The sequence below is a fragment of the Kogia breviceps genome, chromosome 9 (genome assembly GCF_026419965.1).
Source record: "Kogia breviceps isolate mKogBre1 chromosome 9, mKogBre1 haplotype 1, whole genome shotgun sequence".
Lineage (NCBI taxonomy): Eukaryota > Metazoa > Chordata > Mammalia > Artiodactyla > Physeteridae > Kogia > Kogia breviceps.
In genome coordinates this window covers 104,908,366-105,052,544 of record NC_081318.1, presented here as the reverse complement: position 1 = coordinate 105,052,544, position 144,179 = coordinate 104,908,366, and positions in this window count along the sequence as shown.

Here is a 144,179-nt window from a genome sequence, read left to right as displayed (position 1 = left end):
CTGCTCAACTTCCCACTTTCGGAACTGGTCACAAAGCAGCAGGAAATTTTCAAGCCCTATTCTCCTTCTGAGAGCAACTTACACTTGGGTCAATTCTAGATCAGCATTGGAAATTAGAGCGCCAAGTGCCTGTCCAAATATATAGGCATCGTGTCTTATTCTTCCCCATTGCAGTTCATCCATGGAACGAATTCCAAGCTATAAGAAAGAGGGTTTTGAAAGTGCTGACTTCCCCAAGTGCGGATATTTTCAGGAAAGCGGCTGGAAGCTTGAACCCGAGCACCAGGATATGAGAAGATGAGGTGGCTTTTCATGTTTTTTCCCTGTCCAATGGGGTAGCATCCTGCGGCTGTCCCATGCATGTGTTCGCTGTAGGAAGGGTCGTCTGCATTTGGTGATTTCGGGTCCATGGAATCAGGGCAAGGCAGTGTTATTCTAGAAGGGCTGCATTTCCTGACTCATGCTCACGAAGTCTCTCAGAGCCACGAGTGTCCTCCCTGAGGTCCCATCCTTCTGTGTGTTAATATATGCTCAAAACAACTTCAATCACAGCCCCTGAACGAAGTCTCGAAGAATTTATCTCTCACTCACTGCCTTTAGTTTGCAGTTTGTTTTTCTCACGGGGTGTAGCTGATTGTCAGTGCTGTGTTGCTTGCTGCTGTGCATCCACTTGATTCTCTTCCAGAGAGACATCGATAAACTGTTTTTCAAATTCTGACCAGTTGTAAATAATCTTTTCTGCTGTGCAACGTGGTCTGAGTTCAGTCCTTTGAGTTTTAGAGTAAGTTGTCTTGATTCCCTCTTTGGTCTATATAGAATAGTATCTGTGCTCATTGAAAACACCTGGCTTTTACTCACCTGAAGGGACCTTTGCGCTCCTACAGGCATAAGTGTGTTTGCTAAATCTGTAATTCTTTCTGTCGTCTGCCATTTCGTTCATGGGATGCAATTTTATATTCCACCTGTACCTCATCTCTTTGATAAACCACTATTTTCTATGTGACTCAATTCGCTGAGAATGAGTGTAACTAAGAACACTCCGGTGGTGGCAAGGGACGTTATTTCACTCATTTCCTGGCTCACTAATATATCATTGTAGACAAGAATCACATATTCTTCATCCACGTTTTCCGTCCAAGGAAATTTAGATTGTATCCTAGTCGAGGCTTTTGTAAAGAGAGCAGAAGTCAACGTTGGGTTGCCTGTGTCCTGAGGATCTTTGGTTTTCCTGAAAATATACATCCTTGATTGGAAGTGTCCTATGCGCTATAGCTTTGTTTCTAACATTACTTTCGAATACAGCATAGAGTTCGCCAGAGTGCTGATTTCAATTTGCTATCCCACATTCCACAAAATGTGGGTACGGTTTACCTCCACGCTACCCTGCATTTCTTGTCTTTACACTTTTCGTAGATGACCCTTTGTTTTGATTCGAAGTGATAGAACTATGTAGTGTTGATTTGCACTGAGCCTCTGCCTGGTTGCCCCAAAACGGTCTATGCCTTTATCCTGAATATATTCAGGATAAAGGCATACACCCCTTTTTCGACAAAGGCATGGTTGAAGAAGTACTGCCGCATTCTAGCTCCTTACCAGGCGAGACCCATCTCCCTCTTGAAATCCCATTTCTGCAATTCTGCCTTGCTCTCAAGTTATTTTCCGTGGTTCAACCCAAGTCATTTTTCCACATTAGTTGTCTTTGCCCATCCTGCAGGGCCATGAATTATAGGCTCCCTGAGATGCCCTGCTCAACTTCCCACTTTCGGAACTGGTCACAAAGCAGCAGGAAATTTTCAAGCCCTATTCTCCTTCTGAGAGCAACTTACAATTGGGTCAATTCTAGATCAGCATTGGAAATTAGAGCGCCTAGTGCCTGTCCAAATATATAGGCATCGTGTCTTATTCTTCCCCATTGCAGTTCATCCGTGGAACGAATTCCAAGCTATAAGAAAGAGGGTTTTGAAAGTGCTGACTTCCCCAAGTGCAGATATTTTCAGGAAAGCGGCTGGAAGCTTGAACCCGAGCACCAGGATATGAGAAGATGAGGTGGCTTTTCATGTTTTTTCCCTGTCCAATGGGGTAGCATCCTGCGGCTGTCCCATGCATGTGTTCGCTGTAGGAAGGGTCGTCTGCATTTGGTGATTTCGGGTCCATGGAATCAGGGCAAGGCAGTGTTATTCTAGAAGGGCTGCATTTGCTGACTCATGCTCACGAAGACTCTCAGAGCCACGAGTGTCCTCCCTGAGGTCCCATCCTTCTGTGTGTTAATATATGCTCAAAACAACTTCAATCACAGCCCCTGAACGAAGTCTCGAAGAATTTTCTCTCACTCCCTGCCTTTAGTTTGCAGTTTGTTTTTCTCACGGGGTGTAGCTGATTGTCAGTGCTGTGTTGCTTGCCGCTGTGCATCCACTTGATTCTCTTCCAGAGAGACATCGATAAACTGTTTTTCAAATTCTGAACAGTTGTAAATAATCTTTTCTGCTGTGCAACGTGGTCTGAGTTCAGTCCTTTGAGTTTTAGAGTAAGTTGTCTTGATTCCCTCTTTGGTCTATATAGAATAGTATCTGTGCTCATTGAAAACACCTGGCTTTTACTCACCTCAAGGGACCTTTGCGCTCCTACAGGCATAAGTGTGTTTGCTAAATCTGTAATTCTTTCTGTCGTCTGCCATTTCATTCATGGGATGCAATTTTATATTCCACCTGTACCTCATCTCTTTGATAAACCACTATTTTCTATGTGACTCAATTCGCTGAGAATGAGTGTAACTAAGAACACTCCGGTGGTGGCAAGGGACGTTATTTCACTCATTTCCTGGCTCACAAATATATCATTGTAGACAACAATCACATATTCTTCATCCACGTTTTCCGTCGAAGGAAATTTAGATTGTATCCTAGTCGAGTCTTTTGTAAAGAGAGCAGAAGTCAACGTTGGGTTGCCTGTGTCCTGAGGATCTTTGGTTTTCCTGAAAATATACGTCCTTGAGTGGAAGTGTCCGATGCGCTATAGCTTTGTTTCTTACATTACTTTCGAATACAGCATAGAGTTCGCCAGAGTGCTGATTTCAATTTGACATCCCACATTCCACAAAATGTGGGTACGGTTTACCTCCACGCTACCATGCATTTCTGGTCTTTCCACTTTTCGTAGATGACCCTTTGTTTTGATTCGAAGTGATAGAACTATGTAGTGTTGATTTGCACTGAGCCTCTGCCTGGTTGACCCAAAACGGTCTATGCCTTTATCCTGAATATATTCAGGATAAAGGCATACACCCCTTTTTCGACAAAGGCATGGTTGAAGAAGTACTGCCGCATTCTAACTCCTTACCAGGCGAGACCCATCTCCCTCTTGAAATCCCATTTCTGCAATTCTGCCTTGCTCTCAAGTTATTTTCCGTGGTTCAACCCAAGTCATTTTTCCACATTAGGTGTCTTTGCCCATCCTGCAGGGCCATGAATTATAGGCTCCCTGAGATGCCCTGCTCAACTTCCCACTTTCGGAACTGGTCACAAAGCAGCAGGAAATTTTCAAGCCCTATTCTCCTTCTGAGAGCAACTTACAATTGGGTCAATTCTAGATCAGCATTGGAAATTAGAGCGCCTAGTGCCTGTCCAAATATATAGGCATCGTGTCTTATTCTTCCCCATTGCAGTTCATCCGTGGAACGAATTCCAAGCTATAAGAAAGAGGGTTTTGAAAGTGCTGACTTCCCCAAGTGCGGATATTTTCAGGAAAGCAGCTGGAAGCTTGAACCCGAGCACCAGGATATGAGAAGATGAGGTGGCTTTTCATGTTTTTTCCCTGTCCAATGGGGTAGCATCCTGCGGCTGTCCCATGCATGTGTTCGCTGTAGGAAGGGTCGTCTGCATTTGGTGATTTCGGGTCCATGGAATCAGGGCAAGGCAGTGTTATTCTAGAAGGGCTGCATTTGCTGACTCATGCTCACGAAGACTCTCAGAGCCACGAGTGTCCTCCCTGAGGTCCCATCCTTCTGTGTGTTAATATATGCTCAAAACAACTTCAATCACAGCCCCTGAACGAAGTCTCGAAGAATTTTCTCTCACTCCCTGCCTTTAGTTTGCAGTTTGTTTTTCTCACGGGGTGTAGCTGATTGTCAGTGCTGTGTTGCTTGCCGCTGTGCATCCACTTGATTCTCTTCCAGAGAGACATCGATAAACTGTTTTTCAAATTCTGAACAGTTTTAAATAATCTTTTCTGCTGTGCAACGTGGTCTGAGTTCAGTCCTTTGAGTTTTAGAGTAAGTTGTCTTGATTCCCTCTTTGGTCTATATAGAATAGTATCTGTGCTCATTGAAAACACCTGGCTTTTACTCACCTCAAGGGACCTTTGCGCTCCTACAGGCATAAGTGTGTTTGCTAAATCTGTAATTCTTTCTGTCGTCTGCCATTTCGTTCATGGGATGCAATTTTATATTCCACCTGTACCTCATCTCTTTGATAAACCACTATTTTCTATGTGACTCAATTCGCTGAGAATGAGTGTAACTAAGAACACTCCGGTGGTGGCAAGGGACGTTATTTCACTCATTTCCTGGCTCACAAATATATCATTGTAGACAACAATCACATATTCTTCATCCACGTTTTCCGTCCAAGGAAATTTAGATTGTATCCTAGTCGAGTCTTTTGTAAAGAGAGCAGAAGTCAACGTTGGGTTGCCTGTGTCCTGAGGATCTTTGGTTTTCCTGAAAATATACGTCCTTGAGTGGAAGTGTCCGATGCGCTATAGCTTTGTTTCTTACATTACTTTCGAATACAGCATAGAGTTCGCCAGAGTGCTGATTTCAATTTGACATCCCACATTCCACAAAATGTGGGTACGGTTTACCTCCACGCTACCATGCATTTCTGGTCTTTCCACTTTTCGTAGATGACCCTTTGTTTTGATTCGAAGTGATAGAACTATGTAGTGTTGATTTGCACTGAGCCTCTGCCTGGTTGACCCCAAACGGTCTATGCCTTTATCCTGAATATATTCAGGATAAAGGCATACACCCCTTTTTCGACAAAGGCATGGTTGAAGAAGTACTGCCGCATTCTAACTCCTTACCAGGCGAGACCCATCTCCCTCTTGAAATCCCATTTCTGCAATTCTGCCTTGCTCTCAAGTTATTTTCCCTGGTTCAACCCAAGTCATTTTTCCACATTAGGTGTCTTTGCCCATCCTGCAGGGCCATGAATTATAGGCTCCCTGAGATGCCCTGCTCAACTTCCCACTTTCGGAACTGGTCACAAAGCAGCAGGAAATTTTCAAGCCCTATTCTCCTTCTGAGAGCAACTTACAATTGGGTCAATTCTAGATCAGCATTGGAAATTAGAGCGCCTAGTGCCTGTCCAAATATATAGGCATCGTGTCTTATTCTTCCCCATTGCAGTTCATCCGTGGAACGAATTCCAAGCTATAAGAAAGAGGGTTTTGAAAGTGCTGACTTCCCCAAGTGCGGATATTTTCAGGAAAGCGGCTGGAAGCTTGAACCCGAGCACCAGGATATGAGAAGATGAGGTGGCTTTTCATGTTTTTTCCCTGTCCAATGGGGTAGCATCCTGCGGCTGTCCCATGCATGTGTTCGCTGTAGGAAGGGTCGTCTGCATTTGGTGATTTCGGGTCCATGGAATCAGGGCAAGGCAGTGTTATTCTAGAAGGGCTGCATTTGCTGACTCATGCTCACGAAGACTCTCAGAGCCACGAGTGTCCTCCCTGAGGTCCCATCCTTCTGTGTGTTAATATATGCTCAAAACAACTTCAATCACAGCCCCTGAACGAAGTCTCGAAGAATTTTCTCTCACTCCCTGCCTTTAGTTTGCAGTTTGTTTTTCTCACGGGGTGTAGCTGATTGTCAGTGCTGTGTTGCTTGCCGCTGTGCATCCACTTGATTCTCTTCCAGAGAGACATCGATAAACTGTTTGTCAAATTCTGAACAGTTGTAAATAATCTTTTCTGCTGTGCAACGTGGTCTGAGTTCAGTCCTTTGAGTTTTAGAGTAAGTTGTCTTGATTCCCTCTTTGGTCTATATAGAATAGTATCTGTGCTCATTGAAAACACCTGGCTTTTACTCACCTCAAGGGACCTTTGCGCTCCTACAGGCATAAGTGTGTTTGCTAAATCTGTAATTCTTTTTGTCGTCTGCCATTTCGTTCATGGGATGCAATTTTATATTCCACCTGTACCTCATCTCTTTGATAAACCACTATTTTCTATGTGACTCAATTCGCTGAGAATGAGTGTAACTAAGAACACTCCGGTGGTGGCAAGGGACGTTATTTCACTCATTTCCTGGCTCACAAATATATCATTGTAGACAACAATCACATATTCTTCATCCACGTTTTCCGTCCAAGGAAATTTAGATTGTATCCTAGTCGAGTCTTTTGTAAAGAGAGCAGAAGTCAACGTTGGGTTGCCTGTGTCCTGAGGATCTTTGGTTTTCCTGAAAATATACGTCCTTGAGTGGAAGTGTCCGATGCGCTATAGCTTTGTTCCTTACATTACTTTCGAATACAGCATAGAGTTCGCCAGAGTGCTGATTTCAATTTGACATCCCACATTCCACAAAATGTGGGTACGGTTTACCTCCACGCTACCATGCATTTCTGGTCTTTCCACTTTTCGTAGATGACCCTTTGTTTTGATTCGAAGTGATAGAACTATGTAGTGTTGATTTGCACTGAGCCTCTGCCTGGTTGACCCAAAACGGTCTATGCCTTTATCCTGAATATATTCAGGATAAAGGCATACACCCCTTTTTCGACAAAGGCATGGTTGAAGAAGTACTGCCGCATTCTAGCTCCTTACCAGGCGAGACCCATCTCCCTCTTGAAATCCCATTTCTGCAATTCTGCCTTGCTCTCAAGTTATTTTCCGTGGTTCAACCCAAGTCATTTTTCCACATTAGGTGTCTTTGCCCATCCTGCAGGGCCATGAATTATAGGCTCCCTGAGATGCCCTGCTCAACTTCCCACTTTCGGAACTGGTCACAAAGCAGCAGGAAATTTTCAAGCCCTATTCTCCTTCTGAGAGCAACTTACAATTGGGTCAATTCTAGATCAGCATTGGAAATTAGAGCGCCTAGTGCCTGTCCAAATATATAGGCATCGTGTCTTATTCTTCCCCATTGCAGTTCATCCGTGGAACGAATTCCAAGCTATAAGAAAGAGGGTTTTGAAAGTGCTGACTTCCCCAAGTGCGGATATTTTCAGGAAAGCAGCTGGAAGCTTGAACCCGAGCACCAGGATATGAGAAGATGAGGTGGCTTTTCATGTTTTTTCCCTGTCCAATGGGGTAGCATCCTGCGGCTGTCCCATGCATGTGTTCGCTGTAGGAAGGGTCGTCTGCATTTGGTGATTTCGGGTCCATGGAATCAGGGCAAGGCAGTGTTATTCTAGAAGGGCTGCATTTGCTGACTCATGCTCACGAAGACTCTCAGAGCCACGAGTGTCCTCCCTGAGGTCCCATCCTTCTGTGTGTTAATATATGCTCAAAACAACTTCAATCACAGCCCCTGAACGAAGTCTCGAAGAATTTTCTCTCACTCCCTGCCTTTAGTTTGCAGTTTGTTTTTCTCACGGGGTGTAGCTGATTGTCAGTGCTGTGTTGCTTGCCGCTGTGCATCCACTTGATTCTCTTCCAGAGAGACATCGATAAACTGTTTTTCAAATTCTGAACAGTTTTAAATAATCTTTTCTGCTGTGCAACGTGGTCTGAGTTCAGTCCTTTGAGTTTTAGAGTAAGTTGTCTTGATTCCCTCTTTGGTCTATATAGAATAGTATCTGTGCTCATTGAAAACACCTGGCTTTTACTCACCTCAAGGGACCTTTGCGCTCCTACAGGCATAAGTGTGTTTGCTAAATCTGTAATTCTTTCTGTCGTCTGCCATTTCGTTCATGGGATGCAATTTTATATTCCACCTGTACCTCATCTCTTTGATAAACCACTATTTTCTATGTGACTCAATTCGCTGAGAATGAGTGTAACTAAGAACACTCCGGTGGTGGCAAGGGACGTTATTTCACTCATTTCCTGGCTCACAAATATATCATTGTAGACAACAATCACATATTCTTCATCCACGTTTTCCGTCGAAGGAAATTTAGATTGTATCCTAGTCGAGTCTTTTGTAAAGAGAGCAGAAGTCAACGTTGGGTTGCCTGTGTCCTGAGGATCTTTGGTTTTCCTGAAAATATACGTCCTTGAGTGGAAGTGTCCGATGCGCTATAGCTTTGTTTCTTACATTACTTTCGAATACAGCATAGAGTTCGCCAGAGTGCTGATTTCAATTTGACATCCCACATTCCACAAAATGTGGGTACGGTTTACCTCCACGCTACCATGCATTTCTGGTCTTTCCACTTTTCGTAGATGACCCTTTGTTTTGATTCGAAGTGATAGAACTATGTAGTGTTGATTTGCACTGAGCCTCTGCCTGGTTGACCCAAAACGGTCTATGCCTTTATCCTGAATATATTCAGGATAAAGGCATACACCCCTTTTTCGACAAAGGCATGGTTGAAGAAGTACTGCCGCATTCTAACTCCTTACCAGGCGAGACCCATCTCCCTCTTGAAATCCCATTTCTGCAATTCTGCCTTGCTCTCAAGTTATTTTCCCTGGTTCAACCCAAGTCATTTTTCCACATTAGGTGTCTTTGCCCATCCTGCAGGGCCATGAATTATAGGCTCCCTGAGATGCCCTGCTCAACTTCCCACTTTCGGAACTGGTCACAAAGCAGCAGGAAATTTTCAAGCCCTATTCTCCTTCTGAGAGCAACTTACAATTGGGTCAATTCTAGATCAGCATTGGAAATTAGAGCGCCTAGTGCCTGTCCAAATATATAGGCATCGTGTCTTATTCTTCCCCATTGCAGTTCATCCGTGGAACGAATTCCAAGCTATAAGAAAGAGGGTTTTGAAAGTGCTGACTTCCCCAAGTGCGGATATTTTCAGGAAAGCAGCTGGAAGCTTGAACCCGAGCACCAGGATATGAGAAGATGAGGTGGCTTTTCATGTTTTTTCCCTGTCCAATGGGGTAGCATCCTGCGGCTGTCCCATGCATGTGTTCACTGTAGGAAGGGTCGTCTGCATTTGGTGATTTCGGGTCCATGGAATCAGGGCAAGGCAGTGTTATTCTAGAAGGGCTGCATTTGCTGACTCATGCTCACGAAGACTCTCAGAGCCACGAGTGTCCTCCCTGAGGTCCCATCCTTCTGTGTGTTAATATATGCTCAAAACAACTTCAATCACAGCCCCTGAACGAAGTCTCGAAGAATTTTCTCTCACTCCCTGCCTTTAGTTTGCAGTTTGTTTTTCTCACGGGGTGTAGCTGATTGTCAGTGCTGTGTTGCTTGCCGCTGTGCATCCACTTGATTCTCTTCCAGAGAGACATCGATAAACTGTTTTTCAAATTCTGAACAGTTGTAAATAATCTTTTCTGCTGTGCAACGTGGTCTGAATTCAGTCCTTTGAGTTTTAGAGTAAGTTGTCTTGATTCCCTCTTTGGTCTATATAGAATAGTATCTGTGCTCATTGAAAACACCTGGCTTTTACTCACCTCAAGGGACCTTTGCGCTCCTACAGGCATAAGTGTGTTTGCTAAATCTGTAATTCTTTCTGTCGTCTGCCATTTCGTTCATGGGATGCAATTTTATATTCCACCTGTACCTCATCTCTTTGATAAACCACTATTTTCTATGTGACTCAATTCGCTGAGAATGAGTGTAACTAAGAACACTCCGGTGGTGGCAAGGGACGTTATTTCACTCATTTCCTGGCTCACTAATATATCATTGTAGACAAGAATCACATATTCTTCATCCACGTTTTCCGTCCAAGGAAATTTAGATTGTATCCTAGTCGAGGCTTTTGTAAAGAGAGCAGAAGTCAACGTTGGGTTGCCTGTGTCCTGAGGATCTTTGGTTTTCCTGAAAATATACATCCTTGATTGGAAGTGTCCTATGCGCTATAGCTTTGTTTCTAACATTACTTTCGAATACAGCATAGAGTTCGCCAGAGTGCTGATTTCAATTTGCTATCCCACATTCCACAAAATGTGGGTACGGTTTACCTCCACGCTACCCTGCATTTCTTGTCTTTACACTTTTCGTAGATGACCCTTTGTTTTGATTCGAAGTGATAGAACTATGTAGTGTTGATTTGCACTGAGCCTCTGCCTGGTTGCCCCAAAACGGTCTATGCCTTTATCCTGAATATATTCAGGATAAAGGCATACACCCCTTTTTCGACAAAGGCATGGTTGAAGAAGTACTGCCGCATTCTAGCTCCTTACCAGGCGAGACCCATCTCCCTCTTGAAATCCCATTTCTGCAATTCTGCCTTGCTCTCAAGTTATTTTCCGTGGTTCAACCCAAGTCATTTTTCCACATTAGTTGTCTTTGCCCATCCTGCAGGGCCATGAATTATAGGCTCCCTGAGATGCCCTGCTCAACTTCCCACTTTCGGAACTGGTCACAAAGCAGCAGGAAATTTTCAAGCCCTATTCTCCTTCTGAGAGCAACTTACAATTGGGTCAATTCTAGATCAGCATTGGAAATTAGAGCGCCTAGTGCCTGTCCAAATATATAGGCATCGTGTCTTATTCTTCCCCATTGCAGTTCATCCGTGGAACGAATTCCAAGCTATAAGAAAGAGGGTTTTGAAAGTGCTGACTTCCCCAAGTGCAGATATTTTCAGGAAAGCGGCTGGAAGCTTGAACCCGAGCACCAGGATATGAGAAGATGAGGTGGCTTTTCATGTTTTTTCCCTGTCCAATGGGGTAGCATCCTGCGGCTGTCCCATGCATGTGTTCGCTGTAGGAAGGGTCGTCTGCATTTGGTGATTTCGGGTCCATGGAATCAGGGCAAGGCAGTGTTATTCTAGAAGGGCTGCATTTGCTGACTCATGCTCACGAAGACTCTCAGAGCCACGAGTGTCCTCCCTGAGGTCCCATCCTTCTGTGTGTTAATATATGCTCAAAACAACTTCAATCACAGCCCCTGAACGAAGTCTCGAAGAATTTTCTCTCACTCCCTGCCTTTAGTTTGCAGTTTGTTTTTCTCACGGGGTGTAGCTGATTGTCAGTGCTGTGTTGCTTGCCGCTGTGCATCCACTTGATTCTCTTCCAGAGAGACATCGATAAACTGTTTTTCAAATTCTGAACAGTTGTAAATAATCTTTTCTGCTGTGCAACGTGGTCTGAGTTCAGTCCTTTGAGTTTTAGAGTAAGTTGTCTTGATTCCCTCTTTGGTCTATATAGAATAGTATCTGTGCTCATTGAAAACACCTGGCTTTTACTCACCTCAAGGGACCTTTGCGCTCCTACAGGCATAAGTGTGTTTGCTAAATCTGTAATTCTTTCTGTCGTCTGCCATTTCATTCATGGGATGCAATTTTATATTCCACCTGTACCTCATCTCTTTGATAAACCACTATTTTCTATGTGACTCAATTCGCTGAGAATGAGTGTAACTAAGAACACTCCGGTGGTGGCAAGGGACGTTATTTCACTCATTTCCTGGCTCACAAATATATCATTGTAGACAACAATCACATATTCTTCATCCACGTTTTCCGTCGAAGGAAATTTAGATTGTATCCTAGTCGAGTCTTTTGTAAAGAGAGCAGAAGTCAACGTTGGGTTGCCTGTGTCCTGAGGATCTTTGGTTTTCCTGAAAATATACGTCCTTGAGTGGAAGTGTCCGATGCGCTATAGCTTTGTTTCTTACATTACTTTCGAATACAGCATAGAGTTCGCCAGAGTGCTGATTTCAATTTGACATCCCACATTCCACAAAATGTGGGTACGGTTTACCTCCACGCTACCATGCATTTCTGGTCTTTCCACTTTTCGTAGATGACCCTTTGTTTTGATTCGAAGTGATAGAACTATGTAGTGTTGATTTGCACTGAGCCTCTGCCTGGTTGACCCAAAACGGTCTATGCCTTTATCCTGAATATATTCAGGATAAAGGCATACACCCCTTTTTCGACAAAGGCATGGTTGAAGAAGTACTGCCGCATTCTAACTCCTTACCAGGCGAGACCCATCTCCCTCTTGAAATCCCATTTCTGCAATTCTGCCTTGCTCTCAAGTTATTTTCCGTGGTTCAACCCAAGTCATTTTTCCACATTAGGTGTCTTTGCCCATCCTGCAGGGCCATGAATTATAGGCTCCCTGAGATGCCCTGCTCAACTTCCCACTTTCGGAACTGGTCACAAAGCAGCAGGAAATTTTCAAGCCCTATTCTCCTTCTGAGAGCAACTTACAATTGGGTCAATTCTAGATCAGCATTGGAAATTAGAGCGCCTAGTGCCTGTCCAAATATATAGGCATCGTGTCTTATTCTTCCCCATTGCAGTTCATCCGTGGAACGAATTCCAAGCTATAAGAAAGAGGGTTTTGAAAGTGCTGACTTCCCCAAGTGCGGATATTTTCAGGAAAGCAGCTGGAAGCTTGAACCCGAGCACCAGGATATGAGAAGATGAGGTGGCTTTTCATGTTTTTTCCCTGTCCAATGGGGTAGCATCCTGCGGCTGTCCCATGCATGTGTTCGCTGTAGGAAGGGTCGTCTGCATTTGGTGATTTCGGGTCCATGGAATCAGGGCAAGGCAGTGTTATTCTAGAAGGGCTGCATTTGCTGACTCATGCTCACGAAGACTCTCAGAGCCACGAGTGTCCTCCCTGAGGTCCCATCCTTCTGTGTGTTAATATATGCTCAAAACAACTTCAATCACAGCCCCTGAACGAAGTCTCGAAGAATTTTCTCTCACTCCCTGCCTTTAGTTTGCAGTTTGTTTTTCTCACGGGGTGTAGCTGATTGTCAGTGCTGTGTTGCTTGCCGCTGTGCATCCACTTGATTCTCTTCCAGAGAGACATCGATAAACTGTTTTTCAAATTCTGAACAGTTTTAAATAATCTTTTCTGCTGTGCAACGTGGTCTGAGTTCAGTCCTTTGAGTTTTAGAGTAAGTTGTCTTGATTCCCTCTTTGGTCTATATAGAATAGTATCTGTGCTCATTGAAAACACCTGGCTTTTACTCACCTCAAGGGACCTTTGCGCTCCTACAGGCATAAGTGTGTTTGCTAAATCTGTAATTCTTTCTGTCGTCTGCCATTTCGTTCATGGGATGCAATTTTATATTCCACCTGTACCTCATCTCTTTGATAAACCACTATTTTCTATGTGACTCAATTCGCTGAGAATGAGTGTAACTAAGAACACTCCGGTGGTGGCAAGGGACGTTATTTCACTCATTTCCTGGCTCACAAATATATCATTGTAGACAACAATCACATATTCTTCATCCACGTTTTCCGTCGAAGGAAATTTAGATTGTATCCTAGTCGAGTCTTTTGTAAAGAGAGCAGAAGTCAACGTTGGGTTGCCTGTGTCCTGAGGATCTTTGGTTTTCCTGAAAATATACGTCCTTGAGTGGAAGTGTCCGATGCGCTATAGCTTTGTTTCTTACATTACTTTCGAATACAGCATAGAGTTCGCCAGAGTGCTGATTTCAATTTGACATCCCACATTCCACAAAATGTGGGTACGGTTTACCTCCACGCTACCATGCATTTCTGGTCTTTCCACTTTTCGTAGATGACCCTTTGTTTTGATTCGAAGTGATAGAACTATGTAGTGTTGATTTGCACTGAGCCTCTGCCTGGTTGACCCCAAACGGTCTATGCCTTTATCCTGAATATATTCAGGATAAAGGCATACACCCCTTTTTCGACAAAGGCATGGTTGAAGAAGTACTGCCGCATTCTAACTCCTTACCAGGCGAGACCCATCTCCCTCTTGAAATCCCATTTCTGCAATTCTGCCTTGCTCTCAAGTTATTTTCCCTGGTTCAACCCAAGTCATTTTTCCACATTAGGTGTCTTTGCCCATCCTGCAGGGCCATGAATTATAGGCTCCCTGAGATGCCCTGCTCAACTTCCCACTTTCGGAACTGGTCACAAAGCAGCAGGAAATTTTCAAGCCCTATTCTCCTTCTGAGAGCAACTTACAATTGGGTCAATTCTAGATCAGCATTGGAAATTAGAGCGCCTAGTGCCTGTCCAAATATATAGGCATCGTGTCTTATTCTTCCCCATTGCAGTTCATCCGTGGAACGAATTCCAAGCTATAAGAAAGAGGGTTTTGAAAGTGCTGACTTCCCCAAGTGCGGATATTTTCAGGAAAGCGGCTGGAAGCTTGAACCCGAGCACCAGGATATGAGAAGATGAGGTGGCTTTTCATGTTTTTTCCCTGTCCAATGGGGTAGCATCCTGCGGCTGTCCCATGCATGTGTTCGCTGTAGGAAGGGTCGTCTGCATTTGGTGATTTCGGGTCCATGGAATCAGGGCAAGGCAGTGTTATTCTAGAAGGGCTGCATTTGCTGACTCATGCTCACGAAGACTCTCAGAGCCACGAGTGTCCTCCCTGAGGTCCCATCCTTCTGTGTGTTAATATATGCTCAAAACAACTTCAATCACAGCCCCTGAACGAAGTCTCGAAGAATTTTCTCTCACTCCCTGCCTTTAGTTTGCAGTTTGTTTTTCTCACGGGGTGTAGCTGATTGTCAGTGCTGTGTTGCTTGCCGCTGTGCATCCACTTGATTCTCTTCCAGAGAGACATCGATAAACTGTTTGTCAAATTCTGAACAGTTGTAAATAATCTTTTCTGCTGTGCAACGTGGTCTGAGTTCAGTCCTTTGAGTTTTAGAGTAAGTTGTCTTGATTCCCTCTTTGGTCTATATAGAATAGTATCTGTGCTCATTGAAAACACCTGGCTTTTACTCACCTCAAGGGACCTTTGCGCTCCTACAGGCATAAGTGTGTTTGCTAAATCTGTAATTCTTTTTGTCGTCTGCCATTTCGTTCATGGGATGCAATTTTATATTCCACCTGTACCTCATCTCTTTGATAAACCACTATTTTCTATGTGACTCAATTCGCTGAGAATGAGTGTAACTAAGAACACTCCGGTGGTGGCAAGGGACGTTATTTCACTCATTTCCTGGCTCACAAATATATCATTGTAGACAACAATCACATATTCTTCATCCACGTTTTCCGTCCAAGGAAATTTAGATTGTATCCTAGTCGAGTCTTTTGTAAAGAGAGCAGAAGTCAACGTTGGGTTGCCTGTGTCCTGAGGATCTTTGGTTTTCCTGAAAATATACGTCCTTGAGTGGAAGTGTCCGATGCGCTATAGCTTTGTTCCTTACATTACTTTCGAATACAGCATAGAGTTCGCCAGAGTGCTGATTTCAATTTGACATCCCACATTCCACAAAATGTGGGTACGGTTTACCTCCACGCTACCATGCATTTCTGGTCTTTCCACTTTTCGTAGATGACCCTTTGTTTTGATTCGAAGTGATAGAACTATGTAGTGTTGATTTGCACTGAGCCTCTGCCTGGTTGACCCAAAACGGTCTATGCCTTTATCCTGAATATATTCAGGATAAAGGCATACACCCCTTTTTCGACAAAGGCATGGTTGAAGAAGTACTGCCGCATTCTAGCTCCTTACCAGGCGAGACCCATCTCCCTCTTGAAATCCCATTTCTGCAATTCTGCCTTGCTCTCAAGTTATTTTCCGTGGTTCAACCCAAGTCATTTTTCCACATTAGGTGTCTTTGCCCATCCTGCAGGGCCATGAATTATAGGCTCCCTGAGATGCCCTGCTCAACTTCCCACTTTCGGAACTGGTCACAAAGCAGCAGGAAATTTTCAAGCCCTATTCTCCTTCTGAGAGCAACTTACAATTGGGTCAATTCTAGATCAGCATTGGAAATTAGAGCGCCTAGTGCCTGTCCAAATATATAGGCATCGTGTCTTATTCTTCCCCATTGCAGTTCATCCGTGGAACGAATTCCAAGCTATAAGAAAGAGGGTTTTGAAAGTGCTGACTTCCCCAAGTGCGGATATTTTCAGGAAAGCAGCTGGAAGCTTGAACCCGAGCACCAGGATATGAGAAGATGAGGTGGCTTTTCATGTTTTTTCCCTGTCCAATGGGGTAGCATCCTGCGGCTGTCCCATGCATGTGTTCGCTGTAGGAAGGGTCGTCTGCATTTGGTGATTTCGGGTCCATGGAATCAGGGCAAGGCAGTGTTATTCTAGAAGGGCTGCATTTGCTGACTCATGCTCACGAAGACTCTCAGAGCCACGAGTGTCCTCCCTGAGGTCCCATCCTTCTGTGTGTTAATATATGCTCAAAACAACTTCAATCACAGCCCCTGAACGAAGTCTCGAAGAATTTTCTCTCACTCCCTGCCTTTAGTTTGCAGTTTGTTTTTCTCACGGGGTGTAGCTGATTGTCAGTGCTGTGTTGCTTGCCGCTGTGCATCCACTTGATTCTCTTCCAGAGAGACATCGATAAACTGTTTTTCAAATTCTGAACAGTTTTAAATAATCTTTTCTGCTGTGCAACGTGGTCTGAGTTCAGTCCTTTGAGTTTTAGAGTAAGTTGTCTTGATTCCCTCTTTGGTCTATATAGAATAGTATCTGTGCTCATTGAAAACACCTGGCTTTTACTCACCTCAAGGGACCTTTGCGCTCCTACAGGCATAAGTGTGTTTGCTAAATCTGTAATTCTTTCTGTCGTCTGCCATTTCGTTCATGGGATGCAATTTTATATTCCACCTGTACCTCATCTCTTTGATAAACCACTATTTTCTATGTGACTCAATTCGCTGAGAATGAGTGTAACTAAGAACACTCCGGTGGTGGCAAGGGACGTTATTTCACTCATTTCCTGGCTCACAAATATATCATTGTAGACAACAATCACATATTCTTCATCCACGTTTTCCGTCGAAGGAAATTTAGATTGTATCCTAGTCGAGTCTTTTGTAAAGAGAGCAGAAGTCAACGTTGGGTTGCCTGTGTCCTGAGGATCTTTGGTTTTCCTGAAAATATACGTCCTTGAGTGGAAGTGTCCGATGCGCTATAGCTTTGTTTCTTACATTACTTTCGAATACAGCATAGAGTTCGCCAGAGTGCTGATTTCAATTTGACATCCCACATTCCACAAAATGTGGGTACGGTTTACCTCCACGCTACCATGCATTTCTGGTCTTTCCACTTTTCGTAGATGACCCTTTGTTTTGATTCGAAGTGATAGAACTATGTAGTGTTGATTTGCACTGAGCCTCTGCCTGGTTGACCCAAAACGGTCTATGCCTTTATCCTGAATATATTCAGGATAAAGGCATACACCCCTTTTTCGACAAAGGCATGGTTGAAGAAGTACTGCCGCATTCTAACTCCTTACCAGGCGAGACCCATCTCCCTCTTGAAATCCCATTTCTGCAATTCTGCCTTGCTCTCAAGTTATTTTCCCTGGTTCAACCCAAGTCATTTTTCCACATTAGGTGTCTTTGCCCATCCTGCAGGGCCATGAATTATAGGCTCCCTGAGATGCCCTGCTCAACTTCCCACTTTCGGAACTGGTCACAAAGCAGCAGGAAATTTTCAAGCCCTATTCTCCTTCTGAGAGCAACTTACAATTGGGTCAATTCTAGATCAGCATTGGAAATTAGAGCGCCTAGTGCCTGTCCAAATATATAGGCATCGTGTCTTATTCTTCCCCATTGCAGTTCATCCGTGGAACGAATTCCAAGCTATAAGAAAGAGGGTTTTGAAAGTGCTGACTTCCCCAAGTGCGGATATTTTCAGGAAAGCAGCTGGAAGCTTGAACCCGAGCACCAGGATATGAGAAGATGAGGTGGCTTTTCATGTTTTTTCCCTGTCCAATGGGGTAGCATCCTGCGGCTGTCCCATGCATGTGTTCACTGTAGGAAGGGTCGTCTGCATTTGGTGATTTCGGGTCCATGGAATCAGGGCAAGGCAGTGTTATTCTAGAAGGGCTGCATTTGCTGACTCATGCTCACGAAGACTCTCAGAGCCACGAGTGTCCTCCCTGAGGTCCCATCCTTCTGTGTGTTAATATATGCTCAAAACAACTTCAATCACAGCCCCTGAACGAAGTCTCGAAGAATTTTCTCTCACTCCCTGCCTTTAGTTTGCAGTTTGTTTTTCTCACGGGGTGTAGCTGATTGTCAGTGCTGTGTTGCTTGCCGCTGTGCATCCACTTGATTCTCTTCCAGAGAGACATCGATAAACTGTTTTTCAAATTCTGAACAGTTGTAAATAATCTTTTCTGCTGTGCAACGTGGTCTGAATTCAGTCCTTTGAGTTTTAGAGTAAGTTGTCTTGATTCCCTCTTTGGTCTATATAGAATAGTATCTGTGCTCATTGAAAACACCTGGCTTTTACTCACCTCAAGGGACCTTTGCGCTCCTACAGGCATAAGTGTGTTTGCTAAATCTGTAATTCTTTCTGTCGTCTGCCATTTCGTTCATGGGATGCAATTTTATATTCCACCTGTACCTCATCTCTTTGATAAACCACTATTTTCTATGTGACTCAATTCGCTGAGAATGAGTGTAACTAAGAACACTCCGGTGGTGGCAAGGGACGTTATTTCACTCATTTCCTGGCTCACAAATATATCATTGTAGACAACAATCACATATTCTTCATCCACGTATTCCGTCGAAGGAAATTTAGATTGTATCCTAGTCGAGTCTTTTGTAAAGAGAGCAGAAGTCAACGTTGGGTTGCCTGTGTCCTGAGGATCTTTGGTTTTCCTGAAAATATACGTCCTTGAGTGGAAGTGTCCGATGCGCTATAGCTTTGTTTCTTACATTACTTTCGAATACAGCATAGAGTTCGCCAGAGTGCTGATTTCAATTTGACATCCCACATTCCACAAAATGTGGGTACGGTTTACCTCCACGCTACCATGCATTTCTGGTCTTTCCACTTTTCGTAGATGACCCTTTGTTTTGATTCGAAGTGATAGAACTATGTAGTGTTGATTTGCACTGAGCCTCTGCCTGGTTGACCCAAAACGGTCTATGCCTTTATCCTGAATATATTCAGGATAAAGGCATACACCCCTTTTTCGACAAAGGCATGGTTGAAGAAGTACTGCCGCATTCTAACTCCTTACCAGGCGAGACCCATCTCCCTCTTGAAATCCCATTTCTGCAATTCTGCCTTGCTCTCAAGTTATTTTCCGTGGTTCAACCCAAGTCATTTTTCCACATTCGGTGTCTTTGCCCATCCTGCAGGGCCATGAATTATAGGCTCCCTGAGATGCCCTGCTAAACTTCCCACTTTCGGAACTGGTCACAAAGCAGCAGGAAATTTTCAAGCCCTATTCTCCTTCTGAGAGCAACTTACAATTGGGTCAATTCTAGATCAGCATTGGAAATTAGAGCGCCTAGTGCCTGTCCAAATATATAGGCATCGTGTCTTATTCTTCCCCATTGCAGTTCATCCGTGGAACGAATTCCAAGCTATAAGAAAGAGGGTTTTGAAAGTGCTGACTTCCCCAAGTGCGGATATTTTCAGGAAAGCAGCTGGAAGCTTGAACCCGAGCACCAGGATATGAGAAGATGAGGTGGCTTTTCATGTTTTTTCCCTGTCCAATGGGGTAGCATCCTGCGGCTGTCCCATGCATGTGTTCGCTGTAGGAAGGGTCGTCTGCATTTGGTGATTTCGGGTCCATGGAATCAGGGCAAGGCAGTGTTATTCTAGAAGGGCTGCATTTGCTGACTCATGCTCACGAAGACTCTCAGAGCCACGAGTGTCCTCCCTGAGGTCCCATCCTTCTGTGTGTTAATATATGCTCAAAACAACTTCAATCACAGCCCCTGAACGAAGTCTCGAAGAATTTTCTCTCACTCCCTGCCTTTAGTTTGCAGTTTGTTTTTCTCACGGGGTGTAGCTGATTGTCAGTGCTGTGTTGCTTGCCGCTGTGCATCCACTTGATTCTCTTCCAGAGAGACATCGATAAACTGTTTTTCAAATTCTGACCAGTTGTAAATAATCTTTTCTGCTGTGCAACGTGGTCTGAGTTCAGTCCTTTGAGTTTTAGAGTAAGTTGTGTTCATTCCCTCTTTGGTCTATATAGAATAGTATCTGTGCTCATTGAAAACACCTGGCTTTTACTCACCTCAAGGGACCTTTGCGCTCCTACAGGCATAAGTGTGTTTGCTAAATCTGTAATTCTTTCTGTCGTCTGCTATTTCGTTCATGGGATGCAATTTTATATTCCACCTGTACCTCATCTCTTTGAAAACCACTATTTTCTATGTGACTAAATTCGCTGAGAGTGAGTGTAACTAAGAACACTCCGGTGGTGGCAACGGACGTTATTTCACTCATTTCCTGGCTCACTAATATATCATTGTAGATAAGAATCACATATTCTTCATCCACGTTTTCCGTCGAAGGAAATTTAGATTGTATCCTAGTCGAGGCTTTTGTAAAGAGAGCAGAAGTCAACGTTGGGTTGCCTGTGTCCTGAGGATCTTTGGTTTTCCTGAAAATATACGTCCTTGAGTGGAAGTGTCCGATGCGCTATAGCTTTGTTTCTTATATTACTTTCGAATACAGCATAGAGTTCGCCAGAGTGCTGATTTCAATTTGCCATTCCACATTCCACAAAATGTGGGTACGGTTTACCTCCACGCTACCCTGCATTTCTTGTCTTTACACTTTTCGTAGATGACCCTTTTTTTGGATGGGAAGTGATAGCACTATGTAGTGTTGATTTGCACCGAGCCCCTGCCTGGTTGCCCCAAAACGGTCTATGCCTTTATCCTGAATATATTCAGGATAAAGGCATACACCCCTTTTTCGACAAAGGCATGGTTGAAGAAGTACTGCCACATTCTAGCTCATTACCAGGTGAGACCCATCTCCCTCTTGAAATCCCATTTCTGCAATTCTGCCTTGCTCTCAAGTTATTTTCCGTGGTTCAACCCAAATCATTTTTCCACATTAGGTGTCTTTGCCCATCCTGCAGGGCCATGAATTATAGGCTCCCTGAGATGCCCTGCTCAACTTCCCACTTTCAGATCTGGTCACAAAGCAGCAGGAAATTTTCAAGCCCTATTCTCCTTCTGAGAGCAAGCTTAGACTTGGGTCAATTCTAGATCAGCATTGGAAATTAGAGCGCCAAATGCCTGTCCAAATATATAGGCATCGTGTCTTATTCTTCCCCATTGCAGTTCATCCATGGAACGAATTCCAAGCTATAAGAAAGAGGGTTTTGAAAGTGCTGACTTCCCCAATTGCGGATATTTTCAGGAAAGCGGCTGGAAGCTTGAACCCGAGCACCAGGATATGAGAAGATGAGGTGGCTTTTCATGTTTTTTCCCTGTCCAATGGGGTAGCATCCTGCGGCTGTCCCATGCATGTGTTCGTTGTAGGAAGGGTCGTCTGCATTTGGTGATTTCGGGTCCATGGAATCAGGGCAAGGCAGTGTTATTCTAGAAGGGCTGCATTTGCTGACTCATGCTCACGAAGACTCTCAGAGCCACGAGTGTCCTCCCTGAGGTCCCATCCTTCTGTGTGTTAATATATGCTCAAAACAACTTCAATCACAGCCCCTGAACGAAGTCTCGAAGAATTTATCTCTCACTCACTGCCTTTAGTTTGCAGTTTGTTTTTCTCACGGGGTGTAGCTGATTGTCAGTGCTGTGTTGCTTGCTGCTGTGCATCCACTTGATTCTCTTCCAGAGAGACATCGATAAACTGTTTTTCAAATTCTGACCAGTTGTAAATAATCTTTTCTGCTGTGCAACGTGGTCTGAGTTCAGTCCTTTGAGTTTTAGAGTAAGTTGTCTTGATTCCCTCTTTGGTCTATATAGAATAGTATCTGTGCTCATTGAAAACACCTGGCTTTTAATCACCTCAAGGGACCTTTGCGCTCCTACAGGCATAAGTGTGTTTGCTAAATCTGTAATTCTTTCTGTCGTCTGCCATTTCGTTCATGGGATGCAATTTTATATTCAACCTGTACCTCATCTCTTTGATAAACCACTATTTTCTATGTGACTCAATTCGCTGATAATGAGTGTAACTAAGAACACTCCGGTGGTGGCAAGGGACGTTATTTCACTCATTTCCTGGCTCACTAATATATCATTGTAGATAAGAATCACATATTCTTCATCCACGTTTTCCGTCCAAGGAAATTTAGATTGTATCCTAGTCGAGGCTTTTGTAAAGAGAGCAGAAGTCAACGTTGGGTTGCCTGTGTCCTGAGGATCTTTGGTGTTCCTGAAAATATACGTCCTTGAGTGGAAGTGTCCTATGCGCTATAGCTTTGTTTCTTACATTATTTTCGAATACAACATAGAGTTCGCCAGAGTGCTGATTTCAATTTGCCATCCCACATTCCACAAAATGTGGGTACAGTTTACCTCCACGCTACCATGCATTTCTTGTCTTTACACTTTTCGTAGACGACCCTTTGTTTGGATGGGAAGTGATAGCACTATGTAGTGTTGATTTGCACCGAGCCCCTGCCTGGTTGCCCCAAAACGGTCTACACCCCTTTTTCGACAAAGGCATGGATGAAGAAGTACTGCCACATTCTAGCTCATTACCAGGCGAGACCCATCTCCCTCTTGAAATCCCATTTCTGCAATTCTGCCTTGCTCTCAAGTTATTTTCCGTGGTTCAACCCAAGTCATTTTTCCACATTAGGTGTCTTTGCCCATCCTGCAGGGCCATGAATTATAGGCTCCCTGAGATGCCCTGCTCAACTTCCCACTTTCGGAACTGGTCACAAAGCAGCAGGAAATTTTCAAGCCCTATTCTCCTTCTGAGAGCAACTTACAATTGGGTCAATTCTAGATCAGCATTGGAAATTAGAGCGCCAAGTGCCTGTCCAAATATATAGGCATCGTTTCTTATTATTCCCCATTGCAGTTCATCCATGGAACGAATTCCAAGCTATAAGAAAGAGGGATTTGAAAGTGCTGACTTCTCCAAGTGGGGATATTTTCAGGAAAGCGGCTGGAAGCTTGAACCCGAGCACCAGGATATGAGAAGATGAGGTGGCTTTCCATGTTTTTTCCCTGTCCAATGGGGTAGCATCCTGCGGCTGTCCCATGCATGTGTTCGCTGTAGGAAGGGTCGTCTGCATTTGGTGATTTCGGGTCCATGGAATCAGGGCAAGGCAGTGTTATTCTAGAAGGGCTGCATTTGCTGACTCATGCTCACGAAGACTCTCAGAGCCACGAGTGTCCTCCCTGAGGTCCCATCCTTCTGTGTGTTAATATATGCTCAAAACAACTTCAATCACAGCCCCTGAACGAAGTCTCGAAGAATTTATCTCTCACTCACTGCCTTTAGTTTGCAGTTTGTTTTTCTCACGGGGTGTAGCTGATTGTCAGTGCTGTGTTGCTTGCTGCTGTGCATCCACTTGATTCTCTTCCAGAGAGACATCGATAAACTGTTTTTCAAATTCTGACCAGTTGTAAATAATCTTTTCTGCTGTGCAACGTGGTCTGAGTTCAGTCCTTTGAGTTTTAGAGTAAGTTGTCTTGATTCCCTCTTTGGTCTATATAGAATAGTATCTGTGCTCATTGAAAACACCTGGCTTTTACTCACCTCAAGGGACCTTTGCGCTCCTACAGGCATAAGTGTGTTTGCTAAATCTGTAATTCTTTCTGTCGTCTGCCATTTCGTTCATGGGATGCAATTTTATATTCCACCTGTACCTCATCTCTTTGATAAACCACTATTTTCTATGTGACTAAATTCGCTGAGAATGAGTGTAACTAAGAACACTCCGGTGGTGGCAAGGGACGTTATTACACTCATTTCCTGGCTCACTAATATATAATTGTAGATAAGAATCACATATTCTTCATCCACGTTTTCTTTCCAAGGAAATTTAGATTGTATCCTAGTCGAGGCTTTTGTAAAGAGAGCAGAAGTCAACGTTGGGTTGCCTGTGTCCTGAGGATCTTTGGTTTCCCTGAAAATATACGTCCTTGAGTGGAAGTGTCCGATGCGCTATAGCTTTGTTTCTTACATTACTTTCGAATACAGCATAGAGTTCGCCAGAGTGCTGATTTCAATTTGCCATCCCACATTCCACAAAATGTGGGTACGGTTTACCTCCACGCTACCCTGCATTTCTTGTCTTTACACTTTTCGTAGATGACCCTTTGTTTGGATGGGAAGTGATAGCACTATGTAGTGTTGATTTGCACCGAGCCCCTGCCTGGTTGCCCCAAAACGGTCTATGCCTTTATCCTGAATATATTCAGGATAAAGGCATACACCCCTTTTTCGACAAAGGCATGGTTGAAGAAGTACTGCCACATTCTAGCTCATTACCAGGTGAGACCCATCTCCCTCTTGAAATCCCATTTCTGCAATTCTGCCTTGCTCTCAAGTTATTTTCCGTGGTTCAACCCAAGTCATTTTTCCACATTAGGTGTCTTTGCCCATCCTGTAGGGCCATGAATTATAGGCTCCCTGAGATGCCCTGCTCAACTTCCCACTTTCGGAACTGGTCACAAACAGCCGGAAATTTTCAAGCCCTATTCTCCTTCTGAGAGCAACTTACCCTTGGATCAATTCTAGATCAGCATTGGAAATTAGAGCGCCAAGTGCCTGTCCAAATATATAGGCATCATGTCTTATTCTTCCCCATTGCAGTTCATCCATGGAACGAATTCCAAGCTATAAGAAAGAGGGTTTTGAAAGTGCTGACTTCCCCAAGTGCGGATGTTTTCAGGAAAGCGGCTGGAAGCTTGAACCCGAGCACCAGGATATGAGAAGATGAGGTGGCTTTTCATGTTTTTTTCCTGTCCAATTGGGTAGCATCCTGCGGCTGTCCCATGCATGTGTTCGCTGTAGGAAGGGTCGTCTGCATTTGGTGATTTCGGGTCCATGGAATCAGGGCAAGGCAGTGTTATTCTAGAAGGGCTGCATTTGCTGACTCATGCTCACGAAGACTCTCAGAGCCACGAGTGTCCTCCCTGAGGTCCCATCCTTCTGTGTGTTAATATATGCTCAAAACAACTTCAATCACAGCCCCTGAACGAAGTCTCGAAGAATTTATCTCTCACTCACTGCCTTTAGTTTGCAGTTTGTTTTTCTCACGGGGTGTAGCTGATTGTCAGTGCTGTGTTGCTTGCTGCTGTGCATCCACTTGATTCTCTTCCAGAGAGACATCGATAAACTGTTTTTCAAATTCTGACCAGTTGTAAATAATCTTTTCTGGTGTGCAAAGTGGGCTGAGTTCAGTCCTTTGAGTTTTAGAGTAAGTTGTGTTCATTCCCTCTTTGATCTATATAGAATAGTATCTGTGCTCATTGAGAACACCTGGCTTTTACTCACCTCAAGGGACCTTTGAGCTCCTACAGGCATAAGTGTGTTTGCTAAATCTGTAATTCTTTCTGTCGTCTGTCATTTCGTTCATGGGATGCAATTTTATATTCCACCTGTACCTCATCTCTTTGATAAACCACTATTTTCTATGTGACTAAATTCGCTGAGAATGAGTGTAACTAAGAACACTCCGGTGGTGGCAAGGGACGTTATTTCACTCATTTCCTGGCTCACTAATATATCATTGTAGATAAGAATCACATATTCTTCATCCACGTTTTCCGTCCAAGGAAATTTACATTGTATCCTAGTCGAGGCTATTGTAAAGAGAGCAGAAGTCAACGTTGGGTGGCCTGTGTCCTGAGGATCTTTGGTTTTCCTGAAAATATACGTCCTTGAGTGGAAGTGTCCTATGCGCTATAGCTTTGTTTCTTACATTACTTTCGAATACAGCATAGAGTTCGCCAGAGTGCTGATTTCAATTTGCCATCCCACATTCCACAAAATGTGGGTACGGTTTACCTCCACGCTACCCTGCATTTCTGGTCTTTACACTTTTCGTAGATGACCCTTTGTTTGGATGGGACCTGATAGCACTATGTAGTGTTGATTTGCACCGATCCCCTGCCTGGTTGCCCCAAAACGGTCTACACCCCCTTTTCGACAAAGGCATGGTTGAAGAAGTACTGCCACATTCTAGCTCATTACCAGGCGAGACCCATCTCCCTCTTGAAATCCCATTTCTGCAATTCTGCCTTGCTCTCAAGTTATTTTCCGTGGTTCAACCCAAGTCATTTTTCCACATTAGGTGTCTTTGCCCATCCTGCAGGGCCATGAATTATAGGCTCCCTGAGATGCCCTGCTCAACTTCCCACTTTCAGAACTGGTCACAAACAGCAGGAAATTTTCAAGCCCTATTCTCCTTCTGAGAGCAACTTACACTTGGGTCAATTCTAGATCAGCATTGGAAATTAGAGCGCCAAGTGCCTGTCCAAATATATAGGCATCGTGTCTTATTCTTCCCCATTGCAGTTCATCCATGGAACGAATTCCAAGCTATAAGAAAGAGGGTTTTGAATGTGCTGACTTCCCCAAGTGCGGATATTTTCAGGAAAGCGGATGGAAGTTTGAACCCGAGCACCAGGATATGAGAAGATGAGGTGGCTTTTCATGTTTTTTCCCTGTCCAATGGGGTAGCATCCTGCGGCTGTCCCATGCATGTGTTCGCTGTAGGAAGGGTCGTCTGCATTTGGTGATTTCGGGTCCATGGAATCAGGGCAAGGCAGTGTTATTCTAGAAGGGCTGCATTTGCTGACTCATGCTCACGAAGACTCTCAAGCCACGAGTGTCCTCCCTGAGGTCCCATCCTTCTGTGTGTTAATATATGCTCAAAACAACTTCAATCACAGCCCCTGAACGAAGTCTCGAAGAATTTATCTCTCACTCACTGCCTTTATTTTGCAGTTTGTTTTTCTCACGGGGTGTAGCTGGTTGTCAGTGCTGTGTTGCTTGCTGCTGTGCATCCACTTGATTCTCTTCCAGAGAGACATCGATAAACTGTTTTTCAAATTCTGACCAGTTGTAAATAATCTTTTCTGCTGTGCAAAGTGGGCTGAGTTCAGTCCTTTGTGTTTTAGAGTAAGTTGTCTTGATTCCCTCTTTGGTCTATATAGAATAGTATCTGTGCTCATTGAAAACACCTGGCTTTTACTCACCTCAAGGGACCTTTGCGCTCCTACAGGCATAAGTGTGTTTGCTAAATCTGTAATTCTTTCTGTCGTCTGCCATTTCGTTCATGGGATGCAATTTTATATTCCACCTGTACCTCATCCCTTTGATAAACCACTATTTTCTATGTGACTAAATTCGCTGAGAATGAGTGTAACTAAGAACACTCCGGTGGTGGCAAGGGACGTTATTTCACTCATTTCCTGGCTCACTAATATATCATTGTAGACAAGAATCACATATTCTTCATCCACGTTTTCCGTCCAAGGAAATTTAGATTGTATCCTAGTCGAGGCTTTTGTAAAGAGAGCAGAAGTCAACGTTGGGTTGCCTGTGTCCTGAGGATCTTTGATTTTCCTGAAAATATACGTCCTTGAGTGGAAGTGTCCGATGCGCTATAGCTTTGTTCTTTACATTAATTTCGAATAGAGCATAGAGTTCGCCAGAGTGCTGATTTCAATTTGACATCCCACATTCCACAAAATGTGGGTACGGTTTACCTCCACGCTACCATGCATTTCTGGTCTTTCCACTTTTCGTAGATGACCCTTTGTTTTGATTAGAAGTGATAGAACTATGTAGTGTTGATTTGCACTGAGCCTCTGCCTGGTTGCCCCAAAACGGTCTATGCCTTTATCCTGAATATATTCAGGATACAGGCATACACCCCTTTTTCGACAAAGGCATGGTTGAAGAAGTACTGCCACATTCTAACTCATTACCAGGCGAGACCCATCTCCCTCTTGAAATCCCATTTCTGCAATTCTGCCTTGCTCTCAAGTTATTTTCCGTGGTTCAACCCAAGTCATTTTCCACATTAGGTGTCTTTTCCCATCCTGCAGGGCCATGAATTATAGGCTCCCTGAGATGCCCTGCTCAACTTCCCACTTTCGGAACTGGTCACAAAACAGCAGGAAATTTTCAAGCCCTATTCTCCTTCTGAGAGCAACTTACCCTTGGGTCAATTCTAGATCAGCATTGGAAATTAGAGCGCCAAGTGCCTGTCCAAATATATAGGCATCGTGTCTTATTCTTCCCCATTGCAGTTCATCCATGGAACGAATTCCAAGCTATAAGAAAGAGGGTTTTGAAAGTGCTGACTTCCCCAAGTGCGGATATTTTCAGGAAAGCGGCTGGAAGCTTGAACCTGAGCACCAGGATATGAGAAGATGAGGTGGCTTTTCATGTTTTTTCCCTGTCCAATGGGGTAGCATCCTGCGGCTGTCCCATGCATGTGTTCGCTGTAGGAAGGGTCGTCTGCATTTGGTGATTTCGGGTCCATGGAATCAGGGCAAGGCAGTGTTATTCTAGAAGGGCTGCATTTGCTGACTCATGCTCACGAAGACTCTCAGATCCACGAGTGTCCTCCCTGAGGTCCCATCCTTCTGTGTGTTAATATATGCTCAAAACAACTTCAATCACAGCCCCTGAACGAAGTCTCGAAGAATTTATCTCTCACTCACTGCCTTTAGTTTGCAGTTTGTTTTTCTCACGGGGTGTAGCTGATTGTCAGTGCTGTGTTGCTTGCTGCTGTGCATCCACTTGATTCTCTTCCAGAGAGACATCGATAAACTGTTTTTCAAATTCTGACCAGTTGTAAATAATCTTTTCTGCTGTGCAACGTGGTCTGAGTTCAGTCCTTTGAGTTTTAGAGTAAGTTGTCTTGATTCCCTCTTTGGTCTATATAGAATAGTATCTGTGCTCATTGAAAACACCTGGCTTTTACTCACCTCAAGGGACCTTTGCGCTCCTACAGGCATAAGTGTGTTTGCTAAATCTGTAATTCTTTCTGTCGTCTGCCATTTCGTTCATGGGATGCAATTTTATATTCCACCTGTACCTCATCTCTTTGATAAACCACTATTTTCTATGTGACTCAATTCGCTGAGAATGAGTGTAACTAAGAACACTCCGGTGGTGGCAAGGGACGTTATTTCACTCATTTCCTGGCTCACTAATATATCATTGTAGACAAGAATCACATATTCTTCATCCACGTTTTCCGTCCAAGGAAATTTAGATGGTATCCTAGTCGAGGCTTTTGTAAAGAGAGCAGAAGTCAACGTTGGGTGGCCTGTGTCCTGAAGATCTTTGGTTTTCCTGAAAATATACGTCCTTGAGTGGAAGTGTCCGATGCGCTAAAGCTTTGTTTCTTACATTACTTTCGAATACAGCATAGAGTTCGCCAGAGTGCTGATTTCAATTTGACATCCCACATTCCACAAAAGGTGGGTACGGTTTACCTCCACGCTACCCTGCATTTCTTGTCTTTACACTTTTCGTAGATGACCCTTTGTTTGGATGGGAAGTGATAGCACTATGTAGTGTTGATTTGCACCGAGCCCCTGCCTGGTTGCCCCAAAACGGTCTACACCCCTTTTTCGACAAAGGCATGGATGAAGAAGTACTGCCACATTCTAGCTCATTACCAGGCGAGACCCATCTCCCTCTTGAAATCCCATTTCTGCAATTCTGCCTTGCTCTCAAGTTATTTTCCGTGGTTCAACCCAAGTCATTTTTCCACATTAGGTGTCTTTGCCCATCCTGCAGGGCCATGAATTATAGGCTCCCTGAGATGCCCTGCTCAACTTCCCACTTTCGGAACTGGTCACAAAGCAGCAGGAAATTTTCAAGCCCTATTCTCCTTCTGAGAGCAACTTACACTTGGGTCAATTCTAGATCAGCATTGGAAATTAGAGCGCCAAGTGCCTGTCCAAATATATAGGCATCGTGTCTTATTATTCCCCATTGCAGTTCATCCATGGAACGAATTCCAAGCTATAAGAAAGAGGGATTTGAAAGTGCTGACTTCTCCAAGTGGGGATATTTTCAGGAAAGCGGCTGGAAGCTTGAACCCGAGCACCAGGATATGAGAAGATGAGGTGGCTTTCCATGTTTTTTCCCTGTCCAATGGGGTAGCATCCTGCGGCTGTACCATGCATGTGTTCGCTGTAGGAAGGGTCGTCTGCATTTGGTGATTTCGGGTCCATGGAATCAGGGCAAGGCAGTGTTATTCTAGAAGGGCTGCATTTGCTGACTCATGCTCACGAAGACTCTCAGAGCCACGAGTGTCCTCCCTGAGGTCCCATCCTTCTGTGTGTTAATATATGCTCAAAACAACTTCAATCACAGCCCCTGAACGAAGTCTCGAAGAATTTATCTCTCACTCACTGCCTTTAGTTTGCAGTTTGTTTTTCTCACGGGGTGTAGCTGATTGTCAGTGCTGTGTTGCTTGCTGCTGTGCATCCACTTGATTTTCTTCCAGAGAGACATCGATAAACTGTTTTTCAAATTCTGACCAGTTGTAAATAATCTTTTCTGCTGTGCAACGTGGTCTGAGTTCAGTCCTTTGAGTTTTAGAGTAAGTTGTCTTGATTCCCTCTTTGGTCTATATAGAATAGTATCTGTGCTCATTGAAAACACCTGGCTTTTACTCACCTCAAGGGACCTTTGCGCTCCTACAGGCATAAGTGTGTTTGCTAAATCTGTAATTCTTTCTGTCGTCTGCCATTTCGTTCATGGGATGCAATTTTATATTCCACCTGTACCTCATCTCTTTGATAAACCACTATTTTCTATGTGACTAAATTCGCTGAGAATGAGTGTAACTAAGAACACTCCGGTGGTGGCAAGGGACGTTATTACACTCATTTCCTGGCTCACTAATATATCATTGTAGATAAGAATCACATATTCTTCATCCACGTTTTCCGTCCAAGGAAATTTAGATTGTATCCTAGTCGAGGCTTTTGTAAAGAGAGCAGAAGTCAACGTTGGGTTGCCTGTGTCCTGAGGATCTTTGGTTTTCCTGAAAATATACGTCCTTGAGTGGAAGTGTCCGATGCGCTATAGCTTTGTTTCTTACATTAATTTCGAATAGAGCATAGAGTTCGCCAGAGTGCTGATTTCAATTTGACATCCCACATTCCACAAAATGTGGGTACGGTTTACCTCCACGCTACCATGCATTTCTGGTCTTTCCACTTTTCGTAGATGACCCTTTGTTTTGATTAGAAGTGATAGAACTATGTAGTGTTGATTTGCACTGAGCCTCTGCCTGGTTGCCCGAAAACGGTCTATGCCTTTATCCTGAATATATTCAGGATACAGGCATACACCCCTTTTTCGACAAAGGCATGGTTGAAGAAGTACTGCCACATTCTAACTCATTACCAGGCGAGACCCATCTCCCTCTTGAAATCCCATTTCTGCAATTCTGCCTTGCTCTCAAGTTATTTTCCGTGGTTCAACCCAAGTCATTTTCCACATTAGGTGTCTTTGCCCATCCTGCAGGGCCATGAATTATAGGCTCCCTGAGATGCCCTGCTCAACTTCCCACTTTCGGAACTGGTCACAAAACAGCAGGAAATTTTCAAGCCCTATTCTCCTTCTGAGAGCAACTTACCCTTGGGTCAATTCTAGATCAGCATTGGAAATTAGAGCGCCAAGTGCCTGTCCAAATATATAGGCATCGTGTCTTATTCTTCCCCATTGCAGTTCATCCATGGAACGAATTCCAAGCTATAAGAAAGAGGGTTTTGAAAGTGCTGACTTCCCCAAGTGCGGATATTTTCAGGAAAGCGCCTGGAAGCTTGAACCTGAGCACCAGGATATGAGAAGATGAGGTGGCTTTTCATGTTTTTTCCCTGTCCAATGGGGTAGCATCCTGCGGCTGTCCCATGCATGTGTTCGCTGTAGGAAGGGTCGTCTGCATTTGGTGATTTCGGGTCCATGGAATCAGGGCAAGGCAGTGTTATTCTAGAAGGGCTGCATTTGCTGACTCATGCTCACGAAGACTCTCAGATCCACGAGTGTCCTCCCTGAGGTCCCATCCTTCTGTGTGTTAATATATGCTCAAAACAACTTCAATCACAGCCCCTGAACGAAGTCTCGAAGAATTTATCTCTCACTCACTGCCTTTAGTTTGCAGTTTGTTTTTCTCACGGGGTGTAGCTGATTGTCAGTGCTGTGTTGCTTGCTGCTGTGCATCCACTTGATTCTCTTCCAGAGAGACATCGATAAACTGTTTTTCAAATTCTGACCAGTTGTAAATAATCTTTTCTGCTGTGCAACGTGGTCTGAGTTCAGTCCTTTGAGTTTTAGAGTAAGTTGTCTTGATTCCCTCTTTGGTCTATATAGAATAGTATCTGTGCTCATTGAAAACACCTGGCTTTTACTCACCTCAAGGGACCTTTGCTCTCCTACAGGCATAAGTGTGTTTGCTAAATCTGTAATTCTTTCTGTCGTCTGCCATTTCGTTCATGGGATGCAATTTTATATTCCACCTGTACCTCATCTCTTTGATAAACCACTATTTTCTATGTGACTCAATTCGCTGAGAATGAGTGTAACTAAGAACACTCCGGTGGTGGCAAGGGACGTTATTTCACTCATTTCCTGGCTCACTAATATATCATTGTAGATAAGAATCACATATTCTTCATCCACGTTTTCCGTCCAAGGAAATTTACATTGTATCCTAGTCGAGGGTATTGTAAAGAGAGCAGAAGTCAACGTTGGGTGGCCTGTGTCCTGAGGATCTTTGGTTTTCCTGAAAATATACGTCCTTGAGTGGAAGTGTCCTATGCGCTATAGCTTTGTTTCTTACATTACTTTCGAATACAGCATAGAGTTCGCCAGAGTGCTGATTTCAATTTGCCATCCCACATTCCACAAAATGTGGGTACGGTTTACCTCCACGCTACCCTGCATTTCTGGTCTTTACACTTTTCGTAGATGACCCTTTGTTTGGATGGGACCTGATAGCACTATGTAGTGTTGATTTGCACCGATCCCCTGCCTGGTTGCCCCAAAACGGTCTACACCCCCTTTTCGACAAAGGCATGGTTGAAGAAGTACTGCCACATTCTAGCTCATTACCAGGCGAGACCCATCTCCCTCTTGAAATCCCATTTCTGCAATTCTGCCTTGCTCTCAAGTTATTTTCCGTGGTTCAACCCAAGTCATTTTTCCACATTAGGTGTCTTTGCCCATCCTGCAGGGCCATGAATTATAGGCTCCCTGAGATGCCCTGCTCAACTTCCCACTTTCAGAACTGGTCACAAACAGCAGGAAATTTTCAAGCCCTATTCTCCTTCTGAGAGCAACTTACACTTGGGTCAATTCTAGATCAGCATTGGAAATTAGAGCGCCAAGTGCCTGTCCAAATATATAGGCATCGTGTCTTATTCTTCCCCATTGCAGTTCATCCATGGAACGAATTCCAAGCTATAAGAAAGAGGGTTTTGAATGTGCTGACTTCCCCAAGTGCGGATATTTTCAGGAAAGCGGATGGAAGCTTGAACCCGAGCACCAGGATATGAGAAGATGAGGTGGCTTTTCATGTTTTTTCCCTGTCCAATGGGGTAGCATCCTGCGGCTGTCCCATGCATGTGTTCGCTGTAGGAAGGGTCGTCTGCATTTGGTGATTTCGGGTCCATGGAATCAGGGCAAGGCAGTGTTATTCTAGAAGGGCTGCATTTGCTGACTCATGCTCACGAAGACTCTCAAGCCACGAGTGTCCTCCCTGAGGTCCCATCCTTCTGTGTGTTAATATATGCTCAAAACAACTTCAATCACAGCCCCTGAACGAAGTCTCGAAGAATTTATCTCTCACTCACTGCCTTTATTTTGCAGTTTGTTTTTCTCACGGGGTGTAGCTGGTTGTCAGTGCTGTGTTGCTTGCTGCTGTGCATCCACTTGATTCTCTTCCAGAGAGACATCGATAAACTATTTTTCAAATTCTGACCAGTTGTAAATAATCTTTTCTGCTGTGCAAAGTGGGCTGAGTTCAGTCCTTTGTGTTTTAGAGTAAGTTGTCTTGATTCCCTCTTTGGTCTATATAGAATAGTATCTGTGCTCATTGAAAACACCTGGCTTTTACTCACCTCAAGGGACCTTTGCGCTCCTACAGGCATAAGTGTGTTTGCTAAATCTGTAATTCTTTCTGTCGTCTGCCATTTCGTTCATGGGATGCAATTTTATATTCCACCTGTACCTCATCCCTTTGATAAACCACTATTTTCTATGTGACTCAATTCGCTGAGAATGAGTGTAACTAAGAACACTCCGGTGGTGGCAAGGGACGTTATTTCACTCATTTCCTGGCTCACAAATATATCATTGTAGACAACAATCACATATTCTTCATCCACGTTTTCCGTCCAAGGAAATTTAGATTGTATCCTAGTCGAGGCTTTTGTAAAGAGAGCAGAAGTCAACGTTGGGTTGCCTGTGTCCTGAGGATCTTTGATTTTCCTGAAAATATACGTCCTTGAGTGGAAGTGTCCGATGCGCTATAGCTTTGTTCTTTACATTAATTTCGAATAGAGCATAGAGTTCGCCAGAGTGCTGATTTCAATTTGACATCCCACATTCCACAAAATGTGGGTACGGTTTACCTCCACGCTACCATGCATTTCTGGTCTTTCCACTTTTCGTAGATGACCCTTTGTTTTGATTAGAAGTGATAGAACTATGTAGTGTTGATTTGCACTGAGCCTCTGCCTGGTTGCCCCAAAACGGTCTATGCCTTTATCCTGAATATATTCAGGATACAGGCATACACCCCTTTTTCGACAAAGGCATGGTTGAAGAAGTACTGCCACATTCTAACTCATTACCAGGCGAGACCCATCTCCCTCTTGAAATCCCATTTCTGCAATTCTGCCTTGCTCTCAAGTTATTTTCCGTGGTTCAACCCAAGTCATTTTCCACATTAGGTGTCTTTTCCCATCCTGCAGGGCCATGAATTATAGGCTCCCTGAGATGCCCTGCTCAACTTCCCACTTTCGGAACTGGTCACAAAACAGCAGGAAATTTTCAAGCCCTATTCTCCTTCTGAGAGCAACTTACCCTTGGGTCAATTCTAGATCAGCATTGGAAATTAGAGCGCCAAGTGCCTGTCCAAATATATAGGCATCGTGTCTTATTCTTCCCCATTGCAGTTCATCCATGGAACGAATTCCAAGCTATAAGAAAGAGGGTTTTGAAAGTGCTGACTTCCCCAAGTGCGGATAATTTCAGGAAAGCGGCTGGAAGCTTGAACCTGAGCACCAGGATATGAGAAGATGAGGTGGCTTTTCATGTTTTTTCCCTGTCCAATGGGGTAGCATCCTGCGGCTGTCCCATGCATGTGTTCGCTGTAGGAAGGGTCGTCTGCATTTGGTGATTTCGGGTCCATGGAATCAGGGCAAGGCAGTGTTATTCTAGAAGGGCTGCATTTGCTGACTCATGCTCACGAAGACTCTCAGATCCACGAGTGTCCTCCCTGAGGTCCCATCCTTCTGTGTGTTAATATATGCTCAAAACAACTTCAATCACAGCCCCTGAACGAAGTCTCGAAGAATTTATCTCTCACTCACTGCCTTTAGTTTGCAGTTTGTTTTTCTCACGGGGTGTAGCTGATTGTCAGTGCTGTGTTGCTTGCTGCTGTGCATCCACTTGATTCTCTTCCAGAGAGACATCGATAAACTGTTTTTCAAATTCTGACCAGTTGTAAATAATCTTTTCTGCTGTGCAACGTGGTCTGAGTTCAGTCCTTTGAGTTTTAGAGTAAGTTGTCTTGATTCCCTCTTTCGTCTATATAGAATAGTATCTGTGCTCATTGAAAACACCTGGCTTTTACTCACCTCAAGGGACCTTTGCGCTCCTACAGGCATAAGTGTGTTTGCTAAATCTGTAATTCTTTCTGTCGTCTGCCATTTCGTTCATGGGATGCAATTTTATATTCCACCTGTACCTCATCTCTTTGATAAACCACTATTTTCTATGTGACTCAATTCGCTGAGAATGAGTGTAACTAAGAACACTCCGGTGGTGGCAAGGGACGTTATTTCACTCATTTCCTGGCTCACTAATATATCATTGTAGACAAGAATCACATATTCTTCATCCACGTTTTCCGTCCAAGGAAATTTAGATTGTATCCTAGTCGAGGCTTTTGTAAAGAGAGCAGAAGTCAACGTTGGGTTGCCTGTGTCCTGAGGATCTTTGGTTTTCCTGAAAATATACGTCCTTGAGTGGAAGTGTCCGATGCGCTAAAGCTTTGTTTCTTACATTACTTTCGAATACAGCATAGAGTTCGCCAGAGTGCTGATTTCAATTTGACATCCCACATTCCACAAAAGGTGGGTACGGTTTACCTCCACGCTACCCTGCATTTCTTGTCTTTACACTTTTCGTAGATGACCCTTTGTTTGGATGGGAAGTGATAGCACTATGTAGTGTTGATTTGCACCGAGCCCCTGCCTGGTTGCCCCAAAACGGTCTACACCCCTTTTTCGACAAAGGCATGGATGAAGAAGTACTGCCACATTCTAGCTCATTACCAGGCGAGACCCATCTCCCTCTTGAAATCCCATTTCTGCAATTCTGCCTTGCTCTCAAGTTATTTTCCGTGGTTCAACCCAAGTCATTTTTCCACATTAGGTGTCTTTGCCCATCCTGCAGGGCCATGAATTATAGGCTCCCTGAGATGCCCTGCTCAACTTCCCACTTTCGGAACTGGTCACAAAGCAGCAGGAAATTTTCAAGCCCTATTCTCCTTCTGAGAGCAACTTACACTTGGGTCAATTCTAGATCAGCATTGGAAATTAGAGCGCCAAGTGCCTGTCCAAATATATAGGCATCGTGTCTTATTATTCCCCATTGCAGTTCATCCATGGAACGAATTCCAAGCTATAAGAAAGAGGGATTTGAAAGTGCTGACTTCTCCAAGTGGGGATATTTTCAGGAAAGCGGCTGGAAGCTTGAACCCGAGCACCAGGATATGAGAAGATGAGGTGGCTTTCCATGTTTTTTCCCTGTCCAATGGGGTAGCATCCTGCGGCTGTACCATGCATGTGTTCGCTGTAGGAAGGGTCGTCTGCATTTGGTGATTTCGGGTCCATGGAATCAGGGCAAGGCAGTGTTATTCTAGAAGGGCTGCATTTGCTGACTCATGCTCACGAAGACTCTCAGAGCCACGAGTGTCCTCCCTGAGGTCCCATCCTTCTGTGTGTTAATATATGCTCAAAACAACTTCAATCACAGCCCCTGAACGAAGTCTCGAAGAATTTATCTCTCACTCACTGCCTTTAGTTTGCAGTTTGTTTTTCTCACGGGGTGTAGCTGATTGTCAGTGCTGTGTTGCTTGCTGCTGTGCATCCACTTGATTCTCTTCCAGAGAGACATCGATAAACTGTTTTTCAAATTCTGACCAGTTGTAAATAATCTTTTCTGCTGTGCAACGTGGTCTGAGTTCAGTCCTTTGAGTTTTAGAGTAAGTTGTCTTGATTCCCTCTTTGGTCTATATAGAATAGTATCTGTGCTCATTGAAAACACCTGGCTTTTACTCACCTCAAGGGACCTTTGCGCTCCTACAGGCATAAGTGTGTTTGCTAAATCTGTAATTCTTTCTGTCGTCTGCCATTTCGTTCATGGGATGCAATTTTATATTCCACCTGTACCTCATCTCTTTGATAAACCACTATTTTCTATGTGACTAAATTCGCTGAGAATGAGTGTAACTAAGAACACTCCGGTGGTGGCAAGGGACGTTATTACACTCATTTCCTGGCTCACTAATATATCATTGTAGATAAGAATCACATATTCTTCATCCACGTTTTCCGTCCAAGGAAATTTAGATTGTATCCTAGTCGAGGCTTTTGTAAAGAGAGCAGAAGTCAACGTTGGGTTGCCTGTGTCCTGAGGATCTTTGGTTTTCCTGAAAATATACGTCCTTGAGTGGAAGTGTCCGATGCGCTATAGCTTTGTTTCTTACATTAATTTCGAATAGAGCATAGAGTTCGCCAGAGTGCTGATTTCAATTTGACATCCCACATTCCACAAAATGTGGGTACGGTTTACCTCCACGCTACCATGCATTTCTGGTCTTTCCACTTTTCGTAGATGACCCTTTGTTTTGATTAGAAGTGATAGCACTATGTAGTGTTGATTTGCACCGAGCCCCTGCCTGGTTGCCCCAAAACGGTCTATGCCTTTATCCTGAATATATTCAGGATAAAGGCATACACCCCTTTTTCGACAAAGGCATGGTTGAAGAAGTACTGCCACATTCTAGCTCATTACCAGGTGAGACCCATCTCCCTCTTGAAATCCCATTTCTGCAATTCTGCCTTGCTCTCAAGTTATTTTCCGTGGTTCAACCCAAGTCATTTTTCCACATTAGGTGTCTTTGCCCATCCTGCAGGGCCATGAATTATAGGCTCCCTTAGATGCCCTGCTCAACTTCCCACTTTCGGAACTGGTCACAAACAGCCGGAAATTTTCAAGCCCTATTCTCCTTCTGAGAGCAACTTACCCTTGGATCAATTCTAGATCAGCATTGGAAATTAGAGCGCCAAGTGCCTGTCCAAATATATAGGCATCGTGTCTTATTCTTCCCCATTGCAGTTCATCCATGGAACGAATTCCAAGCTATAAGAAAGAGGGTTTTGAAAGTGCTGACTTCCCCAAGTGCGGATGTTTTCAGGAAAGCGGCTGGAAGCTTGAACCCGAGCACCAGGATATGAGAAGATGAGGTGGCTTTTCAGGATTTTTCCCTGTCCGATGGGGTAGCATCCTGCGGCTGTCCCATGCATGTGTTCGCTGTAGGAAGGGTCGTCTGCATTTGGTGATTTCGGGTCCATGGAATCAGGGCAAGGCAGTGTTATTCTAGAAGGGCTGCATTTGCTGACTCATGCTCACGAAGACTCTCAGAGCCACGAGTGTCCTCCCTGAGGTCCCATCCTTCTGTGTGTTAATATATGCTCAAAACAACTTCAATCACAGCCCCTGAACGAAGTCTCGAAGAATTTATCTCTCACTCACTGCCTTTATTTTGCAGTTTGTTTTTCTCACGGGGTGTAGCTGATTGTCAGTGCTGTGTTGCTTGCTGCTGTGCATCCACTTGATTCTCTTCCAGAGAGACATCGATAAACTGTTTTTCAAATTCTGACCAGTTGTAAATAATCTTTTCTGGTGTGCAAAGTGGGCTGATTTCAGTCCTTTGAGTTTTAGAGTAAGTTGTGTTCATTCCCTCTTTGATCTATATAGAATAGTATCTGTGCTCATTGAGAACACCTGGCTTTTACTCACCTCAAGGGACCTTTGCGCTCCTACAGGCATAAGTGTGTTTGCTAAATCTGTAATTCTTTCTGTCATCTGCCATTTCGTTCATGGGATGCAATTTTATATTCCACCTGTACCTCATCTCTTTGATAAACCACTATTTTCTATGTGACTAAATTCGCTGAGAATGAGTGTAACTAAGAACACTCCGGTGGTGGCAAGGGACGTTATTTCACTCATTTCCTGGCTCACTAATATATCATTGTAGATAAGAATCACATATTCTTCATCCACGTTTTCCGTCCAAGGAAATTTACATTGTATCCTAGTCGAGGCTATTGTAAAGAGAGCAGAAGTCAACGTTGGGTGGCCTGTGTCCTGAGGATCTTTGGTTTTCCTGAAAATATACGTCCTTGAGTGGAAGTGTCCGATGCGCTATAGCTTTGTTTCTTACATTACTTTCGAATACAGCATAGAGTTCGCCAGAGTGCTGATTTCAATTTGCCATCCCACATTCCACAAAATGTGGGTACGGTTTACCTCCACGCTACCCTGCATTTCTTGTCTTTACACTTTTCGTAGATGACCCTTTGTTTGGATGGGACCTGATAGCACTATGTAGTGTTGATTTGCACCGATCCCCTGCCTGGTTGCCCCAAAACGGTCTACACCCCCTTTTCGACAAAGGCATGGTTGAAGAAGTACTGCCACATTCTAGCTCATTACCAGGCGAGACCCATCTCCCTCTTGAAATCCCATTTCTGCAATTCTGCCTTGCTCTCAAGTTATTTTCCGTGGTTCAACCCAAGTCATTTTTCCACATTAGGTGTCTTTGCCCATCCTGCAGGGCCATGAATTATAGGCTCCCTGAGATGCCCTGCTCAACTTCCCACTTTGGGAACTGGTCACAAACAGCAGGAAATTTTCAAGCCCTATTCTCCTTCTGAGAGCAACTTACACTTGGGTCAATTCTAGATCAGCATTGGAAATTAGAGCGCCAAGTGCCTGTCCAAATATATAGGCATCGTGTCTTATTCTTCCCCATTGCAGTTCATCCATGGAACGAATTCCAAGCTATAAGAAAGAGGGTTTTGAAAGTGCTGACTTCCCCAAGTGCGGATATTTTCAGGAAAGCGGCTGGAAGCTTGAACCCGAGCACCAGGATATGAGAAGATGAGGTGGCTTTTCATGTTTTTTCCCTGTCCAATGGGGTAGCATCCTGCGGCTGTCCCATGCATGTGTTCGCTGTAGGAAGGGTCGTCTGCATTTGGTGATTTCGGGTCCATGGAATCAGGGCAAGGCAGTGTTATTCTAGAAGGGCTGCATTTGCTGACTCATGCTCACGAAGACTCTCAAGCCACGAGTGTCCTCCCTGAGATCCCATCCTTCTGTGTGTTAATATATGCTCAAAACAACTTCAATCACAGCCCCTGAACGAAGTCTCGAAGAATTTATCTCTCACTCACTGCCTTTATTTTGCAGTTTGTTTTTCTCACGGGGTGTAGCTGGTTGTCAGTGCTGTGTTGCTTGCTGCTGTGCATCCACTTGATTCTCTTCCAGAGAGACATCGATAAACTGTTTTTCAAATTCTGACCAGTTGTAAATAATCTTTTCTGCTGTGCAAAGTGGGCTGAGTTCAGTCCTTTGTGTTTTAGAGTAAGTTGTCTTGATTCCCTCTTTGGTCTATATAGAATAGTATCTGTGCTCATTGAAAACACCTGGCTTTTACTCACCTCAAGGGACCTTTGCGCTCCTCCAGGCATAAGTGTGTTTGCTAAATCTGTAATTCTTTCTGTCGTCTGCCATTTCGTTCATGGGATGCAATTTTATATTCCACCTGTACCTCATCCCTTTGATAAACCACTATTTTCTATGTGACTAAATTCGCTGAGAATGAGTGTAACTAAGAACACTCCGGTGGTGGCAAGGTACGTTATTTCACTCATTTCCTGGCTCACTAATATATCATTGTAGACAAGAATCACATATTCTTCATCCACGTTTTCCGTCCAAGGAAATTTAGATTGTATCCTAGTCGAGGCTTTTGTAAAGAGAGCAGAAGTCAACGGTGGGTTGCCTGTGTGCTGAGGATCTTTGGTTTTCCTGAAAATATACGTCCTTGAGTGGAAGTGTCCGATGCGCTATAGCTTTGTTTCTTACATTACTTTCGAATACAGCATAGAGTTCGCCAGAGTGCTGATTTCAATTTGACATCCCACATTCCACAAAATGTGGGTACGGTTTACCTCCACGCTACCATGCATTTCTGGTCTTTCCACTTTTCGTAGATGACCCTTTGTTTTGATTCGAAGTGATAGAACTTTGTAGTGTTGATTTGCACTGAGCCTCTGCCTGGTTGCCCCAAAACGGTCTATGCCTTTATCCTGAATATATTCAGGATACAGGCATACACCCCTTTTTCGACAAAGGCATGGTTGAAGAAGTACTGCCACATTCTAACTCATTACCAGGCGAGACCCATCTCCCTCTTGAAATCCCATTTCTGCAATTCTGCCTTGCTCTCAAGTTATTTTCCGTGGTTCAACCCAAGTCATTTTCCACATTAGGTGTCTTTGCCCATCCTGCAGGGCCATGAATTATAGGCTCCCTGAGATGCCCTGCTCAACTTCCCACTTTCGGAACTGGTCACAAAACAGCAGGAAATTTTCAAGCCCTATTCTCCTTCTGAGAGCAACTTACCCTTGGGTCAATTCTAGATCAGCATTGGAAATTAGAGCGCCAAGTGCCTGTCCAAATATATAGGCATCGTGTCTTATTCTTCCCCATTGCAGTTCATCCATGGAACGAATTCCAAGCTATAAGAAAGAGGGTTTTGAAAGTGCTGACTTCCCCAAGTGCGGATATTTTCAGGAAAGCGGCTGGAAGCTTGAACCTGAGCACCAGGATATGAGAAGATGAGGTGGCTTTTCATGTTTTTTCCCTGTCCAATGGGGTAGCATCCTGCGGCTGTCCCATGCATGTGTTCGCTGCAGGAAGGGTCGTCTGCATTTGGTGATTTCGGGTCCATGGAATCAGGGCAAGGCAGTGTTATTCTAGAAGGGCTGCATTTGCTGACTCATGCTCACGAAGACTCTCAGAGCCACGAGTGTCCTCCCTGAGGTCCCATCCTTCTGTGTGTTAATATATGCTCAAAACAACTTCAATCACAGCCCCTGAACGAAGTCTCGAAGAATTTATCTCTCACTCACTGCCTTTAGTTTGCAGTTTGTTTTTCTCACGGGGTGTAGCTGATTGTCAGTGCTGTGTTGCTTGCTGCTGTGCATCCACTTGATTCTCTTCCAGAGAGACATCGATAAACTGTTTTTCAAATTCTGACCAGTTGTAAATAATCTTTTCTGCTGTGCAACGTGGTCTGAGTTCAGTCCTTTGAGTTTTAGAGTAAGTTGTCTTGATTCCCTCTTTGGTCTATATAGAATAGTATCTGTGCTCATTGAAAACACCTGGCTTTTACTCACCTCAAGGGACCATTGCGCTCCTACAGGCATAAGTGTGTTTGCTAAATCTGTAATTCTTTCTGTCGTCTGCCATTTCGTTCATGGAATGCAATTTTATATTCCACCTGTACCTCATCTCTTTGATAAACCACTATTTTCTATGTGACTAAATTCGCTGAGAATGAGTGTAACTAAGAACACTCCGGTGGTGGCAAGGGACGTTATTTCACTCATTTCCTGGCTCACTAATATATCATTGTAGACAAGAATCACATATTCTTCATCCACGTTTTCCGTCCAAGGAAATTTAGATTGTATCCTAGTCGAGGCTTTTGTAAAGAGAGCAGAAGTCAACGTTGGGTTGCCTGTGTCCTGAGGATCTTTGGTTTTCCTGAAAATATACGTCCTTGAGTGGAAGTGTCCGATGCGCTATAGCTTTGTTTCTTACATTACTTTCGAATACAGCATAGAGTTCGCCAGAGTGCTGATTTCAATTTGACATCCCACATTCCACAAAATGTGGGTACGGTTTACCTCCACGCTACCCTGCATTTCTTGTCTTTACACTTTTCGTAGATGACCCTTTGTTTGGATGGGAAGTGATAGCACTATGTAGTGTTGATTTGCACCGAGCCCCTGCCTGGTTGCCCCAAAACGGTCTATGCCTTTATCCTGAATATATTCAGGATAAAGGCATACACCCCTTTTTCGACAAAGGCATGGTTGAAGAAGTACTGCCGCATTCTAGCTCCGTACCAGGCGAGACCCATCTCCCTCTTGAAATCCCATTTCTGCAATTCTGCCTTGCTCTCAAGTTATTTTCCGTGGTTCAACCCAAGTCATTTTTCCACATTCGGTGTCTTTGCCCATCCTGCAGGGCCATGAATTATAGGCTCCCTGAGATGCCCTGCTCAACTTCCCAATTACGGAACTGGTCACAAACAGCAGGAAATTTTCAAGCCCTATTCTCCTTCTGAGAGCAACTTACACTTGGGTCAATTCTAGATCAGCATTGGAAATTAGAGCGCCAAGTGCCTGTCCAAATATATAGGCATCGTGTCTTATTCTTCCCCATTGCAGTTCATCCATGGAACGAATTCCAAGCTATAAGAAAGAGGGTTTTGAAAGTGCTGACTTCCCCAAGTGCGGATATTTTCAGGAAAGCGGCTGGAAGCTTGAACCCGAGCACCAGGATATGAGAAGATGAGGTGGCTTTTCATGTTTTTTCCCTGTCCAATGGGGTAACATCCTGCGGCTGTCCCATGCATGTGTTCGCTGTAGGAAGGGTCGTCTGCATTTGGTGATTTCGGGTCCATGGAATCAGGGCAAGGCAGTGTTATTCTAGAAGGGCTGCATTTGCTGACTCATGCTCACGAAGACTCTCAGAGCCACGAGTGTCCTCCCTGAGGTCCCATCCTTCTGTGTGTTAATATATGCTCAAAACAACTTCAATCACAGCCCCTGAACGAAGTCTCGAAGAATTTATCTCTCACTCACTGCCTTTAGTTTGCAGTTTGTTTTTCTCACGGGGTGTAGCTGATTGTCAGTGCTGTGTTGCTTGCTGCTGTGCATCCACTTGATTCTCTTCCAGAGAGACATCGATAAACTGTTTTTCAAATTCTGACCAGTTGTAAATAATCTTTTCTGCTGTGCAACGTGGTCTGAGTTCAGTCCTTTGAGTTTTAGAGTAAGTTGTCTTGATTCCCTCTTTGGTCTATATAGAATAGTATCTGTGCTCATTGAAAACACCTGGCTTTTACTCACCTCAAGGGACCTTTGCGCTCCTACAGGCATAAGTGTGTTTGCTAAATCTGTAATTCTTTCTGTCGTCTGCCATTTCGTTCATGGGATGCAATTTTATATTCCACCTGTACCTCATCTCTTTGATAAACCACTATTTTCTATGTGACTCAATTCGCTGAGAATGAGTGTAACTAAGAACACTCCGGTGGTGGCAAGGGACGTTATTTCACTCATTTCCTGGCTCACTAATATATCATTGTAGACAAGAATCACATATTCTTCATCCACGTTTTCCGTCCAAGGAAATTTAGATGGTATCCTAGTCGAGGCTTTTGTAAAGAGAGCAGAAGTCAACGTTGGGTGGCCTGTGTCCTGAAGATCTTTGGTTTTCCTGAAAATATACGTCCTTGAGTGGAAGTGTCCGATGCGCTAAAGCCTTGTTTCTTACATTACTTTCGAATACAGCATAGAGTTCGCCAGAGTGCTGATTTCAATTTGACATCCCACATTCCACAAAAGGTGGGTACGGTTTACCTCCACGCTACCCTGCATTTCTTGTCTTTACACTTTTCGTAGATGACCCTTTGTTTGGATGGGAAGTGATAGCACTATGTAGTGTTGATTTGCACCGAGCCCCTGCCTGGTTGCCCCAAAACGGTCTACACCCCTTTTTCGACAAAGGCATGGATGAAGAAGTACTGCCACATTCTAGCTCATTACCAGGCGAGACCCATCTCCCTCTTGAAATCCCATTTCTGCAATTCTGCCTTGCTCTCAAGTTATTTTCCGTGGTTCAACCCAAGTCATTTTTCCACATTAGGTGTCTTTGCCCATCCTGCAGGGCCATGAATTATAGGCTCCCTGAGATGCCCTGCTCAACTTCCCACTTTCGGAACTGGTCACAAAGCAGCAGGAAATTTTCAAGCCCTATTCTCCTTCTGAGAGCAACTTACACTTGGGTCAATTCTAGATCAGCATTGGAAATTAGAGCGCCAAGTGCCTGTCCAAATATATAGGCATCGTGTCTTATTATTCCCCATTGCAGTTCATCCATGGAACGAATTCCAAGCTATAAGAAAGAGGGATTTGAAAGTGCTGACTTCTCCAAGTGGGGATATTTTCAGGAAAGCGGCTGGAAGCTTGAACCCGAGCACCAGGATATGAGAAGATGAGGTGGCTTTCCATGTTTTTTCCCTGTCCAATGGGGTAGCATCCTGCGGCTGTACCATGCATGTGTTCGCTGTAGGAAGGGTCGTCTGCATTTGGTGATTTCGGGTCCATGGAATCAGGGCAAGGCAGTGTTATTCTAGAAGGGCTGCATTTGCTGACTCATGCTCACGAAGACTCTCAGAGCCACGAGTGTCCTCCCTGAGGTCCCATCCTTCTGTGTGTTAATATATGCTCAAAACAACTTCAATCACAGCCCCTGAACGAAGTCTCGAAGAATTTATCTCTCACTCACTGCCTTTAGTTTGCAGTTTGTTTTTCTCACGGGGTGTAGCTGATTGTCAGTGCTGTGTTGCTTGCTGCTGTGCATCCACTTGATTTTCTTCCAGAGAGACATCGATAAACTGTTTTTCAAATTCTGACCAGTTGTAAATAATCTTTTCTGCTGTGCAACGTGGTCTGAGTTCAGTCCTTTGAGTTTTAGAGTAAGTTGTCTTGATTCCCTCTTTGGTCTATATAGAATAGTATCTGTGCTCATTGAAAACACCTGGCTTTTACTCACCTCAAGGGACCTTTGCGCTCCTACAGGCATAAGTGTGTTTGCTAAATCTGTAATTCTTTCTGTCGTCTGCCATTTCGTTCATGGGATGCAATTTTATATTCCACCTGTACCTCATCTCTTTGATAAACCACTATTTTCTATGTGACTAAATTCGCTGAGAATGAGTGTAACTAAGAACACTCCGGTGGTGGCAAGGGACGTTATTACACTCATTTCCTGGCTCACTAATATATCATTGTAGATAAGAATCACATATTCTTCATCCACGTTTTCCGTCCAAGGAAATTTAGATTGTATCCTAGTCGAGGCTTTTGTAAAGAGAGCAGAAGTCAACGTTGGGTTGCCTGTGTCCTGAGGATCTTTGGTTTTCCTGAAAATATACGTCCTTGAGTGGAAGTGTCCGATGCGCTATAGCTTTGTTTCTTACATTAATTTCGAATAGAGCATAGAGTTCGCCAGAGTGCTGATTTCAATTTGACATCCCACATTCCACAAAATGTGGGTACGGTTTACCTCCACGCTACCATGCATTTCTGGTCTTTCCACTTTTCGTAGATGACCCTTTGTTTTGATTAGAAGTGATAGAACTATGTAGTGTTGATTTGCACTGAGCCTCTGCCTGGTTGCCCGAAAACGGTCTATGCCTTTATCCTGAATATATTCAGGATACAGGCATACACCCCTTTTTCGACAAAGGCATGGTTGAAGAAGTACTGCCACATTCTAACTCATTACCAGGCGAGACCCATCTCCCTCTTGAAATCCCATTTCTGCAATTCTGCCTTGCTCTCAAGTTATTTTCCGTGGTTCAACCCAAGTCATTTTCCACATTAGGTGTCTTTGCCCATCCTGCAGGGCCATGAATTATAGGCTCCCTGAGATGCCCTGCTCAACTTCCCACTTTCGGAACTGGTCACAAAACAGCAGGAAATTTTCAAGCCCTATTCTCCTTCTGAGAGCAACTTACCCTTGGGTCAATTCTAGATCAGCATTGGAAATTAGAGCGCCAAGTGCCTGTCCAAATATATAGGCATCGTGTCTTATTCTTCCCCATTGCAGTTCATCCATGGAACGAATTCCAAGCTATAAGAAAGAGGGTTTTGAAAGTGCTGACTTCCCCAAGTGCGGATATTTTCAGGAAAGCGCCTGGAAGCTTGAACCTGAGCACCAGGATATGAGAAGATGAGGTGGCTTTTCATGTTTTTTCCCTGTCCAATGGGGTAGCATCCTGCGGCTGTCCCATGCATGTGTTCGCTGTAGGAAGGGTCGTCTGCATTTGGTGATTTCGGGTCCATGGAATCAGGGCAAGGCAGTGTTATTCTAGAAGGGCTGCATTTGCTGACTCATGCTCACGAAGACTCTCAGATCCACGAGTGTCCTCCCTGAGGTCCCATCCTTCTGTGTGTTAATATATGCTCAAAACAACTTCAATCACAGCCCCTGAACGAAGTCTCGAAGAATTTATCTCTCACTCACTGCCTTTAGTTTGCAGTTTGTTTTTCTCACGGGGTGTAGCTGATTGTCAGTGCTGTGTTGCTTGCTGCTGTGCATCCACTTGATTCTCTTCCAGAGAGACATCGATAAACTGTTTTTCAAATTCTGACCAGTTGTAAATAATCTTTTCTGCTGTGCAACGTGGTCTGAGTTCAGTCCTTTGAGTTTTAGAGTAAGTTGTCTTGATTCCCTCTTTGGTCTATATAGAATAGTATCTGTGCTCATTGAAAACACCTGGCTTTTACTCACCTCAAGGGACCTTTGCTCTCCTACAGGCATAAGTGTGTTTGCTAAATCTGTAATTCTTTCTGTCGTCTGCCATTTCGTTCATGGGATGCAATTTTATATTCCACCTGTACCTCATCTCTTTGATAAACCACTATTTTCTATGTGACTCAATTCGCTGAGAATGAGTGTAACTAAGAACACTCCGGTGGTGGCAAGGGACGTTATTTCACTCATTTCCTGGCTCACTAATATATCATTGTAGATAAGAATCACATATTCTTCATCCACGTTTTCCGTCCAAGGAAATTTACATTGTATCCTAGTCGAGGGTATTGTAAAGAGAGCAGAAGTCAACGTTGGGTGGCCTGTGTCCTGAGGATCTTTGGTTTTCCTGAAAATATACGTCCTTGAGTGGAAGTGTCCTATGCGCTATAGCTTTGTTTCTTACATTACTTTCGAATACAGCATAGAGTTCGCCAGAGTGCTGATTTCAATTTGCCATCCCACATTCCACAAAATGTGGGTACGGTTTACCTCCACGCTACCCTGCATTTCTGGTCTTTACACTTTTCGTAGATGACCCTTTGTTTGGATGGGACCTGATAGCACTATGTAGTGTTGATTTGCACCGATCCCCTGCCTGGTTGCCCCAAAACGGTCTACACCCCCTTTTCGACAAAGGCATGGTTGAAGAAGTACTGCCACATTCTAGCTCATTACCAGGCGAGACCCATCTCCCTCTTGAAATCCCATTTCTGCAATTCTGCCTTGCTCTCAAGTTATTTTCCGTGGTTCAACCCAAGTCATTTTTCCACATTAGGTGTCTTTGCCCATCCTGCAGGGCCATGAATTATAGGCTCCCTGAGATGCCCTGCTCAACTTCCCACTTTCAGAACTGGTCACAAACAGCAGGAAATTTTCAAGCCCTATTCTCCTTCTGAGAGCAACTTACACTTGGGTCAATTCTAGATCAGCATTGGAAATTAGAGCGCCAAGTGCCTGTCCAAATATATAGGCATCGTGTCTTATTCTTCCCCATTGCAGTTCATCCATGGAACGAATTCCAAGCTATAAGAAAGAGGGTTTTGAATGTGCTGACTTCCCCAAGTGCGGATATTTTCAGGAAAGCGGATGGAAGCTTGAACCCGAGCACCAGGATATGAGAAGATGAGGTGGCTTTTCATGTTTTTTCCCTGTCCAATGGGGTAGCATCCTGCGGCTGTCCCATGCATGTGTTCGCTGTAGGAAGGGTCGTCTGCATTTGGTGATTTCGGGTCCATGGAATCAGGGCAAGGCAGTGTTATTCTAGAAGGGCTGCATTTGCTGACTCATGCTCACGAAGACTCTCAAGCCACGAGTGTCCTCCCTGAGGTCCCATCCTTCTGTGTGTTAATATATGCTCAAAACAACTTCAATCACAGCCCCTGAACGAAGTCTCGAAGAATTTATCTCTCACTCACTGCCTTTATTTTGCAGTTTGTTTTTCTCACGGGGTGTAGCTGGTTGTCAGTGCTGTGTTGCTTGCTGCTGTGCATCCACTTGATTCTCTTCCAGAGAGACATCGATAAACTATTTTTCAAATTCTGACCAGTTGTAAATAATCTTTTCTGCTGTGCAAAGTGGGCTGAGTTCAGTCCTTTGTGTTTTAGAGTAAGTTGTCTTGATTCCCTCTTTGGTCTATATAGAATAGTATCTGTGCTCATTGAAAACACCTGGCTTTTACTCACCTCAAGGGACCTTTGCGCTCCTACAGGCATAAGTGTGTTTGCTAAATCTGTAATTCTTTCTGTCGTCTGCCATTTCGTTCATGGGATGCAATTTTATATTCCACCTGTACCTCATCCCTTTGATAAACCACTATTTTCTATGTGACTCAATTCGCTGAGAATGAGTGTAACTAAGAACACTCCGGTGGTGGCAAGGGACGTTATTTCACTCATTTCCTGGCTCACAAATATATCATTGTAGACAACAATCACATATTCTTCATCCACGTTTTCCGTCCAAGGAAATTTAGATTGTATCCTAGTCGAGGCTTTTGTAAAGAGAGCAGAAGTCAACGTTGGGTTGCCTGTGTCCTGAGGATCTTTGATTTTCCTGAAAATATACGTCCTTGAGTGGAAGTGTCCGATGCGCTATAGCTTTGTTCTTTACATTAATTTCGAATAGAGCATAGAGTTCGCCAGAGTGCTGATTTCAATTTGACATCCCACATTCCACAAAATGTGGGTACGGTTTACCTCCACGCTACCATGCATTTCTGGTCTTTCCACTTTTCGTAGATGACCCTTTGTTTTGATTAGAAGTGATAGAACTATGTAGTGTTGATTTGCACTGAGCCTCTGCCTGGTTGCCCCAAAACGGTCTATGCCTTTATCCTGAATATATTCAGGATACAGGCATACACCCCTTTTTCGACAAAGGCATGGTTGAAGAAGTACTGCCACATTCTAACTCATTACCAGGCGAGACCCATCTCCCTCTTGAAATCCCATTTCTGCAATTCTGCCTTGCTCTCAAGTTATTTTCCGTGGTTCAACCCAAGTCATTTTCCACATTAGGTGTCTTTTCCCATCCTGCAGGGCCATGAATTATAGGCTCCCTGAGATGCCCTGCTCAACTTCCCACTTTCGGAACTGGTCACAAAACAGCAGGAAATTTTCAAGCCCTATTCTCCTTCTGAGAGCAACTTACCCTTGGGTCAATTCTAGATCAGCATTGGAAATTAGAGCGCCAAGTGCCTGTCCAAATATATAGGCATCGTGTCTTATTCTTCCCCATTGCAGTTCATCCATGGAACGAATTCCAAGCTATAAGAAAGAGGGTTTTGAAAGTGCTGACTTCCCCAAGTGCGGATAATTTCAGGAAAGCGGCTGGAAGCTTGAACCTGAGCACCAGGATATGAGAAGATGAGGTGGCTTTTCATGTTTTTTCCCTGTCCAATGGGGTAGCATCCTGCGGCTGTCCCATGCATGTGTTCGCTGTAGGAAGGGTCGTCTGCATTTGGTGATTTCGGGTCCATGGAATCAGGGCAAGGCAGTGTTATTCTAGAAGGGCTGCATTTGCTGACTCATGCTCACGAAGACTCTCAGATCCACGAGTGTCCTCCCTGAGGTCCCATCCTTCTGTGTGTTAATATATGCTCAAAACAACTTCAATCACAGCCCCTGAACGAAGTCTCGAAGAATTTATCTCTCACTCACTGCCTTTAGTTTGCAGTTTGTTTTTCTCACGGGGTGTAGCTGATTGTCAGTGCTGTGTTGCTTGCTGCTGTGCATCCACTTGATTCTCTTCCAGAGAGACATCGATAAACTGTTTTTCAAATTCTGACCAGTTGTAAATAATCTTTTCTGCTGTGCAACGTGGTCTGAGTTCAGTCCTTTGAGTTTTAGAGTAAGTTGTCTTGATTCCCTCTTTCGTCTATATAGAATAGTATCTGTGCTCATTGAAAACACCTGGCTTTTACTCACCTCAAGGGACCTTTGCGCTCCTACAGGCATAAGTGTGTTTGCTAAATCTGTAATTCTTTCTGTCGTCTGCCATTTCGTTCATGGGATGCAATTTTATATTCCACCTGTACCTCATCTCTTTGATAAACCACTATTTTCTATGTGACTCAATTCGCTGAGAATGAGTGTAACTAAGAACACTCCGGTGGTGGCAAGGGACGTTATTTCACTCATTTCCTGGCTCACTAATATATCATTGTAGACAAGAATCACATATTCTTCATCCACGTTTTCCGTCCAAGGAAATTTAGATTGTATCCTAGTCGAGGCTTTTGTAAAGAGAGCAGAAGTCAACGTTGGGTTGCCTGTGTCCTGAGGATCTTTGGTTTTCCTGAAAATATACGTCCTTGAGTGGAAGTGTCCGATGCGCTAAAGCTTTGTTTCTTACATTACTTTCGAATACAGCATAGAGTTCGCCAGAGTGCTGATTTCAATTTGACATCCCACATTCCACAAAAGGTGGGTACGGTTTACCTCCACGCTACCCTGCATTTCTTGTCTTTACACTTTTCGTAGATGACCCTTTGTTTGGATGGGAAGTGATAGCACTATGTAGTGTTGATTTGCACCGAGCCCCTGCCTGGTTGCCCCAAAACGGTCTACACCCCTTTTTCGACAAAGGCATGGATGAAGAAGTACTGCCACATTCTAGCTCATTACCAGGCGAGACCCATCTCCCTCTTGAAATCCCATTTCTGCAATTCTGCCTTGCTCTCAAGTTATTTTCCGTGGTTCAACCCAAGTCATTTTTCCACATTAGGTGTCTTTGCCCATCCTGCAGGGCCATGAATTATAGGCTCCCTGAGATGCCCTGCTCAACTTCCCACTTTCGGAACTGGTCACAAAGCAGCAGGAAATTTTCAAGCCCTATTCTCCTTCTGAGAGCAACTTACACTTGGGTCAATTCTAGATCAGCATTGGAAATTAGAGCGCCAAGTGCCTGTCCAAATATATAGGCATCGTGTCTTATTATTCCCCATTGCAGTTCATCCATGGAACGAATTCCAAGCTATAAGAAAGAGGGATTTGAAAGTGCTGACTTCTCCAAGTGGGGATATTTTCAGGAAAGCGGCTGGAAGCTTGAACCCGAGCACCAGGATATGAGAAGATGAGGTGGCTTTCCATGTTTTTTCCCTGTCCAATGGGGTAGCATCCTGCGGCTGTACCATGCATGTGTTCGCTGTAGGAAGGGTCGTCTGCATTTGGTGATTTCGGGTCCATGGAATCAGGGCAAGGCAGTGTTATTCTAGAAGGGCTGCATTTGCTGACTCATGCTCACGAAGACTCTCAGAGCCACGAGTGTCCTCCCTGAGGTCCCATCCTTCTGTGTGTTAATATATGCTCAAAACAACTTCAATCACAGCCCCTGAACGAAGTCTCGAAGAATTTATCTCTCACTCACTGCCTTTAGTTTGCAGTTTGTTTTTCTCACGGGGTGTAGCTGATTGTCAGTGCTGTGTTGCTTGCTGCTGTGCATCCACTTGATTCTCTTCCAGAGAGACATCGATAAACTGTTTTTCAAATTCTGACCAGTTGTAAATAATCTTTTCTGCTGTGCAACGTGGTCTGAGTTCAGTCCTTTGAGTTTTAGAGTAAGTTGTCTTGATTCCCTCTTTGGTCTATATAGAATAGTATCTGTGCTCATTGAAAACACCTGGCTTTTACTCACCTCAAGGGACCTTTGCGCTCCTACAGGCATAAGTGTGTTTGCTAAATCTGTAATTCTTTCTGTCGTCTGCCATTTCGTTCATGGGATGCAATTTTATATTCCACCTGTACCTCATCTCTTTGATAAACCACTATTTTCTATGTGACTAAATTCGCTGAGAATGAGTGTAACTAAGAACACTCCGGTGGTGGCAAGGGACGTTATTACACTCATTTCCTGGCTCACTAATATATCATTGTAGATAAGAATCACATATTCTTCATCCACGTTTTCCGTCCAAGGAAATTTAGATTGTATCCTAGTCGAGGCTTTTGTAAAGAGAGCAGAAGTCAACGTTGGGTTGCCTGTGTCCTGAGGATCTTTGGTTTTCCTGAAAATATACGTCCTTGAGTGGAAGTGTCCGATGCGCTATAGCTTTGTTTCTTACATTAATTTCGAATAGAGCATAGAGTTCGCCAGAGTGCTGATTTCAATTTGACATCCCACATTCCACAAAATGTGGGTACGGTTTACCTCCACGCTACCATGCATTTCTGGTCTTTCCACTTTTCGTAGATGACCCTTTGTTTTGATTAGAAGTGATAGCACTATGTAGTGTTGATTTGCACCGAGCCCCTGCCTGGTTGCCCCAAAACGGTCTATGCCTTTATCCTGAATATATTCAGGATAAAGGCATACACCCCTTTTTCGACAAAGGCATGGTTGAAGAAGTACTGCCACATTCTAGCTCATTACCAGGTGAGACCCATCTCCCTCTTGAAATCCCATTTCTGCAATTCTGCCTTGCTCTCAAGTTATTTTCCGTGGTTCAACCCAAGTCATTTTTCCACATTAGGTGTCTTTGCCCATCCTGCAGGGCCATGAATTATAGGCTCCCTTAGATGCCCTGCTCAACTTCCCACTTTCGGAACTGGTCACAAACAGCCGGAAATTTTCAAGCCCTATTCTCCTTCTGAGAGCAACTTACCCTTGGATCAATTCTAGATCAGCATTGGAAATTAGAGCGCCAAGTGCCTGTCCAAATATATAGGCATCGTGTCTTATTCTTCCCCATTGCAGTTCATCCATGGAACGAATTCCAAGCTATAAGAAAGAGGGTTTTGAAAGTGCTGACTTCCCCAAGTGCGGATGTTTTCAGGAAAGCGGCTGGAAGCTTGAACCCGAGCACCAGGATATGAGAAGATGAGGTGGCTTTTCAGGATTTTTCCCTGTCCGATGGGGTAGCATCCTGCGGCTGTCCCATGCATGTGTTCGCTGTAGGAAGGGTCGTCTGCATTTGGTGATTTCGGGTCCATGGAATCAGGGCAAGGCAGTGTTATTCTAGAAGGGCTGCATTTGCTGACTCATGCTCACGAAGACTCTCAGAGCCACGAGTGTCCTCCCTGAGGTCCCATCCTTCTGTGTGTTAATATATGCTCAAAACAACTTCAATCACAGCCCCTGAACGAAGTCTCGAAGAATTTATCTCTCACTCACTGCCTTTATTTTGCAGTTTGTTTTTCTCACGGGGTGTAGCTGATTGTCAGTGCTGTGTTGCTTGCTGCTGTGCATCCACTTGATTCTCTTCCAGAGAGACATCGATAAACTGTTTTTCAAATTCTGACCAGTTGTAAATAATCTTTTCTGGTGTGCAAAGTGGGCTGATTTCAGTCCTTTGAGTTTTAGAGTAAGTTGTGTTCATTCCCTCTTTGATCTATATAGAATAGTATCTGTGCTCATTGAGAACACCTGGCTTTTACTCACCTCAAGGGACCTTTGCGCTCCTACAGGCATAAGTGTGTTTGCTAAATCTGTAATTCTTTCTGTCATCTGCCATTTCGTTCATGGGATGCAATTTTATATTCCACCTGTACCTCATCTCTTTGATAAACCACTATTTTCTATGTGACTAAATTCGCTGAGAATGAGTGTAACTAAGAACACTCCGGTGGTGGCAAGGGACGTTATTTCACTCATTTCCTGGCTCACTAATATATCATTGTAGATAAGAATCACATATTCTTCATCCACGTTTTCCGTCCAAGGAAATTTACATTGTATCCTAGTCGAGGCTATTGTAAAGAGAGCAGAAGTCAACGTTGGGTGGCCTGTGTCCTGAGGATCTTTGGTTTTCCTGAAAATATACGTCCTTGAGTGGAAGTGTCCGATGCGCTATAGCTTTGTTTCTTACATTACTTTCGAATACAGCATAGAGTTCGCCAGAGTGCTGATTTCAATTTGCCATCCCACATTCCACAAAATGTGGGTACGGTTTACCTCCACGCTACCCTGCATTTCTTGTCTTTACACTTTTCGTAGATGACCCTTTGTTTGGATGGGACCTGATAGCACTATGTAGTGTTGATTTGCACCGATCCCCTGCCTGGTTGCCCCAAAACGGTCTACACCCCCTTTTCGACAAAGGCATGGTTGAAGAAGTACTGCCACATTCTAGCTCATTACCAGGCGAGACCCATCTCCCTCTTGAAATCCCATTTCTGCAATTCTGCCTTGCTCTCAAGTTATTTTCCGTGGTTCAACCCAAGTCATTTTTCCACATTAGGTGTCTTTGCCCATCCTGCAGGGCCATGAATTATAGGCTCCCTGAGATGCCCTGCTCAACTTCCCACTTTGGGAACTGGTCACAAACAGCAGGAAATTTTCAAGCCCTATTCTCCTTCTGAGAGCAACTTACACTTGGGTCAATTCTAGATCAGCATTGGAAATTAGAGCGCCAAGTGCCTGTCCAAATATATAGGCATCGTGTCTTATTCTTCCCCATTGCAGTTCATCCATGGAACGAATTCCAAGCTATAAGAAAGAGGGTTTTGAAAGTGCTGACTTCCCCAAGTGCGGATATTTTCAGGAAAGCGGCTGGAAGCTTGAACCCGAGCACCAGGATATGAGAAGATGAGGTGGCTTTTCATGTTTTTTCCCTGTCCAATGGGGTAGCATCCTGCGGCTGTCCCATGCATGTGTTCGCTGTAGGAAGGGTCGTCTGCATTTGGTGATTTCGGGTCCATGGAATCAGGGCAAGGCAGTGTTATTCTAGAAGGGCTGCATTTGCTGACTCATGCTCACGAAGACTCTCAAGCCACGAGTGTCCTCCCTGAGGTCCCATCCTTCTGTGTGTTAATATATGCTCAAAACAACTTCAATCACAGCCCCTGAACGAAGTCTCGAAGAATTTATCTCTCACTCACTGCCTTTATTTTGCAGTTTGTTTTTCTCACGGGGTGTAGCTGGTTGTCAGTGCTGTGTTGCTTGCTGCTGTGCATCCACTTGATTCTCTTCCAGAGAGACATCGATAAACTGTTTTTCAAATTCTGACCAGTTGTAAATAATCATTTCTGCTGTGCAAAGTGGGCTGAGTTCAGTCCTTTGTGTTTTAGAGTAAGTTGTCTTGATTCCCTCTTTGGTCTATATAGAATAGTATCTGTGCTCATTGAAAACACCTGGCTTTTACTCACCTCAAGGGACCTTTGCGCTCCTACAGGCATAAGTGTGTTTGCTAAATCTGTAATTCTTTCTGTCGTCTGCCATTTCGTTCATGGGATGCAATTTTATATTCCACCTGTACCTCATCCCTTTGATAAACCACTATTTTCTATGTGACTAAATTCGCTGAGAATGAGTGTAACTAAGAACACTCCGGTGGTGGCAAGGTACGTTATTTCACTCATTTCCTGGCTCACTAATATATCATTGTAGACAAGAATCACATATTCTTCATCCACGTTTTCCGTCCAAGGAAATTTAGATTGTATCCTAGTCGAGGCTTTTGTAAAGAGAGCAGAAGTCAACGGTGGGTTGCCTGTGTGCTGAGGATCTTTGGTTTTCCTGAAAATATACGTCCTTGAGTGGAAGTGTCCGATGCGCTATAGCTTTGTTTCTTACATTACTTTCGAATACAGCATAGAGTTCGCCAGAGTGCTGATTTCAATTTGACATCCCACATTCCACAAAATGTGGGTACGGTTTACCTCCACGCTACCATGCATTTCTGGTCTTTCCACTTTTCGTAGATGACCCTTTGTTTTGATTCGAAGTGATAGAACTTTGTAGTGTTGATTTGCACTGAGCCTCTGCCTGGTTGCCCCAAAACGGTCTATGCCTTTATCCTGAATATATTCAGGATACAGGCATACACCCCTTTTTCGACAAAGGCATGGTTGAAGAAGTACTGCCACATTCTAACTCATTACCAGGCGAGACCCATCTCCCTCTTGAAATCCCATTTCTGCAATTCTGCCTTGCTCTCAAGTTATTTTCCGTGGTTCAACCCAAGTCATTTTCCACATTAGGTGTCTTTGCCCATCCTGCAGGGCCATGAATTATAGGCTCCCTGAGATGCCCTGCTCAACTTCCCACTTTCGGAACTGGTCACAAAACAGCAGGAAATTTTCAAGCCCTATTCTCCTTCTGAGAGCAACTTACCCTTGGGTCAATTCTAGATCAGCATTGGAAATTAGAGCGCCAAGTGCCTGTCCAAATATATAGGCATCGTGTCTTATTCTTCCCCATTGCAGTTCATCCATGGAACGAATTCCAAGCTATAAGAAAGAGGGTTTTGAAAGTGCTGACTTCCCCAAGTGCGGATATTTTCAGGAAAGCGGCTGGAAGCTTGAACCTGAGCACCAGGATATGAGAAGATGAGGTGGCTTTTCATGTTTTTTCCCTGTCCAATGGGGTAGCATCCTGCGGCTGTCCCATGCATGTGTTCGCTGCAGGAAGGGTCGTCTGCATTTGGTGATTTCGGGTCCATGGAATCAGGGCAAGGCAGTGTTATTCTAGAAGGGCTGCATTTGCTGACTCATGCTCACGAAGACTCTCAGAGCCACGAGTGTCCTCCCTGAGGTCCCATCCTTCTGTGTGTTAATATATGCTCAAAACAACTTCAATCACAGCCCCTGAACGAAGTCTCGAAGAATTTATCTCTCACTCACTGCCTTTAGTTTGCAGTTTGTTTTTCTCACGGGGTGTAGCTGATTGTCAGTGCTGTGTTGCTTGCTGCTGTGCATCCACTTGATTCTCTTCCAGAGAGACATCGATAAACTGTTTTTCAAATTCTGACCAGTTGTAAATAATCTTTTCTGCTGTGCAACGTGGTCTGAGTTCAGTCCTTTGAGTTTTAGAGTAAGTTGTCTTGATTCCCTCTTTGGTCTATATAGAATAGTATCTGTGCTCATTGAAAACACCTGGCTTTTACTCACCTCAAGGGACCATTGCGCTCCTACAGGCATAAGTGTGTTTGCTAAATCTGTAATTCTTTCTGTCGTCTGCCATTTCGTTCATGGAATGCAATTTTATATTCCACCTGTACCTCATCTCTTTGATAAACCACTATTTTCTATGTGACTAAATTCGCTGAGAATGAGTGTAACTAAGAACACTCCGGTGGTGGCAAGGGACGTTATTTCACTCATTTCCTGGCTCACTAATATATCATTGTAGACAAGAATCACATATTCTTCATCCACGTTTTCCGTCCAAGGAAATTTAGATTGTATCCTAGTCGAGGCTTTTGTAAAGAGAGCAGAAGTCAACGTTGGGTTGCCTGTGTCCTGAGGATCTTTGGTTTTCCTGAAAATATACGTCCTTGAGTGGAAGTGTCCGATGCGCTATAGCTTTGTTTCTTACATTACTTTCGAATACAGCATAGAGTTCGCCAGAGTGCTGATTTCAATTTGACATCCCACATTCCACAAAATGTGGGTACGGTTTACCTCCACGCTACCCTGCATTTCTTGTCTTTACACTTTTCGTAGATGACCCTTTGTTTGGATGGGAAGTGATAGCACTATGTAGTGTTGATTTGCACCGAGCCCCTGCCTGGTTGCCCCAAAACGGTCTATGCCTTTATCCTGAATATATTCAGGATAAAGGCATACACCCCTTTTTCGACAAAGGCATGGTTGAAGAAGTACTGCCGCATTCTAGCTCCGTACCAGGCGAGACCCATCTCCCTCTTGAAATCCCATTTCTGCAATTCTGCCTTGCTCTCAAGTTATTTTCCGTGGTTCAACCCAAGTCATTTTTCCACATTCGGTGTCTTTGCCCATCCTGCAGGGCCATGAATTATAGGCTCCCTGAGATGCCCTGCTCAACTTCCCAATTACGGAACTGGTCACAAACAGCAGGAAATTTTCAAGCCCTATTCTCCTTCTGAGAGCAACTTACACTTGGGTCAATTCTAGATCAGCATTGGAAATTAGAGCGCCAAGTGCCTGTCCAAATATATAGGCATCGTGTCTTATTCTTCCCCATTGCAGTTCATCCATGGAACGAATTCCAAGCTATAAGAAAGAGGGTTTTGAAAGTGCTGACTTCCCCAAGTGCGGATATTTTCAGGAAAGCGGCTGGAAGCTTGAACCCGAGCACCAGGATATGAGAAGATGAGGTGGCTTTTCATGTTTTTTCCCTGTCCAATGGGGTAACATCCTGCGGCTGTCCCATGCATGTGTTCGCTGTAGGAAGGGTCGTCTGCATTTGGTGATTTCGGGTCCATGGAATCAGGGCAAGGCAGTGTTATTCTAGAAGGGCTGCATTTGCTGACTCATGCTCACGAAGACTCTCAGAGCCACGAGTGTCCTCCCTGAGGTCCCATCCTTCTGTGTGTTAATATATGCTCAAAACAACTTCAATCACAGCCCCTGAACGAAGTCTCGAAGAATTTATCTCTCACTCACTGCCTTTAGTTTGCAGTTTGTTTTTCTCACGGGGTGTAGCTGATTGTCAGTGCTGTGTTGCTTGCTGCTGTGCATCCACTTGATTCTCTTCCAGAGAGACATCGATAAACTGTTTTTCAAATTCTGACCAGTTGTAAATAATCTTTTCTGCTGTGCAACGTGGTCTGAGTTCAGTCCTTTGAGTTTTAGAGTAAGTTGTCTTGATTCCCTCTTTGGTCTATATAGAATAGTATCTGTGCTCATTGAAAACACCTGGCTTTTACTCACCTCAAGGGACCTTTGCGCTCCTACAGGCATAAGTGTGTTTGCTAAATCTGTAATTCTTTCTGTCATCTGTCATTTCGTTCATGGGATGCAATTTTATATTCCACCTGTACCTCATCTCTTTGATAAACCACTATTTTCTATGTGACTAAATTCGCTGAGAATGAGTGTAACTAAGAACACTCCGGTGGTGGCAAGGGACGTTATTTCACTCATTTCCTGGCTCACAAATATATCATTGTAGACAACAATCACATATTCTTCATCCACGTTTTCCGTCCAAGGAAATTTAGATTGTATCCTAGTCGAGGCTTTTGTAAAGAGAGCAGAAGTCAACGTTGGGTTGCCTGTGTCCTGAGGATCTTTGGTTTTCCTGAAAATATACGTCCTTGAGTGTAAGTGTCCGATGCGCTATAGCTTTGTTTCTTACATTACTTTCGAATACAGCATAGAGTTCGCTAGAGTGCTGATTTCAATTTGCCATCCCACATTCCACAAAATGTGGGTACGGTTTACCTCCACGCTACCCTGCATTTCTGGTGTTTACACTTTTCGTAGATGACCCTTTGTTTGGATGGGAAGTGATAGCACTATGAAGTGTTGATTTGCACCGAGCCCCTGCCTGGTTGCCCCAAAACGGTCTATGCCTTTATCCTGAATATATTCAGGATACAGGCATACACCCCTTTTTCGACAAAGGCATGATTGAAGAAGTACTGCCACATTCTAACTCATTACCAGGCGAGACCCATCTCCCTCTTGAAATCCCATTTCTGCAATTCTGCCTTGCTCTCAAGTTATTTTCCGTGGTTCAACCCAAGTCATTTTTCCACATTAGTTGTCTTTGCCCATCCTGCAGGGCCATGAATTATAGGCTCCCTGAGATGCCCTGCTCAACTTCCCAATTACGGAAATGGTCACAAACAGCAGGAAATTTTCAAGCCCTATTCTCCTTCTGAGAGCAACTTACACTTGGGTCAATTCTAGAACAGCATTGGAAATTAGAGCGCCAAGTGCCTGTCCAAATATATAGGCATCGTGTCTTATTCTTCCCCATTGCAGTTCATCCATGGAACGAATTCCAAGCTATAAGAAAGAGGGTTTTGAAAGTGCTGACTTCCCCAAGTGTGGATATTTTCAGGAAAGCGGCTGGAAGCTTGAACCCGAGCACCAGGATATGAGAAGATGAGGTGGCTTTTCATGTTTTCTCCCTGTCCAATGGTGTAGCATCCTGCGGCTGTCCCATGCATGTGTTCGCTGTAGGAAGGGTCGTCTGCGTTTGGTGATTTCGGGTCCATGGAATCAGGGCAAGGCAGTGTTATTCTAGAAGGGCTGCATTTGCTGACTCATGCTCACGAAGACTCTCAGAGCCACGAGTGTCCTCCCTGAGGTCCCATCCTTCTGTGTGTTAATATATGCTCAAAACAACTTCAATCACAGCCCCTGAACGAAGTCTCGAAGAATTTATCTCTCACTCACTGCCTTTAGTTTGCAGTTTGTTTTTCTCACGGGGTGTAGCTGATTGTCAGTGCTGTGTTGCTTGCTGCTGTGCATCCACTTGATTCTCTTCCAGAGAGACATCGATAAACTGTTTTTCAAATTCTGACCAGTTGTAAATAATCTTTTCGGCTGTGCAACGTGGTCTGAGTTCAGTCCTTTGAGTTTTAGAGTAAGTTGTCTTGATTCCCTCTTTGGTCTATATAGAATAGTATCTGTGCTCATTGAAAACACCTGGCTTTTACTCACCTCAAGGGACCTTTGCGCTCCTACAGGCATAAGTGTGTTTGCTAAATCTGTAATTCTTTCTGTCGTCTGCCATTTCGTTCATGGGATGCAATTTTATATTCCACCTGTACCTCATCTCTTTGATAAACCACTATTTTCTATGTGACTCAATTCGCTGAGAATGAGTGTAACTAAGAACACTCCGGTGGTGGCAAGGGACGTTATTTCACTCATTTCCTGGCTCACTAATATATCATTGTAGACAAGAATCACATATTCTTCATCCACGTTTTCCGTCCAAGGAAATTTAGATTGTATCCTAGTCGAGGCTTTTGTAAAGAGAGCAGAAGTCAACGTTGGGTTGCCTGTGTCCTGAGGATCTTTGGTTTTCCTGAAAATATACGTCCTTGAGTGGAAGTGTCCGATGCGCTATAGCTTTGTTTCTTACATTACTTTCGAATACAGCATAGAGTTCGCCAGAGTGCTGATTTCAATTTGACATCCCACATTCCACAAAATGTGGGTACGGTTTACCTCCACGCTACCCTGCATTTCTTCTCTTTACACTTTTCGTAGATGACCCTTTGTTTGGATGGGAAGTGAAAGCAGTATGTAGTGTTGATTTGCACCGAGCCCCTGCCTGGTTGACCCAAAACGGTCTATGCCTTTATCCTGAATATATTCAGGATAAAGGCATACACCCCTTTTTCGACAAAGGCATGGTTGAAGAAGTACTGCCGCATTCTAGCTCCTTACCAGGCGAGACCCATCTCCCTCTTGAAATCCCATTTCTGCAATTCTGCCTTGCTCTCAAGTTATTTTCCGTGGTTCAACCCAAGTCATTTTTCCACATTAGGTGTCTTTGCCCATCCTGCAGGGCCATGAATTATAGGCTCCCTGAGATGCCCTGCTCAACTTCCCAATTACGGAACTGGTCACAAACGGCAGGAAATTTTCAAGCCCTATTCTCCTTCTGAGAGCAACTTACACTTGGGTCAATTCTAGATCAGCATTGGAAATTAGAGCGCCAAGTGCCTGTCCAAATATATAGGCATCGTGTCTTATTCTTCCCCATTGCAGTTCATCCATGGAACGAATTCCAAGCTATAAGAAAGAGGGTTTTGAAAGTGCTGACTTCCCCAAGTGCGGATATTTTCAGGAAAGCGGCTGGAAGCTTGAACCCGAGCACCAGGATATGAGAAGATGAGGTGGCTTTTCATGTTTTTTCCCTGTCCAATGGGGTAGCATCCTGCGGCTGTCCCATGCATGTGTTCGTTGTAGGAAGGGTCGTCTGCATTTGGTGATTTCGGGTCCATGGAATCAGGGCAAGGCAGTGTTATTCTAGAAGGGCTGCATTTGCTGACTCATGCTCACGAAGACTCTCAGAGCCACGAGTGTCCTCCCTGAGGTCCCATCCTTCTGTGTGTTAATATATGCTCAGAACAACTTCAATCACAGCCCCTGAACGAAGTCTCGAAGAATTTATCTCTCACTCACTGCCTTTAGTTTGCAGTTTGTTTTTCTCACGGGGTGTAGCTGATTGTCAGTGCTGTGTTGCTTGCTGCTGTGCATCCACTTGATTCTCTTCCAGAGAGACATCGATAAACTGTTTTTCAAATTCTGACCAGTTGTAAATAATCTTTTCTGCTGTGCAACGTGGTCTGAGTTCAGTCCTTTGAGTTTTAGAGTAAGTTGTCTTGATTCCCTCTTTGGTCTATATAGAATAGTATCTGTGCTCATTGAAAACACCTGGCTTTTACTCACCTCAAGGGACCTTTGCTCTCCTACAGGCATAAGTGTGTTTGCTAAATCTGTAATTCTTTCTGTCGTCTGCCATTTCGTTCATGGGATGCAATTTTATATTCCACCTGTACCTCATCTGTTTGATAAACCACTATTTTCTATGTGACTCAATTCGCTGAGAATGAGTGTAACTAAGAACACTCCGGTGGTGGCAAGGGACGTTATTTCACTCATTTCCTGGCTCACTAATATATCATTGTAGACAAGAATCACATATTCTTCATCCACGTTTTCCGTCCAAGGAAATTTAGATTGTATCCTAGTCGAGGCTTTTGTAAAGAGAGCAGAAGTCAACGTTGGGTTGCCTGTGTCCTGAGGATCTTTGGTTTTCCTGAAAATATACGTCCTTGAGTGGAAGTGTCCGATGCGCTATAGCTTTGTTTCTTACATTACTTTCGAATACAGCATAGAGTTCGCCAGAGTGCTGATTTCAATTTGCCATCCCACATTCCACAAAATGTGGGTACGGTTTACCTCCACGCTACCCTGCAATTCTTGTCTTTACACTTTTCGTAGATGACCCTTTGTTTGGATGGGAAGTGACAGCACTATGTAGTGTTGATTTGCACCAAGCCCCTGCCTGGTTGCCCCAAAACGGTCTATGCCTTTACCCTGAATATATTCAGGATAAAGGCATACACCCCTTTTTCGACAAAGGCATGGTTGAAGAAGTACTGCCACATTCTAGCTCATTACCAGGCGAGACCCATCTCCCTCTTGAAATCCCATTTCTGCAATTCTGCCTTGCTCTCAAGTTATTTTCCGTGGTTCAACCCAAGTCATTTATCCACATTAGGTGTCTTTGCCCATGCTGCCGGGCCATGAATTATAGGCTCCCTGAGGTGCCCTGCTCAACTTCCCACTTTTGGAACTGGTCACAAAGCAGCAGGAAATTTTCAAGCCCTATTCTCCTTCTGAGAGCAACTTACACTTGGGTCAATTCTAGATCAGCATTGGAAATTAGAGCGCCAAGTGCCTGTCCAAATATATAGGCATCGTGTCTTATTCTTCCCCATTGCAGTTCATCCATGGAACGAATTCCAAGCTATAAGAAAGAGGGTTTTGGAAGTGCTGACTTCCCCAAGTGCGGATATTTTCAGGAAAGCGGCTGGAAGCTTGAACCCGAGCACCAGGATATGAGAAGATGAGGTGGCTTTTCATGTTTTTTCCCTGTCCAATGGGGTAGCATCCTGCGGCTGTCCCATGCATGTGTTCGCTGTAGGAAGGGTCGTCTGCATTTGGTGATTTCGGGTCCATGGAATCAGGGCAAGGCAGTGTTATTCTAGAAGGGCTGCATTTGCTGACTCATGCTCACGAAGACTCTCAGAGCCACGAATGTCCTCCCTGAGGTCCCATCCTTCTGTGTGTTAATATATGCTCAAAACAACTTCAATCACAGCCCCTGAACGAAGTCTCGAAGAATTTATCTCTCACTCACTGCCTTTAGTTTGCAGTTTGTTTTTCTCACGGGGTGTAGCTGATTGTCAGTGCTGTGTTGCTTGCTGCTGTGCATCCACTAGATTCTCTTCCAGAGAGACATCGATAAACTGTTTTTCAAATTCTGACCAGTTGTAAATAATCTTTTCTGCTGTGCAACGTGGTCTGAGTTCAGTCCTTTGAGTTTTAGAGTAAGTTGTCTTGATTCCCTCTTTGGTCTATATAGAATAGTATCTGTGCTCATTGAAAACACCTGGCTTTTACTCACCTCAAGGGACCTTTGCTCTCCTACAGGCATAAGTGTGTTTGCTAAATCTGTAATTCTTTCTGTCGTCTGCCATTTCGTTCATGGGATGCAATTTTATATTCCACCTGTACCTCATCTGTTTGATAAACCACTATTTTCTATGTGACTCAATTCGCTGAGAATGAGTGTAACTAAGAACACTCCGGTGGTGGCAAGGGACGTTATTTCACTCATTTCCTGGCTCACTAATATATCATTGTAGACAAGAATCACATATTCTTCATCCACGTTTTCCGTCCAAGGAAATTTAGATTGTATCCTAGTCGAGGCTTTTGTAAAGAGAGCAGAAGTCAACGTTGGGTTGCCTGTGTCCTGAGGATCTTTGGTTTTCCTGAAAATATACGTCCTTGAGTGGAAGTGTCCGATGCGCTATAGCTTTGTTTCTTACATTACTTTCGAATACAGCATAGAGTTCGCCAGAGTGCTGATTTCAATTTGCCATCCCACATTCCACAAAATGTGGGTACGGTTTACCTCCACGCTACCCTGCAATTCTTGTCTTTACACTTTTCGTAGATGACCCTTTGTTTGGATGGGAAGTGACAGCACTATGTAGTGTTGATTTGCACCAAGCCCCTGCCTGGTTGCCCCAAAACGGTCTATGCCTTTACCCTGAATATATTCAGGATAAAGGCATACACCCCTTTTTCGACAAAGGCATGGTTGAAGAAGTACTGCCACATTCTAGCTCATTACCAGGCGAGACCCATCTCCCTCTTGAAATCCCATTTCTGCAATTCTGCCTTGCTCTCAAGTTATTTTCCGTGGTTCAACCCAAGTCATTTTTCCACATTAGGTGTCTTTGCCCATCCTGCAGGGCCATGAATTATAGGCTCCCTGAGATGCCCTGCTCAACTTCCCACTTTCGGATCTGGTCACAAAGCAGCAGGAAATTTTCAAGCCCTATTCTCCTTCTGAGAGCAAGCTTAGACTTGGGTCAATTCTAGATCAGCATTGGAAATTAGAGCGCCAAGTGCCTGTCCAAATATATAGGCATCGTGTCTTATTCTTCCCCATTGCAGTTCATCCATGGAACGAATTCCAAGCTATAAGAAAGAGGGTTTTGGAAGTGCTGACTTCCCCAAGTGCGGATATTTTCAGGAAAGCGGCTGGAAGCTTGAACCCGAGCACCAGGATATGAGAAGATGAGGTGGCTTTTCATGTTTTTTCCCTGTCCAATTGGGTAGCATCCTGCGGCAGTCCCATGCATATGTTCGCTGTAGGAAGGGTCGTCTGCATTTGGTGATTTCGGGTCCATGGAATCAGGGCAAGGCAGTGTTATTCTAGAAGGGCTGCATTTGCTGACTCATGCTCACGAAGACTCTCAGAGCCACGAGTGTCCTCCCTGAGGTCCCATCCTTCTGTGTGTTAATATATGCTCAACACAACTTCAATCACAGCCCCTGAACGAAGTCTCGAAGAATTTATCTCTCACTCACTGCCTTTAGTTTGCAGTTTGTTTTTCTCACGGGGTGTAGCTGATTGTCAGTGCTGTGTTGCTTGCTGCTGTGCATCCACTTGATTCTCTTCCAGAGAGACATCGATAAACTGTTTTTCAAATTCTGACCAGTTGTAAATAATCTTTTCTGCTGTGCAACGTGGTCTGAGTTCAGTCCTTTGAGTTTTAGAGTAAGTTGTCTTGATTCCCTCTTTCGTCTATATAGAATAGTATCTGTGCTCATTGAAAACACCTGGCTTTTACTCACCTCAAGGGACCTTTGCGCTCCTACAGGCATAAGTGTGTTTGCTAAATCTGTAATTCTTTCTGTCGTCTGCCATTTCGTTCATGGGATGCAATTTTATATTCCACCTGTACCTCTTCTCTTTGAAAACCACTATTTTCTATGTGACTAAATTCGCTGAGAATGAGTGTAACTAAGAACACTACGGTGGTGGCAAGGGACGTTATTTCACTCATTTCCTGGCTCACTAATATATCATTGTAGATAAGAATCACATATTCTTCATCCACGTTTTCCGTCCAAGGAAATTTAGATTGTATCCTAGTCGAGGCTTTTGTAAAGAGAGCAGAAGTCAACGTTGGGTTGCCTGTGTCCTGAGGATCTTTGGTTTTCCTGAAAATATACGTCCTTGAGTGGAAGTGTCCTATGCGCTATAGCTTTGTTTCTTATATTACTTTCGAATACAGCATAGAGTTTGCTAGAGTGCTGATTTCAATTTGCCATCCCACATTCCACAAAATGTGGGTACTGTTTACCTCCACGCTACCATGCATTTCTGGTCTTTCCACTTTTCGTAGATGACCCTTTATTTTGATTCGAAGTGATAGAACTATGTAGTGTTGATTTGCACTGAGCCCCTGCCTGGTTGCCCCAAAAAGGTCTATGCCTTTATCCTGAATATATTCAGGATAAAGGCATACACCCCTTTTTCGACAAAGGCATGGTTGAAGAAGTACTGCCTCATTCTAGCTCCTTACCAGGCGAGACCCATCTCCCTCTTGAAATCCCATTTCTGCAATTCTGCCTTGCTCTCAAGTTATTTTCCGTGGTTCAACCCATGTCATTTATCCACATTAGGTGTCTTTGCCCATCCTGCCGGGCCATGAATTATAGGCTCCCTGAGGTGCCCTGCTCAACTTCCCACTTTCGGAACTGGTCACAAAGCAGCAGGAAATTTTCAAGCCCTATTCTCCTTCTGAGAGCAACTTAGAATTGGGTCAATTCTAGATCAGCATTGGAAATTAGAGCGCCAAGTGCCTGTCCAAATATATAGGCATCGTGTCTTATTCTTCCCCATTGCAGTTCATCCATGGAACGAATTCCAAGCTATAAGAAAGAGGGTTTTGGAAGTGCTGACTTCCCAAAGTGCGGATATTTTCAGGAAAGCGGCTGGAAGCTTGAACCCGAGCACCAGGATATGAGAAGATGAGGTGGCTTTTCATGTTTTTTCCCTGTCCAATGGGGTAGCATCCTGCGGCTGTCCCATGCATGTGTTCGCTGTAGGAAGGGTCGTCTGCATTTGGTGATTTCGGGTCCATGGAATCAGGGCAAGGCAGTGTTATTCTAGAAGGGCTGCATTTGCTGACTCATGCTCACGAAGACTCTCAGAGCCACGAATGTCCTCCCTGAGGTCCCATCCTTCTGTGTGTTAATATATGCTCAAAACAACTTCAATCACAGCCCCTGAACGAAGTCTCGAAGAATTTATCTCTCACTCACTGCCTTTAGTTTGCAGTTTGTTTTTCTCACGGGGTGTAGCTGATTGTCAGTGCTGTGTTGCTTGCTGCTGTGCATCCACTTGATTCTCTTCCAGAGAGACATCGATAAACTGTTTTTCAAATTCTGACCAGTTGTAAATAATCTTTTCTGCTGTGCAACGTGGTCTGAGTTCAGTCCTTTGAGTTTTAGAGTAAGGTGTCTTGATTCCCTCTTTGGTCTATATAGAATAGTATCTGTGCTCATTGAAAACACCTGGCTTTTACTCACCTCAAGGGACCTTTGCGCTCCTACAGGCATAAGTGTGTTTGCTAAATCTGTAATTCTTTCTGTCGTCTGCCATTTCGTTCATGGGATGCAATTTTATATTCCACCTGTACCTCATCTCTTTGATAAACCACTATTTTCTATGTGACTCAATTCGCTGAGAATGAGTGTAACTAAGAACACTCCGGTGGTGGCAAGGGACGTTATTTCACTCATTTCCTGGCTCACTAATATATCATTGTAGATAAGAATCACATATTCTTCATCCACGTTTTCCGTCCAAGGAAATTTAGATTGTATCCTAGTCGAGGCTATTGTAAAGAGAGCAGAAGTCAACGTTGGGTTGCCTGTGTCCTGAGGATCTTTGGTTTTCCTGAAAATATACATCCTTGAGTGGAAGTGTCCTATGCGCTATAGCTTTGTTTCTTACATTACTTTCGAATACAGCATAGAGTTCGCCAGAGTGCTGATTTCAGTTTGCCATCCCACATTCCACAAAATGTGGGTACGGTTTACCTCCACGCTACCCTGCATTTCTTGTCTTTACACTTTTCGTAGATGACCCTTTGTTTGGATGGGAAGTGATAGCACTATGTAGTGTTGATTTGCACCGATCCCCTGCCTGGTTGCCCCAAAACGGTCTACACCCCATTTTCGACAAAGGCATGGTTGAAGAAGTACTGCCACATTCTAACTCATTACCAGGCGAGACCCATCTCCCTCTTGAAATCCCATTTCTGCAATTCTGCCTTGCTCTCAAGTTATTTTCCGTGGTTCAACCCAAGTCATTTTTCCACATTAGGTGTCTTTGCCCATCCTGAAGGGCCATGAATTATAGGCTCCCTGAGATGCCCTGCTCAACTTCCCACTTTCGGAACTGGTCACAAACAGCAGGAAATTTTCAAGCCCTATTCTCCTTCTGAGAGCAACTTACACTTGGGTCAATTCTAGATCAGCATTGGAAATTAGAGCGCCAAGTGCCTGTCCAAATATATAGGCATCGTGTCTTATTCTTCCCCATTGCAGTTCATCCATGGAACGAATTCCAAGCTATAAGAAAGAGGGTTTTGGAAGTGCTGACTTCCCCATGTGCGGATATTTTCAGGAAAGCGGCTGGAATCTTGAACCCGAGCACCAGGATATGAGAAGATGAGGTGGCTTTTCATGTTTTTTCCCTTTCCAATGGGGTAGCATCCTGCGGCTGTCCCATGCATGTGTTCGCTGTAGGAAGGGTCGTCTGCATTTGGTGATTTCGGGTCCATGGAATCAGGGCAAGGCAGTGTTATTCTAGAAGGGCTGCATTTGCTGACTCATGCTCACGAAGACTCTCAGAGCCACGAGTGTCCTCCCTGAGGTCCCATCCTTCTGTGTGTTAATATATGCTCAACAAAACTTCAATCACAGCCCCTGAACGAAGTCTCGAAGAATTTATCTCTCACTCACTGCCTTTAGTTTGCAGTTTGTTTTTCTCACGGGGTGTAGCTGATTGTCAGTGCTGTGTTGCTTGCTGCTGTGCATCCACTTGATTCTCTTCCAGAGAGACATCGATAAACTGTTTTTCAAATTCTGACCAGTTGTAAATAATCTTTTCTGCTGTGCAACGTGGTCTGAGTTCAGTCCTTTGAGTTTTAGAGTAAGTTGTCTTGATTCCCTCTTTGGTCTATATAGAATAGTATCTGTGCTCATTGAAAACACCTGGCTTTTACTCACCTCAAGGGACCTTTGCGCTCCTACAGGCATAAGTGTGTTTGCTAAATCTGTAATTCTTTCTGTCGTCTGCCATTTCGTTCATGGGATGCAATTTTATATTCAACCTGTACCTCTTCTCTTTGAAAACCACTATTTTCTATGTGACTAAATTCGCTGAGAATGAGTGTAACTAAGAACACTACGGTGGTGGCAACGGACGTTATTTCACTCATTTCCTGGCTCACTAATATATCATTGTAGATAAGAATCACATATTCTTCATCCACGTTTTCCGTCCAAGGAAATTTAGATTGTATCCTAGTCGAGGCTTTTGTAAAGAGAGCAGAAGTCAACGTTGGGTTGCCTGTGTCCTGAGGATCTTTGGTTTTCCTGAAAATATACGTCCTTGAGTGGAAGTGTCCTATGCGCTATAGCTTTGTTTCTTATATTACTTTCGAATACAGCATAGAGTTTGCTAGAGTGCTGATTTCAATTTGCCATCCCACATTCCACAAAATGTGGGTACTGTTTACCTCCACGCTACCATGCATTTCTGGTCTTTCCACTTTTCGTAGATGACCCTTTATTTTGATTCGAAGTGATAGAACTATGTAGTGTTGATTTGCACTGAGCCCCTGCCTGGTTGCCCCAAAAAGGTCTATGCCTTTATCCTGAATATATTCAGGATAAAGGCATACACCCCTTTTTCGACAAAGGCATGGTTGAAGAAGTACTGCCGCATTCTAGCTCCTTACCAGGCGAGACCCATCTCCCTCTTGAAATCCCATTTCTGCAATTCTGCCTTGCTCTCAAGTTATTTTCCGTGGTTCAACCCAAGTCATTTATCCACATTAGGTGTCTTTGCCCATCCTGCCGGGCCATGAATTATAGGCTCCCTGAGGTGCCCTGCTCAACTTCCCACTTTCGGAACTGGTCACAAAGCAGCAGGAAATTTTCAAGCCCTATTCTCCTTCTGAGAGCAACTTACAATTGGGTCAATTCTAGATCAGCATTGGAAATTAGAGCGCCAAGTGCCTGTCCAAATATATAGGCATCGTGTCTTATTCTTCCCCATTGCAGTTCATCCATGGAACGAATTCCAAGCTATAAGAAAGAGGGTTTTGGAAGTCCTGACTTCCCCAAGTGCGGATATTTTCAGGAAAGCGGCTGGAAGCTTGAACCCGAGCACCAGGATATGAGAAGATGAGGTGGCTTTTCATGTTTTTTCCCTGTCCAATGGGGTAGCATCCTGCGGCTGTCCCATGCATGTGTTCGCTGTAGGAAGGGTCGTCTGCATTTGGTGATTTCGGGTCCATGGAATCAGGGCAAGGCAGTGTTATTCTAGAAGGGCTGCATTTGCTGACTCATGCTCACGAAGACTCTCAGAGCCACGAATGTCCTCCCTGAGGTCCCATCCTTCTGTGTGTTAATATATGCTCAAAACAACTTCAATCACAGCCCCTGAACGAAGTCTCGAAGAATTTATCTCTCACTCACTGCCTTTAGTTTGCAGTTTGTTTTTCTCACGGGGTGTAGCTGATTGTCAGTGCTGTGTTGCTTGCTGCTGTGCATCCACTTGATTCTCTTCCAGAGAGACATCGATAAACTGTTTTTCAAATTCTGACCAGTTGTAAATAATCTTTTCTGCTGTGCAACGTGGTCTGAGTTCAGTCCTTTGAGTTTTAGAGTAAGTTGTCTTGATTCCCTCTTTGGTCTGTATAGAATAGTATCTGTGCTCATTGAAAACACCTGGCTTTTACTCACCTCAAGGGACCTTTGCGCTCCTACAGGCATAAGTGTGTTTGCTAAATCTGTAATTCTTTCTGTCGTCTGCCATTTCGTTCATGGGATGCAATTTTATATTCCACCTGTACCTCATCTCTTTGATAAACCACTATTTTCTATGTGACTAAATTCGCTGAGAATGAGTGTAACTAAGAACACTCCGGTGGTGGCAAGGGACGTTATTTCACTCATTTCCTGGCTCACTAATATATCATTGTAGATAAGAATCACATATTCTTCATCCACGTTTTCCGTCCAAGGAAATTTAGATTGTATCCTAGTCGAGGCTATTGTAAAGAGAGCAGAAGTCAACGTTGGGTTGCCTGTGTCCTGAGGATCTTTGGTTTTCCTGAAAATATACGTCCTTGAGAGGAAGTGTCCTATGCGCTATAGCTTTGTTTCTTACATTACTTTCGAATACAGCATAGAGTTCGCCAGAGTGCTGATTTCAGTTTGCCATCCCACATTCCACAAAATGTGGGTACGGTTTACCTCCACGCTACCCTGCATTTCTTGTCTTTACACTTTTCGTAGATGACCCTTTGTTTGGATGGGAAGTGATAGCTCTATGTAGTGTTGATTTGCACCGATCCCCTGCCTGGTTGCCCCAAAACGGTCTACACCCCCTTTTCGACAAAGGCATGGTTGAAGAAGTACTGCCACATTCTAACTCATTACCAGGCGAGACCCATCTCCCTCTTGAAATCCCATTTCTGCAATTCTGCCTTGCTCTCAAGTTATTTTCCGTGGTTCAACCCAAGTCATTTTTCCACATTAGGTGTCTTTGCCCATCCTGAAGGGCCATGAATTATAGGCTCCCTGAGATGCCCTGCTCAACTTCCCACTTTCGGAACTGGTCACAAACAGCAGGAAATTTTCAAGCCCTATTCTCCTTCTGAGAGCAACTTACACTTGGGTCAATTCTAGATCAGCATTGGAAATTAGAGCGCCAAGTGCCTGTCCAAATATATAGGCATCGTGTCTTATTCTTCCCCATTGCAGTTCATCCGTGGAACGAATTCCAAGCTATAAGAAAGAGGGTTTTGAAAGTGCTGACTTCCCCAAGTGCGGATATTTTCAGGAAAGCGGCTGGAAGCTTGAACCCGAGCACCAGGATATGAGAAGATGAGGTGGCTTTTCATGTTTTTTCCCTGTCCAATGGGGTAGCATCCTGCGGCTGTCCCATGCATGTGTTCGCTGTAGGAAGGGTCGTCTGCATTTGGTGATTTCGGGTCCATGGAATCAGGGCAAGGCAGTGTTATTCTAGAAGGGCTGCATTTGCTGACTCATGCTCACGAAGACTCTCAGAGCCACGAGTGTCCTCCCTGAGGTCCCATCCTTCTGTGTGTTAATATATGCTCAAAACAACTTCAATCACAGCCCCTGAACGAAGTCTCGAAGAATTTATCTCTCACTCACTGCCTTTAGTTTGCAGTTTGTTTTTCTCACGGGGTGTAGCTGATTGTCAGTGCTGTGTTGCTTGCTGCTGTGCATCCACTTGATTCTCTTCCAGAGAGACATCGATAAACTGTTTTTCAAATTCTGACCAGTTGTAAATAATCTTTTCTGCTGTGCAACGTGGTCTGAGTTCAGTCCTTTGAGTTTTAGAGTAAGTTGTCTTGATTCCCTCTTTGGTCTATATAGAATAGTATCTGTGCTCATTGAAAACACCTGGCTTTTACTCACCTCAAGGGACCTTTGCGCTCCTACAGGCATAAGTGTGTTTGCTAAATCTGTAATTCTTTCTGTCGTCTGCCATTTCGTTCATGGGATGCAATTTTATATTCCACCTGTACCTCATCTCTTTGATAAACCACTATTTTCTATGTGACTCAATTCGCTGAGAATGAGTGTAACTAAGAACACTCCGGTGGTGGCAAGGGACGTTATTTCACTCATTTCCTGGCTCACTAATATATCATTGTAGATAAGAATCACATATTCTTCATCCACGTTTTCCGTCCAAGGAAATTTAGATTGTATCCTAGTCGAGGCTATTGTAAAGAGAGCAGAAGTCAACGTTGGGTTGCCTGTGTCCTGAGGATCTTTGGTTTTCCTGAAAATATACGTCCTTGAGTGGAAGTGTCCTATGCGCTATAGCTTTGTTTCTTACATTACTTTCGAATACAGCATAGAGTTCGCCAGAGTGCTGATTTCAGTATGCCATCCCACATTCCACAAAATGTGGGTACGGTTTACCTCCACGCTACCCTGCATTTCTTGTCTTTACACTTTTCGTAGATGACCCTTTGTTTGGATGGGAAGTGATAGCACTATGTAGTGTTGATTTGCACCGAGCCCCTGCCTGGTTGCCCCAAAACGGTCTATGCCTTTATCCTGAATATATTCAGGATAAAGGCATACACCCCTTTTTCAACAAAGGCATGGTTGAAGAAGTACTGCCGCATTCTAGCTCCTTACCAGGCGAGACCCATCTCCCTCTTGAAATCCCATTTCTGCAATTCTGCCTTGCTCTCAAGTTATTTTCCGTGGTTCAACCCAAGTCATTTTTCCACATTAGGTGTCTTTGCCCATCCTGCAGGGCCATGAATTATAGGCTCCCTGAGATGCCCTGCTCAACTTCCCAATTACGGAACTGGTCACAAACAGCAGGAAATTTTCAAGCCCTATTATCCTTCTGAGAGCAACTTACACTTGGGTCAATTCTAGATCAGCATTGGAAATTAGAGCGCCAAGTGCCTGTCCAAATATATAGGCATCGTGTCTTATTCTTCCCCATTGCAGTTCATCCATGGAACGAATTCCAAGCTATAAGAAAGAGGGTTTTGAAAGTGCTGACTTCCCCAAGTGCGGATATTTTCAGGAAAGCGGCTGGAAGCTTGAACCTGAGCACCAGGATATGAGAAGATGAGGTGGCTTTTCATGTTTTTTCCCTGTCCAATGGGGTAGCATCCTGCGGCTGTCCCATGCATGAGTTCGCTGTAGGAAGGGTCATCTGCATTTGGTGATTTCGGGTCCATGGAATCAGGGCAAGGCAGTGTTATTCTAGAAGGGCTGCATTTGCTGACTCATGCTCACGAAGACTCTCAGAGCCACGAGTGTCCTCCCTGAGGTCCCATCCTTCTGTGTGTTAATATATGCTGAAAACAACTTCAATCACAGCCCCTGAACGAAGTCTCGAAAAATTTATCTCTCACTCCCTGCCTTTAGTTTGCAGTTTGTTTTTCTCACGGGGTGTAGCTGATTGTTAGTGCTGTGTTGCTTGCTGCTGTGCATCCACTTGATTCTCTTCCAGAGAGACATCGATAAACTGTTTTTCAAATTCTGACCAGTTGTAAATAATCTTTTCTGCTGTGCAACGTGGTCTGAGTTCAGTCCTTTGAGTTTTAGAGTAAGTTGTCTTGATTCCCTCTTTCGTCTATATAGAATAGTATCTGTGCTCATTGAAAACACCTGGCTTTTACTCACCTCAAGGGACCTTTGCGCTCCTACAGGCATAAGTGTGTTTGCTAAATCTGTAATTCTTTCTGTCGTCTGCCATTTCGTTCATGGGATGCAATTTTATATTCCACCTGTACCTCTTCTCTTTGAAAACCACTATTTTCTATGTGACTAAATTCGCTGAGAATGAGTGTAACTAAGAACACTCCGGTGGTGGCAACGGACGTTATTTCACTCATTTCCTGGTTCACTAATATATCATTGTAGATAAGAATCACATATTCTTCATCCACGTTTTCCGTCCATGGAAATTTAGATTGTATCCTAGTCGAGGCTTTTGTAAAGAGAGCAGAAGTCAACGTTGGGTTGCCTGTGTCCTGAGGATCTTTGGTTTTCCTGAAAATATACGTCCTTGAGTGGAAGTGTCCTATGCGCTATAGCTTTGTTTCTTATATTACTTTCGAATACAGCATAGAGTTTGCTAGAGTGCTGATTTCAATTTGCCATCCCACATTCCACAAAATGTGGGTACTGTTTACCTCCACGCTACCATGCATTTCTGGTCTTTCCACTTTTCGTAGATGACCCTTTATTTTGATTCGAAGTGATAGAACTATGTAGTGTTGATTTGCACTGAGCCCCTGCCTGGTTGCCCCAAAAAGGTCTATATGCCTTTATCCTGAATATATTCAGGATAAAGGCATACACCCCTTTTTCGACAAAGGCATGGTTGAAGAAGTACTGCCGCATTCTAGCTCCTTACCAGGCGAGACCCATCTCCCTCTTGAAATCCCATTTCTGCAATTCTGCCTTGCTCTCAAGTTATTTTCCGTGGTTCAACCCAAGTCATTTATCCACATTAGGTGTCTTTGCCCATCCTGCCGGGCCATGAATTATAGGCTCCTTGAGGTGCCCTGCTCAACTTCCCACTTTCGGAACTGGTCACAAAGCAGCAGGAAATATTCAAGCCCTATTCTCCTTCTGAGAGCAACTTACACTTGGGTCAATTCTAGATCAGCATTGGAAATTAGAGCGCCAAGTGCCTGTCCAAATATATAGGCATCGTGTCTTATTCTTCCCCATTGCAGTTCATCCATGGAACGAATTCCAAGCTATAAGAAAGAGGGTTTTGAAAGTGCTGACTTCCCCAAGTGCGGATATTTTCAGGAAAGCGGCTGGAAGCTTGAACCTGAGCACCAGGATATGAGAAGATGAGGTGGCTTTTCATGTTTTTTCCCTGTCCAATGGCGTAGCATCCTGCGGCTGTCCCATGCATGAGTTCGCTGTAGGAAGGGTCGTCTGCATTTGGTGATTTCGGGTCCATGGAATCAGGGCAAGGCAGTGTTATTCTAGAAGGGCTGCATTTGCTGACTCATGCTCACGAAGACTCTCAGAGCCACGAGTGTCCTCCCTGAGGTCCCATCCTTCTGTGTGTTAATATATGCTGAAAACAACTTCAATCACAGCCCCTGAACGAAGTCTCGAAAAATTTATCTCTCACTCCCTGCCTTTAGTTTGCAGTTTGTTTTTCTCACGGGGTGTAGCTGATTGTTAGTGCTGTGTTGCTTGCTGCTGTGCATCCACTTGATTCTCTTCCAGAGAGACATCGATAAACTGTTTTTCAAATTCTGACCAGTTGTAAATAATCTTTTCTGCTTTGCAACGTGGTCTGAGTTCAGTCCTTTGAGTTTTAGAGTAAGTTGTCTTGATTCCCTCTTTCGTCTATATAGAATAGTATCTGTGCTCATTGAAAACACCTGGCTTTTACTCACCTCAAGGGACCTTTGCGCTCCTACAGGCATAAGTGTGTTTGCTAAATCTGTAATTCTTTCTGTCGTCTGCCATTTCGTTCATGGGATGCAATTTTATATTCCACCTGTACCTCTTCTCTTTGAAAACCACTATTTTCTATGTGACTAAATTCGCTGAGAATGAGTGTAACTAAGAACACTACGGTGGTGGCAAGGGACGTTATTTCACTCATTTCCTGGCTCACTAATATATCATTGTAGATAAGAATCACATATTCTTCATCCACGTTTTCCGTCCAAGGAAATTTAGATTGTATCCTAGTCGAGACTATTGTAAAGAGAGCAGAAGTCAACGTTGGGTTGCCTGTGTCCTGAGGATCTTTGGTTTTCCTGAAAATATACGTCCTTGAGTGGAAGTGTCCTATGCGCTATAGCTTTGTTTCTTATATTACTTTCGAATACAGCATAGAGTTTGCTAGAGTGCTGATTTCAATTTGCCATCCCACATTCCACAAAATGTGGGTACTGTTTACCTCCACGCTACCATGCATTTCTGGTCTTTCCACTTTTCGTAGATGACCCTTTATTTTGATTCGAAGTGATAGAACTATGTAGTGTTGATTTGCACTGAGCCCCTGCCTGGTTGCCCCAAAAAGGTCTATATGCCTTTATCCTGAATATATTCAGGATAAAGGCATACACCCCTTTTTCGACAAAGGCATGGTTGAAGAAGTACTGCCGCATTCTAGCTCCTTACCAGGCGAGACCCATCTCCCTCTTGAAATCCCATTTCTGCAATTCTGCCTTGCTCTCAAGTTATTTTCCGTGGTTCAACCCAAGTCATTTATCCACATTAGGTGTCTTTGCCCATCCTGCCGGGCCATGAATTATAGGCTCCCTGAGGTGCCCTGCTCAACTTCCCACTTTCGGAACTGGTCACAAAGCAGCAGGAAATATTCAAGCCCTATTCTCCTTCTGAGAGCAACTTACACTTGGGTCAATTCTAGATCAGCATTGGAAATTAGAGCGCCAAGTGCCTGTCCAAATATATAGGCATCGTGTCTTATTCTTCCCCATTGCAGTTCATCCATGGAACGAATTCCAAGCTATAAGAAAGAGGGTTTTGGAAGTGCTGACTTCCCCAAGTGCGGATATTTTCAGGAAAGCGGCTGGAAGCTTGAACCCGAGCACCAGGATATGAGAAGATGAGGTGGCTTTTCATGTTTTTTCCCTGTCCAATGGGGTAGCATCCTGCGGCTGTCCCATGCATGTGTTCGCTGTAGGAAGGGTCGTCTGCATTTGGTGATTTCGGGTCCATGGAATCAGGGCAAGGCAGTGTTATTCTAGAAGGGCTGCATTTGCTGACTCATGCTCACGAAGACTCTCAGAGCCACGAATATCCTCCCTGAGGTCCCATCCTTCTGTGTGTTAATATATGCTCAAAACAACTTCAATCACAGCCCCTGAACGAAGTCTCGAAGAATTTATCTCTCACTCACTGCCTTTAGTTTGCAGTTTGTTTTTCTCACGGGGTGTAGCTGATTGTCAGTGCTGTGTTGCTTGCTGCTGTGCATCCACTTCATTCTCTTCCAGAGAGACATCGATAAACTGTTTTTCAAATTCTGACCAGTTGTAAATAATCTTTTCTGCTGTGCAACGTGGTCTGAGTTCAGTCCTTTGAGTTTTAGAGTAAGTTGTCTTGATTCCCTCTTTGGTCTATATAGAATAGTATCTGTGCTCATTGAAAACACCTGGCTTTTACTCACCTCAAGGGACCTTTGCGCTCCTACAGGCATAAGTGTGTTTGCTAAATCTGTAATTCTTTCTGTCGTCTGCCATTTCGTTCATGGGATGCAATTTTATATTCCACCTGTACCTCATCTCTTTGATAAACCACTATTTTCTATGTGACTCAATTCGCTGAGAATGAGTGTAACTAAGAACACTCCGGTGGTGGCAAGGGACGTTATTTCACTCATTTCCTGGCTCACTAATATATCATTGTAGATAAGAATCACATATTCTTCATCCACGTTTTCCGTCCAAGGAAATTTAGATTGTATCCTAGTCGAGGCTATTGTAAAGAGAGCAGAAGTCAACGTTGGGTTGCCTGTGTCCTGAGGATCTTTGGTTTTCCTGAAAATATACGTCCTTGAGTGGAAGTGTCCTATGCGCTATAGCTTTGTTTCTTACATTACTTTCGAATACAGCATAGAGTTCGCCAGAGTGCTGATTTCAGTTTGCCATCCCACATTCCACAAAATGTGGGTACGGTTTACCTCCACGCTACCCTGCATTTCTTGTCTTTACACTTTTCGTAGATGACCCTTTGTTTGGATGGGAAGTGATAGCACTATGTAGTGTTGATTTGCACCGATCCCCTGCCTGGTTGCCCCAAAACGGTCTACACCCCCTTTTCGACAAAGGCATGGTTGAAGAAGTACTGCCACATTCTAACTCATTACCAGGCGAGACCCATCTCCCTCTTGAAATCCCATTTCTGCAATTCTGCCTTGCTCTCAAGTTATTTTCCGTGGTTCAACCCAAGTCATTTTTCCACATTAGGTGTCTTTGCCCATCCTGAAGGGCCATGAATTATAGGCTCCCTGAGATGCCCTGCTCAACTTCCCACTTTCGGAACTGGTCACAAACAGCAGGAAATTTTCAAGCCCTATTCTCCTTCTGAGAGCAACTTACACTTGGGTCAATTCTAGATCAGCATTGGAAATTAGAGCGCCAAGTGCCTGTCCAAATATATAGGCATCGTGTCTTATTCTTCCCCATTGCAGTTCATCCGTGGAACGAATTCCAAGCTATAAGAAAGAGGGTTTTGAAAGTGCTGACTTCCCCAAGTGCGGATATTTTCAGGAAAGCGGCTGGAAGCTTGAACCCGAGCACCAGGATATGAGAAGATGAGGCGGCTTTTCGTGTTTTTTCCCTGTCCAATGGGGTAGCATCCTGCGGCTGTCCCATGCATGTGTTCGCTGTAGGAAGGGTCGTCTGCATTTGGTGATTTCGGGTCCATGGAATCAGGGCAAGGCAGTGTTATTCTAGAAGGGCTGCATTTGCTGACTCATGCTCACGAAGACTCTCAGAGCCACGAGTGTCCTCCCTGAGGTCCCATCCTTCTGTGTGTTAATATATGCTCAAAACAACTTCAATCACAGGCCCTGAACGAAGTCTCTAAGAATTTCTCTCTCACTCACTGCCTTTAGTTTGCAGTTTGTTTTTCTCACGGAGTGTAGCTGATTGTCAGTGCTGTGTTGCTTGCTGCTGTGCATCCACTTGATTCTCTTCCAGAGAGACATCGATAAACTGTTTTTCAAATTCTGACCAGTTGTAAATAATCTTTTCTGCTGTGCAACGTGGTCTGAGTTCAGTCCTTTGAGTTTTAGAGTAAGTTGTCTTGATTCCCTCTTTGGTCTATATAGAATAGTATCTGTGCTCATTGAAAACACCTGGCTTTTACTCACCTCAAGGGACATTTGCGCTCCTACAGGCATAAGTGTGTTTGCTAAATCTGTAATTCTTTCTGTCGTCTGCCATTTCGTTCATGGGATGCAATTTTATATTCCACCTGTACCTCATCTCTTTGATAAACCACTATTTTCTATGTGACTAAATTCGCTGAGAATGAGTGTAACTAAGAACACTCCGGTGGTGGCAAGGGACGTTATTTCACTCATTTCCTGGCTCACTAATATATCATTGTAGATAAGAATCACATATTCTTCATCCACGTTTTCCGTCCAAGGAAATTTAGATTGTATCCTAGTCGAGGCTATTGTAAAGAGAGCAGAAGTCAACGTTGGGTTGCCTGTGTCCTGAGGATCTTTGGTTTTCCTGAAAATATACGTCCTTGAGTGGAAGTGTCCTATGCGCTATAGCTTTGTTTCTTACATTACTTTCGAATACAGCATAGAGTTCGCCAGAGTGCTGATTTCAGTTTGCCATCCCACATTCCACAAAATGTGGGTACGGTTTACCTCCACGCTACCCTGCATTTCTGGTCTTTCCACTTTTCGTAGATGTCCCTTTGTTTTGATTCGAAGTGATAGAACTATGTAGTGTTGATTTGCACTGAGCCTCTGCCTGCTTGCCCAAAAACGGTCTATGCCTTTATCCTGAATATATTCAGGATAAAGGCATACACCCCTTTTTCGACAAAGGCATGGTTGAAGAAGTACTGCCGCATTCTAGCTCCTTACCAGGCGAGACCCATCTCCCTCTTGAAATCCCATTTCTGCAATTCTGCCTTGCTCTCAAGTTATTTTCCGTGGTTCAACCCAAGTCATTTTTCCACATTAGGTGTCTTTGCCCATCCTGCAGGGCCATGAATTATAGGCTCCCTGAGATGCCCTGCTCAACTTCCCAATTACGGAACTGGTCACAAACAGCAGGAAATTTTCAAGCCCTATTCTCCTTCTGAGAGCAACTTACACTTGGGTCAATTCTAGATCAGCATTGGAAATTAGAGCGCCAAGTGCCTGTCCAAATATATAGGCATCGTGTCTTATTCTTCCCCATTGCAGTTCATCCATGGAACGAATTCCAATCTATAAGAAAGAGGGTTTTGAAAGTGCTGACTTCCCCAAGTGCGGATATTTTCAGGAAAGCGGCTGGAAGCTTGAACCCGAGCACCAGGATATGAGAAGATAAGGTGGCTTTTCATGTTTTTTCCCTGTCCAATGGCGTAGCATCCTGCGGCTGTCCCATGCATGTGTTCGCTGTAGGAAGGGTCGTCTGCATTTGGTGATTTCGGGTCCATGGAATCAGGGCCAGGCAGTGTTATTCTAGAAGGGCTGCATTTGCTGACTCATGCTCACGAAGACTCTCAGAGCCACGAGTGTCCTCCCTGAGGTCCCATCCTTCTGTGTGTTAATATATGCTCAAAACAACTTCAATCACAGCCCCTGAACGAAGTCTCGAAGAATATATCTCTCACTCACTGCCTTTAGTTTGCAGTTTGTTTTTCTCACGGGGTGTAGCTGATTGTCAGTGCTGTGTTGCTTGCTGCTGTGCATCCACTTGATTCTCTTCCAGAGAGACATCGATAAACTGTTTTTCAAATTCTGACCAGTTGTAAATAATCTTTTCTGCTGTGCAACGTGGTCTGAGTTCAGTCCTTTGAGTTTTAGAGTAAGTTGTCTTGATTCCCTCTTTGGTCTATATAGAATAGTATCTGTGCTCATTGAAAACACCTGGCTTTTACTCACCTCAAGGGACCTTTGCACTCCTACAGGCATAAGTGTGTTTGCTAAATCTGTAATTCTTTCTGTCGTCTGCCATTTCGTTCATGGGATGCAATTTTATATTCCACCTGTATCTCATCTCTTTGATAAACCACTATTTTCTATGTGACTAAATTCGCTGAGAATGAGTGTAACTAAGAACACTCCGGTGGTGGCAAGGGACGTTATTTCACTCATTTCCTGGCTCACAAATATATCATTGTAGACAACAATCTCATATTCTTCATCCACGTTTTCCGTCCAAGGAAATTTAGATTGTATCCTAGTCGAGGCTTTTGTAAAGAGAGCAGAAGTCAACGTTGGGTTGCCTGTGTCCTGAGGATCTTTGGTTTTCCTGAAAATATACGTCCTTGAGTGGAAGTGTCCGATGCGCTATAGCTTTGTTTCTTACATTACTTCCGAATACAGCATAGAGTTCGCCAGAGTGCTGATTTCAATTTGACATCCCACATTCCACAAAATGTGGGTACGGTTTACCTCCACGCTACCATGCATTTCTGGTCTTTCCACTTTTCGTAGATGACCCTTTGTTTTGATTCGAAGTGATAGAACTATGTAGTGTTGATTTGCACTGAGCCTCTGCCTGGTTGCCCCAAAACGGTCTATGCCTTTATCCTGAATATATTCAAGATAAAGGCATACACCCCTTTTTTGACAAAGGCATGGTTGAAGAAGTACTGCCGCATTCTAGCTCCTTACCAGGCGAGACCCATCTCCCTCTTGAAATCCCATTTCTGCAATTCTGCCTTGCTCTCAAGTTATTTTCCGTGGTTCAACCCAAGTCATTTTTCCACATTAGGTGTCTTTGCCCATCCTGCAGGGCCATGAATTATAGGCTCCCTGAGATGCCCTGCTCAACTTCCCACTTTCGGAACTGGTCACAAAGCAGCAGGAAATTGTCAAGCATTATTCTCCTTCTGAGAGCAACTTACACTTGGGTCAATTCTAGATCAGCATTGGAAATTAGAGCGCCAAGTGCCTGTCCAAATATACAGGCATCGTGTCTTATTCTTCCCCATTGCAGTTCATGCATGGAACGAATTCCAAGCTATAAGAAAGAGGGTTTTGAAAGTGCTGACTTCCCCAAGTGCGGATATTTTCATGAAAGCGGCTGGAAGCTTGAACCCGAGCACCAGGATATGAGGTGGCTTTTCATGTTTTTTCCCTGTCCAATGGCGTAGCATCCTGCGGCTGTCCCATGCATGTGTTTGCTGTAGGAAGGGTCGTCTGCATATGGTGATTTCGGGTCCATGGAATCAGGGCAAGGCAGTGTTATTCTAGAAGGGCTGCATTTGCTGACTCATGCTCACGAAGACTCTCAGAGCCACGAGTGTCCTCCCTGAGGTCCCATCCTTCTGTGTGTTAATATATGCTCAAAACAACTTCAATCACAGCCCCTGAACGAAGTCTCGAAGAATTTATCTCTCACTCACTGCCTTTATTTTGCAGTTTGTTTTTCTCACGGGGTGTAGCTGATTGTCAGTGCTGTGTTGCTTGCTGCTGTGCATCCACTTGATTCTCTTCCAGAGAGACATCGATAAACTGTTTCTCAAATTCTGACCAGTTGTAAATAATCTTTTCTGGTGTGCAAAGTGGGCTGAGTTCAGTCCTTTGAGTTTTAGAGTAAGTTGTGTTCATTCCCTCTTTGGTCTATATAGAATAATATTTGTGCTCATTGAAAACACCTGGCTTTTATTCACCTCAAGGGACCTTTGCGCTCCTACAGGCATAAGTGTGTTTGCTAAATCTGTAATTCTTTCTGTCGTCTGCCATTTCGTTCATGGGATGCAATTTTATATTCCACCTGTACCTCATCTCTTTGATAAACCACTATTTTCTATGTGACTCAATTCGCTGAGAATGAGTGTAACTAAGAACACTCCGGTGGTGGCGAGGGACGTTATTTCACTCATTTCCTGGCTCACTAATATATCATTGTAAACAAGAATCACATATTCTTCATCCACGTTTTCCGTCCAAGGAAATTTAGATTGTATCCTAGTCGAGGCTTTTGTAAAGAGAGCAGAAGTCAACGTTGGGTTGCCTGTGTCCTGAGGATCTTTGGTTTTCCTGAAAATATACGTCCTTGAGTGGAAGTGTCCTATGCGCTATAGCTTTGTTACTTACATTACTTTCGAATACAGCATAGAGTTCGCCAGAGTGCTGATTTCAATTTGACATCCCACATTCCACAAAATGTGGGTACGGTTTACCTCCACGCTACCCTGCATTTCTTGTCTTTACACTTTTCGTAGATGACCCTTTGTTTGGATGGGAAGTGATAGCAGTATGTAGTGTTGATTTGCACCGAGCCCCTGCCTGGTTGCCCCAAAACGGTCTATGCCTTTATCCTGAATATATTCAGGATAAAGGCATACACCCCTTTTTCGACAAACGCATGGTTGAAGAAGTACTGCCACATTCTAGCTCCTTACCAGGCGAGACCCATCTCCCTCTTGAAATCCCATTTCTGCAATTCTGCCTTGCTCTCAAGTTATTTTCCGTGGTTCAAGCCAAGTCATTTTTCTACATTAGGTGTCTTTGCCCATCCTGCAGGGCCATGAATTATAGGCTCCCTGAGATGCCCTGCTCAACTTCCCACTTTTGGAACTGGTCACAAAGCAGCAGGAAATTTTCAAGCCCTATTCTCCTTCTGAGAGCAAGCTTAGATTTGGGTCAATTCTACATCAGCATTGGAAATTAGAGCACCAAGTGCCTGTCCAATTATATAGGCATCGTGTCTTATTCTTCCCCATTGCTGTTCATGCATGGAACGAATTCCAAGCTATAAGAAAGAGGGATTTGAAAGTGCTGACTTCCCCAAGTGGGGATATTTTCAGGAAAGCGGCTGGAAGCTTGAACCCGAGCACCAGGATATGAGAAGATGAGGTGGCTTTTCATGTTTTTTCCCTGTCCAATGGGGTAGGATCCTGCAGCTGTCCCATGCATGTGTTCGCTGTAGGAAGGGTCGTCTGCATTTGGTGATTTCGGGTCCATGGAATCAGGGCAAGGCAGTGTTATTCTAGAAGGGCTGCATTTGCTGACTCATGCTCACGAAGACTCTCAGAGCCACGAGTGTCCTCCCTGAGGTCCCATCCTTCTGTGTGTTAATATATGCTCAAAACAACTTCAATCACAGCCCCTGAACGAAGTCTCGAAGAATTTATCTCTCACTCACTGCCTTTAGTTTGCAGTTTGTTTTTCTCACGGGGTGTAGCTGATTGTCAGTGCTGTGTTGCTTGCTGCTGTGCATCCACTTGATTCTCTTCCAGAGAGAAATTGATAAACTGTTTTTCAAATTCTGACCAGTTATAAATAATCTTTTCTGCTGTGCAACGTGGTCTGAGTTCAGTCCATTGAGTTTTAGAGTAAGTTGTCTTGATTCCCTCTTTGGTCTATATAGAATAGTATCTGTGCTCATTGAAAACACCTGGCTTTTACTCACCTCAAGGGACCTTTGCGCTCCTACAGGCATAAGTTTGTTTGCTAAATCTGTAATTCTTTCTGTCGTCTGCCATTTCGTTCATGGGATGCAATTTTATATTCCACCTGTACCTCATCTCTTTGATAAACCACTATTTTCTATGTGACTAAATTCGCTGAGAATGAGTGTAACTAAGAACACTCCGGTGGTGGCAAGGGACGTTATTTCACTCATTTCCTGGCTCACAAATATATCATTGTAGACAACAATCACATATTCTTCATCCACGTTTTCCGTCCAAGGAAATTTAGATTGTATCCTAGTCGAGTCTTTTGTAAAGAGAGCAGAAGTCAACGTTGGGTTGCCTGTGTCCTGAGGATCTTTGGTTTTCCTGAAAATATACGTCCTTGAGTGGAAGTGTCCGATGCGCTATAGCTTTGTTTCTTACATTACTTTCGAATACAGCATAGAGTTCGCCAGAGTGCTGATTTCAATTTGACATCCCACATTCCACAAAATGGGGGTACGGTTTACCTCCACGCTACCCTGCATTTCTTGTCTTTACACTTTTCGTAGATGACCCTGTGTTTGGATGGGAAGTGATAGCACTATGTAGTGTTGATTTGCACCGAGCCCCTGCCTGGTTGCCCCAAAACGGTCTATGCCTTTATCCTGAATATATTCAGGATAAAGGCATACACCCCTTTTTCGACAAAGGCATGGTTGAAGAAGTACTGCCACATTCTAGCTCCTTACCAGGCGAGACCCATCTCCCTCTTGAAATCCCATTTCTGCAATTCTGCCTTGCTCTCAAGTTATTTTCCGTGGTTCAACCCAAGTCATTTTTCCACATTAGGTGTCTTTGCCCATCCTGCAGGGCCATGAATTATAGGCTCCCTGAGATGCCCTGCTCAACTTCCCAATTACGGAACTGGTCACAAACAGCAGGAAATTTTCAAGCCCTATTCTCCTTCTGAGAGCAACTTACACTTGGGTCAATTCTAGATCAGCATTGGAAATTAGAGCGCCAAGTGCCTGTCCAAATATATAGGCACCGTGTCTTATTCTTCCCCATTGCAATTCATCCATGGAACGAATTCCAAGCTATAAGAAAGAGGGTTTTGAAAGTGCTGACTTCCCCAAGTGGGGATATTTTCAGGAAAGCGGCTGGAAGCTTGAACCCGAGCACCAGGATATGAGAAGATGAGGTGGCTTTTCATGTTTTGTCCCTGTCCAATGGCGTAGCATCCTGCGGCTGTCCCATGCATGTGTTTGCTGTAGGAAGGGTGGTCTGCATATGGTGATTTCGGGTCCATGGAATCAGGGCAAGGCAGTGTTATTCTAGAAGGGCTGCATTTGCTGACTCATGCTCACGAAGACTCTCAGAGCCACGAGTGTCCTCCCTGAGGTCCCAGCCTTCTGTGTGTTAATATATGCTCAAAACAACTTCAATCACAGCCCCTGAACGAAGTCTCGAAGAATTTATCTCTCACTCACTGCCTTTATTTTGCAGTTTGTTTTTCTCACGGGGTGTAGCTGATTGTCAGTGCTGTGTTGCTTGCTGCTGTGCATCCACTTGATTCTCTTCCAGAGAGACATCGATAAACTGTTTTTCAAATTCTGACCAGTTGTAAATAATCTTTTCTGGTGTGCAAAGTGGGCTGAGTTCAGTCCTTTGAGTTTTAGAGTAAGTTGTGTTCATTCCCTCTTTGGTCTATATAGAATAGTATCTGTGCTCATTGAAAACACCTGGCTTTTACTCACCTCAAGGGACCTTTGCGCTCCTACAGGCATAAGTGTGTTTGCTAAATCTGTAATTCTTTCTGTCGTCTGCCATTTCGTTCATGGGATGCAATTTTATATTCCACCTGTACCTCATCTCTTTGATAAACCACTATTTTCTATGTGACTAAATTCGCTGAGAATGAGTGTAACTAAGAACACTCCGGTGGTGGCAAGGGACGTTATTTCACTCATTTCCTGCCTCACTAATATATCATTGTAGATAAGAATCACATATTCTTCATCCACGTTTTCCGTCCAAGGAAATTTAGATTGTATCCTAGTCGAGGCTTTTGTAAAGAGAGCAGAAGTCAACGTTGGGTTGCCTGTGTCCTGAGGATCTTTGGTTTTCCTGAAAATATACGTCCTTGAGTGGAAGTGTCCTATGCGCTATAGCTTTGTTTCTTACATTACTTTCGAATACAGCATAGAGTTCGCCAGAGTGCTGATTTCAATTTGCCATCCCACATTCCACAAAATGTGGGTACGGTTTACCTCCACGCTATCCTGCATTTCTTGTCTTTACACTTTTCGTAGATGACCCTTTGTTTGGATGGGAAGTGATAGCACTATGTAGTGTTGATTTGCACCGAGCGCCTGCCTGGTTGCCCCAAAACGGTCTATGCCTTTATCCTGAATATATTCAGGATAAAGGCATACACCCCTTTTTCGACAAAGGCATGGTTGAAGAAGTACTGCCCCATTCTAGTTCCTTACCAGGCGAGACCCTTCTCCCTCTTGAAATCCCATTTCTGCAATTCTGCCTTGCTCTCAAGTTATTTTCCGTGGTTCAACCCAAGTCATTTTTCCACATTATGTGTCTTTGCACATCCTGCAGGGCCATGAATTATAGGCTCCCTGAGATGCCCTGCTCAACTTCCCAATTTCGGAACTGGTCACAAAGCAGCAGGAAATTTTCAAGCCCTATTCTCCTTCTGAGAGCAACTTACCCTTGGGTCAATTCTAGATCAGCATTGGAAATTAGAGCGCCAAGTGCCTGTCCAAATATATAGGCATCGTGTCTTATTCTTCCCCATTGCAGTTCATCCATGGAACGAATTTCAAGCTATAAGAAAGAAGGTTTTGAAAGTGCTGACTTCCCCAAGTGCGGATATTTTCAGGAAAGCGGCTGGAAGCTTGAACCCGAGCACCAGGATATGAGAAGATGAGGTGGCTTTTCATGTTTTTTCCCTGTCCAATGGGGTAGCATCCTGCGGCTGTCCCATGCATGTGTTCGCTGTAGGAAGGGTCGTCTGCATTTGGTGATTTCGGGTCCATGGAATCAGGGCAAGGCAGTGTTATTCTAGAAGGGCTGCATTTGCTGACTCATGCTCACGAAGACTCTCAGAGCCACGAGTGTCCTCCCTGAGGTCCCATCCTTCTGTGTGTTAATATATGCTCAAAACAACTTCAATCACAGCCCCTGAACGAAGTCTCGAAGAATTTATCTCTCACTCACTGCCTTTATTTTGCAGTTTGTTTTTCTCACGGGGTGTAGCTGATTGTCAGTGCTGTGTTGCTTGCTGCTGTGCATCCACTTGATTCTCTTCCAGAGAGACATCGATAAACTGTTTTTCAAATTCTGACCAGTTGTAAATAATCTTTTCTGGTGTGCAACGTGGGCTGAGTTCAGTCCTTTGAGTTTTAGAGTAAGTTGTGTTCATTCCCTCTTTGGTGTATATAGAATAGTATCTGTGCTCATTGAAAACACCTGGCTTTTACTCACCTCAAGGGACCTTTGCGCTCCTACAGGCATAAGTGTGTTTGCTAAATCTGTAATTCTTTCTGTCGTCTGCCATTTCGTTCATGGGATGCAATTTTATATTCCACCTGTACCTCATCTCTTTGATAAACCACTATTTTCTATGGGACTAAATTCGCTGAGAATGAGTGTAACTAAGAACACTCCGGTGGTGGCAAGGGACGTTATTTCACTCATTTCCTGGCTCAATAATATATCATTGTAGATAAGAATCACATATTCTTCATCCACGTTTCCCGTCCAAGGAAATTTAGATTGTATCCTAGTCGAGGCTTTTGTAAAGAGAGCAGAAGTCAACGTTGGGTTGCCTGTCTCCTGAGGATCTTTGGTTTTCCTGAAAATATACGTCCTTTAGTGGAAGTGTCCGATGCGCTATAGCTTTGTTTCTTACATTACTTTCGAATACAGCATAGAGTTCGCCAGAGTGCTGATTTCAATTTGCCATCCCACATTCCACAAAATGTGGGTACGGTTTACCTCCACACTACCCTTCATTTCTGGTCTTTACACTTTTCGTAGATGACCCTTTGTTTTGATGGGAAGTGATAGAACTATGTAGTGTTGATTTGCACCGAGCCCCTGCCTGGTTGCCCAAAAACGGTCTATGCCTTTATCCTGAATATATTCAGGATAAAGGCATACACCCCTTTTTCGACAAAGGCATGGTTGAAGAAGTACTGCCGCATTCTAGCTCCTTACCAGGCGAGACCCATCTCCCTCTTGAAATCCCATTTCTGCAATTCTGCCTTGCTCTCAAGTTATTTTCCGTGGTTCAACCCAAGTCATTTTTCCACATTAGGTGTCTTTGCCTATCATGCAGGGCCATGAATTATAGGCTCCCTGAGATGCCCTGCTCAACTTCCCACTTTTGGAACTGGTCACAAAGCAGCAGGAAATTTTCAAGCCCTATTCTCCTTCTGAGAGCAAGCTTAGATTTGGATCAATTCTACATCAGCATTGGAAATTAGAGCACCAAGTGCCTGTCCAAATATATAGGCATCGTGTCTTATTCTTCCCCATTGCAGTTCATCCATGGAACGAATTCCAAGCAATAAGAAAGAGGGTTTTGAAAGTGCTGACTTCCCCAAGTGCGGATATTTTCAGGAAAGCGGCTGGAAGCTTGAACCCGAGCACCAGGATATGAGAAGATGAGGTGGCTTTTCATGTTTTTTCCCTGTCCAATGGGGTAGCATCCTGCGGCTGTCCCATGCCTGTGTTCGCTGTAGGAAGGGTCGTCTGCATTTGGTGATTTCGGGTCCATGGAATCAGGGCAAGGCAGTGTTATTCTAGAAGGGCTGCATTTGCTGACTCATGCTCACGAAGACTCTCAGAGCCACGAGTGTCCTCCCTGAGGTCCCATCCTTCTGTGTGTTAATATATGCTCAAAACAACTTCAATCACAGCCCCTGAACGAAGTCTCGAAGAATTTATCTCTCACTCACTGCCTTTAGTTTGCAGTTTGTTTTTCTCACGGGGTGTAGCTGATTGTCAGTGCTGTGTTGCTTGCTGCTGTGCATCCACTTGATTCTCTTCCAGAGAGACATCGATAAACTGTTTTTCAAATTCTGACCAGTTGTAAATAATCTTTTCTGGTGTGCAAAGTGGGCTGAGTTCAGTCCTTTGAGTTTTAGAGTAAGTTGTGTTCATTCCCTCTTTGGTCTATATAGAATAGTATCTGTGCTCATTGAAAACACCTGGCTTTTACTCACCTCAAGGGACCTTTGCGCTCCTACAGGCATAAGTGTGTTTGCTAAATCTGTAATTCTTTCTGTCGTCTGCCATTTCGTTCATGGGATGCAATTTTATATTCCACCTGTACCTCATCTCTTTGATAAACCACTATTTTCTATGTGACTAAATTCGCTGAGAATGAGTGTAACTAAGAACACTCCGGTGGTGGCAAGGGACGTTATTTCACTCATTTCCTGGCTCACTAATATATCATTGTAGATAAGAATCACATATTCTTCATCCACGTTTTCCGTCCAAGGAAATTTAGATTGTATCCTAGTCGAGGCTTTTGTAAAGAGAGCAGAAATCAACGTTGGGTTGCCTGTGTCCTGAGGATCTTTGGTTTTCCTGAAAATATACGTCCTTGAGTGGAAGTGTCCGATGCGCTATAGCTTTGTTTCTTACATTACTTTCGAATACAGCATAGAGTTCGTCAGAGTGCTGATTTCAATTTGCCATCCCACATTCCACAAAATGTGGGTACGGTTTACCTGCACGCTACCCTGCATTTCTTGTCTTTACACTTTTCGTAGATGACCCTGTGTTTGGATGGGAAGTGATAGCACTATGTAGTGTTGATTTGCACCGAGCCCCTGCCTGGTTGCCCCAAAACGGTCTATGCCTCTATCCTGAATATATTCAGGATAAAGGCATACACCCCTTTTTCGACAAAGGCATGGTTGAAGAAGTACTGCCGCATTCTAGCTCCTTACCAGGCGAGACCCATCTCCCTCTTGAAATCCCATTTCTGCAATTCTGCCTTGCTCTCAAGTTATTTTCCGTGGTTCAACCCAAGTCATTTTTCCACATTAGGTGTCTTTGCCCATCCTGCAGGGCCATGAATTATAGGCTCCCTGAGATGCCCTGCTCAACTTCCCACTTTTGGAACTGGTCACAAAGCAGCAGGAAATTTTCAAGCCCTATTCTCCTTCTGAGAGCAAGCTTAGATTTGGATCAATTCTACATCAGCATTGGAAATTAGAGCACCAAGTGCCTGTCCAAATATATAGGCATCGTGTCTTATTCTTCCCCATTGCAGTTCATCCATGGAACGAATTCCAAGCTATAAGAAAGAGGGTTTTGAAAGTGCTGACTTCCCCAAGTGCGGATATTTTCAGGAAAGCGGCTGGAAGCTTGAACCCGAGCACCAGGATATGAGAAGATGAGGTGGCTTTTCATGTTTTTTCCCTGTCCAATGGGGTAGCATCCTGCGGCTGTCCCATGCCTGTGTTCGCTGTAGGAAGGGTCGTCTGCATTTGGTGATTTCGGGTCCATGGAATCAGGGCAAGGCAGTGTTATTCTAGAAGGGCTGCATTTGCTGACTCATGCTCACGAAGACTCTCAGAGCCACGAGTGTCCTCCCTGAGGTCCCATCCTTCTGTGTGTTAATATATGCTCAAAACAACTTCAATCACAGCCCCTGAACGAAGTCTCGAAGAATTTATCTCTCACTCACTGCCTTTAGTTTGCAGTTTGTTTTTCTCACGGGGTGTAGCTGATTGTCAGTGCTGTGTTGCTTGCTGCTGTGCATCCACTTGATTCTCTTCCAGAGAGACATCGATAAACTGTTTTTCAAATTCTGACCAGTTGTAAATAATCTTTTCTGGTGTGCAAAGTGGACTGAGTTCAGTCCTTTGAGTTTTAGAGTAAGTTGTGTTCATTCCCTCTTTGGTCTATATAGAATAGTATCTGTGCTCATTGAAAACACCTGGCTTTTACTCACCTCAAGGGACCTTTGCGCTCCTACAGGCATAAGTGTGTTTGCTAAATCTGTAATTCTTTCTGTCGTCTGCCATTTCGTTCATGGGATGCAATTTTATATTCCACCTGTACCTCATCTCTTTGATAAACCACTATTTTCTACGTGACTAAATTCGCTGAGAATGAGTGTAACTAAGAACACTCCGGTGGTGGCAAGGGACGTTATTTCACTCATTTCCTGGCTCACTAATATATCATTGTAGATAAGAATCACATATTCTTCATCCACGTTTTCCGTCCAAGGAAATTTAGATTGTATCCTGGTCGAGGCTTTTGTAAAGAGAGCAGAAGTCAACGTTGGGTTGCCTGTGTCCTGAGGATCTTTGGTTTTCCTGAAAATATATGTCCTTGAGTGGAAGTGTCCGATGCGCTATAGCTTTGTTTCTTACATTACTTTCGAATACAGCATAGAGTTCGCCAGAGTGCTGATTTCAATTTGCCATCCCAAATTCCACAAAATGTGGGTACGGTTTACCTCCACGCTCCCCTGCATTTCTTGTCTTTACACTTTTCGTAGATGACCCTTTGTTTGGATGGGAAGTGTTAGAACTATGTAGTGTTGATTTGCACCGAGCCCCTGCCTGGTTGCCCCAAAACGGTCTATGCCTTTATCCTGAATATATTCAGGATAAAGGCATACACCCCTTTTTCGACAAAGGCATGGTTGAAGAAGTACTGCCGCATTCTAGCTCCTTACCAGGCGAGACCCATCTCCCTCTTGAAATCCCATTTCTGCAATTCTGCCTTGCTCTCAAGATATTTTCCGTGGTTCAACCCAAGTCATTTTTCCACATTAGGTGTCTTTGCCCATCCTGCAGGGCCATGAATTATAGGCTCCCTGAGATGCCCTGCTGAACTTCCCACTTTCGGAACTGGTCACAAAGCAGCAGGAAATTTTCAAGCCCTATTCTCCTTCTGAGAGCAAGCTTAGATTTGGTTCAATTCTAGATCAGCATTGGAAATTAGAGCGCCAAGTGCCTGTCCAAATATATAGGCCTCGTGTCTTATTCTTCCCCATTGCAGTTCATCCATGGAACGAATTCCAAGCTATAAGAAAGAGGGTATTGAAAGTGCTGACTTCCCCAAGTGCGGATATTTTCAGGAAAGCGGCTGGAAGCTTGAACCGGAGCACCAGGATATGAGAAGATGAGGTGGCTTTTCAGGTTTTTTCCCTTTCCAATGGCGTAGCATCCTGCGGCTGTCCCATGCATGTGTTCGCTGTAGGAAGGGTCGTCTGCATTTGGTGATTTCGGGTCCATGGAATCAGGGCAAGGCAGTGTTATTCTAGAAGGGCTGCATTTGCTGACTCATGCTCACGAAGACTCTCAGAGCCACGAGTGTCCTCCCTGAGGTCCCATCCTTCTGTGTGTTAATATATGCTCAAAACAACTTCAATCACAGCCCCTGAACGAAGTCTCGAAGAATTTATCTCTCACTCACTGCCTTTATTTTGCAGTTTGTTTTTCTCACGGGGTGTAGCTGATTGTCAGTGCTGTGTTGCTTGCTGCTGTGCATCCACTTGATTCTCTTCCAGAGAGACATCGATAAACTGTTTTTCAAATTCTGACCAGTTGTAAATAATCTTTTCTGGTGTGCAATTGGGCTGAGTTCAGTCCTTTGAGTTTTAGAGTAAGTTGTGTTCATTCCCTCTTTGGTCTATATAGAATAGTATCTGTGCTCATTGAAAACACCTGGCTTTTACTCACCTCAAGGGACCTTTGCGCTCCTACAGGCATAAGTGTGTTTGCTAAATCTGTAATTCTTTCTGTCGTCTGCCATTTCGTTCATGGGATGCAATTTATATTCCACCTGTACCTCATCTCTTTGATAAACCACTATTTTCTATGTGACTAAATTCGCTGAGAATGAGTGTAACTAAGAACACTCCGGTGGTGGCAAGGGACGTTATTTCACTCTTTTCCTGGCTCACTAATATATCATTGTAGATAAGAATCACATATTCTTCATCCACGTTTTCCGTCCAAGGAAATTTAGATTGTATCCTAGTCAAGGCTTTTGTAAAGAGAGCAGAAGTAAACGTTGGGTTGCCTGTGTCCTGAGGATCTTTGGTTTTCCTGAAAATATACGTCCTTGAGTGGAAGTGTCCTATGTGCTATCGCATTGTTTCTTACATTACTTTCGAATACAGCATAGAGTTCGCCAGAGTGCTGATTTCAATTTGTCATCCCACATTCCACAAAATGTGGGTACGGTTTACCTCCACGCTACCCTGCATTTCTGGTCTTTACACTTTTCGTAGATGACCCTTTGGTTGGATGGGAAGTGATAGCACTATGTAGTGTTGATTTGCACCGAGCCCCTGCCTGGTTGCCCAAAAACGGTCTATGCCTTTATCCTGCATATATTCAGGATAAAGGCATACACCCCTTTTTCGACAAAGGCATGGTTGAAGAAGTACTGCCGCATTCTAACTCCTTACCAGGCGAGACCCATCTCCCTCTTCAAATCCCATTTCTGCAATTCTGCCTTGCTCTCAAGTTATTTTCCGTGGTTCAATCCAAGTCATTTTTCCACATTAGGTGTCTTTGCCCATCCTGCAGGGCCATGAATTATAGGCTCCCTGAGATGCCCTGCTCAACTTCCCACTTTCGCAACTGGTCACAAAGCAGCAGGAAATTTTCAAGCCCTATTCTCCTTCTGAGAGCAAGCTTAGATTTGGGTCAATTCTAGATCAGCATTGGAAATTAGAGCACCAAGTGCCTGTCCAAATATATAGGCATCGTGTCTTATTCTTCCCCATTGCAGTTCATCCATGGAACGAATTCCAAGCTATAAGAAAGAGGGTTTTGAAAGTGCCGACTTCCCCAAGTGGGGATATTTTCAGGAAAGCAGCTGGAAGCTTGAACCCGAGCACCAGGATATGAGAAAATGAGGTGGCTTTTCATGTTTTTTCCCTGTCCAATGGGGTAGCATCCTGCGGCTGTCCCATGCATGTGTTCGCTGTAGGAAGGGTCGTCGGCATTTGGTGATTTCGGGTCCATGGAATCAGGGCAAGGCAGTGTTATTCTAGAAGGGCTGCATTTGCTGACTCATGCTCATGAAGACTCTCAGAGCCACGAGTGTCCTCCCTGAGGTCCCACCCTTCTGTGTGTTAATATATGCTCAAAACAGCTTCAATCACAGTCCCTGAATGAAGTCTCGAAGAATTTATCTCTCACTCACTGGCTTTATTTTGCAGTTTGTTTTTCTCACGGGGTGTAGCTTATTGTCAGTGCTGTGTTGCTTGCTGCTGTGCATCCACTTGATTCTCTTCCAGAGAGACATCGATAAACTGTTTTTCAAATTCTGACCAGTTGTAAATAATCTTCTCTGGTGTGCAAAGTGGGCTGAGTTCAGTCCTTTGAGTTTTAGAGTAAGTTGTGTTCATTCCCTCTTTGGTCTATATAGATTAGTATCTGTGCTCATTGAAAACACCTGGCTTTTACTCACCTCAAGGGACCTTTGCGCTCCTACAGGCATAAGTGTGTTTGCTAAATCTGTAATTCTTTCTGTCGTCTGCCATTTCGTTCATGGGATGCAATTTTATATTCCACCTGTACCTCATCTCTTTGATAAACCACTATTTTCTATGTGACTAAATTCGCTGAGAATGAGTGTAACTAAGAACACTCCGGTGGTGGCAACGGACATTATTTCACTCATTTCCTGGCTCACTAATATATCATTGTAGAGAAGAATCACATATTCTTCATCCACGTTTTCCGTCCAAGGAAATTTAGATTGTATCCTAGTCGAGTCTTTTGTAAAGAGAGCAGAAGTCAACGTTGGGTTGCCTGTGTCCTGAGGATCTTTGGTTTTCCTGAAAATATACGTCTTTGACTGGAAGTGTCCTATGCGCTATAGCTTTGTTTCTTACATTATTTTCGAATACAGCATAGAGTTCGCCAGAGTGCTGATTTCAATTTGCCATCCCACATTCCACAAAATTTGGGTACGGTTTACCTCCACGCTACCCGGCATTTCTGGTCTTTACACTTTTCATAGATGATCCTTTGTTTTGATTCGAAGTGATAGAACTATGTAGTGTTGATTTGCACCGAGCCCATGCCTGGTTGCCCCAAAACGGTCTATGCCTCTATCCTGAATCTATTCAGGATAAAGGCATACACCCCTTTTTCGACAAAGGCATGGTTGAAGAAGTACTGCCACATTCTAGCTCCTTACCAGGCGAGACCCATCTCCCTCTTGAAATCCCATTTCTGCAATTCTGCCTTGCTCTCAAGTTATTTTCCGTGGTTCAAGCCAAGTCATTTTTCCACATTAGGTGTCTTTGCCCATCCTGCAGGGCCATGAATTATAGGCTCCCTGAGATGCCCTGCTCAACTTCCCACTTTCGGAACTGGTCACAAAGTAGCAGGAAATTTTCAAGCCCTATTCTCCTTCTGCGAGCAACTTAGACTGGGTCAATTCTAGATCAGCATTTGAAATTAGAGCGCCAAGTGCCTGTCCAAATGTATAGGCATCTTGTCTTATTCTTCCCCATTGCACTTCTTCCATGGAACGAATTCCAAGCTATAAGAAATAGTGTTTTGAACGTGCTGACTTCCCCAATTGAGGATATTTTCAGGAAAGCGGCTGGAAGCTTGAACCCGAGCACCAGGATATGAGAAGATGAGGTGGCTTTTCAGGTTTTTTCCCCGTCCAATGGGGTAGCATCCTGCGGCTGTCCCATGCATGTGTTCGCTGTAGGAAGGGTCGTCTGCATTTGGTGATTTCGGGTCCATGGAATCAGGGCAAGGCAGTGTTATTCTAGAAGGGCTGCATTTGCTGACTCATGCTCACGAAGACTCTCAGAGCCACGAGTGTCCTCCCTGAGGTCCTATCCTTCTTTATGTTAATATATGCTCAAAACAACTTCAATCACAGCCCCTGAACAAAGTCTCGAATAATTTATCTCTCACTCACTGCCTTTATTTTGCAGTTTGTTTTTCTCACGGGGTGTAGCTGCTTGTCAGTGCTGTGTTGCTTGCTGCTGAGCATCCACTTGATTCTCTTCCAGAGAGACATCGATAAACTGTTTTTCAAATTCTGACCAGTTGTAAATAATCTTTTCTGGTGTGCAAAGTGAGCTGAGTTCAGTCCTTTGAGTTTTAGAGTAAGTTGTGTTCATTCCCTCTTTGGTCTATATAGAATAGTATCTGTGCTCATTGAAAACACCTGGCTTTTACTCACCTCAAGGGACCTTTGCGCTCCTACAGGCATAAGCGTGTTTGCTAAATCTGTAATTCTTTCTGTCGTCTGCCATTTCGTTCATGGGATGCAATTTTATATTCCACCTGTACCTCATCTCTTTGATAAACCACTATTTTCTATGTGACTAAATTCGCTGAGAATGAGTGTAACTAAGAACACTCCGGTGGTGGCAAGGGACGTTATTTCACTCATATCCTGGCTCACTAATATAGCATTGTAGATAAGAATCACATATTCTTCATCCACGTTTTCCGTCCAAGGAAATTTACATTGTATCCTATTGGAGGCTTTTGTAAAGAGAGCAGAAGTCAACGTTGGGTTGCCTGTGTCCTGAGGATCTTTGGTTTTCCTGAAAATATACGTCCTTGAGTGGAAGTGTCCTATGCGCTATAGCTTTGTTTCTTACATTACTTTCGAATACAGCATAGAGTTCGCCAGAGTGCTGATTTCAATCTGCCATCCCACATTCCACAAAATGTGGGTACGGTTTACCTCCACGCTACCCTGTATTTTTGGTCTTTACACTTTTCGTAGATGACCCTTTGTTTGGATGGGAAGTGATAGCACTATGTAGTGTTGATTTGCACTGAGCCCCTGCCTGGTTGCCCCAAAACGGTCTATGCCTTTATCCTGAATATATTCAGGATAAAGTCATATACCCCTCTTTCGACCAAGGCATGGTTGAAGAAGTACTGCCGCATTCTAGCTCCTTACCAGGCGAGACCCATCTCCCTCTTGAAATCCCATTTCTGCAATTCTGCCTTGCTCTCAAGTTATTTACCGTGGTTGAACCCAAGTCATTTTTCCACAGTAGGTGTCTTTGCCCATCCTGCAGGGCCATGAATTATAGCCTCCCTGAGATGCCCTGCTCAACTTCCCACTTTCGGAACTGGTCACAAAGCAGCAGGAAATTGTCAAGCCCTATTCTCCTTCTGAGAGCAAGCTTAGGCTTGGGTCAATTCTAGATCACCATTGGAAATTAGAGCGCCAAGTGCTTGTCCAAATATATAGGCATCGTGTCTTATTCTTCCCCATTGCAGTTCATCCATGGAACGAATTCCAAGCTATAAGAAAGAGGGTTTTGAAAGTGCTGACTTCCCCAAGTGGGGATATTTTCAGGAAAGCGGCTGGAAGCTTGAACCCGAGCACCAGGATATGAGAAGATGAGGTGGCTTTTCATGTTTTTTCCCTGTCCAATGGGGTAGCATCCTGCGGCTGTCCCATGCATGTGTTCGCTGTAGGAAGGGTCGTCTGCATTTGGTGATTTCCGGTCCATGGAATCAGGGCAAGGCAGTGTTATTCTAGAAGGGCTGCATTTGCTGAGTCATGCTCACGAAGACTCTCAGAGCCACGAGTGTCCTCCCTGAGGTCCCATCCTTCTGTGTGTTAATATATGCTCAAAACAACTTCAATCACAGCCCCTGAACGAAGTCTCGAAGAATTTATCTCTCACTCACTGCCTTTATTTTGCAGATTGTTTTTCTCACGGGGTGTAGCTGATTGTCAGTGCTGTGTTGCTTGCTGCTGTGCATCCACTTGATTCTCTTCCAGAGAGACATCGATAAACTGTTTTTCAAATTCTGACCAGTTGTAAATAATCTTCTCTGGTGTGCAAAGTGGGCTGAGTTCAGTCCTTTGAGTTTTAGAGTAAGTTGTGTTCATTCCCTCTTTGGTCTATATAGAATAGTATCTGTGCTCATTGAAAACACCTGGCTTTTACTCATCTCAAGGGACCTTTGCGCTCCTACAGGCATAAGTGTGTTTGCTAAATCTGTAATTCTTTCTGTCGTCTGCCATTTCGTTCATGGGATGCAATTTTATATTCCACCTGTACCTCATCTCTTTGATAAACCACTATTTTCTAGGTGACTAAATTCGCTGAGAATGAGTGTAACTAAGAACACTCCGGTGGTGGCAAGGGACGTTATTTCACTCATTTCCTGGCTCACTAATATATCATTGTAGATAAGAATCACATATTCTTCATCCACGTTTTCCGTCCAAGGAAATTTACATTGTATCCTATTGGAGGCTTTTGTAAAGAGAGCAGAAGTCAACGTTGGGTTGCCTGTGTCCTGAGGATCTTTGGTTTTCCTGAAAATATACGTCCTTGAGTGGAAGTGTCCTATGCGCTATAGCTTTGTTTCTTACATTACTTTCGAATACAGCATAGAGTTCGCCAGAGTGCTGATTTCAATCTGCCATCCCACATTCCACAAAATGTGGGTACGGTTTACCTCCACGCTACCCTGTATTTTTGGTCTTTACACTTTTCGTAGATGACCCTTTGTTTGGATGGGAAGTGATAGCACTATGTAGTGTTGATTTGCACTGAGCCCCTGCCTGGTTGCCCCAAAACGGTCTATGCCTTTATCCTGAATATATTCAGGATAAAGTCATATACCCCTCTTTCGACAAAGGCATGGTTGAAGAAGTACTGCCGCATTCTAGCTCCTTACCAGGCGAGACCCATCTCCCTCTTGAAATCCCATTTCTGCAATTCTGCCTTGCTCTCAAGTTATTTTCCGTGGTTCAACCCAAGTCATTTTTCCACATTAGGTGACTTTGCCCATCCTGCAGGGCCATGAATTATAGGCTCCCTGAGATGCCCTGCTCAACTTCCCACTTTCGGAACTGGTCACAAAGCAGCAGGAAATTTTCAAGCCCTATTCTCCTTCTGAGAACAAGCTTATACTTGGGTCAATTCTAGATCAGCATTGGAAATTAGAGCGCCGAGTGCCTGTCCAAATATATAGGCATCGTGTCTTATTCTTCCCCATTGCAGTTCATCCATGGAACGAATTCCAAGCTATAAGAAAGAGGGTTTTGAAAGTGCTGACTTCCCCAAGTGCGGATATTTTCAGGAAAGCGGCTGTAAGCTTGAACCCGAGCACCAGGATATGAGAAGATGAGGTGGCTTTTCATGTTTTTTCCCTGTCCAATGGGGTAGCATCCTGCGGCTGTCCCATGCATGTGTTCGTTGTAGGAAGGGTCGTCTGCATTTGGTGATTTCGGGTCCATGGAATCAGGGCAAGGCAGTGTTATTCTAGAAGGGCTGCATTTGCTGACTCATGCTCACGAAGACTCTCAGAGCTACGAGTGTCCTCCCTGAAGTCCCATCCTTCTGTGTGTTAATATATGCTCAAAAGAGCTTCAATCACAGCCCCTGAACGAAGTCTCGAAGAATTTATCTCTCACTCACTGCCTTTATTTTGCAGTTTGTTTTTCTCACGGGGTGTAGCTGATTGTCAGTGCTGTGTTGCTTGCTGCTGTGCATCCACTTGATTCTCTTCCAGAGAGACATCGATAAACTGTTTTTTAAATTCTGACTAGTTGTAAATAATCTTTTCTGGTGTGCAAAGTGGGCTGAGTTCAGTCCTTTGAGTTTTAGAGTAAGTTGTGTTCATTCCCTCTTTGGTCTATATAGAATAGTATCTGTGCTCATTGAAAACACCTGGCTTTTACTCACCTCAATTGACCTTACCGCTCCGACAGGCATAAGTGTGTTTGCTAAATCTGTAATTCTTTCTGTCGTCTGCCATTTCGTTCATGGGATGCAATTTTATATTCCACCTGTACCTCATCTCTTTGATAAACCACTATTTTCTAGGTGACTAAATTCGCTGAGAATGAGTGTAACTAAGAACACTCCGGTGGTGGCAAGGGACGTTATTTCACTCATTTCCTGGCTCACTAATATATCATTGTAGATAGGAATCACATATTCTTCATCCACGTTTTCCGTCCAAGGAAATTTAGATTGTATCCTAGTCGAGGCTTTTGTAAAGAGAGCAGAAGTCAACGTTGGGTTGCCTGTGTCCTGAGGATCTTTGGTTTTCCTGAAAATATACGTCCTTGAGTGGAAGTGTCCTATGCGCTATAGCTTTGTTTCTTACATTATTTTCGAATACAGCACTGAGTTCGCCAGACTGCTGATTTCAATTTGCCATGCCACATTCCACAAAATGTGGGTACGGTTTACCTCCACGCTACCCTGCATTTCTGGTCTTTACACTTTTCGTAGATGACCCTTTATTTTGATTCGAAGTGATAGAACTATGTAGTGTTGATTTGCACCGAGCCCCTGCCTGGTTGCCCCAAAACGGTCTATGCCTTTATCCTGAATATATTCAGGATAAAGGCATACACCCCTTTTTCGACAAAGGCATGGTTGAAGAAGTACTGCCACATTCTAGCTCCTTACCAGGCGAGACCCATCTCCCTCTTGAAATCCCATTTCTGCAATTCTGCCTTGCTCTCAAGTTATTTACCGTGGTTGAACCCAAGTCATTTTTCCACAGTAGGTGTCTTTGCCCATCCTGCAGGGCCATGAATTATAGCCTCCCTGAGATGCCCTGCTCAACTTCCCACTTTCGGAACTGGTCACAAAGCAGCAGGAAATTGTCAAGCCCTATTCTCCTTCTGAGAGCAAGCTTAGGCTTGGGTCAATTCAAGATCACCATTGGAAATTAGAGCGCCAAGTGCTTGTCCAAATATATAGGCATCGTGTCTTATTCTTCCCCATTGCAGTTCATCCATGGAACGAATTCCAAGCTATAAGAAAGAGGGTTTTGAAAGTGCTGACTTCCCCAAGTGGGGATATTTTCAGGAAAGCGGCTGGAAGCTTGAACCCGAGCACCAGGATATGAGAAGATAAGGTGGCTTTTCATGTTTTTTCCCTGTCCAATGGGGTAGCATCCTGCGGCTGTCCCATGCATGTGTTCGCTGTAGGAAGGGTCATCTGCATTTGGTGATTTCGGGGCCATGGAATTAGGGCAAGGCAGTGTTATTCTAGAAGGGCTGCATTTGCTGACTCATGCTCACGAAGACTCTCAGAGCCACGAGTGTCCTCCCTGAGGTCCCATCCTTCTGTGTGTTAATATATGCTCAAAACAACTTCAATCACAGCCCCTGAACGAAGTCTCGAAGAATTTATCTCTCACTCACTGCCTTTAGTTTGCAGTTTGTTTTTCTCACGGGGTGTAGCTGATTGTCAGTGCTGTGTTGCTTGCTGCTGTGCATCCACTTGATTGTCTTCCAGAGAGACATGGATAAACTGTTTTTCAAATTCTGACCAGTTGTAAATAATCTTTTCTGGTGTGCAAAGTGGGCTGAGATCAGTCCTTTGAGTTTTAGAGTAAGTTGTGTTCATTCCCTCTTTGGTCTATATAGAATAGTATCTGTGCTCATTGAAAACACCTGGCTTTTACTCACCTCAAGGGACCTTAGCGCTCCTACAGGCATAAGCGTGTTTGCTAAATCTGTAATTCTTTCTGTCGTCTGCCATTTCCTTCATGGGATGCAATTTTATATTCCACCTGTACCTCATCTCTTTGATAAACCACTATTTTCTATGTGACTAAATTCGCTGAGAATGAGTGTAACTAAGAACACTCTGGTGGTGGCAAGGGACGTTATTTCACTCATATCCTGGCTCACTAATATAGCATTGTAGATAAGAATCACATATTCTTCATCCACGTTTTCCGTCCAAGGAAATTTACATTGTATCCTAGTGGAGGCTTTTGTAAAGAGAGCAGAAGTCAACGTTGGGTTGCCTGTGTCCTGAGGATCTTTGGTTTTCCTGAAAATATACGTCCTTGAGTGGAAGTGTCCTATGCGCTATAGCTTTGTTTCTTACATTACTTTCGAATACAGCATAGAGTTCGCCAGAGTGCTGATTTCAATTTGCCATCCCACATTCTAAAAAATGTGGATACGGTTTACCTCCACGCTACCATGTATTTTTGGTCTTTACACTTTTCGTAGATGACCCTTTGTTTGGATGGGAAGTGATAGCACTATGTAGTGTTGATTTGCACCGAGCCCCTGCCTGGTTGTCCCAAAACGGTCTATGCCTTTATCCTGAATATATTCAGGATAAAGGCATACACCCCTTTTTCGACAAAGGCATGGTTGAAGAAGTACTGCCGCATTCTAGTTCCTTACCAGGCGAGACCCATCTCCCTCTTGAAATCCCATTTCTGCAATTCTGCCTTGCTCTCAAGTTATTTTCCGTGGTTCAAACCAAGTCATTTTTCCACATTAGGTGTCTTTGCCCATCCTGCAGGGCCATGAATTATAGGCTCCCTGAGATGCCCTGCTCAACTTCCCACTTTCGGAACTGGTCACAAAGCAGCAGGAAATTTTCAAGCACTATTCTCCTTCTGAGAACAAGCTTATACTTGGGTCAATTCTAGATCAGCATTGGAAATTAGAGCGCCTAGTGCCTGTCCAAATATATAGGCATCGTGTCTTATTCTTCCCCATTGCAGTTCATCCATGGAACGAATTCCAAGCTATAAGAAAGAGGGTTTTGAAAGTGCTGACTTCCCCAGGTGGGGATATTTTCAGGAAAGCGGCTTGAAGCTTGAACCCGAGCACCAGGATATGAGAAGATGAGGTGGCTTTTCATGATTTTTCCCTGTCCCATGGGGTAGCATCCTGCGGCTGTCCCATGCATGTGTTCGTTGTAAGAAGGGTCGTCTGCATTTCGTGATTTCGGGTCCATGGAATCAGGGCAAGGCAGTGTTATTCTAGAAGGGCTGCATTTGCTGAGTCATGCTCACGAAGACTCTCAGAGCCACGAGTGTCCTCCCTGAGGTCCCATCCTTCTGTGTGTTAATATATGCTCAAAACAACTTCAATCACAGCCCCTGAACGAAGTCTCGAAGAATTTATCTCTCACTCACTGCCTTTATTTTGCAGATTGTTTTTCTCACGGGGTGTAGCTGATTGTCAGTGCTGTGTTGCTTGCTGCTGTGCATCCACTTGATTCTCTTCCAGAGAGACATCGATAAACTGTTTTCAAATTCTGACCAGTTGTAAATAATCTTCTCTGGTGTGCAAAGTGGGCTGAGTTCAGTCCTTTGAGTTTTAGAGTAAGTTGTGTTCATTCCCTCTTTGGTCTATATAGAATAGTATCTGTGCTCATTGAAAACACCTGGCTTTTACTCACCTCAAGGGACCTTTGCGCTCCTACAGGCATAAGTGCGTTTGCTAAATCTGTAATTCTTTCTGTCGTCTGCCATTTCGTTCATGGGATGCAATTTTATATTCCACCTGTACCTCATCTCTTTGATAAACCACTATTTTCTATGTGACTAAATTCGCTGAGAATGAGTGTAACTAAGAACACTCCGGTGGTGGCAAGGGACGTTATTTCACTCATATCCTGGCTCACTAATATAGCATTGTAGATAAGAATCACATATTCTTCATCCACGTTTTCCGTCCAAGGAAATTTACATTGTATCCTATTGGAGGCTTTTGTAAAGAGAGCAGAAGTCAACGTTGGGTTGCCTGTGTCCTGAGGATCTTTGGTTTTCCTGAAAATATACGTCCTTGAGTGGAAGTGTCCTATGCGCTATAGCTTTGTTTCTTACATTACTTTCGAATACAGCATAGAGTTCGCCAGAGTGCTGATTTCAATCTGCCATCCCACATTCCACAAAATGTGGGTACGGTTTACCTCCACGCTACCCTGTATTTTTGGTCTTTACACTTTTCGTAGATGACCCTTTGTTTGGATGGGAAGTGATAGCACTATGTAGTGTTGATTTGCACTGAGCCCCTGCCTGGTTGCCCCAAAACGGTCTATGCCTTTATCCTGAATATATTCAGGATAAAGTCATATACCCCTCTTTCGACAAAGGCATGGTTGAAGAAGTACTGCCGCATTCTAGCTCCTTACCAGGCGAGACCCATCTCCCTCTTGAAATCCCATTTCTGCAATTCTGCCTTGCTCTCAAGTTATTTTCCGTGGTTCAACCCAAGTCATTTTTCCACATTAGGTGACTTTGCCCATCCTGCAGGGCCATGAATTATAGGCTCCCTGAGATGCCCTGCTCAACTTCCCACTTTCGGAACTGGTCACAAAGCAGCAGGAAATTTTCAAGCCCTATTCTCCTTCTGAGAACAAGCTTATACTTGGGTCAATTCTAGATCAGCATTGGAAATTAGAGCGCCGAGTGCCTGTCCAAATATATAGGCATCGTGTCTTATTCTTCCCCATTGCAGTTCATCCATGGAACGAATTCCAAGCTATAAGAAAGAGGGTTTTGAAAGTGCTGACTTCCCCAAGTGGGGATTTTTTCAGGAAAGCGGCTGTAAGCTTGAACCCGAGCACCAGGATATGAGAAGATGAGGTGGCTTTTCATGTTTTTTCCCTGTCCAATGGGGTAGCATCCTGCGGCTGTCCCATGCATGTGTTCGTTGTAGGAAGGGTCGTCTGCATTTGGTGATTTCGGGTCCATGGAATCAGGGCAAGGCAGTGTTATTCTAGAAGGGCTGCATTTGCTGACTCATGCTCACGAAGACTCTCAGAGCTACGAGTGTCCTCCCTGAAGTCCCATCCTTCTGTGTGTTAATATATGCTCAAAAGAGCTTCAATCACAGCCCCTGAACGAAGTCTCGAAGAATTTATCTCTCACTCACTGCCTTTATTTTGCAGTTTGTTTTTCTCACGGGGTGTAGCTGATTGTCAGTGCTGTGTTGCTTGCTGCTGTGCATCCACTTGATTCTCTTCCAGAGAGACATCGATAAACTGTTTTTTAAATTCTGACTAGTTGTAAATAATCTTTTCTGGTGTGCAAAGTGGGCTGAGTTCAGTCCTTTGAGTTTTAGAGTAAGTTGTGTTCATTCCCTCTTTGGTCTATATAGAATAGTATCTGTGCTCATTGAAAACACCTGGATTTTACTCACCTCAATTGACCTTACCGCTCCTACAGGCATAAGTGTGTTTGCTAAATCTGTAATTCTTTCTGTCGTCTGCCATTTCGTTCATGGGATGCAATTTTATATTCCACCTGTACCTCATCTCTTTGATAAACCACTATTTTCTAGGTGACTAAATTCGCTGAGAATGAGTGTAACTAAGAACACTCCGGTGGTGGCAAGGGACGTTATTTCACTCATTTCCTGGCTCACTAATATATCATTGTAGATAAGAATCACATATTCTTCATCCACGTTTTCCGTCCAAGGAAATTTACATTGTATCCTATTGGAGGCTTTTGTAAAGAGAGCAGAAGTCAACGTTGGGTTGCCTGTGTCCTGAGGATCTTTGGTTTTCCTGAAAATATACGTCCTTGAGTGGAAGTGTCCTATGCGCTATAGCTTTGTTTCTTACATTACTTTCGAATACAGCATAGAGTTCGCCAGAGTGCTGATTTCAATCTGCCATCCCACATTCCACAAAATGTGGGTACGGTTTACCTCCACGCTACCCTGTATTTTTGGTCTTTACACTTTTCGTAGATGACCCTTTGTTTGGATGGGAAGTGATAGCACTATGTAGTGTTGATTTGCACTGAGCCCCTGCCTGGTTGCCCCAAAACGGTCTATGCCTTTATCCTGAATATATTCAGGATAAAGTCATATACCCCTCTTTCGACAAAGGCATGGTTGAAGAAGTACTGCCGCATTCTAGCTCCTTACCAGGCGAGACCCATCTCCCTCTTGAAATCCCATTTCTGCAATTCTGCCTTGCTCTCAAGTTATTTTCCGTGGTTCAACCCAAGTCATTTTTCCACATTAGGTGACTTTGCCCATCCTGCAGGGCCATGAATTATAGGCTCCCTGAGATGCCCTGCTCAACTTCCCACTTTCGGAACTGGTCACAAAGCAGCAGGAAATTTTCAAGCCCTATTCTCCTTCTGAGAACAAGCTTATACTTGGGTCAATTCTAGATCAGCATTGGAAATTAGAGCGCCGAGTGCCTGTCCAAATATATAGGCATCGTGTCTTATTCTTCCCCATTGCAGTTCATCCATGGAACGAATTCCAAGCTATAAGAAAGAGGGTTTTGAAAGTGCTGACTTCCCCAAGTGCGGATATTTTCAGGAAAGCGGCTGTAAGCTTGAACCCGAGCACCAGGATATGAGAAGATGAGGTGGCTTTTCATGTTTTTTCCCTGTCCAATGGGGTAGCATCCTGCGGCTGTCCCATGCATGTGTTCGTTGTAGGAAGGGTCGTCTGCATTTGGTGATTTCGGGTCCATGGAATCAGGGCAAGGCAGTGTTATTCTAGAAGGGCTGCATTTGCTGACTCATGCTCACGAAGACTCTCAGAGCTACGAGTGTCCTCCCTGAAGTCCCATCCTTCTGTGTGTTAATATATGCTCAAAAGAGCTTCAATCACAGCCCCTGAACGAAGTCTCGAAGAATTTATCTCTCACTCACTGCCTTTATTTTGCAGTTTGTTTTTCTCACGGGGTGTAGCTGATTGTCAGTGCTGTGTTGCTTGCTGCTGTGCATCCACTTGATTCTCTTCCAGAGAGACATCGATAAACTGTTTTTTAAATTCTGACTAGTTGTAAATAATCTTTTCTGGTGTGCAAAGTGGGCTGAGTTCAGTCCTTTGAGTTTTAGAGTAAGTTGTGTTCATTCCCTCTTTGGTCTATATAGAATAGTATCTGTGCTCATTGAAAACACCTGGCTTTTACTCACCTCAATTGACCTTACCGCTCCTACAGGCATAAGTGTGTTTGCTAAATCTGTAATTCTTTCTGTCGTCTGCCATTTCGTTCATGGGATGCAATTTTATATTCCACCTGTACCTCATCTCTTTGATAAACCACTATTTTCTAGGTGACTAAATTCGCTGAGAATGAGTGTAACTAAGAACACTCCGGTGGTGGCAAGGGACGTTATTTCACTCATTTCCTGGCTCACTAATATATCATTGTAGATAAGAATCACATATTCTTCATCCACGTTTTCCGTCCAAGGAAATTTAGATTGTATCCTAGTCGAGGCTTTTGTAAAGAGAGCAGAAGTCAACGTTGGGTTGCCTGTGTCCTGAGGATCTTTGGTTTTCCTGAAAATATACGTCCTTGAGTTGAAGTGTCCTATGCGCTATAGCTTTGTTTCTTACATTATTTTCGAATACAGCACTGAGTTCGCCAGACTGCTGATTTCAATTTGCCATGCCACATTCCACAAAATGTGGGTACGGTTTACCTCCACGCTACCCTGCATTTCTGGTCTTTACACTTTTCGTAGATGACCCTTTATTTGGATTCGAAGTGATAGAACTATGTAGTGTTGATTTGCACCGAGCCCCTGCCTGGTTGCCCCAAAACGGTCTATGCCTTTATCCTGAATATATTCAGGATAAAGGCATACACCCCTTTTTCGACAAAGGCATGGTTGAAGAAGTACTGCCGCATTCTAGCTCCTTACCAGGCGAGACCCATCTCCCTCTTGAAATCCCATTTCTGCAATTCTGCCTTGCTCTCAAGTTATTTTCCGTGGTTCAAACCAAGTCATTTTTCCACATTAGGTGTCTTTGCCCATCCTGCAGGGCCATGAATTATAGGCTCCCTGAGATGCCCTGCTCAACTTCCCACTTTCGGAACTGGTCACAAAGCAGCAGGAAATTTTCAAGCACTATTCTCCTTCTGAGAACAAGCTTATACTTGGGTCAATTCTAGATCAGCATTGGAAATTAGAGCGCCTAGTGCCTGTCCAAATATATAGGCATCGTGTCTTATTCTTCCCCATTGCAGTTCATCCATGGAACGAATTCCAAGCTATAAGAAAGAGGGTTTTGAAAGTGCTGACTTCCCCAGGTGGGGATATTTTCAGGAAAGCGGCTTGAAGCTTGAACCCGAGCACCAGGATATGAGAAGATGAGGTGGCTTTTCATGATTTTTCCCTGTCCCATGGGGTAGCATCCTGCGGCTGTCCCATGCATGTGTTCGTTGTAAGAAGGGTCGTCTGCATTTGGTGATTTCGGGTCCATGGAATCAGGGCAAGGCAGTGTTATTCTAGAAGGGCTGCATTTGCTGACTCATGCTCACGAAGACTCTCAGAGCCACGAGTGTCCTCCCTGAGGTCCCATCCTTCTGTGTGTTAATATATGCACAAAACAGCTTCAATCACAGCCCCTGAACGAAGTCTCGAAGAATTTATCTCTCACTCACTGCCTTTATTTTGCAGATTGTTTTTCTCACGGGGTGTAGCTGCTTGTCAGTGCTGTGTTGCTTGCTGTTGTGCATCCACTTGATTCTCTTCCAGAGAGACATCGATAAACTGTTTTTCAAATTCTGACCAGTTGTAAATAATCTTCTCTGGTGTGCAAAGTGGGCTGAGTTCAGTCCTTTGAGTTTTAGAGTAAGTTGTGTTCATTCCCTCTTTGGTCTATATAGAATAGTATCTGTGCTCATTGAAAACACCTGGCTTTTACTCACCTCAAGGGACCTTTGCGCTCCTACAGGCATAAGTGTGTTTGCTAAATCTGTAATTCTTTCTGTCGTCTGCCATTTCGTTCATGGGATGCAATTTTATATTCCACCTGTACCTCATCTCTTTGATAAACCACTATTTTCTAGGTGACTAAATTCGCTGAGAATGAGTGTAACTAAGAACACTCCGGTGGTGGCAAGGGGCGTTATTTCACTCATTTCCTGGCTCACTAATATATCATTGTAGATAGGAATCACATATTCTTCATCCACGTTTTCCGTCCAAGGAAATTTAGATTGTATCCTAGTCGAGGCTTTTGTAAAGAGAGCAGAAGTCAACGTTGGGTTGCCTGTGTCCTGAGGATCTTTGGTTTTCCTGAAAATATACGTCCTTGAGTGGAAGTGTCCTATGCGCTATAGCTTTGTTTCTTACATTATTTTCGAATACAGCATAGAGTTTGCCAGAGTGCTGATTTCAATTTGCCATCCCAAATTCCAAAAAATGTGGGTACGGTTTACCTCCACGCTCCCCTGCATTTCTGGTCTTTACACTTTTCGTAGATGACCCTTTGTTTGGATGCGAAGTGATAGAACTATGTAGTGTTGATTTGCACCGAGCCCCTGCCTGGTTGCCCCAAAACGGTCTATGCCTTTATCCTGAATATATTCAGGATAAAGGCATACACCCCTTTTTCGACAAAGGCATGGTTGAAGAAGTACTGCCACATTCTTGCTCCTTACCAGGCGAGACCCATCTCCCTCTTGAAATCCCATTTCTGCAATTCTGCCTTGCTCTCAAGTTATTTTCCGTGGTTCAACCGAAGTCATTTTTCCACATTAGGTGTCTTTGCCCATCCTGCAGGGCCATGAATTATAGGCTCCCTGAGATGCCCTGCTCAACTTCCCACTTTCGGAACTGGTCACAAAGCAGCAGGAAATTTTCAAGCCCTATTCTCCTTCTGAGAGCAAGCTTAGGCTTGGGTCAATTCTAGATCACCATTGGAAATTAGAGCGCCAAGTGCTTGTCCAAATATATAGGCATCGTGTCTTATTCTTCCCCATTGCAGTTCATCCATGGAACGAATTCCAAGCTATAAGAAAGAGGGTTTTGAAAGTGCTGACTTCCCCAAGTGGGGATATTTTCAGGAAAGCGGCTGGAAGCTTGAACCCGAGCACCAGGATATGAGAAGATGAAGTGGCTTTTCATGTTTTTTCCCTGTCCAATGGGGTAGCATCCTGCGGCTGTCCCATGCATGTGTTCGCTGTAGGAAGGGTCGTCTGCATTTGGTGATTTCCGGTCCATGGAATCAGGGCAAGGCTGTGTTATTCTAGAAGGGCTGCATTTGCTGAGTCATGCTCACGAAGACTCTCAGAGCCACGAGTGTCCTCCCTGAGGTCCCATCCTTCTGTGTGTTAATATATGCTCAAAACAACTTCAATCACAGCCCCTGAACGAAGTCTCGAAGAATTTATCTCTCACTCACTGCCTTTATTTTGCAGATTGTTTTTCTCACGGGGTGTAGCTGCTTGTCAGTGCTGTGTTGCTTGCTGCTGTGCATCCACTTGATTCTCTTCCAGAGAGACATCGATAAACTGTTTTTCAAATTCTGACCAGTTGTAAATAATCTTCTCTGGTGTGCAAAGTGGGCTGAGTTCAGTCCTTTGAGTTTTAGAGTAAGTTGTGTTCATTCCCTCTTTGGTCTATATAGAATAGTATCTGTGCTCATTGAAAACACCTGGCTTTTACTCACCTCAAGGGACCTTTGCGCTCCTACAGGCATAAGTGTGTTTGCTAAATCTGTAATTCTTTCTGTCGTCTGCCATTTCGTTCATGGGATGCAATTTTATATTCCACCTGTACCTCATCTCTTTGATAAACCACTATTTTCTATGTGACTAAATTCGCTGAGAATGAGTGTAACTAAGAACACTCCGGTGGTGGCAAGGGACGTTATTTCACTCATATCCTGGCTCACTAATATAGCATTGTAGATAAGAATCACATATTCTTCATCCACGTTTTCCGTCCAAGGAAATTTACATTGTATCCTATTGGAGGCTTTTGTAAAGAGAGCAGAAGTCAACGTTGGGTTGCCTGTGTCCTGAGGATCTTTGGTTTTCCTGAAAATATACGTCCTTGAGTGGAAGTGTCCTATGCGCTATAGCTTTGTTTCTTACATTACTTTCGAATACAGCATAGAGTTCGCCAGAGTGCTGATTTCAATCTGCCATCCCACATTCCACAAAATGTGTGTACGGTTTACCTCCACGCTACCCTGTATTTTTGGTCTTTACACTTTTCGTAGATGACCCTTTGTTTGGATGGGAAGTGATAGCACTATGTAGTGTTGATTTGCACTGAGCCCCTGCCTGGTTGCCCCAAAACGGTCTATGCCTTTATCCTGAATATATTCAGGATAAAGTCATATACCCCTCTTTCGACAAAGGCATGGTTGAAGATGTACTGCCGCATTCTAGCTCCTTACCAGGCGAGACCCATCTCCCTCTTGAAATCCCATTTCTGCAATTCTGCCTTGCTCTCATGTTATTTTCCGTGGTTCAACCCAAGTCATTTTTCCACATTAGGTGACTTTGCCCATCCTGCAGGGCCATGAATTATAGGCTCCCTGAGATGCCCTGCTCAACTTCCCACTTTCGGAACTGGTCACAAAGCAGCAGGAAATTTTCAAGCACTATTCTCCTTCTGAGAACAAGCTTATACTTGGGTCAATTCTAGATCAGCATTGGAAATTAGAGCGCCTAGTGCCTGTCCAAATATATAGGCATCGTGTCTTATTCTTCCCCATTGCAGTTCATCCATGGAACGAATTCCAAGCTATAAGAAAGAGGGTTTTGAAAGTGCTGACTTCCCCAGGTGGGGATATTTTCAGGAAAGCGGCTTGAAGCTTGAACCCGAGCACCAGGATATGAGAAGATGAGGTGGCTTTTCATGATTTTTCCCTGTCCCATGGGGTAGCATCCTGCGGCTGTCCCATGCATGTGTTCGTTGTAAGAAGGGTCGTCTGCATTTGGTGATTTCGGGTCCATGGAATCAGGGCAAGGCAGTGTTATTCTAGAAGGGCTGCATTTGCTGACTCATGCTCACGAAGACTCTCAGAGCCACGAGTGTCCTCCCTGAGGTCCCATCCTTCTGTGTGTTAATATATGCACAAAACTGCTTCAATCACAGCCCCTGAACGAAGTCTCAAAGAATTTATCTCTCACTCACTGCCTTTATTTTGCAGTTTGTTTTTCTCACGGGGTGTAGCTGATTGTCAGTGCTGTGTTGCTTGCTGCTGTGCATCCACTTGATTCTCTTCCAGAGAGACATCGATACACTGTTTTTCAAATTCTGACCAGTTGTAAATAATCTTTTCTGGTGTGCAAAGTGGGCTGAGTTCAGTCCTTTGAGTTTTAGAGTAAGTTGTGTTCATTGCCTCTTTGGTCTATATAGAATAGTATCTGTGCTCATTGAAAACACCTGGCTTTTACTCACCTCAAGGGACCTTTGCGCTCCTACAGGCATAAGTGTGTTTGCTAAATCTGTAATTCTTTCTGTCGTCTGCCATTTCGTTCATGGGATGCAATTTTATATTCCACCTGTACCTCATCTCTTTGATAAACCACTATTTTCTAGGTGACTAAATTCGCTGAGAATGAGTGTAACTAAGAACACTCCGGTGGTGGCAAGGGACGTTATTTCACTCATTTCCTGGCTCACTAATATATCATTGTAGATAGGAATCACATATTCTTCATCCACGTTTTCCGTCCAAGGAAATTTAGATTGAATCCTAGTCGAGGCTTTTGTAAAGAGAGCAGAAGTAAACGTTGGGTTGCCTGTGTCCTGAGGATCTTTGGTTTTCCTGAAAATATACGTCCTTGAGTGGAAGTGTCCTATGCGCTATAGCTTTGTTTCTTACATTATTTTCGAATACAGCATAGAGTTCGCCAGAGTGCTGATTTCAATTTGCCATCCCAAATTCCAAAAAATGTGGGTACGGTTTACCTCCACGCTCCCCTGCATTTCTGGTCTTTACACTTTTCGTAGATGACCCTTTGTTTGGATTCGAAGTGATAGAACTATGTAGTGTTGATTTGCACCGAGCCCCTGCCTGGTTGCCCCAAAACGGTCTATGCCTTTATCCTGAATATATTCAGGATAAAGGCATACACCCCTTTTTCGACAAAGGCATGGTTGAAGAAGTACTGCCACATTCTAGCTCCTTACCAGGCGAGACCCATCTCCCTCTTGAAATCCCATTTCTGCAATTCTGCCTTGCTCTCAAGTTATTTACCGTGGTTGAACCCAAGTCATTTTTCCACAGTAGGTGTCTTTGCCCATCCTGCAGGGCCATGAATTATAGGCTCCCTGAGATGCCCTGCTCAACTTCCCACTTTCGGAACTGGTCACAAAGCAGCAGGAAATTGTCAAGCCCTATTCTCCTTCTGAGAGCAAGCTTAGGCTTGGGTCAATTCAAGATCACCATTGGAAATTAGAGCGCCAAGTGCTTGTCCAAATATATAGGCATCGTGTCTTATTCTTCCCCATTGCAGTTCATCCATGGAACGAATTCCAAGCTATAAGAAAGAGGGTTTTGAAAGTGCTGACTTCCCCAAGTGGGGATATTTTCAGGAAAGCGGCTGGAAGCTTGAACCCGAGCACCAGGATATGAGAAGATGAAGTGGCTTTTCATGTTTTTTCCCTGTCCAATGGGGTAGCATCCTGCGGCTGTCCCATGCATGTGTTCGCTGTAGGAAGGGTCGTCTGCATTTGGTGATTTCCGGTCCATGGAATCAGGGCAAGGCAGTGTTATTCTAGAAGGGCTGCATTTGCTGAGTCATGCTCACGAAGACTCTCAGAGCCACGAGTGTCCTCCCTGAGGTCCCATCCTTCTGTGTGTTAATATATGCTCAAAACAACTTCAATCACAGCCCCTGAACGAAGTCTCGAAGAATTTATCTCTCACTCACTGCCTTTATTTTGCAGATTGTTTTTCTCACGGGGTGTAGCTGATTGTCAGTGCTGTGTTGCTTGCAGCTGTGCATCCACTTGATTCTCTTCCAGAGAGACATCGATAAACTGTTTTTCAAATTCTGACCAGTTGTAAATAATCTTCTCTGGTGTGCAAAGTGGGCTGAGTTCAGTCCTTTGAGTTTTAGAGTAAGTTGTGTTCATTGCCTCTTTGGTCTATATAGAATAGTATCTGTGCTCATTGAAAACACCTGGCTTTTACTCACCTCAAGGGACCTTTGCGCTCCTACAGGCATAAGTGTGTTTGCTAAATCTGTAATTCTTTCTGTCGTCTGCCATTTCGTTCATGGGATGCAATTTTATATTCCACCTGTACCTCATCTCTTTGATAAACCACTATTTTCTATGTGACTAAATTCGCTGAGAATGAGTGTAACTAAGAACACTCCGGTGGTGGCAAGGGACGTTATTTCACTCATTTCCTGGCTCACTAATATATCATTGTAGATAAGAATCACATATTCTTCATCCACGTTTTCCGTCCAAGGAAATTTACATTGTATCCTAGTCGAGGCTTTTGTAAAGAGAGCAGAAGTCAACGTTGGGTTGCCTGTGTCCTGAGGATCTTTGGTTTTCCTGAAAATATACGTCCTTGAGTGGAAGTGTCCTATGCGCTATAGCTTTGTTTCTTACATTACTTTCGAATACAGCATAGAGTTCGCCAGAGTGCTGATTTCAATCTGCCATCCCACATTCCACAAAATGTGGGTACGGTTTACCTCCACGCTACCCTGTATTTTTGGTCTTTACACTTTTCGTAGATGACCCTTTGTTTGGATGGGAACTGATAGCACTATGTAGTGTTGATTTGCACTGAGCCCCTGCCTGGTTGCCCCAAAACGGTCTATGCCTTTATCCTGAATATATTCAGGATAAAGTCATATACCCCTCTTTCGACAAAGGCATGGTTGAAGAAGTACTGCCGCATTCTAGCTCCTTACCAGGCGAGACCCATCTCCCTCTTGAAATCCCATTTCTGCAATTCTGCCTTGCTCTCAAGTTATTTTCCGTGGTTCAACCCAAGTCATTTTTCCACATTAGGTGACTTTGCCCATCCTGCAGGGCCATGAATTATAGGCTCCCTGAGATGCCCTGCTCAACTTCCCACTTTCGGAACTGGTCACAAAGCAGCAGGAAATTTTCAAGCCCTATTCTCCTTCTGAGAACAAGCTTATACTTGGGTCAATTCTAGATCAGCATTGGAAATTAGAGCGCCGAGTGCCTGTCCAAATATATAGGCATCGTGTCTTATTCTTCCCCATTGCAGTTCATCCATGGAACGAATTCCAAGCTATAAGAAAGAGGGTTTTGAAAGTGCTGACTTCCCCAAGTGGGGATTTTTTCAGGAAAGCGGCTGTAAGCTTGAACCTGAGCACCAGGATATGAGAAGATGAGGTGGCTTTTCATGTTTTTTCCCTGTCCAATGGGGTAGCATCCTGCGGCTGTCCCATGCATGTGTTCGTTGTAGGAAGGGTCGTCTGCATTTGGTGATTTCGGGTCCATGGAATCAGGGCAAGGCAGTGTTATTCTAGAAGGGCTGCATTTGCTGACTCATGCTCACGAAGACTCTCAGAGCTACGAGTGTCCTCCCTGAAGTCCCATCCTTCTGTGTGTTAATATATGCTCAAAAGAGCTTCAATCACAGCCCCTGAACGAAGTCTCGAAGAATTTATCTCTCACTCACTGCCTTTATTTTGCAGTTTGTTTTTCTCACGGGGTGTAGATGATTGTCAGTGCTGTGTTGCTTGCTGCTGTGCATCCACTTGATTCTCTTCCAGAGAGACATCGATAAACTGTTTTTTAAATTCTGACTAGTTGTAAATAATCTTTTCTGGTGTGCAAAGTGGGCTGAGTTCAGTCCTTTGAGTTTTAGAGTAAGTTGTGTTCATTCCCTCTTTGGTCTATATAGAATAGTATCTGTGCTCATTGAAAACACCTGGCTTTTACTCACCTCAATTGACCTTACCGCTCCTACAGGCATAAGTGTGTTTGCTAAATCTGTAATTCTTTCTGTCGTCTGCCATTTCGTTCATGGGATGCAATTTTATATTCCACCTGTACCTCATCTCTTTGATAAACCACTCTTTTCTAGGTGACTAAATTCGCTGAGAATGAGTGTAACTAAGAACACTCCGGTGGTGGCAAGGGACGTTATTTCACTCATTTCCTGGCTCACTAATATATCATTGTAGATAAGAATCACATATTCTTCATCCACGTTTTCCGTCCAAGGAAATTTAGATTGTATCCTAGTCGAGGCTTTTGTAAAGAGAGCAGAAGTCAACGTTGGGTTGCCTGTGTCCTGAGGATCTTTGGTTTTCCTGAAAATATACGTCCTTGAGTTGAAGTGTCCTATGCGCTATAGCTTTGTTTCTTACATTATTTTCGAATACAGCACTGAGTTCGCCAGACTGCTGATTTCAATTTGCCATGCCACATTCCACAAAATGTGGGTACGGTTTACCTCCACGCTACCCTGCATTTCTGGTCTTTACACTTTTCGTAGATGACCCTTTATTTGGATTCGAAGTGATAGAACTATGTAGTGTTGATTTGCACCGAGCCCCTGCCTGGTTGCCCCAAAACGGTCTATGCCTTTATCCTGAATATATTCAGGATAAAGGCATACACCCCTTTTTCGACAAAGGCATGGTTGAAGAAGTACTGCCACATTCTAGCTCCTTACCAGGCGAGACCCATCTCCCTCTTGAAATCCCATTTCTGCAATTCTGCCTTGCTCTCAAGTTATTTACCGTGGTTGAACCCAAGTCATTTTTCCACAGTAGGTGTCTTTGCCCATCCTGCAGGGCCATGAATTATAGCCTCCCTGAGATGCCCTGCTCAACTTCCCACTTTCGGAACTGGTCACAAAGCAGCAGGAAATTGTCAAGCCCTATTCTCCTTCTGAGAGCAAGCTTAGGCTTGGGTCAATTCAAGATCACCATTGGAAATTAGAGCGCCAAGTGCTTGTCCAAATATATAGGCATCGTGTCTTATTCTTCCCCATTGCAGTTCATCCATGGAACGAATTCCAAGCTATAAGAAAGAGGGTTTTGAAAGTGCTGACTTCCCCAAGTGGGGATATTTTCAGGAAAGCGGCTGGAAGCTTGAACCCGAGCACCAGGATATGAGAAGATAAGGTGGCTTTTCATGTTTTTTCCCTGTCCAATGGGGTAGCATCCTGCGGCTGTCCCATGCATGTGTTCGCTGTAGGAAGGGTCATCTGCATTTGGTGATTTCGGGGCCATGGAATTAGGGCAAGGCAGTGTTATTCTAGAAGGGCTGCATTTGCTGACTCATGCTCACGAAGACTCTCAGAGCCACGAGTGTCCTCCCTGAGGTCCCATCCTTCTGTGTGTTAATATATGCTCAAAACAACTTCAATCACAGCCCCTGAACGAAGTCTCGAAGAATTTATCTCTCACTCACTGCCTTTAGTTTGCAGTTTGTTTTTCTCACGGGGTGTAGCTGATTGTCAGTGCTGTGTTGCTTGCTGCTGTGCATCCACTTGATTCTCTTCCAGAGAGACATCGATAAACTGTTTTTCAAATTCTGACCAGTTGTAAATAATCTTTTCTGGTGTGCAAAGTGGGCTGAGTTCAGTCCTTTGAGTTTTAGAGTAAGTTGTGTTCATTCCCTCTTTGGTCTATATAGAATAGTATCTGTGCTCATTGAAAACACCTGGCTTTTACTCACCTCAAGGGACCTTAGCGCTCCTACAGGCATAAGCGTGTTTGCTAAATCTGTAATTCTTTCTGTCGTCTGCCATTTCCTTCATGGGATGCAATTTTATATTCCACCTGTACCTCATCTCTTTGATAAACCACTATTTTCTATGTGACTAAATTCGCTGAGAATGAGTGTAACTAAGAACACTCCGGTGGTGGCAAGGGACGTTATTTCACTCATATCCTGGCTCACTAATATAGCATTGTAGATAAGAATCACATATTCTTCATCCACGTTTTCCGTCCAAGGAAATTTACATTGTATCCTAGTGGAGGCTTTTGTAAAGAGAGCAGAAGTCAACGTTGGGTTGCCTGTGTCCTGAGGATCTTTGGTTTTCCTGAAAATATACGTCCTTGAGTGGAAGTGTCCTATGCGCTATAGCTTTGTTTCTTACATTACTTTCGAATACAGCATAGAGTTCGCCAGAGTGCTGATTTCAATTTGCCATCCCACATTCCAAAAAATGTGGATACGGTTTACCTCCACGCTACCATGTATTTTTGGTCTTTACACTTTTCGTAGATGACCCTTTGTTTGGATGGGAAGTGATAGCACTATGTAGTGTTGATTTGCACCGAGCCCCTGCCTGGTTGTCCCAAAACGGTCTATGCCTTTATCCTGAATATATTCAGGATAAAGGCATACACCCCTCTTTCGACAAAGGCATGGTTGAAGAAGTACTGCCGCATTCTAGCTCCTTACCAGGCGAGACCCATCTCCCTCTTGAAATCCCATTTCTGCAATTCTGCCTTGCTCTCAAGTTATTTTCCGTGGTTCAAACCAAGTCATTTTTCCACATTAGGTGTCTTTGCCCATCCTGCAGGGCCATGAATTATAGGCTCCCTGAGATGCCCTGCTCAACTTCCCACTTTCGGAACTGGTCACAAAGCAGCAGGAAATTTTCAAGCACTATTCTCCTTCTGAGAACAAGCTTATACTTGGGTCAATTCTAGATCAGCATTGGAAATTAGAGCGCCTAGTGCCTGTCCAAATATATAGGCATCATGTCTTATTCTTCCCCATTGCAGTTCATCCATGGAACGAATTCCAAGCTATAAGAAAGAGGGTTTTGAAAGTGCTGACTTCCCCAGGTGGGGATATTTTCAGGAAAGCGGCTTGAAGCTTGAACCCGAGCACCAGGATATGAGAAGATGAGGTGGCTTTTCATGATTTTTCCCTGTCCCATGGGGTAGCATCCTGCGGCTGTCCCATGCATGTGTTCGTTGTAAGAAGGGTCGTCTGCATTTGGTGATTTCGGGTCCATGGAATCAGGGCAAGGCAGTGTTATTCTAGAAGGGCTGCATTTGCTGACTCATGCTCACGAAGACTCTCAGAGCCACGAGTGTCCTCCCTGAGGTCCCATCCTTCTGTGTGTTAATATATGCACAAAACAGCTTCAATCACAGCCCCTGAACGAAGTCTCAAAGAATTTATCTCTCACTCACTGCCTTTATTTTGCAGTTTGTTTTTCTCACGGGGTGTAGCTGATTGTCAGTGCTGTGTTGCTTGCTGCTGTGCATACACTTGATTCTCTTCCAGAGAGACATCGATACACTGTTTTTCAAATTCTGACCAGTTGTAAATAATCTTTTCTGGTGTGCAAAGTGGGCTGAGTTCAGTCCTTTGAATTTTAGAGTAAGTTGTGTTCATTGCCTCTTTGGTCTATATAGAATAGTATCTGTGCTCATTGAAAACACCTGGCTTTTACTCACCTCAAGGGACCTTTGCGCTCCTACAGGCATAAGTGTGTTTGCTAAATCTGTAATTCTTTCTGTCGTCTGCCATTTCGTTCATGGGATGCAATTTTATATTCCACCTGTACCTCATCTCTTTGATAAACCACTATTTTCTAGGTGACTAAATTCGCTGAGAATGAGTGTAACTAAGAACACTCCGGTGGTGCAAGGGACGTTATTTCACTCATTTCCTGGCTCACTAATATATCATTGTAGATAGGAATCACATATTCTTCATCCACGTTTTCCGTCCAAGGAAATTTAGATTGTATCCTAGTCGAGGCTTTTGTAAAGAGAGCAGAAGTCAACGTTGGGTTGCCTGTGTCCTGAGGATCTTTGGTTTTCCTGAAAATATACGTCCTTGAGTGGAAGTGTCCTATGCGCTATAGCTTTGTTTCTTACATTATTTTCGAATACAGCATAGAGTTCGCCAGAGTGCTGATTTCAATTTGCCATCCCAAATTCCACAAAATGTGGGTACGGTTTACCTCCACGCTCCCCTGCATTTCTGGTCTTTACACTTTTCGTAGATGACCCTTTGTTTGGATTCGAAGTGATAGAACTATGTAGTGTTGATTTGCACCGAGCCCCTGCCTGGTTGCCCCAAAACGGTCTATGCCTTTATCCTGAATATATTCAGGATAAAGGCATACACCCCTTTTTCGACAAAGGCATGGTTGAAGAAGTACTGCCACATTCTTGCTCCTTACCAGGCGAGACCCATCTCCCTCTTGAAATCCCATTTCTGCAATTCTGCCTTGCTCTCAAGTTATTTTCCGTGGTTCAACCGAAGTCATTTTTCCACATTAGGTGTCTTTGCCCATCCTGCAGGGCCATGAATTATAGGCTCCCTGAGATGCCCTGCTCAACTTCCCACTTTCGGAACTGGTCACAAAGCAGCAGGAAATTTTCAAGCACTATTCTCCTTCTGAGAGCAAGCTTAGGCTTGGGTCAATTCTAGATCACCATTGGAAATTAGAGCGCCAAGTGCTTGTCCAAATATATAGGCATCGTGTCTTATTCTTCCCCATTGCAGTTCATCCATGGAACGAATTCCAAGCTATAAGAAAGAGGGTTTTGAAAGTGCTGAATTCCCCAAGTGAGGATATTTTCAGGAAAGCGGCTGGAAGCTTGAACCCGAGCACCAGGATATGAGAAGATGAAGTGGCTTTTCATGTTTTTTCCCTGTCCAATGGGGTAGCATCCTGCGGCTGTCCCATGCATGTGTTCGCTGTAGGAAGGGTTGTCTGCATTTGGTGATTTCCGGTCCATGGAATCAGGGCAAGGCAGTGTTATTCTAGAAGGGCTGCATTTGCTGACTCATGCTCACGAAGACTCTCAGAGCCACGAGTGTCCTCCCTGAGGTCCCATCCTTCTGTGTGTTAATATATGCTCAAAACAACTTCAATCACAGCCCCTGAACGAAGTCTCGAAGAATTTATCTCTCACTCACTGCCTTTATTTTGCAGATTGTTTTTCTCACGGGGTGTAGCTGATTGTCAGTGCTGTGTTGCTTGCTGCTGTGCATCCACTGGATTCTCTTCCAGAGAGACATCGATAAACTGTTTTTCAAATTCTGACCAGTTGTAAATAATCTTCTCTGGTGTGCAAAGTGGGCTGAGTTCAGTCCTTTGAGTTTTAGAGTAAGTTGTGTTCATTCCCTCTTTGGTCTATATAGAATAGTATCTGTGCTCATTGAAAACACCTGGCTTTTACTCACCTCAAGGGACCTTTGCGCTCCTACAGGCATAAGTGTGTTTGCTAAATCTGTAATTCTTTCTGTCGTCTGCCATTTCGTTCATGGGATGCAATTTTATATTCCACCTGTACCTCATCTCTTTGATAAACCACTATTTTCTATGTGACTAAATTCGCTGAGAATGAGTGTAACTAAGAACACTCCGGTGGTGGCAAGGGACGTTATTTCACTCATATCCTGGCTCACTAATATAGCATTGTAGATAAGAATCACATATTCTTCATCCACGTTTTCCGTCCAAGGAAATTTAGATTGTATCCTATTGGAGGCTTTTGTAAAGAGAGCAGAAGTCAACGTTGGGTTGCCTGTGTCCTGAGGATCTTTGGTTTTCCTGAAAATATACGTCCTTGAGTGGAAGTGTCCTATGCGCTATAGCTTTGTTTCTTACATTACTTTCGAATACAGCATAGAGTTCGCCAGAGTGCTGATTTCAATCTGCCATCCCACATTCCACAAAATGTGGGTACGGTTTACCTCCACGCTACCCTGTATTTTTGGTCTTTACACTTTTCGTAGATGACCCTTTGTTTGGATGGGAAGTGATAGCACTATGTAGTGTTGATTTGCACTGAGCCCCTGCCTGGTTGCCCCAAAACGGTCTATGCCTTTATCCTGAATATATTCAGGATAAAGTCATATACCCCTCTTTCGACAAAGGCATGGTTGAAGAAGTACTGCCGCATTCTAGCTCCTTACCAGGCGAGACCCATCTCCCTCTTGAAATCCCATTTCTGCAATTCTGCCTTGCTCTCATGTTATTTTCCGTGGTTCAACCAAAGTCATTTTTCCACATTAGGTGACTTTGCCCATCCTGCAGGGCCATGAATTATAGGCTCCGTGAGATGCCCTGCTCAACTTCCCACTTTCGGAACTGGTCACAAAGCAGCAGGAAATTTTCAAGCCCTATTCTCCTTCTGAGAACAAGCTTATACTTGGGTCAATTCTAGATCAGCATTAGAAATTAGAGCGCCGAGTGCCTGTCCAAATATATAGGCATCGTGTCTTATTCTTCCCCATTGCAGTTCATCCATGGAACGAATTCCAAGCTATAAGAAAGAGGGTTTTGAAAGTGCTGACTTCCCCAAGTGGGGATTTTTTCAGGAAAGCGGCTGTAAGCTTGAACCCGAGCACCAGGATATGAGAAGATGAGGTGGCTTTTCATGTTTTTTCCCTGTCCAATGGGGTAGCATCCTGCGGCTGTCCCATGCATGTGTTCGTTGTAGGAAGGGTCGTCTGCATTTGGTGATTTCGGGTCCATGGAATCAGGGCAAGGCAGTGTTATTCTAGAAGGGCTGCATTTGCTGACTCATGCTCACGAAGACTCTCAGAGCTACGAGTGTCCTCCCTGAAGTCCCATCCTTCTGTGTGTTAATATATGCTCAAAAGAGCTTCAATCACAGCCCCTGAACGAAGTCTCGAAGAATTTATCTCTCACTCACTGCCTTTATTTTGCAGTTTGTTTTTCTCACGGGGTGTAGCTGATTGTCAGTGCTGTGTTGCTTGCTGCTGTGCATCCACTTGATTCTCTTCCAGAGAGACATCGATAAACTGTTTTTTAAATTCTGACTAGTTGTAAATAATCTTTTCTGGTGTGCAAAGTGGGCTGAGTTCAGTCCTTTGAGTTTTAGAGTAAGTTGTGTTCATTGCCTCTTTGGTCTATATAGAATAGTATCTGTGCTCATTGAAAACACCTGGCTTTTACTCACCTCAATTGACCTTACCGCTCCGACAGGCATAAGTGTGTTTACTAAATCTGTAATTCTTTCTGTCGTCTGCCATTTCGTTCATGGGATGCAATTTTATATTCCACCTGTACCTCATCTCTTTGATAAACCACTATTTTCTAGGTGACTAAATTCGCTGAGAATGAGTGTAACTAAGAACACTCCGGTGGTGGCAAGGGACGTTATTTCACTCATTTCCTGGCTCACTAATATATCATTGTAGATAAGAATCACATATTCTTCATCCACGTTTTCCGTCCAAGGAAATTTAGATTGTATCCTAGTCGAGGCTTTTGTAAAGAGAGCAGAAGTCAACGTTGGGTTGCCTGTGTCCTGAGGATCTTTGGTTTTCCTGAAAATATACGTCCTTGAGTGGAAGTGTCCTATGCGCTATAGCTTTGTTTCTTACATTATTTTCGAATACAGCACTGAGTTCGCCAGACTGCTGATTTCAATTTGCCATGCCACATTCCACAAAATGTGGGTACGGTTTACCTCCACGCTACCCTGCATTTCTGGTCTTTACACTTTTCGTAGATGACCCTTTATTTGGATTCGAAGTGATAGAACTATGTAGTGTTGATTTGCACCGAGCCCCTGCCTGGTTGCCCCAAAACGGTCTATGCCTTTATCCTGAATATATTCAGGATAAAGGCATACACCCCTTTTTCGACAAAGGCAAGGTTGAAGAAGTACTGCCACATTCTAGCTCCTTACCAGGCGAGACCCATCTCCCTCTTGAAATCCCATTTCTGCAATTCTGCCTTGCTCTCAAGTTATTTACCGTGGTTGAACCCAAGTCATTTTTCCACAGTAGGTGTCTTTGCCCATCCTGCAGGGCCATGAATTATAGCCTCCCTGAGATGCCCTGCTCAACTTCCCACTTTCGGAACTGGTCACAAAGCAGCAGGAAATTGTCAAGCCCTATTCTCCTTCTGAGAGCAAGCTTAGGCTTGGGTCAATTCAAGATCACCATTGGAAATTAGAGCGCCAAGTGCTTGTCCAAATATATAGGCATCGTGTCTTATTCTTCCCCATTGCAGTTCATCCATGGAACGAATTCCAAGCTATAAGAAAGAGGGTTTTGAAAGTGCTGACTTCCCCAAGTGGGGATATTTTCAGGAAAGCGGCTGGAAGCTTGAACCCGAGCACCAGGATATGAGAAGATAAGGTGGCTTTTCATGTTTTTTCCCTGTCCAATGGGGTAGCATCCTGCGGCTGTCCCATGCATGTGTTCGCTGTAGGAAGGGTCATCTGCATTTGGTGATTTCGGGGCCATGGAATTAGGGCAAGGCAGTGTTATTCTAGAAGGGCTGCATTTGCTGACTCATGCTCACGAAGACTCTCAGAGCCACGAGTGTCCTCCCTGAGGTCCCATCCTTCTGTGTGTTAATATATGCTCAAAACAACTTCAATCACAGCCCCTGAACGAAGTCTCGAAGAATTTATCTCTCACTCACTGCCTTTAGTTTGCAGTTTGTTTTTCTCACGGGGTGTAGCTGATTGTCAGTGCTGTGTTGCTTGCTGCTGTGCATCCACTTGATTCTCTTCCAGAGAGACATCGATAAACTGTTTTTCAAATTCTGACCAGTTGTAAATAATCTTTTCTGGTGTGCAAAGTGGGCTGAGTTCAGTCCTTTGAGTTTTAGAGTAAGTTGTGTTCATTCCCTCTTTGGTCTATATAGAATAGTATCTGTGCTCATTGAAAACACCTGGCTTTTACTCACCTCAAGGGACCTTAGCGCTCCTACAGGCATAAGCGTGTTTGCTAAATCTGTAATTCTTTCTGTCGTCTGCCATTTCCTTCATGGGATGCAATTTTATATTCCACCTGTACCTCATCTCTTTGATAAACCACTATTTTCTATGTGACTAAATTCGCAGAGAATGAGTGTAACTAAGAACACTCCGGTGGTGGCAAGGGACGTTATTTCACTCATATCCTGGCTCACTAATATAGCATTGTAGATAAGAATCACATATTCTTCATCCACGTTTTCCGTCCAAGGAAATTTACATTGTATCCTAGTGGAGGCTTTTGTAAAGAGAGCAGAAGTCAACGTTGGGTTGCCTGTGTCCTGAGGATCTTTGGTTTTCCTGAAAATATACGTCCTTGAGTGGAAGTGTCCTATGCGCTATAGCTTTGTTTCTTACATTACTTTCGAATACAGCATAGAGTTCGCCAGAGTGCTGATTTCAATTTGCCATCCCACATTCCAAAAAATGTGGATACGGTTTACCTCCACGCTACCATGTATTTTTGGTCTTTACACTTTTCGTAGATGACCCTTTGTTTGGATGGGAAGTGATAGCACTATGTAGTGTTGATTTGCACCGAGCCCCTGCCTGGTTGTCCCAAAACGGTCTATGCCTTTATCCTGAATATATTCAGGATAAAGGCATACACCCCTCTTTCGACAAAGGCATGGTTGAAGAAGTACTGCCGCATTCTAGCTCCTTACCAGGCGAGACCCATCTCCCTCTTGAAATCCCATTTCTGCAATTCTGCCTTGCTCTCAAGTTATTTTCCGTGGTTCAAACCAAGTCATTTTTCCACATTAGGTGTCTTTGCCCATCCTGCAGGGCCATGAATTATAGGCTCCCTGAGATGCCCTGCTCAACTTCCCACTTTCGGAACTGGTCACAAAGCAGCAGGAAATTTTCAAGCACTATTCTCCTTCTGAGAACAAGCTTATACTTGGGTCAATTCTAGATCAGCATTGGAAATTAGAGCGCCTAGTGCCTGTCCAAATATATAGGCATCGTGTCTTATTCTTCCCCATTGCAGTTCATCCATGGAACGAATTCCAAGCTATAAGAAAGAGGGTTTTGAAAGTGCTGACTTCCCCAGGTGGGGATATTTTCAGGAAAGCGGCTTGAAGCTTGAACCCGAGCACCAGGATATGAGAAGATGAGGTGGCTTTTCATGATTTTTCCCTGTCCCATGGGGTAGCATCCTGCGGCTGTCCCATGCATGTGTTCGTTGTAAGAAGGGTCGTCTGCATTTGGTGATTTCGGGTCCATGGAATCAGGGCAAGGCAGTGTTATTCTAGAAGGGCTGCATTTGCTGACTCATGCTCACGAAGACTCTCAGAGCCACGAGTGTCCTCCCTGAGGTCCAATCCTTCTGTGTGTTAATATATGCACAAAACAGCTTCAATCACAGCCCCTGAACGAAGTCTCGAAGAATTTATCTCTCACTCACTGCCTTTATTTTGCAGTTTGTTTTTCTCACGGGGTGTAGCTGATTGTCAGTGCTGTGTTGCTTGCTGCTGTGCATCCACTTGATTCTCTTCCAGAGAGACATCGATAAACTGTTTTTTAAATTCTGACTAGTTGTAAATAATCTTTTCTGGTGTGCAAAGTGGGCTGAGTTCAGTCCTTTGAGTTTTAGAGTAAGTTGTGTTCATTCCCTCTTTGGTCTATATAGAATAGTATCTGTGCTCATTGAAAACACCTGGCTTTTACTCACCTCAAGGGACCTTTGCGCTCCTACAGGCATAAGTGTGTTTGCTAAATCTGTAATTCTTTCTGTCGTCTGCCATTTCGTTCATGGGATGCAATTTTATATTCCACCTGTACCTCATCTCTTTGATAAACCACTATTTTCTATGTGACTAAATTCGCTGAGAATGAGTGTAACTAAGAACACTCCGGTGGTGGCAAGGGACGTTATTTCACTCATTTCCTGGCTCACTAATATATCATTGTAGATAGGAATCACATATTCTTCATCCACGTTTTCCGTCCAAGGAAATTTAGATTGTATCCTAGTCGAGGCTTTTGTAAAGAGAGCAGAAGTAAACGTTGGGTTGCCTGTGTCCTGAGGATCTTTGGTTTTCCTGAAAATATACGTCCTTGAGTGGAAGTGTCCTATGCGCTATAGCTTTGTTTCTTACATTATTTTCGAATACAGCATAGAGTTCGCCAGAGTGCTGATTTCAATTTGCCATCCCAAATTCCAAAAAATGTGGGTACGGTTTACCTCCACGCTCCCCTGCATTTCTGGTCTTTACACTTTTCGTAGATGACCCTTTGTTTGGATTCGAAGTGATAGAACTATGTAGTGTTGATTTGCACCGAGCCCCTGCCTGGTTGCCCCAAAACGGTCTATGCCTTTATCCTGAATATATTCAGGATAAAGGCATACACCCCTTTTTCGACAAAGGCATGGTTGAAGAAGTACTGCCACATTCTTGCTCCTTACCAGGCGAGACCCATCTCCCTCTTGAAATCCCATTTCTGCAATTCTGCCTTGCTCTCAAGTTATTTTCCGTGGTTCAACCGAAGTCATTTTTCCACATTAGGTGTCTTTGCCCATCCTGCAGGGCCATGAATTATAGCCTCCCTGAGATGCCCTGCTCAACTTCCCACTTTCGGAACTGGTCACAAAGCAGCAGGAAATTTTCAAGCCCTATTCTCCTTCTGAGAGCAAGCTTAGGCTTGGGTCAATTCTAGATCACCATTGGAAATTAGAGCGCCAAGTGCTTGTCCAAATATATAGGCATCGTGTCTTATTCTTCCCCATTGCAGTTCATCCATGGAACGAATTCCAAGCTATAAGAAAGAGGGTTTTGAAAGTGCTGACTTCCCCAAGTGGGGATATTTTCAGGAAAGCGGCTGGAAGCTTGAACCCGAGCACCAGGATATGAGAAGATGAAGTGGCTTTTCATGTTTTTTCCCTGTCCAATGGGGTAGCATCCTGCGGCTGTCCCATGCATGTGTTCGCTGTAGGAAGGGTCGTCTGCATTTGGTGATTTCCGGTCCATGGAATCAGGGCAAGGCAGTGTTATTCTAGAAGGGCTGCATTTGCTGAGTCATGCTCACGAAGACTCTCAGAGCCACGAGTGTCCTCCCTGAGGTCCCATCCTTCTGTGTGTTAATATATGCTCAAAACAACTTCAATCACAGCCCCTGAACGAAGTCTCGAAGAATTTATCTCTCACTCACTGCCTTTATTTTGCAGATTGTTTTTCTCACGGGGTGTAGCTGATTGTCAGTGCTGTGTTGCTTGCTGCTGTGCATCCACTTGATTCTCTTCCAGAGAGACATCGATAAACTGTTTTTCAAATTCTGACCAGTTGTAAATAATCTTCTCTGGTGTGCAAAGTGGGCTGAGTTCAGTCCTTTGAGTTTTAGAGTAAGTTGTGTTCATTGCCTCTTTGGTCTATATAGAATAGTATCTGTGCTCATTGAAAACACCTGGCTTTTACTCACCTCAAGGGACCTTTGCGCTCCTACAGGCATAAGTGTGTTTGCTAAATCTGTAATTCTTTCTGTCGTCTGCCATTTCGTTCATGGGATGCAATTTTATATTCCACCTGTACCTCATCTCTTTGATAAACCACTATTTTCTATGTGACTAAATTCGCTGAGAATGAGTGTAACTAAGAACACTCCGGTGGTGGCAAGGGACGTTATTTCACTCATATCCTGGCTCACTAATATAGCATTGTAGATAAGAATCACATATTCTTCATCCACGTTTTCCGTCCAAGGAAATTTACATTGTATCCTATTGGAGGCTTTTGTAAAGAGAGCAGAAGTCAACGTTGGGTTGCCTGTGTCCTGAGGATCTTTGGTTTTCCTGAAAATATACGTCCTTGAGTGGAAGTGTCCTATGCGCTATAGCTTTGTTTCTTACATTACTTTCGAATACAGCATAGAGTTCGCCAGAGTGCTGATTTCAATCTGCCATCCCACATTCCACAAAATGTGGGTACGGTTTACCTCCACGCTACCCTGTATTTTTGGTCTTTACACTTTTCGTAGATGACCCTTTGTTTGGATGGGAAGTGATAGCACTATGTAGTGTTGATTTGCACTGAGCCCCTGCCTGGTTGCCCCAAAACGGTCTATGCCTTTATCCTGAATACATTCAGGATAAAGTCATATACCCCTCTTTCGAAAAAGGCATGGTTGAAGAAGTACTGCCGCATTCTAGCTCCTTACCAGGCGAGACCCATCTCCCTCTTGAAATCCCATTTCTGCAATTCTGCCTTGCTCTCATGTTATTTTCCGTGGTTCAACCCAAGTCATTTTTCCACATTAGGTGACTTTGCCCATCCTGCAGGGCCATGAATTATAGGCTCCCTGAGATGCCCTGCTCAACTTCCCACTTTCGGAACTGGTCACAAAGCAGCAGGAAATTTTCAAGCCCTATTCTCCTTCTGAGAACAAGCTTATACTTGGGTCAATTCTAGATCAGCATTGGAAATTAGAGCGCCGAGTGCCTGTCCAAATATATAGGCATCGTGTCTTATTCTTCCCCATTGCAGTTCATCCATGGAACGAATTCCAAGCTATAAGAAAGAGGGTTTTGAAAGTGCTGACTTCCCCAAGTGGGGATTTTTTCAGGAAAGCGGCTGTAAGCTTGAACCCGAGCACCAGGATATGAGAAGATGAGGTGGCTTTTCATGTTTTTTCCCTGTCCAATGGGGTAGGATCCTGCGGCTGTCCCATGCATGTGTTCGTTGTAGGAAGGGTCGTCTGCATTTGGTGATTTCGGGTCCATGGAATCAGGGCAAGGCAGTGTTATTCTAGAAGGGCTGCATTTGCTGACTCATGCTCACGAAGACTCTCAGAGCCACGAGTGTCCTCCCTGAGGTCCCATCCTTCTGTGTGTTAATATATGCTCAAAACAACTTCAATCACAGCCCCTGAACGAAGTCTCGAAGAATTTATCTCTCACTCACTGCCTTTATTTTGCAGTTTGTTTTTCTCACGGGGTGTAGCTGATTGTCAGTGCTGTGTTGCTTGCTGCTGTGCATCCACTTGATTCTCTTCCAGAGAGACATCGATAAACTGTTTTTTAAATTCTGACTAGTTGTAAATAATCTTTTCTGGTGTGCAAAGTGGGCTGAGTTCAGTCCTTTGAGTTTTAGAGTAAGTTGTGTTCATTCCCTCTTTGGTCTATATAGAATAGTATCTGTGCTCATTGAAAACACCTGGCTTTTACTCACCTCAATTGACCTTACCGCTCCGACAGGCATAAGTGTGTTTGCTAAATCTGTAATTCTTTCTGTCGTCTGCCATTTCGTTCATGGGATGCAATTTTATATTCCACCTGTACCTCATCTCTTTGATAAACCACTATTTTCTAGGTGACTAAATTCGCTGAGAATGAGTGTAACTAAGAACACTCCGGTGGTGGCAAGGGACGTTATTTCACTCATTTCCTGGCTCACTAATATATCATTGTAGATAAGAATCACATATTCTTCATCCACGTTTTCCGTCCAAGGAAATTTAGATTGTATCCTAGTCGAGGCTTTTGTAAAGAGAGCAGAAGTCAACGTTGGGTTGCCTGTGTCCTGAGGATCTTTGGTTTTCCTGAAAATATACGTCCTTGAGTGGAAGTGTCCTATGCGCTATAGCTTTGTTTCTTACATTATTTTCGAATACAGCACTGAGTTCGCCAGACTGCTGATTTCAATTTGCCATGCCACATTCCACAAAATGTGGGTACGGTTTACCTCCACGCTACCCTGCATTTCTGGTCTTTTCACTTTTCGTAGATGACCCTTTATTTGGATTCGAAGTGATAGAACTATGTAGTGTTGATTTGCACCGAGCCCCTGCCTGGTTGCCCCAAAACGGTCTATGCCTTTATCCTGAATATATTCAGGATAAAGGCATACACCCCTTTTTCGACAAAGGCATGGTTGAAGAAGTACTGCCACATTCTAGCTCCTTACCAGGCGAGACCCATCTCCCTCTTGAAATCCCATTTCTGCAATTCTGCCTTGCTCTCAAGTTATTTACCGTGGTTGAACCCAAGTCATTTTTCCACAGTAGGTGTCTTTGCCCATCCTGCAGGGCCATGAATTATAGCCTCCCTGAGATGCCCTGCTCAACTTCCCACTTTCGGAACTGGTCACAAAGCAGCAGGAAATTGTCAAGCCCTATTCTCCTTCTGAGAGCAAGCTTAGGCTTGGGTCAATTCAAGATCACCATTGGAAATTAGAGCGCCAAGTGCTTGTCCAAATATATAGGCATCGTGTCTTATTCTTCCCCATTGCAGTTCATCCATGGAACGAATTCCAAGCTATAAGAAAGAGGGTTTTGAAAGTGCTGACTTCCCCAAGTGGGGATATTTTCAGGAAAGCGGCTGGAAGCTTGAACCCGAGCACCAGGATATGAGAAGATAAGGTGGCTTTTCATGTTTTTTCCCTGTCCAATGGGGTAGCATCCTGCGGCTGTCCCATGCATGTGTTCGCTGTAGGAAGGGTCGTCTGCATTTGGTGATTTCCGGTCCATGGAATCAGGGCAAGGCAGTGTTATTCTAGAAGGGCTGCATTTGCTGAGTCATGCTCACGAAGACTCTCAGAGCCACGAGTGTCCTCCCTGAGGTCCCATCCTTCTGTGTGTTAATATATGCTCAAAACAACTTCAATCACAGCCCCTGAACGAAGTCTCGAAGAATTTATCTCTCACTCACTGCCTTTATTTTGCAGATTGTTTTTCTCACGGGGTGTAGCTGATTGTCAGTGCTGTGTTGCTTGCTGCTGTGCATCCACTTGATTCTCTTCCAGAGAGACATCGATAAACTGTTTTTCAAATTCTGACCAGTTGTAAATAATCTTCTCTGGTGTGCAAAGTGGGCTGAGTTCAGTCCTTTGAGTTTTAGAGTAAGTTGTGTTCATTGCCTCTTTGGTCTATATAGAATAGTATCTGTGCTCATTGAAAACACCTGGCTTTTACTCACCTCAAGGGACCTTTGCGCTCCTACAGGCATAAGTGTGTTTGCTAAATCTGTAATTCTTTCTGTCGTCTGCCATTTCGTTCATGGGATGCAATTTTATATTCCACCTGTACCTCATCTCTTTGATAAACCACTATTTTCTATGTGACTAAATTCGCTGAGAATGAGTGTAACTAAGAACACTCCGGTGGTGGCAAGGGACGTTATTTCACTCATATCCTGGCTCACTAATATAGCATTGTAGATAAGAATCACATATTCTTCATCCACGTTTTCCGTCCAAGGAAATTTACATTGTATCCTATTGGAGGCTTTTGTAAAGAGAGCAGAAGTCAACGTTGGGTTGCCTGTGTCCTGAGGATCTTTGGTTTTCCTGAAAATATACGTCCTTGAGTGGAAGTGTCCTATGCGCTATAGCTTTGTTTCTTACATTACTTTCGAATACAGCATAGAGTTCGCCAGAGTGCTGATTTCAATCTGCCATCCCACATTCCACAAAATGTGGGTACGGTTTACCTCCACGCTACCCTGTATTTTTGGTCTTTACACTTTTCGTAGATGACCCTTTGTTTGGATGGGAAGTGATAGCACTATGTAGTGTTGATTTGCACTGAGCCCCTGCCTGGTTGCCCCAAAACGGTCTATGCCTTTATCCTGAATACATTCAGGATAAAGTCATATACCCCTCTTTCGAAAAAGGCATGGTTGAAGAAGTACTGCCGCATTCTAGCTCCTTACCAGGCGAGACCCATCTCCCTCTTGAAATCCCATTTCTGCAATTCTGCCTTGCTCTCATGTTATTTTCCGTGGTTCAACCCAAGTCATTTTTCCACATTAGGTGACTTTGCCCATCCTGCAGGGCCATGAATTATAGGCTCCCTGAGATGCCCTGCTCAACTTCCCACTTTCGGAACTGGTCACAAAGCAGCAGGAAATTTTCAAGCCCTATTCTCCTTCTGAGAACAAGCTTATACTTGGGTCAATTCTAGATCAGCATTGGAAATTAGAGCGCCGAGTGCCTGTCCAAATATATAGGCATCGTGTCTTATTCTTCCCCATTGCAGTTCATCCATGGAACGAATTCCAAGCTATAAGAAAGAGGGTTTTGAAAGTGCTGACTTCCCCAAGTGGGGATTTTTTCAGGAAAGCGGCTGTAAGCTTGAACCCGAGCACCAGGATATGAGAAGATGAGGTGGCTTTTCATGTTTTTTCCCTGTCCAATGGGGTAGGATCCTGCGGCTGTCCCATGCATGTGTTCGTTGTAGGAAGGGTCGTCTGCATTTGGTGATTTCGGGTCCATGGAATCAGGGCAAGGCAGTGTTATTCTAGAAGGGCTGCATTTGCTGACTCATGCTCACGAAGACTCTCAGAGCTACGAGTGTCCTCCCTGAAGTCCCATCCTTCTGTGTGTTAATATATGCTCAAAAGAGCTTCAATCACAGCCCCTGAACGAAGTCTCGAAGAATTTATCTCTCACTCACTGCCTTTATTTTGCAGTTTGTTTTTCTCACGGGGTGTAGCTGATTGTCAGTGCTGTGTTGCTTGCTGCTGTGCATCCACTTGATTCTCTTCCAGAGAGACATCGATAAACTGTTTTTTAAATTCTGACTAGTTGTAAATAATCTTTTCTGGTGTGCAAAGTGGGCTGAGTTCAGTCCTTTGAGTTTTAGAGTAAGTTGTGTTCATTCCCTCTTTGGTCTATATAGAATAGTATCTGTGCTCATTGAAAACACCTGGCTTTTACTCACCTCAATTGACCTTACCGCTCCGACAGGCATAAGTGTGTTTGCTAAATCTGTAATTCTTTCTGTCGTCTGCCATTTCGTTCATGGGATGCAATTTTATATTCCACCTGTACCTCATCTCTTTGATAAACCACTATTTTCTAGGTGACTAAATTCGCTGAGAATGAGTGTAACTAAGAACACTCCGGTGGTGGCAAGGGACGTTATTTCACTCATTTCCTGGCTCACTAATATATCATTGTAGATAAGAATCACATATTCTTCATCCACGTTTTCCGTCCAAGGAAATTTAGATTGTATCCTAGTCGAGGCTTTTGTAAAGAGAGCAGAAGTCAACGTTGGGTTGCCTGTGTCCTGAGGATCTTTGGTTTTCCTGAAAATATACGTCCTTGAGTGGAAGTGTCCTATGCGCTATAGCTTTGTTTCTTACATTATTTTCGAATACAGCACTGAGTTCGCCAGACTGCTGATTTCAATTTGCCATGCCACATTCCACAAAATGTGGGTACGGTTTACCTCCACGCTACCCTGCATTTCTGGTCATTTCACTTTTCGTAGATGACCCTTTATTTGGATTCGAAGTGATAGAACTATGTAGTGTTGATTTGCACCGAGCCCCTGCCTGGTTGCCCCAAAACGGTCTATGCCTTTATCCTGAATATATTCAGGATAAAGGCATACACCCCTTTTTCGACACAGGCATGGTTGAAGAAGTACTGCCACATTCTAGCTCCTTACCAGGCGAGACCCATCTCCCTCTTGAAATCCCATTTCTGCAATTCTGCCTTGCTCTCAAGTTATTTACCGTGGTTGAACCCAAGTCATTTTTCCACAGTAGGTGTCTTTGCCCATCCTGCAGGGCCATGAATTATAGCCTCCCTGAGATGCCCTGCTCAACTTCCCACTTTCGGAACTGGTCACAAAGCAGCAGGAAATTGTCAAGCCCTATTCTCCTTCTGAGAGCAAGCTTAGGCTTGGGTCAATTCAAGATCACCATTGGAAATTAGAGCGCCAAGTGCTTGTCCAAATATATAGGCATCGTGTCTTATTCTTCCCCATTGCAGTTCATCCATGGAACGAATTCCAAGCTATAAGAAAGAGGGTTTTGAAAGTGCTGACTTCCCCAAGTGGGGATATTTTCAGGAAAGCGGCTGGAAGCTTGAACCCGAGCACCAGGATATGAGAAGATAAGGTGGCTTTTCATGTTTTTTCCCTGTCCAATGGGGTAGCATCCTGCGGCTGTCCCATGCATGTGTTCGCTGTAGGAAGGGTCATCTGCATTTGGTGATTTCGGGGCCATGGAATTAGGGCAAGGCAGTGTTATTCTAGAAGGGCTGCATTTGCTGACTCATGCTCACGAAGACTCTCAGAGCCACGAGTGTCCTCCCTGAGGTCCCATCCTTCTGTGTGTTAATATATGCTCAAAACAACTTCAATCACAGCCCCTGAACGAAGTCTCGAAGAATTTATCTCTCACTCACTGCCTTTAGTTTGCAGTTTGTTTTTCTCACGGGGTGTAGCTGATTGTCAGTGCTGTGTTGCTTTCTGCTGTGCATCCACTTGATTCTCTTCCAGAGAGACATCGATAAACTGTTTTTCAAATTCTGACCAGTTGTAAATAATCTTTTCTGGTGTGCAAAGTGGGCTCAGTTCAGTCCTTTGAGTTTTAGAGTAAGTTGTGTTCCTTCCCTCTTTGGTCTATATAGAATAGTATCTGTGCTCATTGAAAACACCTGGCTTTTACTCACCTCAAGGGACCTTAGCGCTCCTACAGGCATAAGCGTGTTTGCTAAATCTGTAATTCTTTCTGTCGTCTGCCATTTCCTTCATGGGATGCAATTTTATATTCCACCTGTACCTCATCTCTTTGATAAACCACTATTTTCTATGTGACTAAATTCGCTGAGAATGAGTGTAACTAAGAACACTCCGGTGGTGGCAAGGGACGTTATTTCACTCATATCCTGGCTCACTAATATAGCATTGTAGATAAGAATCACATATTCTTCATCCACGTTTTCCGTCCAAGGAAATTTACATTGTATCCTAGTCGAGGCTTTTGTAAAGAGAGCAGAAGTCAACGTTGGGTTGCCTGTGTCCTGAGGATCTTTGGTTTTCCTGAAAATATACGTCCTTGAGTGGAAGTGTCCTATGCGCTATAGCTTTGTTTCTTACATTACTTTCGAATACAGCATAGAGTTCGCCAGAGTGCTGATTTCAATTTGCCATCCCACATTCCAAAAAATGTGGATACGGTTTACCTCCACGCTACCATGTATTTTTGGTCTTTACACTTTTCGTAGATGACCCTTTGTTTGGATGGGAAGTGATAGCACTATGTAGTGTTGATTTGCACCGAGCCCCTGCCTGGTTGTCCCAAAACGGTCTATGCCTTTATCCTGAATATATTCAGGATAAAGGCATACACCCCTCTTTCGACAAAGGCATGGTTGAAGAAGTACTGCCGCATTCTAGCTCCTTACCAGGCGAGACCCATCTCCCTCTTGAAATCCCATTTCTGCAATTCTGCCTTGCTCTCAAGTTATTTTCCGTGGTTCAAACCAAGTCATTTTTCCACATTAGGTGTTTTTGCCCATCCTGCAGGGCCATGAATTATAGGCTCCCTGAGATGCCCTGCTCAACTTCCCACTTTCGGAACTGGTCACAAAGCAGCAGGAAATTTTCAAGCACTATTCTCCTTCTGAGAACAAGCTTATACTTTGGTCAATTCTAGATCAGCATTGGAAATTAGAGCGCCTAGTGCCTGTCCAAATATATAGGCATCGTGTCTTATTCTTCCCCATTGCAGTTCATCCATGGAACGAATTCCAAGCTATAAGAAAGAGGGTTTTGAAAGTGCTGACTTCCCCAGTTGGGGATATTTTCAGGAAAGCGGCTTGAAGCTTGAACCCGAGCACCAGGATATGAGAAGATGAGGTGGCTTTTCATGATTTTTCCCTGTCCCATGGGGTAGCATCCTGCGGCTGTCCCATGCATGTGTTCGTTGTAAGAAGGGTCGTCTGCATTTGGTGATTTCGGGTCCATGGAATCAGGGCAAGGCAGTGTTATTCTAGAAGGGCTGCATTTGCTGACTCATGCTCACGAAGACTCTCAGAGCCACGAGTGTCCTCCCTGAGGTCCCATCCTTCTGTGTGTTAATATATGCACAAAACAGCTTCAATCACAGCCCCTGAACGAAGTCTCAAAGAATTTATCTCTCACTCACTGCCTTTATTTTGCAGTTTGTTTTTCTCACGGGGTGTAGCTGATTGTCAGTGCTGTGTTGCTTGCTGCTGTGCATCCACTTGATTCTCTTCCAGAGAGACATCGATACACTGTTTTTCAAATTCTGACCAGTTGTAAATAATCTTTTCTGGTGTGCAAAGTGGGCTGAGTTCAGTCCTTTGAGTTTTAGAGTAAGTTGTGTTCATTGCCTCTCTGGTCTATATAGAATAGTATCTGTGCTCATTGAAAACACCTGGCTTTTACTCACCTCAAGGGACCTTTGCGCTCCTACAGGCATAAGTGTGTTTGCTAAATCTGTAATTCTTTCTGTCGTCTGCCATTTCGTTCATGGGATGCAATTTTATATTCCACCTGTACCTCATCTCTTTGATAAACCACTATTTTCTAGGTGACTAAATTCGCTGAGAATGAGTGTAACTAAGAACACTCCGGTGGTGGCAAGGGACGTTATTTCACTCATTTCCTGGCTCACTAATATATCATTGTAGATAGGAATCACATATTCTTCATCCACGTTTTCCGTCCAAGGAAATTTAGATTGTATCCTAGTCGAGGCTTTTGTAAAGAGAGCAGAAGTCAACGTTGGGTTGCCTGTGTCCTGAGGATCTTTGGTTTTCCTGAAAATATACGTCCTTGAGTGGAAGTGTCCTATGCGCTATAGCTTTGTTTCTTACATTATTTTCGAATACAGCATAGAGTTCGCCAGAGTGCTGATTTCAATTTGCCATCCCAAATTCCAAAAAATGTGGGTACGGTTTACCTCCACGCTCCCCTGCATTTCTGGTCTTTACACTTTTCGTAGATGACCCTTTGTTTGGATTCGAAGTGATAGAACTATGTAGTGTTGATTTGCACCGAGCCCCTGCCTGGTTGCCCCAAAACGGTCTATGCCTTTATCCTGAATATATTCAGGATAAAGGCATACACCCCTTTTTCGACAAAGGCATGGTTGAAGAAGTACTGCCACATTCTTGCTCCTTACCAGGCGAGACCCATCTCCCTCTTGAAATCCCATTTCTGCAATTCTGCCTTGCTCTCAAGTTATTTTCCGTGGTTCAACCGAAGTCATTTTTCCACATTAGGTGTCTTTGCCCATCCTGCAGGGCCATGAATTATAGGCTCCCTGAGATGCCCTGCTCAACTTCCCACTTTCGGAACTGGTCACAAAGCAGCAGGAAATTTTCAAGCACTATTCTCCTTCTGAGAGCAAGCTTAGGCTTGGGTCAATTCTAGATCACCATTGGAAATTAGAGCGCCAAGTGCTTGTCCAAATATATAGGCATCGTGTCTTATTCTTCCCCATTGCAGTTCATCCATGGAACGAATTCCAAGCTATAAGAAAGAGGGTTTTGAAAGTGCTGACTTCCCCAAGTGGGGATTTTTTCAGGAAAGCGGCTGTAAGCTTGAACCCGAGCACCAGGATATGAGAAGATGAGGTGGCTTTTCATGTTTTTTCCCTGTCCAATGGGGTAGCATCCTGCGGCTGTCCCATGCATGTGTTCGTTGTAGGAAGGGTCGTCTGCATTTGGTGATTTCGGGTCCATGGAATCAGGGCAAGGCAGTGTTATTCTAGAAGGGCTGCATTTGCTGACTCATGCTCACGAAGACTCTCAGAGCTACGAGTGTCCTCCCTGAAGTCCCATCCTTCTGTGTGTTAATATATGCTCAAAAGAGCTTCAATCACAGCCCCTGAACGAAGTCTCGAAGAATTTATCTCTCACTCACTGCCTTTATTTTGCAGTTTGTTTTTCTCACGGGGTGTAGCTGATTGTCAGTGCTGTGTTGCTTGCTGCTGTGCATCCACTTGATTCTCTTCCAGAGAGACATCGATAAACTGTTTTTTAAATTCTGACTAGTTGTAAATAATCTTTTCCGGTGTGCAAAGTGGGCTGAGTTCAGTCCTTTGAGTTTTAGAGTAAGTTGTGTTCATTCCCTCTTTGGTCTATATAGAATAGTATCTGTGCTCATTGAAAACACCTGGCTTTTACTCACCTCAATTGACCTTACCGCTCCGACAGGCATAAGTGTGTTTGCTAAATCTGTAATTCTTTCTGTCGTCTGCCATTTCGTTCATGGGATGCAATTTTATATTCCACCTGTACCTCATCTCTTTGATAAACCACTATTTTCTAGGTGACTAAATTCGCTGAGAATGAGTGTAACTAAGAACACTCTGGTGGTGGCAAGGGACGTTATTTCACTCATTTCCTGGCTCACTAATATATCATTGTAGATAAGAATCACATATTCTTCATCCACGTTTTCCGTCCAAGGAAATTTACATTGTATCCTATTGGAGGCTTTTGTAAAGAGAGCAGAAGTCAACGTTGGGTTGCCTGTGTCCTGAGGATCTTTGGTTTTCCTGAAAATATACGTCCTTGAGTGGAAGTGTCCTATGCGCTATAGCTTTGTTTCTTACATTACTTTCGAATACAGCATAGAGTTCGCCAGAGTGCTGATTTCAATCTGCCATCCCACATTCCACAAAATGTGGGTACGGTTTACCTCCACGCTACCCTGTATTTTTGGTCTTTACACTTTTCGTAGATGACCCTTTGTTTGGATGGGAAGTGATAGCACTATGTAGTGTTGATTTGCACTGAGCCCCTGCCTGGTTGCCCCAAAACGGTCTATGCCTTTATCCTGAATATATTCAGGATAAAGTCATATGCCCCTCTTTCGACAAAGGCATGGTTGAAGAAGTACTGCCGCATTCTAGCTCCTTACCAGGCGAGACCCATCTCCCTCTTGAAATCCCATTTCTGCAATTCTGCCTTGCTCTCATGTTATTTTCCGTGGTTCAACCCAAGTCATTTTTCCACATTAGGTGACTTTGCCCATCCTGCAGGGCCATGAATTATAGGCTCCCTGTGATGCCCTGCTCAACTTCCCACTTTCGGAACTGGTCACAAAGCAGCAGGAAATTTTCAAGCCCTATTCTCCTTCTGAGAACAAGCTTATACTTGGGTCAATTCTAGATCAGCATTGGAAATTAGAGCGCCGAGTGCCTGTCCAAATATATAGGCATCGTGTCTTATTCTTCCCCATTGCAGTTCATCCATGGAACGAATTCCAAGCTATAAGAAAGAGGGTTTTGAAAGTGCTGACTTCCCCAAGTGGGGATTTTTTCAGGAAAGCGGCTGTAAGCTTGAACCCGAGCACCAGGATATGAGAAGATGAGGTGGCTTTTCATGTTTTTTCCCTGTCCAATGGGGTAGCATCCTGCGGCTGTCCCATGCATGTGTTCGTTGTAGGAAGGGTCGTCTGCATTTGGTGATTTCGGGTCCATGGAATCAGGGCAAGGCAGTGTTATTCTAGAAGGGCTGCATTTGCTGACTCATGCTCACGAAGACTCTCAGAGCTACGAGTGTCCTCCCTGAAGTCCCATCCTTCTGTGTGTTAATATATGCTCAAAAGAGCTTCAATCACAGCCCCTGAACGAAGTCTCGAAGAATTTATCTCTCACTCACTGCCTTTATTTTGCAGTTTGTTTTTCTCACGGGGTGTAGCTGATTGTCAGTGCTGTGTTGCTTGCTGCTGTGCATCCACTTGATTCTCTTCCAGAGAGACATCGATAAACTGTTTTTTAAATTCTGACTAGTTGTAAATAATCTTTTCTGGTGTGCAAAGTGGGCTGAGTTCAGTCCTTTGAGTTTTAGAGTAAGTTGTGTTCATTCCCTCTTTGGTCTATATAGAATAGTATCTGTGCTCATTGAAAACACCTGGCTTTTACTCACCTCAATTGACCTTACCGCTCCGACAGGCATAAGTGTGTTTGCTAAATCTGTAATTCTTTCTGTCGTCTGCCATTTCCTTCATGGGATGCAATTTTATATTCCACCTGTACCTCATCTCTTTGATAAACCACTATTTTCTAGGTGACTAAATTCGCTGAGAATGAGTGTAACTAAGAACACTCTGGTGGTGGCAAGGGACGTTATTTCACTCATTTCCTGGCTCACTAATATATCATCGTGGAAAAGAGTCACATATTCTTCATCCACGTTTTCCGTCCAAGGAAATTTAGATTGTATCCTAGTCGAGGTTTTGTAAAGAAAGCAGAAGTAAACGTTGGGTTGCCTGTGTCCTGAGGATCTTTGGTTTTCCTGAAAATATACGTCCTTGAGTGGAAGTGTCCTATGCGCTATAGCTTTGTTTCTTACATTACTTTCGAATACAGCATAGAGTTCGCCAGAGTGCTGATTTCAATCTGCCATCCCACATTCCACAAAATGTGGGTACGGTTTACCTCCACGCTACCCTGCATTTCTGGTCTTTACACTTTTCGTAGATGACCCTTTGTTTGGATGGGAAGTGATAGCACTATGTAGTGTTGATTTGCACCGAGCCCCTGCCTGGTTGCCCCAAAACGGTCTATGCCTTTATCCTGAATATATTCAGGATAAAGTCATACACCCCTCTTTCGACAAAGGCATGGTTGAAGAAGTACTGCCGCATTCTAGCTACTTACCAGGCGAGACCCATCTCCCTCTTGAAATCCCATTTCTGCAATTCTGCCTTGCTCTCATGTTATTTTCCGTGGTTCAACCCAAGTCATTTTTCCACATTAGGTGACTTTGCCCATCCTGCAGGGCCATGAATTATAGGCTCCCTGAGATGCCCTGCTCAACTTCCCACTTTCGGAACTGGTCACAAAGCAGCAGGAAATTTTCAAGCCCTATTCTCCTTCTGAGAGCAAGCTTATACTTGGGTCAATTCTAGATCAGCATTGGAAATTAGAGCGCCGAGTGCCTGTCCAAATATATAGGCATCGTGTCTTATTCTTCCCCATTGCAGTTCATCCATGGAACGAATTCCAAGCTATAAGAAAGAGGGTTTTGAAAGTGCTGACTTCCCCAAGTGGGGATATTTTCAGGAAAGCGGCTGGAAGCTTGAACCCGAGCACCAGGATATGAGAAGATGAAGTGGCTTTTCATGTTTTTTCCCTGTCCAATGGGGTAGCATCCTGCGGCTGTCCCATGCATGTGTTCGCTGTAGGAAGGGTCGTCTGCATTTGGTGATTTCCGGTCCATGGAATCAGGGCAAGGCAGTGTTATTCTAGAAGGGCTGCATTTGCTGAGTCATGCTCACGAAGACTCTCAGAGCCACGAGTGTCCTCCCTGAGGTCCCATCCTTCTGTGTGTTAATATATGCTCAAAACAACTTCAATCACAGCCCCTGAACGTAGTCTCGAAGAATTTATCTCTCACTCACTGCCTTTATTTTGCAGATTGTTTTTCTCACGGGGTGTAGCTGATTGTCAGTGCTGTGTTGCTTGCTGCTGTGCATCCACTTGATTCTCTTCCAGAGAGACATCGATAAACTGTTTTTCAAATTCTGACCAGTTGTAAATAATCTTCTCTGGTGTGCAAAGTGGGCTGAGTTCAGTCCTTTGAGTTTTAGAGTAAGTTGTGTTCATTCCCTCTTTGGTCTATATAGAATAGTATCTGTGCTCATTGAAAACACCTGGCTTTTACTCACCTCAAGGGACCTTTGCGCTCCTACAGGCATAAGTGTGTTTGCTAAATCTGTAATTCTTTCTGTCGTCTGCCATTTCGTTCATGGGATGCAATTTTATATTCCACCTGTACCTCATCTCTTTGATAAACCACTATTTTCTATGTGACTAAATTCGCTGAGAATGAGTGTAACTAAGAACACTCCGGTGGTGGCAAGGGACGTTATTTCACTCATATCCTGGCTCACTAATATAGCATTGTAGATAAGAAACACATATTCTTCATCCACGTTTTCCGTCCAAGGAAATTTAGATTGTATCCTAGTGGAGGCTTTTGTAAAGAGAGCAGAAGTCAACGTTGGGTTGCCTGTGTCCTGAGGATCTTTGGTTTTCCTGAAAATATACGTCCTTGAGTGGAAGTGTCCTATGCGCTATAGCTTTGTTTCTTACATTACTTTCGAATACAGCATAGAGTTCGCCAGAGTGCTGATTTCAATCTGCCATCCCACATTCCACAAAATGTGGGTACGGTTTACCTCCACGCTACCCTGTATTTTTGGTCTTTACACTTTTCGTAGATGACCCTTTGTTTGGATGGGAAGTGATAGCACTATGTAGTGTTGATTTGCACTGAGCCCCTGCCTGGTTGCCCCAAAACGGTCTATGCCTTTATCCTGAATATATTCAGGATAAAGTCATATACCCCTCTTTCGACAAAGGCATGGTTGAAGAAGTACTGCCGCATTCTAGCTCCTTACCAGGCGAGACCCATCTCCCTCTTGAAATCCCATTTCTGCAATTCTGCCTTGCTCTCATGTTATTTTCCG